General features: G+C 39.1%; 5 protein-coding genes across 8 annotated transcripts in view; 3 read left to right on the plus strand and 2 right to left on the minus strand.

Annotated features, from left to right (window-relative positions):
- syt19 (synaptotagmin XIX) overlaps window positions 1-2,087 on the plus strand; it is a 10,435-nt gene extending 8,348 nt beyond the window's left edge. The window contains exon 8 of the mRNA XM_066701154.1: window positions 441-2,087. Coding sequence (XP_066557251.1) covers window positions 441-748 — 308 coding nt within the window. The 3' untranslated portion in view covers window positions 749-2,087. The remainder of the gene's footprint in view (window positions 1-440) is intronic.
- A 14,364-nt stretch (window positions 2,088-16,451) lies between these two features.
- On the minus strand, window positions 16,452-37,977 carry chka (choline kinase alpha). 2 transcript variants are annotated; one of them, XM_066701155.1, is made up of 12 exons: window positions 37,538-37,977; window positions 36,497-36,605; window positions 31,778-31,831; window positions 26,546-26,659; window positions 24,874-25,007; window positions 24,322-24,426; window positions 23,553-23,611; window positions 22,551-22,638; window positions 20,900-21,008; window positions 20,435-20,541; window positions 19,479-19,560; window positions 16,452-18,846 (listed from the first exon to the last, which is right to left on the minus strand). In XM_066701155.1, the coding sequence occupies exons 1-12, from the start codon at window positions 37,771-37,773 to the stop codon at window positions 18,787-18,789; spliced, it is 1,257 nt and encodes a 418-aa protein (XP_066557252.1). In that variant the 5' UTR covers window positions 37,774-37,977; the 3' UTR covers window positions 16,452-18,786. The 2 variants fall into 2 exon arrangements, with proteins under 2 accessions (XP_066557252.1, XP_066557253.1); XM_066701156.1 differs by lacking the exon at window positions 37,538-37,977 and adding an exon at window positions 37,207-37,482.
- A 4,180-nt stretch (window positions 37,978-42,157) lies between these two features.
- On the minus strand, window positions 42,158-60,387 carry kmt5b (lysine methyltransferase 5B). Of its 2 annotated transcripts, XM_066701157.1 has the most exons (10): window positions 60,031-60,387; window positions 54,397-54,646; window positions 50,466-50,613; window positions 49,389-49,554; window positions 48,858-48,967; window positions 48,428-48,594; window positions 47,953-47,972; window positions 47,707-47,843; window positions 45,520-45,722; window positions 42,158-45,037 (listed from the first exon to the last, which is right to left on the minus strand). In XM_066701157.1, the coding sequence occupies exons 2-10, from the start codon at window positions 54,557-54,559 to the stop codon at window positions 43,542-43,544; spliced, it is 2,610 nt and encodes an 869-aa protein (XP_066557254.1). In that variant the 5' UTR covers window positions 54,560-54,646; window positions 60,031-60,387; the 3' UTR covers window positions 42,158-43,541. The 2 variants fall into 2 exon arrangements, with proteins under 2 accessions (XP_066557254.1, XP_066557255.1); XM_066701158.1 differs by lacking the exon at window positions 54,397-54,646 and having other exon boundaries at window positions 60,031-60,386.
- A 15,315-nt stretch (window positions 60,388-75,702) lies between these two features.
- Window positions 75,703-95,550, plus strand: c4h11orf24 (chromosome 4 C11orf24 homolog). Of its 2 annotated transcripts, XM_066701160.1 has the most exons (5): window positions 75,703-75,893; window positions 83,970-84,056; window positions 86,538-86,762; window positions 92,433-92,519; window positions 93,765-95,550. In XM_066701160.1, the coding sequence occupies exons 3-5, from the start codon at window positions 86,624-86,626 to the stop codon at window positions 94,628-94,630; spliced, it is 1,092 nt and encodes a 363-aa protein (XP_066557257.1). In that variant the 5' UTR covers window positions 75,703-75,893; window positions 83,970-84,056; window positions 86,538-86,623; the 3' UTR covers window positions 94,631-95,550. The 2 variants fall into 2 exon arrangements, with proteins under 2 accessions (XP_066557257.1, XP_066557256.1); XM_066701159.1 differs by lacking the exon at window positions 83,970-84,056 and having other exon boundaries at window positions 75,704-75,893.
- A 5,510-nt stretch (window positions 95,551-101,060) lies between these two features.
- lrp5 (low density lipoprotein receptor-related protein 5) overlaps window positions 101,061-144,179 on the plus strand; it is a 65,157-nt gene continuing 22,038 nt past the window's right edge. Inside the window, exons 1-7 of the mRNA XM_066701161.1 lie at window positions 101,061-101,233; window positions 112,778-113,171; window positions 119,166-119,363; window positions 122,088-122,284; window positions 126,520-126,651; window positions 130,353-130,749; window positions 131,461-131,632. Of these exons, the coding sequence (XP_066557258.1) occupies window positions 101,158-101,233; window positions 112,778-113,171; window positions 119,166-119,363; window positions 122,088-122,284; window positions 126,520-126,651; window positions 130,353-130,749; window positions 131,461-131,632 (1,566 nt within the window). The 5' untranslated portion in view covers window positions 101,061-101,157. The remainder of the gene's footprint in view (window positions 101,234-112,777; window positions 113,172-119,165; window positions 119,364-122,087; window positions 122,285-126,519; window positions 126,652-130,352; window positions 130,750-131,460; window positions 131,633-144,179) is intronic.

Genomic DNA, 144,179 nt, shown 5'->3' on the forward strand with positions numbered 1-144,179 from the left:
CTGCGCAGCAGACAGTTGACAATTGAAGCTGTCATTAGGACTTTCAACCTACTAAATTGTCTTTTTAAAAGCCTTAAATGTCATAAGAAGTAATTTTAAAAGTCATGCATGAAATTGGTAGCTTGCCTGATGTATTTTAGGTTACATTTTGTAATTCCAATTTAAGGAAACTTTCTTGATTTCTTTCTTGATTGATCTCACAGTCCCTATACAATATTAGCCAATGATAAGTCAGCTATGGGGATATAGTCAAGCTGTATCAGTTTTGAAATACAGTTAAAGAAACAAACTGGCTCAAACTTGTGTAATAATTGTGTAATAAGATACCTGATTTACTGCACACAGTTTAAAAGGGAGGGATCAGACAAGGGCCTTCTCAAGGGCTGAAACTGTTTGACCTAGTTAATTATAGTCGTGCTCTTTGTGCCCTTGTGTTCCAGTGCTTTATGCCAGAACCAGCCTCTCATGCAACCAGTGCAAGCTGAAGCAGCAGAAGACCCCTCTGAAGCCCAAATTAGATGTGACTGTCTTCAATGAGATCCTGACCTTCTCGCTGCCCGACCCACAGATCAGGGAGTGCATCATTACAGTGCATGTGTACGAGGTGCACACCGAGAGAAAGAAGTCTAAGCACCTGATTGGACGGCTCGTCCTCAGGAAACGAAAGACTAGCGAGGACGAGCACTGGAGTCGGATGATGCAGTGTGTGCGGCAGCCAGTCGCAAAGTGGCACCCCCTCTATATCTGAGGGTCACACCGTGGCTGGTGAGGATAAGTAGCAAAGTCACCGAATGATGAGTCCCCTGTGTCCCCTGTGACTACCAGAACATTTGAAGTACAATGACAAGTCACCGAGCATAATCCAATCCACCTTCCAGTTTCTACTAAAATCCCTTCAGGTTCCATCTGACCTGTTTGTTACATCCAGTCTTTATGTAATTTTCCACAAAATAGACATCATTTGTGTATGCTGTATTTTTATATAAGATTTCGGCAGCATCTGGAGGTCTGAAAGAGGCTGTTTTGCAGATATATATTTATACAGCTGAGTTTCAGATTGTTTTTGTGGTCCCATAATTGTGACCCCCCTGGATCAAAGTAATCGCTCACGCTTTCCACTGGAATTGCAGGGGTCTAGTACGTGTCGTCTCTTGTCTTTGGAACATCAAAGGACACAACTATGAAGTTCACTACAGCACCGTTTGCTCTGTACAACCCCCGGGGGAAAGAGTTTGGCAATGTGACAACACTAATTTTGCATAAAAACGTACACCTGAATGCTGGGAATCATATAAAGGATTCCAAAGCACAGAGTTCCTGATCGAGTCAAGATGATCACGAGGGAAAACATGGGCCCATGAGAATTACAAAAAAATGTCTATATGTCAAGCTGCTTTATAGTGATATCCCATGTCCTCATTACTAGCCTCCCTCCTAAACTACCATATAATTACAGGCTTCTAAAACTAAAGTTTACAGTATCTCTAGAGACAACCCTGTCAACACACCACTGACTGCAGGGCATATCACACAGTGGAAAAGTGGCACAATGTAGATAACAAAACACACTGCTGTTTGTCTGTCACCTAGCAGGGAAGAAAGCTGTTACAATTTAAAACAATGTAGGTCAATCCATTGTGTGGACAGGGGAAAATGTAAATTAAGTTTAATCTAAATTTGATATATATAAAAGATTTGGAACATTTGCATTGCAGGAAATAACTCGAGGGAGAATACAAAACTAATAAACAAACCAGCTGTAAAAACATTAAAGTGTTACCATGACTTAATTGTTCATGACGCATTACAATTATATGTATATTAAAACCAAATAAATCAACATGGGCACACGAAAAAAAATACTCTTTTAATCTATTGGATTACTGTTGGTATTTTGTTGGTATCATTACCCATATGGAAAACATATAGTGTATTCTAAACATATTTCAAAAATATTTGACATTTCAATGAAATTCACAGATTAAAAAATACAACAATAATTTTTAAAAAGCCAGATATAAAGTAGTGAAGTGAATCATTGCAGCAAGATTAATAGTCAAAACCGCTCGAATAACAGCTTCCCATAGTGGAACTACACCCCCCCCCCCCATCCCCCCCCCCCCCCCCCCCCAAGTACACTGTGTTATTGTCAGAAAGGGCAGCATGGGTAAATGAGGTCACCATATTCCTCCAACAAATAACACTCAAGTGAAAGACAAACAAGGCCTGCTGTGCTGATCTGCAGGTTGATCTGAGTCACACCTACAGTCTGCTTCTGAGTGAACAAAGTTAAATATTACAATCACCTTATGTACCACTGCACCTGCAAGCCAAACTGAGGGACAAATCCAATCGCTGCAAGAAATCCTACTCTATTGCTCTTGTAAATGAAACCTGAAGGCAGGCTGACAAATGTACCTTTTGTTTTGGTACTGGAATGAAAACACCCTTTGTTGCTGAGTCAGTTATTACATTGCCAGGCACACTTAATATGATATTAATATAAAGATACTTGGTGACCAAGCTAATTAAACCAATTAATGGGATTAAATCAATACTTGGACCCACCCACTAATAGAAAACTACAAAACTATAATCGGTTGTGATTTAATTTTCAGTCGGATGCTACTTTCTTCTAATCATAAATGTAACCACACTGTAGTTTGCTATTAGTGGTTTGCTATAGAGTGCTGATTGAATCCATCTTGAAGTGTGTCTTGATTGCAAAGTTAAGTTATTGCACAGCAGCTATGAGTTAAGACTTCCAGATCTTGCAGATTCAAAGACCAGCAAGACAGCTGCTCTAGAGACATCCCCACATTTAATGCAGTGTTGCAGTCATCAATTACACAGACAGATTCCGACCAGGATAAAGGTTCTGTTTTTTGCCACTGTTTGGAGACGGGAGGGTAACGGGCCTGCCAGGTTCTCACAATGTTTTTATCTTCCACTTATACATTTTGTGGTGAAGGGGTGTTGATTTAAATTGCACAGCTGGAGTGCAGCAATAGAAAGGTAGTGTATAACCCAGCTCTGGTGTGGAAGCATAATAACAAAGCAACTGTTTTTACAGCCGTGCATTCACCTGTTCCAGGAAGATAAACTGAGACTTGTTTAATGCTCTTATTGTTTGTATAAAGAATAATGTTGAAATATTAACGGAAACTAGTCCAAATCATTTGTTCAAATCGTTAGTTTCCAATAAAAATGAAGTAGTTCTTTATTACTGCGTATACTCACAAAGACATTATTAGATACAGTACAAGTTTAGTTTGGTCGTTTTTATGTTTTTTGTTTGTTTAATGGGTTTCTTGTTGGTTTGTTTTTAGGGTGCAGAATAGAAAACTACGGATAACAAATATATATATAAAAAAAAACATGAAATATGGTGGGGGAGTTTTTAAAACATCCACTAGAGGGCGACACAAAACAACCTGCTCGATAACAAGAACACAGATGTTGAACCAAGACAGATTTTCTTTGTACCAAATGTTAAACTGTAGGTATTTGTTATGTTGACAAGCACACATTGTTATTCCATTATAGTGGCACAACTGCACTCCCTTTCCAGGCAATCTAACAGGATATATCAGTGAGGGGGACAAATAGTTCATAAGCAGGTCCATTACAATTTTGATAAATTCAAAATTATGATCATGATTGTTGTTGCTGTTGTTATTGTGTGATAAAGGGTTATGTCTGGTGATCATTCACTGGTTTAAGGGAGACTGAGGTTAAATTGTGAATTGTGTAGCTTTCCCCATTCTAATTCATTTCTCTGTGGGTCCATTTTAAAAGCACCAGTGAAAGAAGCAACAAATACACTGAAAGCATAGAAGCACGAGATAAGAATGGTGTTGTGTCATAGAAGATCTACCCACTGAAGAAAAAATCCTCCCACCTCCTCATATATAATGATCAAATGCAGACACATCCTTGGACACACAAGGAAGCAAAAGATCCAGTTTGAATCAGTGTGTTATATAATCTGTGACTCAAATCCCTGCTCTTGTGATTAAACATTTGCCTCAGCGGCTCATGGCAAAATGGGCGTTCCAATTTAAATGTAATGATTTTGTTTCATAATTATTATGATCAGAATGCTTGTATAGACCAGACAGTCAGGATATGTTTTGTTTGTAAAAGCACAATTAAATAGTGATGACTAAACTAAAACTAATGTAATTATCAATTAAAAACTTACAGTATGTGTGGGGGCCCATTATTAAAATCATACACCTTTTACCCATGGGACAGTATGTGGCAGTTTTGGTAATTCAGGTGCATTCCCAATGCTTATTCTTTTTAATTGCTTGTATGTTTTAGTCAGATATACTGTCAGCAAGATTAAGCAATTGTTTTAGCGATTGTGCCTATGAAGCTATTTCAGAACAGCTATTTCCAGGTGCTTGGCAGTATGTTTTTTTCGTAATACATTCAAACTGCAAAAAGATCAGTTGCTCTCTGCTCAGCCTTTTCCAGTTTCTCCTTGCAGTCTAAATGGAGCAAGTATCACTAAGACCCACAATGCAAGAGAGAGAAAACATTAACCTTTTCTACTCTAGTTATGTCACCATTAGTGGCACCCTTAAATATGTCACTTTTGGAAAGACAGTTCCCCCGAGTGTCTATTTTCTCCGTGTTGTATGAAGCTGTCATATAAGCTTCTATTTTTATGCACTCTGATAATCTTCCACTGTGTGACACGTAAGTTACCATTTTCATTGTCTGATGACACAAATCAAGCTCTGATTACCACAGTGTGGTGGCACCCAGCCCTGCCTGTTGCCCATGAACAAATATCAGGACACTGTGGGAACAGAACACCTGACAAAAGCAATATAAACAAACCGTCTGATACTTCAGATCATTTTATCCTATAATGAGGTAGTAGAGATGCTGATTAATACAGATATCCTGAGAAACCGAGATCCTAAAATATTTTTCTTTGTTCACTGCAGCTCAAACGCATCTCTGCAATACCAGTGAATCACACATGTTTATTCTCCAAATACATGTGTGTCAGCAAGTGCTATCCATTGCTTACTAAAATAGAGCATCCTTTATAGGTGACTTTAACACATTTTGGTCTTCAGGGCTTACTTCAGCTTATTCCCTTATTCTCAGGTCAGTTAGGTCTAATGATGTATTGCTGACCCACGTATTTCTCACATGCAAAACATCCAATACTTCATCTACAGCCCTATACAGCACTGTCCCTGCCAAGCGTTTTTCTATGCAACATTAATATAATCAAGGTCAGTGGAGACTAGGCTGTGAGGAAATATCATCCCACACAGCAAAAATACAAATAATTTGAGGAGACATTACGTATTTTAGACACTTTCTACAGAATAATGGAATATGGAAACAGGTGCAAACTAACAGCCACATTCTCGTTTATATTGCGTGTCAAAATAACATTCTAAGAGGCGAGCAAAATTAACATGTATTGCTTAAATCTCATTCATTTAGCCATAGAGGGGTCTGTATTTCCAATTTAAAAGATAACACTGCTGTAATAACACTGGGATGATTGGTGGTTACTCTCTGTCCAGTCTCACTAAAAGCTTTTTGCAGGCTGAAAAGGTGAGAAGACAGGTCACAATGAAACTTGAACTAACACTTTTAAACCTGATCTACATCAACTGACTAGAGGTATTAAATTACAGGAGGAAACCACTTAAATATTTTTACTTATTCAAAGCACAAACAGTGGCCGTGAAAAACAATCTAGTAACACAGTACAATGCCTGCCTTTGTTACCATGTTACCAGCTGGATTTATTTAAATTTTCCACAAATTGTGTGACTGAGTGTCCAAAGACACACATTGTACATGAAATTAATCCATATGGTGTTTTGTATTAAACATGTATATTCTGGCTAGGTCTTATTCCAGTTCAACACATGCTTCTCATTTCTAGACTGTCAGAGTCAGTTATATAGGTGAAATTGCTTGGCAACTGTAGTTTTTTATTTTCCAGGGATTTAAGACATGTTTCCTTCTTCCCTCTGCTCTGTTATGTAACCAAAGCGTTATCTTGAACCAATGAATAGAAATCACACCTAACATGACATGGTCCAAGGTCTGGTGTGAAGAAAAGCGTGAGAACATTCTAATGAAGACCTTGAAAGTGTTATTTCTTCTTATGTTTAATTGGGAGAGAATTGCCAGCAAACAAACTCCCCAATTTTGACATTGTTACAGCTGCATTTCTGAGGAAACCAGACTGCAAAGAACACTTTGCCATGAAGACAATGCCCCCTGTCCCCCTGTCCCTCTGTATCTCTTATTCTTAATTATTTTAATCTACCTCTTCATGTTTAATACCATTTTCTAATGTTCCATGTATTGTGTCTACTGAACCCCAAATGAAGCTGCCTGCCGTAATTCTATTTATTTTTTATTCTATGTTTTTTGGGAGGTCTGCACTCTATCCTGCACCTGTGTCCTTGTTTCTCCAATCTGCTTTCCTGTTATGGGTTTCCAAACCCACATGTTTAATTCCCCATGCCAAGTTGCCAAGGTCATTCAATGCCCCAGAAAAAAAAACAAGGAAAAAAACGGATGAACAGGAAAAAAGTAAATTGTAAATGCAAATTTTAACATCAGCCTCAATTAGGTCTTTCACATTCCAATCCTTCGGTGACATGATATACTAGGCACGCACAGAAGAAACTAAGGAGTAACCAAGAATCTGTCAAAGGAAAATGTGAACCATTTGAATGCTCTGTCTATGAGGTGATCAGTGGACGAGTGGAAATAATGATTGGATTACACAACAATCTTAAGAAGTACTGCAATGTAGGGATAGGCTTTAGTGACTGTACTTCACAGCCATTCATCTCAGGCAGCAGAAATAGATTTCATAATTCGCTAATTGAAATGTTTTAAGATTAAACAAAAAAAAGTATTGATCACTTGATATGGATGAGAGGGAAGAGAAGAAGCTGCTTTGGAAATAAGACAGGAATCTGAATGAGAAATATGCCAGGCAAAGCTAATACAAGAATGACCTTATGACAAGACTCTGGGACTCTAGATCTCCTGCTTTGTTCTCCATAGTTCAGCTCAAAATTACTAAATGGTACAAGCTGGAGCTTAAGAGGTGAGAGTTTCCAGGCATCCACCTATTGTTTAAAACCGCTTATAAGACCTGCATTGCGTGGTCTTAAGTAGGAACCTTAAGTGAACACACAGAATGAAATGTGCCTCAGACATCAGAGTTGTTTTTTCTCCTAATTGAACAATGGATGTCAGTTTCAAAGCACAGCATGTCATACTATAATTACTGTAATATAAAAGCGAGTACAAACAAATCAATAAATACAAGCATTCGTGTAGATGATATGCTTGCTTTTGCATAGCTGGTTCTGAAACATTTTAAAACGGGATGTCCCACCCTTCTGAGGTAGATGTTGGAAGTGTACAAAGTGTTTTAGCTATCCCCACACAGAACAAACCAAAAAAGACTCTCCTATTACCCTTAACTGCAAATATAATGTGTTTAACCTATGAAATAGATGCTGTGTTCAGATTATTTATTTGATCTCAGCTGAAAAGTTCAGAAAAGTTTTAGTTAAGAGAGTAAGCTCCAACTTCTGTAGGACCGTCCAGGAAAGATAGTCCAGTGGGCGAAGAAACGAAATGCCTTACTTAATTACTTAGTCATTTATAGGCTTTACTATAAGCACAGTGTTTTTCCCAAAGAGGCTAAAGATAATCCTATGGGAGAATTATCAAGTGTTTAGCAAGAGGGATGAGAATTGGTTAACTGATATTAATGTGATTCTGAAGTCAGTGTGGGCCGCTTCCTGAGACCCGTGACACTAACCAGGCGAAGAGACCTGTCTTGTGCTGCCGAGGCACTCAAGAGTGCTCATAGTGCAGGATGTCCTGAGAAAATACTACTGGATTTAATTCTTTGAAATACATGAAATATTTTCTATAGATTTGTGGCACTTTGTTGGCACTTGGTAGTTGTTTCTAATCTCTGTGCAAAAAAGGGGGAGTTTCACGTAGGAGTGTGAGCAGCTGTATGGAAATCAATGTGATACAGCAGGTACATCTGAAGCGGTCTTGCGTTTCAGTGTGTGAAGCAGATGTCAATTTTCATTCCCTGATTTTTGTTTTTCAATGGTTGCCAAATATTACTAAGGTTTGGTAAGTTCCAGTTGGAGCCCAAGGCATCACCCCGACCCCCTCCTTTAAGAAAAGTGAAGGATAACTCTGACATCAGACATCACATGTTTTTTGATTAATTCCCCATGTGACCGGCACACCTGCAAACTGAACTCATACTCACATTCCGATGCTCAGCTTGATATGGTTTAGTTCTTGCCTTGGTAGTTTTTGCTGCACACCAGTGACATTAAACCATGTGAAATGGAGGCCCTACAGACCAGCGGCCTGCTTCTGAAACAAGCACTAAGTTCTAGGTTTGGGAAAGTAAAACTTGGAAGTCAAGTATCAGATTGTTTTGCTTTTGCTCATCTTTTGCTTTTGCTTTTGCTCATCTTGCTCATCTGCATTTAGGCCAGAGAAATATATTTATTATGGTCTGAAAAAATCTAAATAAATAAATAAATAAATAAATAAATAAAAACACTATCAGGCATTAGTCTCCAAGTGTTAATTGGGGAAATTGTGCCTGGGGCAGGACAATAGTTAAAGGGACAGAGGAGCTGTATGCTAGGGCAACAAGACACATCTTCAATCACCTGAGGGGATGCCTCCAGCTTTCCTACATTCTGGTCATTCTAGTTTGGAGTTTGGGAAAGACTTGCTGAAATTAAGTAATCATGGAAGTCCAAAAAGACTAACCTGAATATTATACAGAACTGGTGGTTATTAGACACAGTGGTTGAGTTTTGGTTTCATTTCCTGTCAGGTGACTCTGAGACGTGGACAGGTCCGACACTGTGTCAGAATGCCCTTTAGTTTTGTGTTGGAGCCATAACCACCCAGGCCTGTACCAGTCCCATATGAAACAGTGTACCTGTGGGCTGTTTTTGAGAAGCTGCAGTTGAACTGACCTGAAATAGCAGACACATCAGTACCCTCTTATCATATCACCTAGATTTCAACTTCATTGGGTCAAGGCAATAAAAGACTAAACAAACAAAAACAAATCGCTGAGGATATTTTCCAAAAGTTACAACACTCAAGTTTACAGCAAGGCAAGGGCAATTAAAGTGCTAATAAACAACCAGCAACAGAAGCAGTGTGGGGGAAGGTTCCCCATCCATGTGATAAGGGCACTGTGCTCGAAGGGGACAGGCAGTGCTGACGAGAGAGACTTCACAAGAATATTGGGAAAAGTACGATCAACGGTCATACTTTTCTAATTAAACAACATCAGCACCACGTGGCCCATCTAATCTGTTAGGATTGCCACAGAGCTTTGGTGTACAACTAGTGTCCGATGCCAGCTCTGAATGAAACATTACAGCATGACCGTGGAGTCATTACCCGCAATAGATATATAAACAAGGCAGAGGGAGATCATTTATTGAAAACTTACATCTAATGTCATGCCATGAAGTGGTTTCACAGAGAGTTACACAGAGTAAGCAGTTTGAATTCACATTGGAATGATAACTGCACTTATCAGCACATTGTAATATTTGCTGAGGCAACAATGAGACTTTCATGTGTCATCATAACTACAGCTAAAGTTTTGCTTATCCCTTTTTTCCCCACAAAATTGTTACTTGTTTTGTTTAAAGAAAAATAAAAGATCCAGCCCTTGCTAAACAACCCTGTCCATGCCTTCCTGCCTGGTACGGGCAGACCGTATTCAAGTGCTTTGTAATCAGTTCTCCAGTAAACCATTCTCTCCATTCATACATTTGTTTGAGATAAGGTGTCACATACATTCTTCATCGTTTTCAACACACAAAATACTATGACTCATTCAGGTGCTGCCACACCCCTCTCTATATACAAAAAACATGGATAAGAGTTCACAAGATTCAAATCTTGGCTAATCCAGTATATATCAGCTTAGACAGCAGCAACTGGGAGATATAGTTTAAGTATCCCATGACATAACTAATTCATAACAAAATACTTAACATGCTGTTCATACTGGATTCAGAAAACCCTTATCAGTGTTCAGCTGTTCAGTACAAGGACAAGTGAGATAAAGAGACTCCACTCCTCGCTCCACGCTCCTCTCTTCTCAATGAGACTTACTGGCTTTGCTTGGATTATATGAGCCCATTTACTCACATTTCCCATAACATCTCTCTCTCTCTGCAGCATTTTTGCCTCAAAAGATGAAGTTCGAGTCACCAAGATCAGTTGGAGCTTTTTTTTTTAATCCTTCAACACGCTGTTTCAGTTACACTCAACTATAGAGTAGCATGCCATAGCTTATCAAGTCAAAAGTTCATCAGGCAATTGGCAGCTTGAATGTGTCCAATTAATAAGAAAGGTCAAATTGATTTCTGAGCCACTGCATACTCACTAGAAATCACTAATATATAACTCATCAATGAAGATACCAAAAATAGCTCTAATAATGAAGCAAGCACATTAAGTTTAAACCTTTGAACTACACTTTGGAAAAGACTTTGATTTCCAAAGCATTGAAATGAGAAAACAAAGGCCATGGTATAACACAGGGGTGGGGAGGGTGTCTTTTTCAGTGGGCTCTAGATTAAAAACCTAATAGATGTATTTCTACTAAAGACAATTATGTCACACACAGTACGGTGCAAAAGTTTTAGGCAGGTGTGAAATGCAAGTAAAGTACGAATGCTTTCAAAAATAGACATGTTAATAGATTATATTTATCAATGGAACTCGGCAGGTAGGTCGGCCCAAACATCTTGGAGAACTCACCACAGATCTTCTGTGGATTTAGGCAGCCTCAGTTGCTTCTCTCTCTTCATGTAATCCCAGACAGACTCGATGATGTTGAGATCAGGGCTCTGTGGGGGCCATACCATCACTTCCAGGACTCCTTGTTCTTCTTTACGCTGAAGATAGTTCTTAATTACTTTTGCTGTATGTTTGGGGTCGTTGTCATGCTGCAGAATAAATTTGGGGCCAATCAGATGCCTCCCTGATGGTATTGCATGATGGATAAGTATCTGCCTGTATCTCCTCAGCATTGAGGAGACCATTCATTCTGACCAAATCCCCAACTCCATTTGCAGAAATGCAGCCCCAAACTTGCAAGGAACCTCCACCATGGTTCACTGTTGCCTGCAGGCACTCATTCGTGTACCACTCTCCAGCCCTTCGGCAAACAAACTGCCTTCTGCTACAGCCAAATATTTCAAATTTTGACTCATCAGTCCAGAGCACCAGCTGCCATATTTCTGCACCCCAGTTCCTGTGAATTGATGCTCATTAGCACCTGTTTGGTATAATTGTTTATTCATACACCTGACTATATGCCTACAAAATCCCTGACTTTGTGCAAGTGTACCTAGAAGACCTGATGCTGTTTTCAAGGCAAAGGGTGGTCACACCAAATATAGATTTGATGTTGATTTTTCTTCTGTTCACTCACTTTGCATTTAGTTAATTGATAAATATAATCTATTAACATGTCTATTTTTGTAAGCATTCTTACTTTATAGCATTTTTTCACACCTGCCTAAAACTTTTGCACAGTACTGTATATTGGCCCGGACACCCGGACACTCTTTATTTAAGATCTAGAAAAATTAGTCAATCAGCCCATGAGAGAGATGGTGTGCACGCCAAAACCTAGGAGAGCTGAGACCTTTGAGCAGGACAACATAGAGAACTGCTGGGTTACAGTAGGTTGAAAACCACAGAAAAGGACACGCACAACCCCTAGAGACATCCCAAGAGCTAGAAATGCCTAATAAGTTCCAACTGCTGGACAATGAATTGGACAATGACAGCTCAGAGGGTGATGGGAGGGCAGTTGAGCACCAGAGCACCATGGTGCCCACTCCCCACCAGAACAGGGAGGTAGTTATAGTAGGGGATTCAATCCTTAGAGGTGTAGATCAGGTGTTCTAGTGATAAGGAGACCCACATGGTATCTTGCCTGCCTGGTGCTCAGGTTGCAGATCTCCCTAAACTAGTAGACGGGCTACTGGCTAAAGCCAGGGGGAATCCACTGCTCAGGGTCTACATTGGAACCAATGACATAGGAAAAGGCAGGGCAGAGGTTCTGCAAGACAAATTTAAAGAGTTAGGAACAAAACTAAAGAGCAGAACCTCCACAGTAGTTTTCTCTGAAATACACACCTAAATTCAAGTTTAATCCAGAACAGGCTTCACACAAAGCACACTTCTACAGACTTATGGATACACTCCAGGATCAAGAAATTATTGCTAAAGAGATAATGTTTGAGATTGCCACGCAGTAATACAATCGTATTGAAACAGCCATGGTTCAGCATATTATTATACAGCCAACAAAGTTAATATTTAAATTATAGTATGATGCCAATTGTTGTTATGACCAGTAATTGGGCTGCACATCAGAAGAAAAGGCATACAAAATATAATGTATTGATTTTGGTTTAATACACTACATATAATTTGTAACTGCTTTTAGATATTTTATTTAAGTTTCTAGTAACAGAAGTCTGTCTGATACCAACCATTTTTTGTTTGCTTTCTTGTTTAATGACATATCACTAATTATGGTGATATGTCAAATACTTCTGAAACAGAAGTATTTACAAGTTGCCACAGACAGGCACAGGAGAGTACAGGTGAGAGGCAGCCATCTTGTTGTTTGACTAGTTTCAGACCAGTCTTAGCATTGTTCATTTTGTTTTAAGTTTGCCTTAATTGAAGTTAGCATTGTCTGTAGTTTGCCTAAATTGAAGTCAAATCAGTTCAGCTGCTGAGTTGGTGAAAGTAAATAGGCTGTAGAAAGGAGATTTAGTCAAGGACTAGCAGGAATTCTGTTCCAGGTGGAGGCAGGTGGAGCCAGTTAGGTGTGAATTGGTGGCAGGTAGACAAAAGCTACTTAAAGCAGCTGTTGAGCTGTGCTATTTCTTGGTCACAAAAAATGAAGCAGTTGACTAGGGAATCTAGGGACTAGGGAGAGACTTAAAATAACATTTTGAAGCATGTGGCCACTACAGTGTCAGGTTTGCAGAATGATTGCCTTCCTGGATGAACTCATTTAAGAAGATTTCATTTGTGAACGTTGTTGACATGTTGAAATCCTAGAGAACAAGGTCCGTGATCTTTAGGCTCAGCTTGTTGATCTGCGCTGTATTAGTGATCTAGAAGAATTAGTCAATCGACCAATGAGAGCGATGGTGTGCACGCCAAAACCTAGGAGAGTTGAGACCTTCGAGCAGGACAACATAGAGAACTGGGTTACAGTAGGTTGAAAACCACAGAGACATCCCAAGAGCTAGAAATGCCTAACAGGTTCCAACTGCTGGACACCGAATTGGACAGTGACAGCTCAGAGGGTGATGGGAGGGCAGTTGAGCACCAGAGCACCACGGTGCCCACTCCCCACCAGAACAGGGAGGTAGTTATAGTAGGGGATTCAATCCTTAGAGGTGTAGATCAGGTGTTCTAGTGATAAGGAGACCCACATGGTATCTTGCCTGCCTGGTGCTCAGGTTGCAGATCTCCCTAAACTAGTAGATGGGCTACTGGTCAAGGGGGAATCCACTGCTCAGGGTCTACATTGGAACCAATGACATAGGAAAAGGCAGGGCAGAAGAGCAGAGTAGAGCAGAACCTCCACAGTAGTTTTCTTTGAAATACTTCTGGTACCACGTGCATGGCCAGGGAGACAGGCTGAGATTAGAAAGTTGAACATGTGGTTGAGGGAAGAGGGTTTAGGTTTATGGAGCATTGGTCTTTCTTCTGGGATAGATGGGACCTGTACAAACCGGACGGTCTACATCTAAACAGAAGGGGGGCTAATGCATTGGGAGAGTGTATGTGCAGAATAATTGAGAATCTTTTAAACTAGGGACCAGGGGGGCAGGGAGCTCTGACAATGGGAGTTGGTCCACTAAGGAAAGAAAACAAAGGGAAACTGCCAGTAGGAAAGTCCTGAAATGTTTGTACCTCAATGCCAGGAGTATAAGGAACAAGATTTTAGACCTAGAAGCCACAGTGCTGGCATGTGACTATGATGTTGTAGGAGTGACGGAAACATGGGGATTACAGAAAATGATGGGGATGAAAACAAGTTGAAAGGATACACACAGTTTAGGGGGGACAGGTAAAATTGTAGAGGGGGTGAGGTAGCATTATATGTGAAAAATGACATTGAGGCAGAATAACTCAAATTAGATCCCAGTAACAGAACAGTATCTTTGTGGGTCAAACTTTTGAACAAGAGACCCAGAGGATTAGTGGTAGGAGTGTGTTACCACCAAACTCAGATATTCAGCAAGATGTTGCATTGTACAGTGTAATCAGGACTGCATGTAGCAAGGATGTGGCTGTTATAATGGGGGATTTCAATTTCCCAAACATAGACTGGGAAAGCCCAGTTGGGACTACAGAAGCAGAAATAGAAATGGTTGAGAAGGTAAATTACTTCTTTCTAACTCAATATGTCAGGGAACCAACCAGAGAGAGCGCATGCATTGACTTGATATTTTCAAATGACCAAGATAGAGTCAGAGGGACACTAGTTAGAGAACCAATGGCAAACTGTGATCACAATATGGTTAGCTTTGAGGCATTCTTTCAAAAAACAAGGACCAAGTCTAAAACAATTATCTACAATTTTAGAAAAGCAAACCTTGAAGGTATGAGGCGGCACTTGGAGGTAGAGCTAGACTGGAGCACACTGGATACAGATTCAGTTGAAAATGGATGGTTATATTTTAAGAATATACTACTTTGTACCAAAACTTAGCAAATTGAGGACCAAAAAACATTGGCCAAAATGGTTTAATAGAAGTATGCAAAAAAATTAAGATATGTTGTAAAAATGTTGTATAGTGCATAAAAAAGGGATGGAGATTAAACAAAATACAAAGAATATGTTGAGCTGGAAAGAGATCTTAAGAAAGGGATCAGGAAAGCAAAGAGGGAAATGGAAAGAAACAGCTCTTGGAGCTAAAACTAATGCTAAGAGTTTTTTTCAATACTACAACAGCAAGAGGTCAATAAAGGAGGAAGAGAAACAGCTAAAAGGCAAAAATGGAAGTATCTTGGAAAACGAACCAGATGTGGCAAATATTCTAAATGAGTATTTCAGAGGTTTTTACAAAAGAAAAACGGATAACATGACACAGGTTAACAATTAGTCCAGTCAGACCCTAAGAGAGATCAGGATAAATGAGGTGGAGGTACTAAAGGGACTAGCAGAATAAAAAAAAAATCACCTGGGCCAGATGGTATATTTCCAACAGTACTTCAAGAAATTAGGAAAGTTATCTATAGGCCGCTAACTAAAATATTTCAAAAGATACTTAGAACAGGGGATGTGCCAACTGACTGGAAGACCAATCCACAAGAAAGGGGACAAAACTGATCCAGGAAATTACAGACCAATCAGTCTCACCTGCATTACTTGTAAAATGTTGACGAAAATTATTAGACAGAAAATAGAGGAGCATCTTAATGAAAACTATTTTCTTGGAGATAGTCAACATGGGTTTAGATGAGGCAGATCATGTCTTACTAATTTATTGGACTTTTTCAAAGATGCAACTGCAGCTGTAGATCACGTGAAAGCATATGATATGATATACTTAGATTTTCAGAAAGCTTTTGATAAGGTTCCACACCAAAGACTGATCCTCAAATTGGAAGCTGTAGACATTCAGGGTAATGTAAGTAGATGGATTATGAACTGGTTGATGTATAGGAAACAGAGGGTGTCGATTAGAGGAGTCACTTCTAACTGGACTGAGGTTGTTAGTGGAGTTCCACAGGGATCAGTACTAGGGCCTTTGCTTTTTCTAATCTATATTAATGATCTGGACTCTGGGATAGTTAGCAAACTTGTCAAATTTGCAGATGATACTAAAATAGGTGGCTCAGCAGATACAAACTTGGCAGCACAGGCTATTCAAAGGGACTTGTATAATATTCAGATGAAATTCAATGTGGACAAGTGCAAGGTATTACATGCAGGTAACAAAAATATCCACTATAATTACACTATGGGAGGAATAGAACTAGATAATGTGTTACTTCGAGAAAGACCTAGGAGTCTATGTGGACGCCTCACTTTCTCCATCCAAACAGTGTGGGGAAGCAATAAAAAAGGCAAACAGGATGTTAGGGTATATTGTCAAAAGTGTAGAATTGAGAACAAGGGCAGTGATGTTCAGACTGTACAATGCACTAGTTAGAGCTCATCTGGATACTGTGGACAGTTCTGGGCTCCACACTTCAACCCACTGATGAATCAAATGTTTGTTTAAAGTGTGGGTGATGCATCTAACAATATGGTCCTGGTACAATGAAGTCCAAAAGTTCAGAAAATATAAAGTCAAAGACGGAACACAACACTGTTTTAAAATAGCTTTAATTGCAGAAATTACACATATAAAGCATTGAGAGTACAGTCCATAAACTGCATACGATACAATGTGGTACATTAGCTAATCCATACACTCCAGCCAGTCATGACCACTTACTTGCACTCTTATTTTGGGGGTTATTTGCGATGTTCACATTTTAAAACTACAAGAACATAAATGAAGAATTTAAGATCATGTAAGGGTGCACTGTTTCAATCAGTTGGCCTCTACTTTAGGTATATGCAGGTAACAGATTGGTTCGTGTGTGTGCGTGTGCGTGCATTTTCAAATGGTGTTCAGGACGTTCTGGAGCGCATTGGCAAGGGAATATACCACATACAAAAAACATTTCTTATTAAGAAATATTTTTCCACTGCAGGAACATTAAACCATTTAATTAACCAAATACAATAACCCCCTGGAAATATATTGCATTAGTGACTGGAAAGTGCTATTAACGTCACTAGCAACAGTGACATGAAATGAAAAGGTTTGGTTGCACATTACTATGTTAATCTGATTAAATACATTATACAGTGTATTATAGACTAATAAAAAAAAAAAAAAAAATAGCATTTTTTCCAGTTAAAGGTCCTATTCTTTTTTTCTGGTCGATGAAATGGAAAACAATCTGTACTTTCAACAAAATTAAAATAAACCACCTACATGTAAAAAAAATATACATATACTGAAAAGCAGCAGTTTACTTTTTACTTTTTTGTTGTTGATTTTGTAAAACAACTCAAGTCATTAATTCTCTTAACACACCTCACCTTGTGAACAGGCAAGCAGAATATGTTCCGACTCCAAATCTTCCCATTGCCATGTCAACATACAGTTAAGCATGTGTGTTAATTCTTTAGATGTCCCGAGTTGTAGTCCAACAAGAGTAGGTAAGTTTCCAAATACCTCTAACTGTAACAGACAACTTAAGTCTTAAAATCATTGGTAGCTTTCATGCAAGCAGTACTTGAGCAATAAGTGCTATGGAAACTGATCATGAGCTGCTTTATGGTCCTTTGAGTTTTTTAAATCACTGCCTATTAATTTCAACATTTATTTATTCATTATTTTCAACATGAATATATTAATTTCCCATTTGCTTATTTGCGATTTACATTTCTCAGTGTCCTTTTAAATTTCATAGTATCTCTTGTATTTACTTTTATTTTTCAATGTGAGAAAACCCCCCTCTGTCAATCAGAGTTAGTGGGTGGTAGCCAGTGCACTTATTGCCTAATCCAATGCATATAATCTCAATCATGTTCATGTTTATAATCCTCATCTTCATCTTTATGTTCATAATCACATTCATCTTAATTTTGGCACTGATCACCCTCCATAGAGTTGTCTATAGGTAATTTTCTCAAAGCTGCATCCAAAAGAGCACTTGCACACGCCACCAATCGCAAACAGCAAAAGGATCTGAAGATCTGCCAGGCTTGCCTCCATTGAATCAGCAGCTATAGAAGGTTAAATGACTTGTAACATTTGGTCACCTCAGAATCTCACCAGGATTCTACAAAGCGTGAACTTAAAAGTGACTATACTACACGACAGGAAATGCAACATGCCACGCAGATGGCCTAAAAATTAAACCAAATCGATGCATTTATTTCATGAAACATTCCAAGTCGCCTAGAAGCAGATATCTTCCAGGCATGCAAGTTTCAGCAGGGTCCCAGGGCCAATAACGCGTCTAGTAAACTGTTCCATTACTATAGTTGGTATTTGGCAACAGAGACTTGCTTAAAGCCTAAACTTTAGACTTTTTTTTTTTTTCTCCTCCATGATATTCCAGTTGATGATACAGTAAATCATACACACAGATGTACTGGTGTTTACATATTACTATCTATATACAGTAGTGAAGAAGCATTACTTTCTGCCATGGAAGGCAGTGACCTTGTGGAAGGTCATTCCCAGTAATTGCTATAGTATTTATGCTAAACAGTTGCTTACTACATAAAATAAAATGAAAGTGTTTCTTCCTTTGTTCCCACCCACCACCAATGTCTTCTCATTTTTCTTTTGAGCATTTATCAAAAAAAAAAAAATCTACATGATGATCACTTGTCACAATGTTGAGATTGCATTATACATTTGGTTGGTGCTGAAGGCTTCACTTTGTAAACACTGAGCAGTACTCCTCAGGTAAACACTCTGGGACATTCGCAGTTGCACTTTGGTCCCGATACCTTCTTCCTGAAAGCAGGGCTGCCACCATTGTAAAATCCTTGCATTCCCGACCCTAGTGCCCACCCACCCAACAAAGAAAGCACCTTCGACTACCCAGATGCTTCTCTCCTCACTCTAGACTCTTTCACACCTCCAGCAGCTTCTTCTGTTCGAAGTAGGCATCAAATCTCGCCAGCGCATAATCCTGTGAACATACACACAATGGTATCAGGAACCGTCCGATACTAAAGACACCAAACGTGATGACTGTGTTAAGCCACATTAAGCACTGTGTCCATAACTACTGGGCCAAATATCTCAAATAGTTTGGGGATCAGCCAAGTACCTCCACTGAGGGATCCATCCAGAACCTGTTTAGCATTAAACAAATGTAATGTTGGGGAGATGCCATGTTAACAGCTATCAAAGCTCTTAGCATAATGGTGTTTCTAAGCAATGCTTTGAGATAAGAGACATTAAAATACTTTGCAAATATTGGGTGTATTGTGCAGACTGGTAGGCATCATAAACTTTACCCAATGTATGACACTGGCACATTAGTGTACCAGCCAATGCAATCACGCCCTGGTACAATAGACTTTGTTAACTCAATGGATGCAACTGCTTTGTTGTTTTTTGCATTGCACAAGAATTGTTGATCGAGAATTACTGCCTTGTGCTGGGAAACTATGTAATTTAAGCACTAACACTATTATTTTTAATTTAAACTGACATAGTTGATAAGTCTGCAAATAAATATATACTACTACTAATTATAATTATTAATAAAATCAGAAACACTGTGGAAATTAGGTAATAATGGACAGCTGCACTCACCATGTAGCCAAACTCAATGGAGGAGATTCTGGCCTGGACTATTGACCACAGACCCCAGAAGAAGTGAGAAGCCAGTGCGAACCTAGAATTTAAAATGTCTGAAGTTAAAATAAAATCCATAATCTCTTTGATTTAAGAAAGCAGAGGAAGACTGAATATGTTCTCTCCATAAGACCCAACAAAAAAGGAAAATCAGTTGAACTTCAGAAGCCTCTTGGATAGTCGCAGTTTTCTGTTGCACAATCACCCCTTGGAGTGCGTCTCACAGAAATGGGGCCCTTCACACTGTACGACACAGGAAAACTTCAGTCAATTGCTCACAGTGACGGATTGGTTTAATTTCTCACAACGTGGTGCAGCCCAAGCCCCAGTCAGAAAGGAATGCACTGGAACGATCATAGAGAAACGCACTGCAGTGCTAACAGAGATCAGCAGGATTATTGTTATTAATTTCTTGGCAGACACCTTTGTCCAGGGTGATTTACAGGATACAAGAATAGGCCTGGATTGAGGCCTGTAAAACGACAGACTAATTTAGGAGCACAATGCCGCTGAATGCGGATGTGTGAGCAGTAATGTAAGGCACAGATGGATACAGCTGGTCTGATGCAGAAGGTAATCGCATTACCATGCTGATCAGGTATCAACAGTTGGGGACAAGAAACCAAACACCATGACTAGCCTGAGGGCTTTGAGTGCAGTTACACTTCTACAGCAGCACACTGCAAACCAAAAGTGATGTGTGGATGATACGCTTCACTCGCGAATACCCTTTTCCTGCACAGTGCAAAGTGTGATCATATTCCATGGCAAGCAATTCAAAAGCATGAACATTATTGTACTCCCCCTATTGTGAGCTATTCAGTATAACTTTATAAACAGTTTCACAGTGTATCACAGGTAGCCACACACACATTACTGAAATAACAGGCACTGAGTGATAGCTTAATCCTCACCGGTTGACTTCCAGCAGCATTTCTTCTTTGAGTTTGGTCTGGTCTGCATTGCTTAAATTCTCAACTCCACTATCAGACTCTGCCAGGTAGCTACTGATGAAATGCAGCTATAAAATATATTAAAAAACAAGAACAATTAGAACAATTTAAAAAGCAGTAGAAGGATAGTCTGTACATCTATACTATCTATGATATATAATGCTATAATACTGCATGATGAGCTTTAAGAAAACAAGTGTGTAATCACAAATTAAATTCCAAAGGAATATTCAGCTATGCTTAATTTGTTACACATTAAATTAATCCATAATTGTATTTGTTAACCTTGCATCACTCATTTGAATACCTTCACCGTTCCAGTGTTTTAGGTCAATAGATCATCAATAAATAATGTATTGAAGCCAGACACCATCAATTTATGTCTTTTTTCCTACATTCCCCACTGACGAAGAATGACAAACAAACCTGCTGGATTTTGGTTGGGTAATTCTTGAAGCTGGCCTTGAAGAACGGAAACTTGTCATAGGTGTAGTCGTACATCCATTCACAGAAGTGGTTTGCAATGTCAAAATCCCTAAAATAGAAAACACAGTGATAAGAAATACAAAATAAAGTGCAAAAACAGAGTTGCTAATAACGTGAATGTAAATCTGTTCTTAGTTTCCTAAAGAAGAATTCTCCTTTAATAACAAACTGGCAAGCAGTGAGCTGAGCTGACAAGCTGAGCAGTTTCTCAGGGGGAACACAGCTGCTGTGGTAACCAGACAAAGGAAAAGCCACATAGTCGTGGAGTGTGGGCTTCATTCCTCTCAGTTTCCCCTGGGATCATGCCTGCATGCTTTAGCTGAGAACTGTGGCTGTTTTAACACCCTGAATAACACTGGAAAATCAAACCCACTTAAACCTGGTAAAGATAGTGTTGGCAGGGAAAAATTTGCACACTGAGCAGGTCTCCATTTTGGACAAAAGAAAGCCTCTGTGTTCTCATGGTCTCACACAGGGCCAGTGTGCCAGCACATTACCACAGCCAAGTCCTCCCAGAATGCCCTGTGTTCCACTTAAACCAAAGCAGAGCAGATTAGAGGCTTTCAGCACGTGCTTAGAAACGATGAGCTGCAATGGCTCTTGAAAAGCAATCTGTTTTGTGGAGGCCTTGGTGTGATTAACAAGGGAAAACAGGGAACAGGGAATAGAATCTGATTTCTTGGCTAAGTGCCCAGTTCTTTAAGAATTGAAGAGTTAAGGCATGGGTACCCACCATTATTTATGTCTATTATTGTATTACAAAAGGAAAGCTGGATAATAGTCTTTGAAATTGGCAGAAATTTGAAGAGCAGCCTACAAAATCCTTATGTATTTTGCACATATAGTGGCAATCACCACGTAACATTACCCGCTCAAATGTGTTGCCTCCATCTTAACTTCTATCAATTTGCATTCCACACAACAGAGCAAAACTGGATTTCTTTAGATAAAATAAGATTGAGTTTCAAATGGTACAATTCTTCTGAGGGCAATATTTTGTCCCAGGGTCTTTTTGTATGGAAAATGTTTTAATATATTTAAAAGAAAAGGAAATGCATATCCCATAACAATTCAGACATATGAGGTGAAGATACACATTGTTGGTACAATTATAAGAAACTGTTTACAGAGACACTACAAGTTAATCCTCAGGCCTCAGATCCAATTTAAGTTTAAATTTAGTGCAGGTATTAATAAGACTGATGATAAATTAAATCACTTTAAAATGCCAAATGTCATCTATAATTCCAACATGGTGCTAGTGATTACAGAGAACACTTTTTTCCAGCAAAATACATGTCGAGGCCTTGCCTTTTGCTGAAATGAGTTTGAATAATTATTGTCAGTAATGAAATATCACAACCCAGCGGGAATCTCAAGTACACTTGAAGCTTTTCTTGTTACCAGAAAGCTGAACTTTTTATTGAAAAACATTTCTTACACAGACATTTCTATAATGTATTGAGACCTACTGCACACAAAATCACTAGTGGAAAATACGACATCTCAATTATTTTTGATATAAATGTATTGATTTAAAAAGCCCGATACTGAAAAGTGTTACTTTTCACATGCACAGCTAGGTGCTCACCTGTAGTTATAACTGCTGTATTCAAAATCGATCAGCATGAGCCTCTGCCGGTCAGAGTTCTCCCTGCCTTTCAGGAGCAGGATGTTGCCTGATTAGGAAGAAAAACTATTTAATCAGACATCGTGAAAATATATAGTTAGGTCCATAAATATTTGGACAGTGACACAATTGTCATCATTTTGGCTCTGTACACCACCACAATGGATTTGAAAGGAAACAATTAAGGTGTGCTATGAAGTCTACACTTAAACTTTAATTTGAGGTTAGATACATCCAAATTGGGTGAACGGTGTAGGAATTACTCCCATTTTTATATGTGCTCCCCCCAATTTTAGGGGCTGAAATGTATTTGGACAAACTAACAATCATGAATTAAATTGTGAGTTTCAATACTTGGTTGCAAATCCTTTGAAGTCAATGACTGCCTGAAGTCTGGAACCCATAGACATCACCAGATGCTGGGTTTCTTCCCTGGTGATGCTCTGCCAGGCCTGTACAGCAGCTGTCTTTAGTTCCTTGTTCTTGGGGTGTTTTGCCTTCAGCAAGTGAAATGCATGCTCAATTGGAATCAGGTCAGGTGATTGACTAGACATTGGGGAACATTCCACTCCTTCACCTTAAAAAAGTCGTCATATTTATGGACCTAACTGTACATATGGTTGGTTTGTGGCATTAAGCGAACGGGAACAAAATACATATCCCAAGGGAAGTATGTGACAAATTATTAGTTTTTTCATACCTAAGGACACCACTAGAGCTGAAGGATGCTGGCACAAAATGGCTGCCGACAATGTCTAGCTCATGAGAAAAGCTTTTGTGTAATTTCCCCATCTCTTGTCAAGACTAAGGACAAAACCAGCAGAACTGCAGAAAAGCGAGAAACATCTTCCTGGTGGCACTAACCTCACTGTTTACCATTTTAGCCAAATCAAATACTGGAGAGCATTTGAAACTGTCACAAGAGATTAATTATATGGCAGTATACAGCTGGGAACATCTTACCTTCTTGGCAGTCATTGTGGCAGAAAACCACAGGAGAGGGAGTAGATTCCAGCAAAGCCCTGCAATTAAATTAAAAAGGAGGGGGTTAATGTGTAACATTTCACTTTAAGGTAATACAGGCATTGAAACCTTTTCTAAAATCCAGTTTATATTCTAGCAAAACCAAGAGAAGTGATCTTGCCATATGCGTCTTTCCCACACAGTTATCACAATACGCTCTTTATCTAGGTTTAAGAAAAGACACCCAACATTGTCTACCATTACCTTCCTAAAATAGTATGAGTATAAACTGCATTTAAATCACTTATATTATTACCTAGGATAGAAGAGTCCAGAAATTATGCTTTTTGAAGCCAAAACAACACAAATGATTAACAGATGTATTTCCATGGCACATAGCGGCTATACATTAACAGAGATATTCTGCAATGCACAAGAGGGATGTAATATGTAGGGTAAAATAAAAAATGAGTCTAAAAAAGTCTTTGGCCAGCAGTATTTAATGATTTAATGCTAGCTGGGCAAAAGTGTGTATAAAATCTATTCACAATTTTCATATTAGCAGTGAAGAGTACATACAACAAAACAAGTTACCATTAATGCAAAATCAAGACCCATTACAAAAGAGCCGATCACATTACTTTCCCCTTTACGACATCAGATTAAACAAGCAAAAAAACGAAAAGTCTGACATGGTGTAATTAAAGGACAAGAGACTAAGTAGTAACCTGTTGTTGTATGAAACTAGGAGTTAGACCAATTGGCTTACTTAATGTTCTCCATTTCTTGAGGCAAGTTGTAGCTCATCAGCTTGGCAAACTTCCTTATATGAGACTCTCTTGTGAAGGTTATCCTCAGCACCTGCTTTAGGTACCTGTTGAAGGGAAGAGGCATGCGTTGATTAAAGAATGGATTGAAAACTAAGCAGGTGAAAATCATTCAAAGGAACAGAGATTTATCAGCTTCTCCCATTCACAGAAGGGTCTTGCAAATTAGAAATTGCTCTTCCCCGGACCTCACAGAAGTATTTATTAGGACATAGTGTAGGAGATGTCAAAGGGCAAGGAATACAAGCAAATTCACCCTGAAAACCCGATTTATATTATAGATGTAAAGTATTACCATCTCTGGAAGCAAAGAAAAAATCATGTCAATCATATAAAAAAAAACTGTGGTAGAGCAACCACAGGTCTTCAATATAAAACCAAATCAATTTGATTGAAAAAACTCTGACGTGGGGGCCAGTTAGCCTCAATTAGATCTGGAGGCTTGGACTCACTTCTCAGCAGTGGCCAAAACACAAACCACCAAAATAACTCACTTGTCCATTGTCCCAAACAGCCATTTTGGTTCTTTGTTAAAAGGCATTCTCATTCCATGGAACGTGGCCATCTTCTCTGCTATCTCAGCAGATATGCTCGGCAAGGCCAATTCCTCAGTGTCCAATTTCCTGCTCTGTAATTGAAATTTGGACAACATTAGTGTATAAGCTTAAATTGCATTGCTGTTAAGGTTCAAATGGGGGATAATTCTTTCAAATAGACAGAATGGTATAGATAGAAAAGTAAATAAAAAATAATTGCTGTCAGCTGGTTATAAAATAGTATCCAAACATGTACAAACAAGGAGCGTCCTGGAAACATTCATGTTTTGTGTCAGTCATATTCACTCATGATTACCTTGCCACAGGTGAAGAAATATATTCAATTAGAAGATGTTTTGTTGGGATTTGTGCCAGTTTGAATTTCAACCTATTCTCTGAACGATTTATCTCAGAAAATGAAACCAATGGTTGTTTTTCTCTATGTGCCTGAAGCTAAACAATCTCTTCAGATAAACTATATCACCCTGGAGGATCTTTTGACTTTTAATAATGTATATGATAATGTATATATTGATACAGATGAATAGAGAGAAAAAAATAAAACCGGTGTGTTTAGACTAATAGAGCCACTTTGTGAAAGACTCAATTTCGCCAATTGTTTTTTAATATTTTGTAATAGCAATTATAATCTTTGTAATCTTGAATAAGTGTGAATTGTGTTTTTACAATGTGTTCCGAAATGCACATTGCCACAGGCACCTTGATCTCTTGGCATATAAGGAGGAGGCGTAGCAATATAAATAAATCAAAGGGTTCACATCAGCCTTACACAGACATGCATTCTTTACTGCTGCTGCTATTTCACTCATTTGAGAAGTCCTAGATTTTAACTATACATGTCCTAACTATCCAGGATGAATAAACTGATGTTGCTTTTTCATTACACAGTGTATCAAGACAAGAAATTATCAAACTTAAAGAAAAACAGAAAAGAAACAAACCTACAGATATATGGGTTATGACTTCAGATGGGAGGTCATGGAAAATCTTGATATTAAAACTGGTCCGAGAGCTTAAAATCCTGTGTGAATACTTCTAATAGTTTATTTTTTTCTCTCCATTTTTGGACCAACTCTGGTTGTACCCAGTGTTGAAAAACAAAGGTGTTTAGTGCCAAGATATCACTTGATGTGCCCAGACAGCAAGTGCCCTTTCCCCTGAACTATTTCTGTAGCTCTGGAGGAACATTCCATGAATTACAGATACACACTGGTCTGTTAATTAAAAAAAAAAAAAAGTCAATTACTAAAGGCAATTTAAATCGCATTACAGCAGCTTAAACTGCAAGTCTTCTGTGATCACACCGCACAGCAGGATTTAACTCAGCGCTGGATGTTTTGAACCCATTTTAACGGTCAGGCTTCGTATAAAAAGAACACACATTAATTACGACTCAAACATATCGTGGTACAATCAGTGAATTATGCAACGGTCACCACTTTCCTATTAATAGAAATGTTAAAACACTGACAAAAGCTGCTGGATGGAGATCCCACAATACCCTACTGTACGCACACATGCGAGCACAAAGACAGTGTACAGACGTTCGCAAACAAGACAGTACAGCGGAGCATGCTGGCAGCCTCGCAGGTCCCACACAGTAACTCACAGGGATGAACTGCTCCAAGCGACCCTGTGGAAAGATGCCATATAATTTTGGGCCCAGCTCCCGCTCTGCCAGGATTGCAAACATAACACTCTCCAGCACCATGGCCTCAGCTCCCTGCAAAACAAAATACAACAGAAAAGAAGATCAATGCCAAAAAAGATTTCCAGCCAAAGGACAAATACTTTGTCATACTGGTTTCACTATCCCGAGATTTCAGATCATTCAACTGAAGGTCAGTGCATACAAATATACAAATCTATAACAAAGTTTCACCAAGTCAGTTAGTTTTGTGAAAGATGGAGACCCTACAAAAAGAGTCTTCAAACTCTCAGACAGAGATGGAAGCAGTGAGTAAGCTGCTAAAGGTCCAAATAAGTTGATTTAGAAAACAGGGATTGTGAGCCAAAAAGTTAAACCTATCAGGCACCATTATTACTATTTGAAATGGCAAATCCTGTACAAAATGGGTGGAGGGTGAGATTTAATAAGCAGTCTATGGAACCTACAGTCAACATCAAACAAGGCAACCAGATAATCAGACTTCTCAGCGTTACTGGTTAGATCAGAAGTATTGTGAACATTTTGAGAAAGAAAAACGAAACAAAAAACACCTGTGTTGCATTTGGACATTACAGTTCCTGCCAAAATGTACTGAATAGTAGACTACTTCAAACTTCACAGATTGTAGATTGTATTTGCTTTTTTGGAAACTTTGAATGTTTAATGATGCTTTCACCAAGGCAGATGCACAATGAAATGACCTGGAAGCAGAAGACTGCAGATAACAAGCCTTTCCGTATAGTACTTACTAGTTTAACAGAGGGGCAAGTTCTGGGCAGGAAACATGGGGCAACATTTTGTCCTTTGTAACTGGTGCTTAGAATTACACTATGTACAAGGTTTTAACAAAGATTAACCATTTTATGTACTGTGGTGAGCCACATTCAAAACTTATGCCAACTGGAAAGTCCTACATTACTGCTTGTAAAGGCATGTGAACCTATCCCTTAAACAATTTACCTCCTATTGGTGTGATAGGGAGTGTCCAAAAAAAAAAAAAAAACATCACTAACTGATACTCAGTAGATTAGATGCTCAGTAGATCTTACACATGCCTTTTTAAATCAGTGTCAATATATTGGTCTTAGGTGCTGGTAAACATTATCTATGTAGTCATAATCCACCTACCATACATTATGATCTTCTAACACACAAGCACATAAATATATATGATTCACAGGGTTGGTGTCAAACTATCCAATTTATGATATTTTTTTATAATTATACAATCACCTATACATATTAAAAACATGTATTTATTGTAGTGATTTAGGCTTTTGCTACAGGATGTGCAAGCAACAGATTTCACATGCACAACACTGAGCTTGACCTCACTCTATACTTCTGTCTACATAGGCACCCCTATCTCCTTGCCCCAGTTATTTCCTCTCCCCCCTTTCCCGTATGAGGCCAGCCTTTGACCGCAGAAGCCATCATAATTCCCCAACTTAATAAATCATATCCTCAATCTACCCTGCTCTGTACACACAGAACCAACATACATACACAAATGAACACTGGTACTCAGCTATTAAGATGATTGCTTTGAAAGATGGTTTTCCACATTTTTTTTTAATTACCTGGAACTTACAATTTTGATCATTAAATATGGGCTCCCTGGATCTCTATAAAATATGTACTTGCTAGTTTGCAAAATGGAAAAAAAAAATCTCATTGAGGTACAGAAAATGAAAGCTACATCATACCGACTACCAATAACAGCTGTACATAGTTTATTATTGATACCAGTACATCAGTTATAAAGCTTCCATCGCTGACAGTTAAAGTATCCAATATCAGGCACAATCCTCAGTTCTACTGTTGTGATACCCTGCGTAATTGGTTGACCTAAGATAAACTGCTCAAAACAGACATCTCTTTTGCACAACATTGAAGGTACAATGACCGAGAATTTAGTTAATGTCCAAAGGTCACTTCCTATGGGACGATGTACCACAATGCAACTTGTTCACTGGTAAACACTACTACTTAAAGTGAAGACAGGAAAAGGGGCTTCCTGAAAACAGAAACCTTCTCCAAATGTACTCCAGAACACTGCCAGCTAGTATGAAGTTACTACATTCAGGATGCTGGCTATTAGTGCTTACGCTATAATAGAAAGAAATGTTAGTGGGCTTTCTTAATGGAATCTGATTCTCCCACAATGCACACACATCTGCTAGTCTTAAGTCAGCCCTTCTGTGTTGTCAAAATTCATCTAGTGTATCTTTACCAATCAAATACAGGTATAATGTCTCTATTGAATTGGAATTTTAATTTGATAAAAAAAAAAAAGTTTTTCATTTCATTTATTAGATGTTCAAAGACTGAATTGTGACATGCACCATTTGGCAATAATGAGTCTTCAGTCATTTTTATACCAAGTCGGACTCTTTCGACGGACACTTGTTCCTAGTCTAACTGTGCCAAACCAATCTCATGATTTCTCTGCCACAGAGTTTTTCCCATGACTGAATGTTATACGTCACTGAAATATTCTGCTTTCATGTCGGTCTCCCTGGTTGCAAAAGCTAATATTATAATTTTGCTATGAACACGATCAATATTTTGAGACTAGTCTCTCGCTATGTTTGCATGTAGTTTAAACTGACAGAACAATGCAAACTATAATATAGAGTTGTACAGTTTAACAGCCACGATCGCCATTATGAAGAGGTGCCACAAAGATAAGTTTCAAAAGATGAAATAATGCTCCATCATTCAAAATGTGCATCCTTTTCTTTTTATATATAAATCCAATCTGGGCCTGAAGGTGAGGATGAAATCTAACCCTTACAATACAGGTAGGTTGGTAAAAGGGTGACCTGTAATAAACTAAAGGTAAAGAAAGGATTACCCACTAATAGGATGGCTGTCAGCACTGACAGGTGTTTATAAGAACTGTTCTAATTACCTGCAGGCAACGGATAAGCCCGAGGTTAGCAGTTCCAGTACAATGCAGGAATACTGTACATGAAGCCTACCCGTGAACATTTCAATGATCAGATGCTGTTGGATTTGTTCTGAACATGTTGGGCAAGGCCTGTACAGTAAATCCTAACAGAATATAAAGGAAAAGGCCACTTTAAAATATCTGCTGTACTAAAATATTTTTGTTAATACCAAACTACTGTGCAGCATCCATATTTTACCCCATTAAAAGGGTGTAATATAGAAGGGAGAAAACCTTTGAGAAGCAACGAGTACATGGCACAAATGTGAAGCCAAACTGGATGTTAAAATTTCAAGTTAACAAGTTAACCCAGTCCTTCAAGCTAGCCAGTCTTCGAGGTTTTGCTCCATGCCAGCTAATTGTTTTGGTTAATATTATTGATGTAGAAAAAGTTAACTTAAAGGCTTGTACTAAAAGCCCAAAACAAGTTAAAATTTAATTAAGTAATTGAGAACTGAAACCAACGGCAGGCGAGAATTACCAAGCCACAAAAAAGCAGAAACATCAGCTGGGACAGTTGCTGGAAGAATGCTAGCCTTTGATCTACAACTTTGTGATCCATCTCCAGGAGTGGTCATGAGATTGGATAGATGGGTGTAAGTGAAGTTGCAAACAAAACAACAAAACTTGGACAGGAAACCCTGCACGAGAAGTGAAATTGGAACAGAACCAAGAACAATCCCTGTAGAAAAACAAGCTTGCATAAAGCCCTCAACATGTCTCCTTCAAAAATCCCCTACTCTATTGAATGGCCATTTGTTTGTTTATATTTTAACAATTCTCTATTTAAATGACATGCACTTCAGAGTAGAGCTAAGTTAGACAGCATTACAAATTCCAGAAGATAGCATTCAATGGCAAAAAGGGGTAAAAATACATTTATGGATAATATACACCTCAACTATGACGCATGAAAAGCAACTGAAATTACTTGTGCATTGGCTGAAAAGAAACCCCTCCAAAATGTAAATTTCAGGAAAAAATGTACAGCAAAGAATAATGCAACTGGCATGACATTCAAGTAAAAGGTAAATGCATATTTTCATACAGAAACATAACCATTGTGTTCATAAGTGCAGTCTGTGGAGCTTGGTTTCTAAATAAAATTGTTAGAATTTTCAGGTTGCATAACACGTGTACAACTGGTACAACCAGACCATTATGTATCACCAGTAAAACAAGTCAACATGAAAAGCCTTTAGCCTGCTTAGGCTGGGATGAACATCACAAACAAGGAAGGCCTATATAAACTGAGAATAACGCATAACAGGACAGCATGACTCTGAACCCTTGACGTAACTTAGGTTTTTTTTTTTTTTTTTTTTTTAACATCTGCAGAAACCTAGATTTTACAGTAATTCTAGAGACTTTTATAGGTTTTACCCAAATCCTGACATTACAGGGAAGCATGAATAATAAAGAGCAGCCAAGACAGTGGAAAACGGCACCCTAGAGTTGGGGAACATTGATGCGTTGCGCTACGATCCGAGATCCTGTGGAATTTGCATTATTAGTTCTGCTGCTCTTCCTGATATTCTTGGTGCTCTGGGAAATGTGTGGAAGGCCACACAGGGGTCAACTATCCCTTCTGCACTTTTAAGGAAGCACACCAGTTATTCAAAGGGGGTAAATGAATAGGCCACATAAGAAGATTAGCACCAGTTCAACAACAAATAAATCAAACCACAACACTGATGATTCCCAAACCTCACAAGCAAAGTTTATTTAATTTTTGAATGTAAAACTCTTTATATCTGTGTGGTGTGAGAAATATTTCACTTTTATCAGAACGCAGTAGTTGGCCGAAGCCGGAGACAGTCCCAAGTGGTTCCAGCCTTCCAGCAGATAAGACATCAGAGAGTGGGGGAAAAAAAGTGCATTCTAAACTTGAGGGGAAAATATTTGCAAGAGAAACCCACTGGGTACCCTCTGGTTATAGCTAGATTGACACTAGATTTGTGGTGCTTAAATGGTAACATTAAACAAATCAGCACAAACACAAAACAGGGACAAATATACACCTGAAAGTTTGTTGGTATCGCTGTGCTTTATTACACCATATACCAATGGACTTATCTTTAGTTCACCAATACATGTTTACAGTTACAAAGTGTGTAAAGCACCAAAACAATACAGACCACTGAACCTTGGTAACAGTGTGGAGGAGAGGGGAGGGGGGAAGAAAAAGAAAAACAAACACTGCCCAGTACGTTACTTACTTGAAAGTGATTCTCTTTGTTTGCCTGTCTGGGTTCCCCTTTATTACAGGACATCTATCAATAAAAGAAAAAGCAAAAGACTAGCCGTGAGTACATTATGTTGCTCTGAGATCATGCACGTACACACAAATACAAAATCACAAGCCCGAAAAACAAACAAAAAAGCTTCCTTTAAAGGACGCAATGTAAAAAGTGATGTTTGATGGGTCTCTTTATTTTGCAGCAGGACTGTATATTAATATTTTTCAAATAAATACAATAAATATCCTGATGAACACATTCCCCTCATAATGAAGTTAGGAGATATTAATGGCTGAGGCTCAAAAGGAGTTTTAAAGGTTGAATTACACACTAACTAGAACCTGAATTCAAATAAACAGAACTGTGGCTGTACAAACCATCTGTTATCTTCTCTCCTAACACTAAGGCTAGAGAAGTACAGCATTCAAATGATACAGTGGTAAATAAATGTGAAAAATCACATTGAGCGCGTTACATTTTTTTTTTGTATTATTATTATTATTATTATAAGAAGCCTCTGGTAATTCTTATGTAGACAAGATCAATAAATGTATGGTAATATGTACTATGAATATATTGTTAGGTAATTATGAAAAGCATGGTGCAGTTAGTTGCTTTGTATAATAAATGAACCCTGCAGTAATAAGGCACACAAACCCATTACAGTTGTGACAAATAAAAGGTGTTCAGTTGGATGACAAAGCCATGGTGACCTAAGTGCAGAATAGCATGTATGCGTTCAAATAGAAGCTCTTAATTACATATGGGAGTCTGGGAAAACATTATGAACTAAGATTTTAAATTATGAATGAATTTAATTCGAAAAGCAATTCAGTTTCATGTTGTATACTAATATTATAGAGGATGTATTATAGCTTATAAATAAATGCATTGGGCAATTACAGCCAGATCCCCAGGAAAAACAGAAAAGTGTGAAATGTGCTTAGAGGAAATAATCTATATGGACTATGCAAGAAGCTAATAACTGAAAAATTCTTCAGTACTCTGTGTGCACTGATTTGGCTGTATAAATAACTAAAGTATGAGACACTAAAGTGACTCTGACTGAGAGGACATTATATGAAATATTTTATTTTTGTATTTTGTGTTAGAACTTCACAATTAAACACTTTAAAATCAGACTGTTGCTGCTCACATAGCTTAACTTCAACTTTAACCAGGAATGCAGAAGTCAAGAGGGAGGTACCATCACATGACTTTTGTTACTAATACAACAGAGCTCTGAACGTGTGTGCGCATCAAGAGGTCTTGTGACTGCTGTGATGTCACCAAAGATGATATCAGAATGTTTTTTTCTCTCCTCCTCCTCACTCTAATCAGTCCAGAATGAAAAACAAAATGGTTTTGAATAAATTCTATTCTTCTGCACATATTGTTAGAGGGGTGAGGCCAATTACTTTGTGAGGTTCTTTCAACCAACTGCAATATGCTTTTCTATACAAACTATACAAATATCCACCTACTGTTTGACTTCTACAGTCAACTTCCCCGGTTTCCAGAAATTATAGGACAAGATTTCACCCAGTTTATTATACCATCTTGCCACAATTGCTTACATTGCGTTAAAAATATACACCCAACTTTAACACTACTGTACCCATTATAATCTTCCAGTTTGCGTTTCCTTTTTATTCTCTCAGTGTTATAATGAACTATCTATACATGTATTGAATTTAAAAAATGCTGATTATGTGTGATCACAATTTAAAAACAAGAAAGGCCAAAAAACATGAATACACAGCAAAGATAAGTGTTTTCTTTTGTTTAGACAGGAAAGTTACCTATCTAGGTTTGTTTTAAAAAGGGAGTTTAAAGAATGCTGCAACTTCAGAGATCGCATACTGTACCGTGTGTGGTATCGTGTCTGTCACCTGGAAACAAGAGTGCTCAAGGCACCATCCTTTCGGAAAGCCTACGGCAAAGAACACACGCATGTACAGCCATGGTGGTACATCACCCCCACAACAAACTCAGCCCCACATTCAACAACAGTCAAGCAGCCAGCAGTCAGTCACTGCCCTGACACACAGGGATATTCTCCACTACAGTACCGAGTGACAGTAATGGTCAACCAAAAAGACCCTGAGATTTTGAAGGGTTAAAAAAAAAACATTACTACAGATCCCACCCCTCCCTTCAACTCCCCTAGCCAGTAGCTCACTTTCAGTGAAACACTTTAGCACCTCCATGTATAGAAAGCATCAAGTAGAAAAAAGATGCACATCAAACTTAACATAAGGATAAGTATATAAATATTGCAGTTAGTTGGAAAGTACAAATCCACCAAATATAATGCAAAGCAGCTTATTAATGGCTTGTATCAAGGCACAATAAATGCTGATATGATCATGTATGCCCAACCATCCACCTATCAAATAAAGTGTTTTTTTTTTTTTATGCAAGAAATGAATAAACAATGTATCTAACTGGTTGTGTGGATTAGCTTTTATTCTGATTTCAAATAGAAGGATTTGAATTACACAAGTGTTTGTTTTTCTATGTGAGGTTACAAATACTAATTAACTTAATGTAGCTTTAAAAGGACTGAGTAGTAAAAATATCAGGCCTGTCATATTAAGCAATGTAAACAAGACAGTAAGCAATGAGATTTATGTGCTACTCATGGCAAGGTGATGTAAAGGTGCTTGAGGTATATGGATTTTGTAAACATTCAGTATGACTGTAGGACATTAATGTTTCAGAAAACTAAGTGTGGGTTTTTGGTCAAGGAGACTTTCACCTGTTTACAAGACACACCAACTAAAAAATCTGAACCTGTTGCATAAGCTTAAAAGCACTTGCACAGATGCAGCAGAAGGCAAAGCAGAAAGTAGTGTAAGTTTACACATCAGAACATGTTTGTATTGCGAGTTTTCAGAATATAATCATTTCTGAATATAATATTCATGTGCACTGGGGGGGAGGGGGATTACAGCCTTAATCCCTGGCTGTAGATTAGAGGATCTCAAGGTGTAATTTTGTCTTTCATTAGGTGTGACACCCTTTATACTTTTTCAATGCTTAAGCCTCTGAGTTTGATCCATTTGTCATCAATATGATCACTAGCATTCACATCAACTAAATGTTTAAAACAGCTGAAAATGGGCCTGATTAAATAAAACCTCTGACCCAACCAGCAAGGCCAAATTGAAATCCCAGTATGATGGAGGCTTTTCTTGTTTGCCTGGGGCTATTTGCTTCTGCCCAGTGAACATCCCGTCACCAGCCATGTAATTTGCAGATGAATGGTGGATCGAAGATTTTATTTAAACATGGAGAACCCTGCCATTAGTACCATGGCGGGGTCTAAAAAATAATCTGTATTTTAAATCATGCTAAATCTACACAGTTATTCCTAATAATAAAAATAACTTTAATGGACTGCAGTTTCTGAATGAAACATCTTGGTTTTCTCTTTTACAAACCTTTGTGGTGTAACAGGGACAGAAATCTTAACTGTCCTAGACCGATGAGATTGCGGTCACTCTATAAATGATTAACAACCCCAAGCTCTCCATCGTAGGGTATTGGATACTGGAATTTGAACTGGAAGGAGAGGGAAAAGTCAACACTCTTATACAATCATGCCAAGTGCTCAGCAGATTAAAAGCAACCTGGGGAACGTTTTAAGACATGGTCAGCCCTCACCCAATCCAGTACTCACGGAGATCAGAAAAGTGTAACAATGTGTAACACAATGTCCTTATTGCATCCCAATCCCATCTCAGTGCTGTGCTTTTGGGTCATGCAAATAACACTTATCAGGCTTTTACTCAAACAGAAAAGGCTAAACTACCCATGACCTTGCCTGAAAAGTTGACATTATCATCTTTTGACAAATATGTTCCCAAATTATTTCTGTCTGCAGGTTTTGTTGAATAAAAGGCTTGGAACGTCACAAAAGGTCACTCCAAAGTCATCCTTATCTACTTTTGTGCACAGATCAGCAACATCTGGCAGATGGAGGCTTAATTATACGCCAGCAGCATGACTTGCAGGGTGAAACGGACGACACTGTACACAAGTGACCCCCATAGAGCTACAGCCACTCACATAATACCATACTGAGTTCTTAACATTGTGATAAACAATAAAACTGTGCATCATCCATCCATGTGAAAAATAAAAATAAAAAAAATTGTTTAGACATGAATTATGATAAGAAAATTACATTCTACATACAAGTCCAAGAGACTATACAATGAGGTTCCAGTTGAAGTTGCTAATATACTTTCTGGAACAGGCAAAGCATTGTTGTACATAAGATAATTACACTGTATTTGCTTGCCTTGTTTATGTTTATATATATATATATATATATACACACACACATAATATACATATACAGACATTTCATTTTACAGATTATTTTGCTGAAGGACATAAAACAAGTTCGATATTTTAAAGAAGGAAATTAGTCATTTCCTACAGTAACTCATTGTAGCCAGTCATATTTATACCCCTAACTACTATTTATTAAAAACTAAAAGGTAGAAAGGCTAATAAAGATGTCACTTTTACACCACTTTATCGTCATACAATCTTTTAATATAATCACAGGGACTATGAAGTCATTAAAAAGAAACTGCCATCTGGACTGAATTTGCACAGTTAAGTAGAGAGTAATGCATCCTAGTGGTCGCTTTGTTCACTTAGACTGAACCAGTTTAAACTCACCTGCAGAATCGCTCCATACAAACGCAGGAGGACATTCCGGGGTTCATCGGCTACAGTTTTTTGAGTTTCTGGCAACGAGCAAAGAAATAGCTTGTTGCTGAGGCCCCCCCTGTTAAAACAGAATATAGAATTAAATATTGGCCACTACAAGAACAAGTGTAAACTGGTCCCCATAGTACAGTACATCTTTTCAATTCGGACCACCTCAAACCAGAGCAGGGGTAGAGGAAACGCGGCTGCACAATGAAAATACCCGTCAAATCGACCGATGTATGCATATGTAGTAAGGAAAAGGCAGTATCGAGGAATATTGCGGTAAAACCACTGCACCACTTTTGGGATACCCTTGGCATTGTTGCTATGGTAGGCTGATTGAAGTGGGAGTCGAAATTACAGCTTTAGTTTTTATTTGTGCCTGCACCCAATCCCTGTAACTGGCTGAGACTACGGCCACCCCCTTTTAAAAAAGAAATCAAATAAAAACTCGCAGATATTAGGGCAATCACAAACTGATATATATACATACACACACATACACACACACAGAGTGCGTGTAGATTAATAAACTGTATATTAATTTTGAATTACAAGAAAATATAGGCTACATTAGATGCTAAATAAAATCGCAACTATTGAATAAAACCCTTTACAAACTGAGACTCCTTGTGAAAAGAACAACATTGTAGGTTCGTATGGACAATCTGACGCACGGTTTCCTTTTCAATGGTGGCTCCGCGGATCTGGAGGCAAGAATGCAAATGAGGCTCGAAAGTAGGAGTTGCCCGTTCATTCCCAGCGCATAAAACCCAAATCCGTACACCATCAGATTCTGTAGTAATGTAGCTAAATATGCAAACACGACTGTTTAAAACAGCACTATCAAAACATGCGTTTTTGCACGCTATTCCTGCCATTCGCTCCAATAAAACTGAGTGTATGCGTATGTGGAAGGAGCTGCGCCACAGATGTCTGTACAGTAGACTAGCGGTCCTGCTGTGCGGGCTGTGCGGGCTGTGCGGGGGCGGCCCCGCCGCGCTGTACCTGATCACGCCGATGCGGAACTCCTCTTCGCGGAGGCTCTTCCACGCGCCGTGCAGGAACGCCCCGCACCACAGGAACGCCGCGCGCCGGGTGTGCGGGTCGGGCTCCTCGGGGCGCCCCGGCTCCCCGCACTCGGGCTCGGCCTCCGTCTGGGCGCGGATCTCGCTGGCGCTCACCAGCAGACCCAGAGACATGGACGGGGAGGAAGAGACCCCATTGATGAACTTGGTTTTCATTTTTAGAGGAGTGGAATTCGAGGATATGGCAATAGAAACTCCTCTCTACTGAACAGGATCAGTTGGAAAACAATAAAATAATTTACTGGAAATGTGTATAAATATTGCCTTTATAATACGCTCAGTAATGAAATAAAACAGTTCGGGTCAAAGTAAGCGGGGAAGCTGCGGTAATAACTGTCTGCTCCGCCGTTCGGCTCCGGTTTGACTGGCGGAGCGCAGCGGCTGCGGGGTATTTAAGACACGGGCTTTCCCATTGGACCAGCAGCCTGCGATCCGGCGCGCCACGGCTGCTGTGATTGGCTCTTCAGCTCTACGTCACGGCGCCACGCCTCTGCTCTTACTCGATTGGTTAGAATGAGATCTTGGGGGTAAGGAAGCAGCGACCTATGAAATCAATGAAGATCAAGTCTAAACAAATAAGCACGACGCGGCGGTAAAGCCAGCATTTCTGAGCGATGTGTCAAAATGCGTTTCCGCAAGACCAGTGGTTTTGTGTAGTTCTTGCCTTCATTTTGCGGAAGGAAAGTGCCGTCGCTGTCTGTACGGCAGCGGAGATGAGCGGACGCTGTGTACGTGTTGCGAAATGTACAACCCGTGTTGAGACACGTGTGCGCCGAGTCTGAGGAAGAGAAACGGAATGTACTTTTTTAAGGACAGATGATGGCTCCCCACAATCCTTTAAGTTAGCCATCGCCCTGTACAATTTAAGCAGGTTACCCATGTTAAACCAGTTATGTTGATAAGGCTACAAAAAATCTAATATATAACAAAACACGCAACGATGTAAACAGTGAAGCGGATACTGAAACTAATACAGTGCGTGAATAATTACAGTACAATACAGTGAGAGGAATAACAACAAAGATAGTAAAACTAAGGTAGAGCTATGTGATCTGAACTGAAAAGTAATGCCTCTGTATTAATATCTCTAATTATTTTGCAGATATGTATGCAGAAGGTTCTTTGTGCATGTATCTAAATTACAAAACGGGGAAAAAGGTTTTCATTGAGATTGAAATCTTAATTAAAAGAACATATTTACTAGTGTATAATAAATATAGAACTACTGTGCCTGTAAACCTCTCTCTCTCTCTGACAAACACACACATATTGTTGATGGTCATTGTTAGCCATTGACTGCTCTCCACTATTTTTTCTTGGCTCAGTGGAGTCCAAATAGTGTTCACCTCCATAAAGTGCATTGGAGATTGTTTGAACCTGAACGTCCCCCTCCCTGGAATTACTTTCTACCTCTTTTTTGGTGATCTAGATACCCCGCCTGGAACTTTGCAGTATTACCCAAACATCTTGTGCCACAGCTTCCTGTCACAATTCAATTCCTCCCCCATTTTAGATCAGTCCACATTTGTAGGTAGATATTTAGACAATTCTAGTATGTTTTTAAACTGCAACATAAGAGCAGTTCAGATACTGTGGCATATATTATACATTGCGTTTTCTTGTTACTGTTTATTATATTCATTAGTAGTAGTACCATTACCATCAGTTTGACTCTTTTAAGTATGTTTTACTACACTTGATGATCGGCAATCATTCATATTTTCCCCTCACAGAATATTAAAACCATATTCCCAATCCAGAAATTTCTTAACACATGGGTTGAGAGTCATAAATACTTTTTTATTGATAAGTACACTTTATGCTATTGGCTACAAGGTGATTCATGTGCTGTGCTGGCAGGCCAGTTTCACAGCAAATTGTGCCAAACAATACGTGGATTTAGGTTCACAAGTCTAATACAGCCTATTAGTCTTCAGAAGTGACCGTTAAATCCCTGACAAAGTGCAATGACTTCAACAGCAAGGCATCGGCCAGACTCTATACATATTCTAGTTTTATGACTGTTTCCTAACTTTGCTTGCACAAATTAACCCCCAATATGTAATGGTAAACTAATCTGTTAACTGAAGAAACCTGAAAACAATGACGTCAGTGCTTTATTGAATGAAAACAGTTCAGGTGTATGAAGCAATTTGCCATTTCTCTATTTTTGTTTACTCTAAATGGCCTGGCTGTGTGTCTGTGAACTCTATGCCCACTGTGGATATAGCCTACAGGGAGATGCCCTGGTATTTGAGAACTACTGCAACACACGGAGAATGGTTTGCAGGTAAGCCTGGACCTTGCAGTGTAGCATTCATAAGCCTTGGCTCAGTTTAAAAACATCCCTGAAGACTGGATAATATAAACACATTTTTTTCCCTCCAGTTCAAAATAGTAATTCGAACTTTCACTGCCATTGACCATTTCAGTCACAAGTGATAAATCACTGTCCCTCGCCATCATCGAGCCAGATCTTTTTCAGTCTTGGTTGACCAAACCCGTCTTTGAAAATGTGTAGACTGATTCCTGAAAGCAAATAAACTGCACTTATACAAATTGGTTTACCATTCATTTAAGGCCTGTCTCCTCTGTAGAAAAGAAAGTGGAATTTGTGGTTAAGAAATGTAAGCAGTCCATCTGTAATAGACACTTTATTTTATAGTCAGCAAGTGACTCATAGTCAGCCTCTTTGTTCCCCAAATGAATACTTAATTGATTGCTCACGTGTACTCTAATAAACTAAATACATCCATTCTTGTTTTTTGCATTACGTCACACAATGGGTTACATTAATACAGGGCTTTCCACCGGAGTATACTTTTATTTGTTTCCCACAATTACAGACATAATATATCATAGTGTCTATGTCACTTCCTTTGCAATCCTGATTAAGCGATACATGGATTTTAGGTAGTTTTGAACATCGTTTTTGATATTCCCCTTGATGAAAGCTGCACTTGTCAATGGAAAGTCCTTGATTAATCTGGGTCAGTGTCTTTTCTCTTAGGTCCTGCCCTGTAGCACTACAATAACTCCACTTTTCCACACAAAGGAATGTTTATGGTGGCGGTTAGCCTCAGCTACAGCCATCCTTTCACCCACTGCACCGCCTGAATGTTTAGGATTATTTCAGCTGTCTGTTTCATGGGACACAATTCAATAAATCCCTTCACTGAAAGCATATGACATCAATCTTGCCTTTGTCCTTTAAATGTGTCTTTATGAAGGCATACGTTTTGAAAAGGCAAATTAAAATCACAATGTTTCTCTGGAGTGTTTAATATTTGGGTAAAAACTTGTAATATTTTTTTTCATAAATCCCTACAAACTAGAAAGGAGATCTGTTTGTTTCAATAGCAATTCATTTTTAAATTAAATCAGATTTTTTTTAGGGGTTTTAATCACAGTAAACACAAGATCCCCCTTTTAGATATTTACTTTGCTGTCATCAAAGTTTCAATTACATTTAGTTGTTGTGGAGACGTGTTTTTGGAAGGTAGTGGAATCCTGAAGGCTACTATTACAGCTTATGGACAGAAAACTCACAATTCAAAAGTAGGAGGCAGGTTTGATGGATATTATGAACAAGCATAAATCTGCTGACAAGTTATTAAATATAAACTCAACCAGTTTTAATACTAAAAAATAAAACTCACTCCATCCATCCATCTGTGATCTTTGGTACCCACCTAAGTCCTCTTATGTCAGTGCGTGAGACTTTCAAATATTTGTGACTTCTAACCTTTCTTGTGGGGCAGGAGATGAAAGCAAACAAGAAAAAAGGACAATGATAGATGAAATGCCCCAAGCATTTCAAGACTGAACTAGAAGAGCAATGTTGAAAAGCAAATCAAATATTAGGAATACAACTTTCACAATGTCTGGGTAAATCCAGCATTTTCCATACATCACAACCTTATTCATTTGTTGCTTTTTCAGATGCATACAATAACTGTTTTGTAAAACCTACCCATAGTGGAAGTCAACACAAAATGTGTCTCACACAAAAATGACACTAAGCCACTCTAATCAAGTACTTTGATTTAATTCATATATGCATTGTCTGAATTAGTACTTAACGGACTTCAGGAAACTATTGAAATCAAATTCATGCGTTAGCCCTGTGTTAAGTGGTCTGTGTATGTAGTGTTAATGCTCAGAGTACGATGAGAATCTTTGTTTACAAGACTGATACGCTTTGATGAAATGCACTAATGGCTTCAGTAAACGGGTTTATACATTTGTGAGTCTTTTAGTTGCCACTGTACTGTGGTATGTACTAGAAGAGATTATAGCTCACCCATGATGTCACCTCAGACTACTAGAACAGATTACACTGCTTCCTTTTCCCATTCTGAGTGTCTCCCATAATGGACAGCTAAATAAATTAAATAAAACTTGAATGAACCTTTTCAAGAATATACTTAAGAGCTCACTTAAAATGTGCCCCCCCTGTGTTTAATTAAATGGTATCAAATGTTATGAGAGAACCATCTTTCCACCCCTCCACGCCCCCAACAAAATACAAGAGAGCTGATTCTTGCAAAGAAAATTTATCTTTTTTTTTTTTCAAGTATTCAAAACTGTTAAATAAGTACAAGGTGTTCACATGATTTACATGGTGGACAATATCAGCACTGCCCTTTTCTGTATACTGTATACTGCTACCCTTGTACACATAATGCTCTAAAATGTCAGCAAACTATTCACAAGTATTTTTTTTTCCTTTTAATAAATCAATTGGAATTCCAACCAACAGCTGGCTACTAACAAAGACCACAAACAGTACACTTGGGACAGCATACAGTGTAAAATGGACAAGTCCAAGGAGGGGAGAAACATTTAGCAAAGTTCAAAGCTGCAACGGTCTGCTGGTGATATGAACGGGACATAAAAAAATGAAGGGATTATAAATCCAACTATAATCCCTTCATTTCTTTTGCAGCATATATGTAAAAAATACTGCTTAAAATGATATACAGAAAGTCTAAGGGTGGGTAACTGCATTCAGATCAGTTTTCATTGGCTGCAGAATAGCTGCACAGAAATGTTCTGCCAATTATTCTGATGCAGGATCTGCCACAGTCACCAGCTTTACACAAGGGCTTTGAACCATGTTTTCCAGAAATATTTTTGGGAAGGACAAGGATGTGGAACAATATCAATGAATCAAGTGTTATTTTACTACGCCACTGGGAACTACTAAACAGGATTTATTTTTTAGGGATACCACAATTTTACTGAACAAATACAGCTATTCCAAGCACCAAACACCCCAAATTCTCTTGAACTGCTTTCCCAGAAACAGAGAAAACACCGGGATGAATCTTAGCTGTGAGATGTTTAACATGTTTAATAAGGTGGTTCTGAGAGATAAGTGATCAGGCAATGTAAGGATCTGTTCAACAGTAAAACCTGCAGCCAGAGGCATTCAGTACATCATCTGTTGCCAAATATGTCTGGCGATGCAGTGTAAGTAAATATACATATAAATGCTGCCATTATGAAAACTAAGATAAACTGTTCGGAGTTTGTAAAATCTAGGTTAGCTTCCTCATGTTTCCAAATGATTTCATTGATAAGTTTATAGCTGGATAGATCTGTTTTAGCCTTTATTCCACAACCAAGCCTGGCTCTGAACAGACTTTGAGAATTGCACATTATAAGGCTAAAAAAAGTACAATAAAAATCTGCACATATCACTTAGGAAGAGTTAATATACTGTACACTTTCTACAATATTTATGTTGATAATGAATAAACAATAGAGAAGTGCCATCACTAAAATTTACAGAAAGTTCTTGAGTTGATTTTTTTTATTTTTCATTTGTTTCTTTTTTTTCTCATGTTTTTTTTTTTTTTTTTTATCAACACACAGTTGATTGGAAAAGTGTATGTACATTAAGGTCCAAGACCCACAGCTTATGCATTAAGCCTCAATGACTGATCCTCTCTTCTCCTTGAGGAGATGTCAATGTCAATGGAGTCCTTCCCAACAATGAGCCGGAGCCTCTTCGCCGGAGGAAGTGGAATGAAATCATCCTCAAACTCCTCGTCGTAGTAATCGTCCTCGTCCTCGTCATCGTCATCCTCGTCGTCCTCGTCGTCCGATGAAGATTCCTCCTCTGCGTTCCTGGCCCCGTTTCCCCTGTGATCATAAACCTCTCCTTCTTCACTTACAGGGAGGCCGTTTCCGGTCACCTCCTCCGAATGCATCTGAGTCACACCCCTGCATTCGTCTTCCCGCTTGAGTTGGATTTTAAGCTTTGTTGGGTTGCTGTTGGCTCCTGAGCTGAAGCCATTGTTCAGCTTTGCTACATACGAGCTGCTTTTGTCCTTGTCGTGGTCTTTGCTAAACTTGATGCTGATCTTTGAAGAGTTCATGACGTCGGCCTCCTGTTCGTTCTTTTTGCTGCTACTGCTGTCACGGCGCCGGCGCAGAGTGAGTTTAGGAATCCCAGAGCTATTCTCTAGGATAAGCTGTGCATCGTAGCGCGTGATCCTTCGCTTTTTTTTACCTTTGCCTACAGCTCGGCAGCTGGTTTTGCCCTTATCTACTGCCATCAGTTTTCCCCCATTGGCCGCCCCATTGTAATCCTGTCGCCTATCAGGTAAGCCTAACAGCATCTTCCCACAATCCCCTATGTCACTGGCACACGATGGGCTCATTAAGTCAGGGACGCTATCCTGAATGTACGCCTCACTGTAGGAGCCCCTCTCCTCTAACTTAATCGCTCTGTCTGTCTTGACCTGTGACAGTCGCCTCCTGCGCAAGCACGCCCCGTTCCGCTGGCAGCTGTCCTCCAGCTGGGGCAAAGACTCGCTCAGCTGCAGCTCCCGCGTCATGCACATGTGCTCCTCGAAGTCCATCGGCTCAGTTTTAATCACGACCCCGCCGTGCGCGTGCCCATCCATCGTATTTGGTTCAAGCTTTATATCAGAGGTCTCTTTCACACTCAGCCTAGTTCTTGTCGACCTCCGAGTTCTGTAAGTGCAAGATAAACTCCCGTCATATACAGTAGCACCTTTTAAAGGATTGTGTTTGTTTTCTTTTGCAGCATGGCGGGTCAAGCACCCACTGGACCCTTCCACACCGACTGGTCCCCTAGTTTCTCTCTCTTTTTTTACTGGTAGGTTTTTGTAAAGAACAACTTTAGGTTCCTTAAGAACCAAACTTCCCATGTCAAGTTTGCTTGAAGAAGTCTTTTGCTCCGGCCTCCGACACTGACTCCTCAACCTTACTTTTGAGAGCAAAGGCTTCGAAGGCTTTGATTTTAGTCTCTTTGGTACCCTGGAATTATTCATATGACTTTGTTTAGAAGATGAGGTAGAAGTAGAAGTTCTTGATAAAGACTGTCTGGTCAGAGTCCTGTTTTTGTTGAACTTTTTCATGCTGGATGATGATCTTTTCCTTGCAGCTACAAGAAAAAAGAAGAAGGAAAAAAAATTATAATGGTTTCCTGGGGAAAACACAGTAGCACAAAATCTATAAAACTACAGTTTTCCCGTTTCTTTTCACAACAAATGCATGGCTTTAATCCCTGGCATCTGGAATTAAATGCATGGTCAATATAGCTCAGAAATGGACAAAGCTCAGATGACCAGAGAATGAGAATCCCTTTTTTAAATTCCTATGATGGAAGAGTAATCATTCAGTGACCCCAAATCATATACTTATTAGATTAAGGTTTAATTATTCACCAATTATTTTATTTAGTTACAAAAAAATAAACCTCACACTAAATACACTTTAGATTTTCATATTCTCACTTAAGGATTCAAACACCCACTATGTTACAGAATGCAACAGCGCAATATATTGAGAAGTTGGGTCGCGTCAGACTTAAAGTGGAGGTCACAGGATTGAAATACCAAAACCAGCTTGGCTCAGCATACATACATGCATGTGCATTAGGCATTCCCTGAGTATTGTCTGCATCCGTGTGCGAGCCGACAGAATGGTTGTCCGAGTTCTTGCTGCCCTCGCCCAGTTTCTTGAGCCGGTTCAGCCGCTTGTCTGTTTCTCTTAGTCCGTACTTGCTATTGATTACAGGAGCGGGTACAGGCAGCCCTGCTTTTGATTTAAAAGCCCCAGTGCCCCGTCTGTGAAAAATAAAAAACACAATGCATCAAATTAGTCTGTTAACCATGACCCCGTTCACACTTATTAGGCTGGCCCTGGGCTGCCTCATATTTAATCCAGCTTTTTTTTTCACATTTGCGGTTATAGGAGGCCTAAGTGCGTTCACATCAGTTAGCCTTGGCTGCCCATGACCCTGTCGCCGGTTCACCGCTTTTCCTTCCTTGGACCACTTTTGATAGGTACTGACCACTGCAGACCGGGAACACCCCACAAGAGCTGCAGTTTTGGAGATGCTCTGACCCAGTTGTCTAGCCATCACAATGTGGCCCTTGTCAAAGTCGCTCAGATCCTTACGCTTGCCCATTTTTCCTGCTTCTAACACATCAAATTTGATTAAAAAATGTTCACTTGCTGCATAATATATCCCACCCACTGACAGGTGCCATGATAACGAGATTATCAGTGTTATTCACTTCACCTGTCAGTGGTCATAATGTTATGGCTGATCGGTATAACCGCAGCCGAAGCTTTCTAATATAATTTACAAATGTGCTAGGTCAATGGGGAAGCACATTTAGTAGGACATCTGCATTAAATCACAGTAAATCATATGCATTAGTTAGCAATAGAATATTGAGATTTATAACCTGAAAATGTGTATTACATATACACACACTGCGTTTGTTGTCATTTTTAAAGTCTGAACTTTGCATTTTTATTTTCCCTTTAACTTGGTCGGGCGAGTGATTGATACCCATCGAAAGAAGTCTTCTGTGATCACTTCTATAGTTATATCCTCTTAGACAGCAGCGCTCGTACACTTCCTTCGGTTTCTTTCCATCCACATTGTAAACAGTGCTTTAATTTCTGCATCGTCCCAATGCCAGCATTTGCAATTGTACTGCTCAGCTCAATAAAATTGCATTTTGGATTGGATAGTAAACAGCTGGTCTTGTTTTAAAATGCACTGATTTGAATGGAAACCTGCTTCGGTTAAATTTATATAGTTTTAATGCAAAATTCAGATAATTAATAAAGTTACCTGGTCCTGTTCACAATTTCACAATGCAATTTTCACATGTAAAATGCATACTGTTTCATTTCAGACTTCAATCATACAATACAAACAATAGCAAGTTTACCAGCTACACACATTTTTAATTGACCGAGTAGTTTGAACTGTTTACATCATTGTAACTCATTACTTAGCCTAGACTTTTTGAATTTATATAAAGATGTGAGCTAGCGGAATGTATCTGTACATTTAAGGCTATAGATCGATATGACATTCAAACAATAGAGACAATACTATTTGTCTTGTGCAGTGGTGTAAGCTGTTTTGGTGCCTGTGTTTATTGTGAATTGGCGTTTCTGACTCAAGACACGCAGTCTCTGGGGGCGGGGCTTGCGTTGTGTCACACACACACTGACACTTTTTGACACTTTCCACCCGGCCCAGGGCCCGGCGCGTCACATTCACATTTAGGTTGCCTTTAGGCCGCCTCAAAAGATTTAGGCCCAGGGCTGCCTTAAATCTATGACCCCATTCACATTTGAGTTAAGGCGGCCCTGGGCTGGCCTAAATCTCAAATGTGAACGGGGTCATCTGCAAACTGCACTTAAAATAAGAGCCAGGGAGAACACGGAGGTAATAGGGTTTCAGATTCAATCAGTATTCAAATCATATTTCCACTGTGGGCTGTACTGAATATATATAAAACAGACATGTTAACCCAGCACACACTTACCTGGCATTCACAGGATCTTTGCACACCAAGACATGTTTAATTAAGAATTGTTTGCTGAATCTTTGCAGTTAGATTTTAAGCAAACAAAATGGTCTCTCTTCCATTCTTCTCCAGTTATAGAAAATTCTGACTGTACATCTAATGTCTGCTATACGAGGGACAACACGTCACAACTCTACAACCTGCCTTCTGGATTCGATGGTATACTGTGTTAATTCAAACACATGTGGGAAAAATAATAACAGGCAATAAATACCTCTCACAAGTGTAGCATTCACAATATTCGTTGTTTTCACCGAAGAAGCCATCACCATAGTAACAGGAAATTTCTTCCCCAGGTTCAATGTCCCTTAGGACCTTGACGCACGCGGTGTCTCGGCCGGTCGAGACAAACTGGAATGCAGTAATGAACAAGGATGCGTCAGGGCCTTGCTTCTATGAGGAAATTTAATTTCATACACGCACTTTTTTACTTCAAAACACAACAAAGTAATGCACTCACCTTGCAATTTGGTCGACAATCTGAAAAGCAAAAACAGACATTACTTAAAGTAAAAACCATTTAATTCACTAACATTTACTAAACACATTTTCAGTTTTCACAAAGTTTTATACCATGGCTTTATACCCCAAATGGACAATGCAAATCAGATTGCTTTGAATTCTTAGGGTCACTTATTTTTTTCGCTTTAGAGAAGGAAACATTAAGTCACTTTGGGGGCCATGGCAATATCTAACACTGATAATAGATTTGTGGCATGGATTTCCAGTATTAGTAATTAACATGAAATTCTCATAATATACACCTGGAATGTACCCAGCTCAACCCAGTGTTATTGATCACACTAAACCTACCCTGTGCTTTCTGTACATTTATGTTGAATGTATTGTTCATACGAAACTTCCCAGACCACTTCAAAGGATTACTGTATGGCTATAATAAATTGCGCCGGTCTGATCCCCAACGTATCTCCTACCGTGGTTGATGAAGGCGGCTGGTCCGAGCCACAGCTGTGCGCAGTTTTTTCGGGTGGAGTACATGACGCTGAAGTCATTCTCCCCGTGCCGAAGGAGCATGTTCTCCTCACTCTCCGACAGCTCCGCGATGCAGCCAACCAGATACTCGATTTTGTCATTCCTTTTCCTGGAGGGACAATTCAAACCCATCATCTTTAAGGCAATAAAGTTGATACTGCTGAGCAAGAAAGCTACACCAGCGATCAGACAAGATTTATTTGCTTGCAGATAACATGTAAAATAACAGATCCTATTAACCAAGCATTGGGGGTGTAAGAGTTTTCTAAACATATGATATGTAGCACACTACTCACACTCATATATAATATTAATTCTATTAAATCACTACATACTTAGAGGCGATGAAAAGCATGATTTTTATATTCTTACCACTCTTTTGTTGCAACAATTTTGGCTCCATTTTGCTCTGAAGAATAACGATTACAAGGAAGAATTTCAAAACCACTATCGGTGGCAAACATTCGTAAATAAATGAATACCTGAGGAAGATCAAATAAAATAAAGTTAAGTTCATCATTTCAGGAGTTAAACAAATATCAGTAATACTGAAAAATAAAATATAAAAATGTTAACAGATTATGTAACAAAACACTGAATATGGTAAACAACTATAATAAAAGTCCATGCAAAGGAAATATTTAAATAAACTAGGCTGTGTTTTCCAAGAAAACATTCTAAATCATTCTCAGGAAAGATGTATCCAGGCCTAAATCCCTCTGAATTGCACCATATTATAATGGTCACTGAACAGAATTTGTGAAAGAGCAGTGTCTGGAATCTCAACAATAATATGGCTTCAGTTTCTCCATAAAATGAAATTAAAAGTTACACATAATAAAGTTAGATGCAAATCTTAAATAATGGGTAACTGTGAGGGGCTGTAAACGGATGAATTCTTACATGCTCTTTGAAGAGTTTTTCTTGGGCTTTAGTCTTGTGAAGAAAGTAGTGTCTGGCCCAATCTCCTGCAGTCAAAGCGTGGAATGCTTTCTCCAAACTGTCGTGTTTTTTAAAGTACTCTATCACTTCCTTCAGCTCTTCTTGTCTTCCTTTAATAGGGCGAAACCTAGGAACACATAATTTCTGCTTTATTTAAATACTACCTAAAGACAAAATCTTTCTACATACCTAGTAGATCTTACAAGTGAATGTATGAGAGGATGAACTGTCACTATTACATTGGCAAGTAAATCAAGAGAACTTTGATCTATGGTTCTTAAAAACGTTTAAAAAAATGTTTCCTAGTCTTTAAAACTATTTCCCTTGGAGATTAATAGATTACAAATGAAAGATTAATTATTTGGTTACAAATACAACCGGAAAGTGGGATATTTAAGCATGAAGTCTTCACAAAGCTTCATTACAAATGTCTATGTGATTTGTATTTTTACTTTGGTTTCATATTTGAAAAACTGCATGATGAGAAATTAAACTATTATAGATCTATTATTAATATCATACGAATACTTTTAATCGTAATGCTTTAAATGGAACATGAGTCACTATTGAGTGAAAATCTCTGTACTGCAAAATTGGAAGTAGTTGCCTACATTAAATGCATAGTAATAGCTGAAATCTTTAAATAAGAAAATAAGAATTCAGAGCATATTAACCATTTAATATACAGGATAAATAGTTCTTAACCCTTAAAAGTATTTAATGGACACTTAAGTACATTATAACTTCTTTCATTATAATATTTGTAAATCATGGAATATCAACATGACTTATCTTTTTTGATAAATTCATGTTTGAATTGAGAGTTTAAAGGGTTAAGAAACAAATGTTTTTGCGTTCGTATTTTTTCACAATTAAAACAGGAATTGAGGAATGCATAGGTAAGAAAATATGCCAATTAAATTGAGATAATCTAAAATACCTAATTTATGTAAAGATGCAACTAACTGCAGTAGACACATTAATTACTTGATTTTAAATGCCTTCAAAACAATGGGCACGTAAGCAACCAATACAAACCTGGTGTTCATTTTATGTGTTTGAAAACCTAAGTAGGGATCAAGGATCAAACTGGTTGCCAGATCATCATTTTCACATAGCTCTTTGGCCGTCATTCCCGAGGAGGGGACGTAGCGTCTCTCTGCCTCTAGGGGAGCACCACTGAAACCTGGGGGAACAAAAAAAATTGAATAACGGGTGGGTAACTGTAGTATGACATGGCTGGCCTGTTGACTGCTTTTAATACTTACTTACAGGCCCGTTTTTCTTAGATTATTTGACTGTTTGAAGTGTAACATAATATTTAGCGACTAAATGAGGAAAACAAGCTGCGAGGGATTTGACAGGGGAATCAAATTAGCACTGCTTAAGGAATTTTATCCCCCCACTGGTTCACCACTTCCCTTGCCACATTATCTTGCTCAGCTGTTTGATGTACAGAGGTAACTTCATGTGACAGTCCTCACATGTACCAGACCCTGGCTTCTTCACAATCCAGCTGCCAGATTACAGATAAAAGCACATCTGGCTACCCCAAAGCTCAGGTCCCTGATGACTGTATTATCATTATGATGAATGTTATTCCTGTGGGTTTCAGACATATGAATGCCTCATGCACTTCCACCCAGTTCTGATGATCACATCCATCAGCCCGGATCCCAAACTGAGTCCATACCCCTGACCTTCTTAAACATGCGATTAACAGCAGAATGTGGATGAAGTCCATAAGGAATTCATGTTTTATTCCTGTGGTATTCATACATCAATTCATTAACAATCAGTGGCCATGACTGTAAAGTATTATTGGAAGCTGTACTATTTTACGGTGACTTCTCCTGTGCCCCCCCTCCCTTTGGCACATATCTAGGACTTCACTGTACATGTCTGCATCTGCTAATAAATCAATGATGATACTTTTAATATAGATAGCACATCATGGATTTGGCCCTTCCTCCTTCTTTCAACATCTTACTTTCCAATTGAAATAAGATTTCTAGAATAAACATTGCTTTAATTGAAGTGCTGTTGAGTAGCTGAGTTGTAATAATAATAATAATAATAATAATAATAATAATAATAATAATAATAATAATAATAATCTAAGTTGTACCCTGCTCGTGGGCTTTTTGTCCCATTTTAACAATAGAACTCTAGGAAAATGCTAAGAAATAATAGGAAAACATTTTGAATGATATAGATGCTTCAAAAACGATTAGGCATTAAGTATCCCAATAAAACAAAGAGGAGCCAATATCGAGGAAATGTAATAAGACAAATTATGGGAAAATGCAGATGGCATTCACTTTAATACTTCCTATCAGGGACTGGGTTCTCAGGAGAGATTAGTGCAGTACATAATGAAAGCCACCCAGGCTTCAGAACAGAGCGGGAATTTCACAGTGGAAGAAGCCTGCCCTCACTCATATTACTTGCACATGTAATTAATGGCTTACAGGCATCTCATAGCACAATTATTACATTTTTCAACAACAGTTTCAACAACAGTTGAACAATAAGGTTGAAAAAGGTTACATGGTTCTTGAGGACAAATTTGCAGAGACACACTTCAAATAAGACTAGCGAGGCTACTTCTGGGCAGACCAAGTACATGTTAATTTACTGTGGCTTCTTCAATGTTAGTAGGTATTTACTAGGAAATGAAGATCAAGACTAAGATAGGACACTAGGTGATCACTTCAGAAGCAATTTTCTAAGGAATAGAAACATTTATCAAACTTGTCAGGGCTTTTCCTGCATTGAGCTCCAGGAGCTCAATCTCAATGACATGAAACACTGATGGAATTATAAACACAGCATTACATTGGGACTTCATCTCTTGTGTAAAGAGGAGATTTCCAGTTGCACAAGTGAAGCACTAGCAGATAAACCAGGTATGTAGTCAAATATTACTTGGTTTCCAGCCTTCTCCAACTAAAACATGCAAATCTAAAATATTTATTTTCCTGCATACATTTCAAGACAAGGGACATTAGACAATTTGCAACAGAAGGCAGAGATGGGACATCAGAAAAAGTCACAGGAAGTAAAAAAAAAAAAAAAAAATCAAAAAGGAGAGCACATCTTATCAGAAAGATTGCAGTGGATAAACAATACACAACTTGCCACGTCTTGGGAAAATTGCAGATTTTTTTTTTTTCCCCTTCATTATAAAAATACAAAAACAGTTTAAAGACCACACCCCCTAATCAATTTAACCCTTTAACATACTCATTCTTTAAAATTTACTAAAAGAAAAATGTCCCTTCCACTGCAAAGACTATTCAAATTTTGAATAACTATAGGTTATACAGTATTCTCAGCCAAACAAGAAGCACTTTCTCATGGAGAAACAACTTATTAGAGTTGCATAAATTCAGTTTTCTTCAATCTCTGCATTCCAATAATGGTGTATTTATCAACTATAAAGTAGAGGGCACTGCATTCATGTCATTATGTATTTATTAATGTTGGGGCATACGATTAATTATATAGTTGTATTTATATACACCAATCAGCCATAACATTATGACCACCTGCCTAATATTGTGTATGTCCCCCTTTTGCCGCCAAAACAGCCCTGACCCGTCAAGACATGGACTCCACTAGACCTCTGAAGGTGTGCTGTGATATCTGGCACCAAGACATTAGCAGCAGATCCTTTAAGTCCTGTAAGTTGCGAGGTGGGGCCTCCATGGATCGGACTTGTTTGGCCAGCACATCCCACAGATGCTCGATTGGATCGAGATCTGGGGAATTTGGAGGCCAAGTCAACACCCTGAACTCGTGATTCATCAGACCAGACCACCTTCCTCCATTGCTCCGTGGTCCAGTTCTGATGCTCACGTGCCCATTGTAGGTGCTTTCGGCAGTGGAGAGGGGTCAGCATCTGACCCAATCGTCTAGCCATCACAATTTGGCCCTTGTCAAAGTCGCTCAGATCCTTGCGCTTGCCCATTTTTCCTGCTTCTAACACATCAACTTTGAGGGCAAAATGTTCACTTGCTGCCTAATATATCCCACTCACTGACAGGTGCCATGATCACGAGATTATCAGTGTTATTCACTTCACCTGTTAGTGGTCATAATGTTATGGCTGATCGGTGTATAACCATGTCATTATAGGAGATGAAAATGCTACCAGTGTTATTGAAACCTTAATGTAGCTATAAAAGACAAAAAACAAGGACAATTGTAGGTGAAAACAGGCTCTCCATAAATTGCCAAATTATATGGCTTTCATAGTAGCTGTGGTAGCAAAGCATTTCAAGTTGAAAAGCCTACACATTTCATCATAATCCCAAACCAACTGTGTTCCAAGCAGAGCACAGATCCCATGCACCCTAAAGGGGTTTAGACCAGAGATGAGAAAATAGCCCAAATTTAAAAGAAAGCATTGTTAAAGAAAAAGTAGAAACCTTCAATGTTTGTTATTTCATTTCTTAGCCATTACACTTCCAGTTAGGAATGCTCTCTGTTAATAGTAAACCACGTACAGAGTGTTCTTCACCTAAATCATCATAGAAGGCGGCTATGCATAAGTAAATGCAATGAATTGTACCTGAGAAACCAAAAACTTAACACAAGCTCAAAGATGCAACATCAGGACACATGCTCCCCAGTTCTGTGACATAAATACACTTTGAATTCTCACCTCCATTTGCTTAAATAACTGGCTTCACGCTCCATTTCTTGCCAATGTAGTTGGTTTGCATAGCAAATAACAGTATAACCTAAATCCATCCATCGTGTTAAAGAAAAATCCATATAATAGAACATGCAACAAGGTAAACATTGCAAACATTGTGAGCAGAATTTTTTTTACGGGAAGTGTTGACTTTATGCACGACACAGAATCCCCAGACTGACTGAAGGAGAGGCAGGAGAAAGCCACCGGTTTCGAATTTGTGCGCGTTTCGGGAAGGAGGGGACGGAATTCAGTAACGCCACTTACGTCGACTACATCGTCTGCTACTTGGAGAGCTTTTGCTGTGCCTCAGGTGTGCTCTCTGAGAGTGCTGCAGCCTGGACTGATTCGGAGTCTGTTCATTGGAGAACCTGCTTCCATGTCTCCTGCCATTTAATACCATGTTCTTGGATTCTCCCAACCACTTCATACCAACAAACAGCCTGATCTAGTTGCATTTAGTCTCCGTTTTTGAAGATGCCCTGTAGAGTGGGAGAGGTAAGCCCAGGTCCTTCCCCTGTGGAAAGGAACAAAAACATAAAATATATATTGATATATAGGAGACAGCTTAAGGTCCTATTGACCATTATGGTGCTCAGACTTTCCCTTTCCTGGTACACCAATACGCTTGGAACATTTCTGCTGTATTAGGAACACCAGAACAGTTAAAGTTACTATTTAAGGTAGGTAGGTAGGTATATACTACCGGGAAACATTCAAGTTTTAGGGACATAACCAACCCTCTAAAGAGTGATGATATCTAATACTTGAACTATAATAGGGTTTACAGGTTCTATTAAAATCTACATCACATGCCGTGCATTATGCAAGACTGCAGCACAAGGAAACGTTACCAAAGCACACATGCACATGGACATGCAAGCAGCTTAGGTATTCATAATTGCTAGGTTTCTTCCCTGGGTTAATGCATGTCTTCACATCCAGACAGATACAATAATGGCAGTGATAAATTAATTGATGAAGTACACAGGTCAGTTTCCCCAAATCACGAGAGCTGCCACACAATGGGTTTCTAAAATACATGGCGATGCAAGTTTTAACCTTATTCTTTCCAGGATGACATAAATCGAAAGATCAGACATTTTGAGGATCATTACTGCTGGTTAACTTACACTGTAACCTAGCCAATGACGTCAAGACTCAAATCAATACTTCTCACTGTTTTTATAAGGACTACCGTGCCTTGTGAAAGTATTCACCCCCCTTGGTATTGTTCCTAATTTGTAGCCTTACAACCTGGAATTACAATGGATTTTATGGGGGTTTGTATCATTTGATTTACACAACATGCCTACCACTTTGAAGATGCAAAATATTTTTTATTGTGAAACAAACAAGAAATAAGACCTAAAAACTGAAAACTTGAGCATGCATAACTATTCACCCTCCCCAAAAGTCAATACTTTGTAGAGTCACCTTTTGCAGCAATTACAAATGCAAGTCTCTTGGGGTACAGGGGTAGCTTGGCACATCTAGCCACTGTTATTTTTGATCATTCTTCAAGGCAAAACTGCTCCAGCTCCTTCAAGTTGGATGGGTTCCGCTGGTGTACAGCAATCTTCAATTGGATTGAGGTCTGGGCTTTCACTAGGCCATTCCAAGACATTTAAATGTTTCCCCTTAAACCACTGGAGTGTTGCTTTAGCAGTATGCTTAGGGTCATTGTCCTGCTGGAAGGTGAACCTCCTCAAATCTCTGGAAGACTGGGACAGGTTCCCCCTCAAGAATTTCCCTGTATTTAGCACCATCCATCCCTGCCAATGAAAAACATCCCTACACCACCATGCTGCCACCACCATGCTTCACTGTGGGGATGGTGTTCTCCGGGTGATGAAAGGTGTTGGGTTTGCGTCAGACACAGGATTTTCCTTTATGGCCAAAAAGCTCAAATTTAGTCTCATCTGACCAGAGTACCTTCTTCCATATGTTTGGGGAGTCTCCCACATGCCTTTTGGCGAACAGCAAATGTAGAGTGTACGGCTTAAAGTGGTCCTATGGGCAGATTCTCCAATGTCCACTGTGGAGCTTCAGTCACTTTGTTGCCTGTCTGATTAATGCCCTCCTTGCCTGGTCCGTGAGTTTTGGTGGGCTGCCCTCTCTTGGCAGGTTTGTTGTGGTGCCATATTGTTTCCATTTTTCAATAATGGTGCTCCGTGGGATGTTCAAAGTTTTGGATTTTTTTTTTTTTAATAACCCAACCCCAATCTGTACTTCTCTACAACTTTGTCCCTGACCTGTTTGGAGAGCTCCTTGGTCTTCATGGTGCCCATTGCTCAGTGGTGTTGCAGTGGTAATTGGTTCCACCAGATCTTATTTAGGGGCTTCATAGCAAAGGGGGTGAATACATATGCATACACCACTTTTCCATTTTTTATTTTTTAGAATTTTTAAAAACAAGTAATTTTTTTTATTCCACTTCACCAATTTGGACTATTTTGTGTATGTCCATTACATGAAATCCAAAAAAACCTTGATTTAAATCACAGGTTGTAATGCAAAACGCCAAGGGGGGTGAATACTTTCACAAGGCACTGTATCTGATGCTCACAGCTATAATAAAATAACTGTTCTCTGCACAAAGATAACCAATAACCAACACTTAAGGTACAAATAGTTCTGGAATGGCATGAATGTAGTGCACTTCTAGCACCTCCAACAACTGATTTAATGCGAGGCAGATGTGAGAGGAGAGTTTAATTCAATCAATAGCTTTCCATCAAGATATACCCAGCAAAAACAGATACTTAACAAAACTATAAATCCAACATCTTAAGTGTTGATCCTATGTTGAGTTGAAATTAAAGATCACAAATTTTCCACACAAACAAAAAGCAATTTTTGTTGACAAATGTACATGCCTGTTAGTGAGCATTTGTCCTTTGCCAAGATAATCCATCCACATGACAGGTGTGGCATATCAAGAAGCTGATTAAACAGCCCAATCATTACACAGAAGCACCTAGTGCTGGGGACAATTAAAGGCCACAGGGAGCGTGTAATTAGCATGCTAACTGTAGGATTTTCCAACATAGCCGTTTAATTAAATTTTAATTTCTCTATCATAAGTCACCTCCAACACCGTTTTAGAGAATTTGGCAGTATGTCCAACCCGGCCGCAGACCATGTGTAACCACACCAGCACAGGACCTCCTCATCTGGCTACTGCACCTGCAGGATCGTCTGAGATTAGCAACCTGATGAAACTGTGGGTTCACACAACCAATTTCTGCACAAACTGTCAGAAACCACGTCTTGACCTGATTGCAGCTCTGCTGGACATTCCTGCAGTCAGCATGGCAATTGCACTCTCCCTCCAAACTTGGGCCTAATGAATTGATTTCAATTGACTAATGTCCTTACATGAAATGTAACTCAGTAAAATCTTTGAAATTGTTGCATGTTGTATTTATTTTATTTATTTTTTAAATGCAGCTTGGGCTCTCTGTACAAGTCTTAAATGAAGACTACAAACATGCAACAAAGTTTATGAGAACAAACAAATCAACTGTAGATGAATGACGAACCTTTGACCTGAGCAGAGAAGGTTCCCAAAGCAGAGGTTCCCTGAGCAGTGGCTTTCAAGTAGTTGTGCCACCATGCAGACATTTCAGCTTACTTAAACCAACTTAAGTCCACAGTCTTAAACCAACTCTTAAGTATATGTAAAACATCACTTATAAACTGTAATGTGGGATTTAGTTATAATAACTTTTTAAGATGCACTTGTCCGGGGCGACTTACAATTGTTACAATCACATAATTTTTACATACAATTACAGATTTATACAAACTCGGTAAAGTACCTTATGCAAGGGTACAAGTGAAGTCTCACCAGGACAGACCCAATGACAATCTGCTCAGAGCTCTAACTGCTATTCCAAACTGCTGCAGTTAGCGGTTAATAAGCTCATGATGCCACATTGCAAGAATCTAACCATAGCCAAGCCTGTAGCTCCCCTTAGTGGCAAGTACAAATAAACTACTACTGCAGCTAACTTTCACACAGTAGTGCCAGCTGACCATGTGCAAAGAGTCTGACTAGGAAGCTGCAATCTCCAGTCTAGGCTTTTCAACTGGTAACTTCATTGAAAGAATGTCCATAGATTGAAGAGAACCAGGAATGTTCTGACTCTCTGTACTGAGATACAGTATGCCAGTCCCTGGCCCCCTTAGCAAACTAGGCACTGTATTTAACCAAAAGGTCCACCACTTTTGTAAAACAAATAGCTGGCTAAAACAGATCAGCAGGTATATTACCAAAGACAGCAGTTTAAGATTATGACTAACATATTTAATGGCGTTTTAATGAAAATCATTGTAGAATTTATGGAAAAATACACACCTCTGACAAAAGCATGAAGTGCATGTAGCTACCATGACTTGGGTCTGAGAAACACTGGCTTAAATTTGAGGTTTTGTCAGAATTCAATTCAACATGAATGTAATGAAGACCTGCTACTGGCAGCAATGGGCGAATGAACAATAAACCACAAAGACACACCTGTTCACAATAAACAAGCTCAATGGAGCAGCAACACACTTCACAGAAAGGCGATATGCAGGTAAAAATAAAAACGAAAGTTCTAATTGCTCTTACGACGTTTCAGTGAAAGCAAAATTGGACACCTGTAGCATTACAGTTCCCGTAAAATACTGTCCCCTCCTCATTGGTGTGGAGGCTGAAGAACGCATTACATGAACTCGTGTGTGCAGTGTACACGGCTGCAGGAGGAACAGATGTAATGAATGACTGAAAAGGCAACGGGATGTGATGGACATGCGCGCAATGCACAAGGCATAAGCAAAACGGCAATGGCAAACCGCATGGCACTGGAGATGCAACAAATGCAAGATTCAAATAAAAAACGGTCTGTTTAGACCAGGTTTCATGCAGACATGCAGACAATCAACGACAGCAGATTGACAACAAAAGCCCTTGAGTAACTTGCAACAAAATGCAAGAAGTGAACCCGGGCGGGAGGGGGTCATACCTAATCTTAAGATTTAAAATACGACATAGTTGGTCATAGAACAACTAAATAAATACAAATGATTGATTTGCATAATCTGGACTACTGATACGCCCAACATTAAAAATCTTTAATTTCGGTAACTACAAACCCAACACACACACCCCAGCCCCTTGCCAATAAATAACCTATTGTTATGGAGGGGGCTGATCCCACTGCACGCTGTGCGTCCAATGCAGCGGGGGCCCGTCCTGCCTGCCGGGGTGTCGAGTGCTCTGCCAGGGAGGCGCCGGAGCTCCCCGACCCCTGCCGGCCGCTCCCGACACTGCAGCTCAGCGCTGTTGTTTTTATTTATCAAATGCTGCCACCTCCTGGCTGCTGCAGCCCCCGCCCGCGTCCTGGAGACCAGGTTATTACACAATAAACTATAACCAATATTAAAAGTGCACTAAACATCTGGAGCAGGCATGAATCAATAATGTCGGACCCCCAGCAGCCGGCGACAGGGCGGGGGGACATGCAGCACACTGACTGGAACCCGCATTATGGGGTCCCGCTGGCGGGGGGGACTTAAACGCCTTGTCTCTTTAAATCTCTAAAATGTGTTATTTATTTACACCTGTCGATAACGTTAAAAAACATACATTTCAAATAAATCTCGTTGACGCGTCTTACCCTGCTCAATGAACCGGCGAAGGCATTCGTCGTATGTATGTAACAAAATATTTTTAAAACTTAAGGTGTGTTTTTAAATAAGTATCAGGCCTTTTAATGCACACTAACTCATCTCCATGACCCTCTCGGCTCCATCCACCACTACCACCACCCTGCCGACAAATCTTCACCCGGACAAAAGTAGCAAATACGCCCAGGAGCTGACCGGCCAGACACACGCCGTAAAAATACTCACTTTATCCTTTCTCCTGGGGGGTGTATGCTCCGTCCTACGGGTCCAGAATGGCCATGAAATCCCTTCGGAAAAAAATCGGAGGAAACAAAAATTTCCAGAAAATTAACATTAAAATTCAAGATGGCGGCCGGCACGGGAGAGGAGAGAAGGCCGCAGCACGGCTGCTGTAGACAAGAAATAGACCCCGGCGATTAGGCGTATCATTAGCCTCCACCAAAATCCACGCCGGGTCTTAAAAATACTGAAATCGGTGCATATTTCTACAAAAGTGCCGTCTGCGGTTCCGCCGCCTTGAGACGACAAGCAGGAGACTGCAATGGTTTGAAATCTTACTCGGAGGCGGACAGAAAGTAGTGCTGCAAAAACAAACCCCGTTCCCTTTAAACCTCTTCCCCCAGAACTAAGGCATCGAGAGCATCCGCAGCTGCTGTGCAAGACAACTTTGTGGCTAGAATAAGATTAATACAGCGTCCCTGTTTATCAGTGGCACATTTTTACCTTTATTTTATTATTTATATGTCGCACCTCTTTAACTAAAACCAATCTGCTGGATTTAATAGCTCTATTATACTCAAGACTCATATGATGCGAATCTCCCGGCACAATGTTTTCTAAATAGTAAAACCTATACACCATTTTAAGTTTTCTTCTTTGTACTATATGCAATATGTTGCATTTCCCTTCGTGTAAAACTAAAACTATCAATGTTTGAAATAAACATATATGAACATAAATGAGAGTAATGATGATTATTAGTATTATCACAATAATCTTACAATACCCCCACGTTTCATGGCTTTGTTTTCGCTTATCTGTGTACTGAAAAGTACCTAAAGTTAATAGAAAATAGATTATCGTAAAGCCTACAGAGGCTTGCAAATATAGTCTAGATTCAAGTCGTGACTTCAGGTCCATGTAAAAATGTAAAATTACTTGCTATAAACATAATAGGCTAAAAAGTATACATAGAATATGAATGATATTATTATTATTATTATTATTATTATTATTATTATTATTATTATTATTATTAATGTAGCTGGTCAGCATACACTGGACATTTAGTTTTTTGCGAATTGTTTGGTCTAGTAGATGTTTTCGTTTATATAACTTTCCCGATGGCTTTCATTTTGTAAAACTAGCATTAGGTAATGTTAAAACAAAGCAAAGGTTTATGCTTTTAGTATTTCCCTAGTAGCGTTCTTTGTAATCATGTATGATTACATATGTTGCTTTATTGAAATAAAACCTTTATATATATATATATATATATATATATAAGAGCACGACAGTGCTAATAAGAGATTAATATATTTCGACTGCATATTTTTGGTTTGTTGTTGTTGTTTGGGGTTGGGGTGGAGTTGTAAAATTTAGATTCATTTTTCAACTATTTTGTTTTCCCTTTTCAAGATCTAATAAAAATCCTATTATAATAAATATAATTAAAACGATGTTTTAGGGGGCTAAATTACGCAATTACATCACTCAGGAATATAAAATGAAACTAATTAAACGCTCCTCATGTCTCTGTTCTTTAATGGGTAGCAATTAAAGCATTATTGGTTAATATATGAATGTCTGAATTTGTGTGTAGCCTACTTGTTTTTTCGTGTGTCTCCCTCTCCTCTAGTTTCTCTTTATGTATTATGTATTTTCTTTATACTAAATCAAGTCATGAACTTAATTGTGGCCTTTCTATCAACACAAAGTGAATACTTTTTTCTTTGTTTAGTTCATGTAGACTATGTATGCCATGCATATTTTTAGAAAACGTGTCTGTATTGTGTATTTGTTCCTGCCAGAAATGTACTGATGAAAAGCAACCCACTGGCTAAATAGTATGGTTCAAAGCTTCCAGGGGCACGAATTAGCCTACATCCTTGCCCTCTGTAACCTTTTCGCTGCCTGTGCCTGTATGCATGCACATCTGTGTATCTGTTATCATAACTGTACACACATATACACATATAATTGTCTATGCTGTGTCCTGGAGTCTGCAGACTTCACCAAAAGCAAGAAAACAAAATCAAGTTCAACCTGCAGAAAACCTTGCTTCATTGAAACCAAGGATGCATATGTTTTTTAAAAGCCCATGTAGTAGATAATGCAATAGTGATTTTATGTTTATACAAGTTCCTTGGTCAAACATTATGAATTAATTATCTCCAAGGTTTTGCACTGGAATTTTCAGGGCAGAATTCCAGCTGTTTCCTTTTAAAGACACAAAAGTGATAATTTGGTGCACCAGTTCCAACTGTTAAGAAAAAATGCAACAAAACACCAAAAATAAGGTGGCATAGATTATCTAGCAAGGTATAATTAGCCTAAAAGCTTACCCCTTTTATGATTCTGTTATGCATTGCAGCTGCATTGAAACAGTACTTCACTAATTTCTCCTCATCCACTTCCCCTTTAGTTTAAATGAGTCTGTATCGCTCTCAAAAACACAAGGGCTGATGTTGTAGACCCAACTCATTATTTCTCACAGAGCTTCTGAGGAAATGAGGGAAATTAATCATAACTTCTTCAGATGACTGAAAACGTGGCAACAGAACCAGTATACAAAAGATTGAGACTGATCAGAGACAGCTATAGAACCAGAAAACATAAATCCTTTTGCCTGCCTACCAGTTTTGGCTAATGTTAAACATGACCTATTTCAATAGTGCAATAACATAAAATCACATTAAATGATTCTCCCAATCTGTAATGTATTTAAACTCTCCCTGTATCTCACCTGCAGTTAATCTTCATAGAAGAGGTGTTCTAGCCTAGCTGTGCAAATACATGTGAAAATACGTGATGTGAAAATACACATTATTTTGTTTTCCTAAAACCCTCACTTACACCATCAAGTCAACTCACTACCATTTCTGTAGCCCCCATATCTGCAACTAAATGTTAATAACCAAGGGAATTGCAGACTTCTTGGCTCAAAAATAATGCATAAACATGAAGTGTTTATGAGGCAGTGGTATTTGGTATAAATATTCAGCAAGAATTTCAAAAGAGAGATATTTGACTTCTGACGGTATTTGATAGTCATACTTTTTTGAGATTAGTTCTTAAACATAAATCAGTAGAAATAAGTAGTGCTCTTTGTAGATGGATACAGTGAAAACAGTCCAGCAGGGTTATGGGATATACCCTTTGCACTTCTTACTCCTGGATCAGAAGTACATTTACTGATAATATGAAAACACTGAGAGAAGTCCATACACTGCTGTGAAGACACAAACAGATCTAGATAATAACCAGACCTACACAGAAACATGGCATATTCAGTGTGTAATTGGTAAATGCAATGTATTTCTGGTTAGCAATAAAAAATGGCAGAAATATATAGGTGTGTGGTACAGTCACCCGGAGAAGCTGTTATGTTTGATTCTTTCACTACACAGTTCTTTAGTACAATGCACCCCTATATAGGTATCTGTGATGAGAGGAGCCAGGCAAAAATATACCATCTCTTTTAACCTGTGTGAAAACAAAAAGCCACAAGTCTGAAAGGAAGTATTATTATAGCTCCTCTTCAGAACTAACAGAATTTTGATGGAATCCCCCTGGAACCAGTACATTCACTCAATATTTGTGTTATTGTTATCGTGCAAAACACTACATGGATAGATGTGAGGTTGTATTTTTTTAAAATAATAATCATACAGGGCACCTTTATATATATATTGTTAAACCTGATGAGATTGTTTTGTCTTTATTTACTTGAATTAGAAATTCTCCAGTACTGCAAGGACACGTGTCTTGCCTAAAAAAACACACACATCAGAAAAAATGCAGACGGGGTGGAAAATTGCAGATGGTAGATAGCACTTACAACATGAAAGTGCCTCTTAGTTCTCATACAGTGGTGAAGCTGAGGGTTGTTCCATGAGTAGCTGTGTGTTAGTGAAGGAGAAAAAAATAAAACATAATAAATAAGAAAAGATTGAAATAAAAAGCTTGAGAACAGCAAAAACTAGGAACTAAAACCTGAAATATACAGATGGGACTCTAGATAATATTTAGTGTTTTTGGAGTTTCAATACATCCCTATTCCATTTAGTTAACTATCACAAAAACTGCCAAGCTCAAACTGTCACATTTCATCTCTTCTTGGAATGATTGATGACTAAAACCTATAGTGATTATTTGATTATTTGTAAGGCAAGATGTTAACAACAGATTGAACACAAAGACACACATTTACAAGTTTACCTGCACTGCCTTGGGTTCAACATGCCTTCATGATTCATGTTTCCAAGCCATATTTACTATAGTACTTAATGCTCTTTATGCAGTACAGGTACAGATGGAAATTGAACAAGCAGTGATTATCATGTATGAGATAATGTTGCATTCTTTGTTGTGTTTGCTCCATGATTCCCTGTTGCTTCCTCTTAGTTGATAACTGGATAACTAATAAAACTGATTTTGAAAAGCAGGTCACAGATCTGTTTGCAAGGAGATGTACATTGCAAGTACTTTTGCATTGCCAAATACGATTCTCAAATCATAGAGTGGGAAAGAAAAGTGGTATATTACACATAAAAGTCTCAGCTTTGTGTGACAATAATTTGCTTTTCTTGTACAGTTAGGTCCATAAATATTTGGACAGTGACACAATTGACTTCATTTGGCTATGTACACCACCACAATGGATTTGAAAGGAAACAATCAAGATTTTCTTTAAGTGTAGACTTTCATCTTTAATGTGAGGGTAGTTACATCCAAATTGGGTGAACGGTGTAGGGATTACACCCATTTTTATATGTGGTCCCAACCAATGTAAGGGCTCAAAAGTATTTGGACAGACTAACATAATCATGAATTAAATTGTGAGTTTCAATACTTGGTGGCAAATCCTTTGCAGTCAATGACTGCCTGAAGTCTGGAACCCATAGACATCACCAGATGCTGGGTTTCTTCCCTGGTGATGCTCTGCCAGTTCTTGGGGCATTGTGCCTTCAGTTTTGCCTTAGAAATCAAAACCAATCAGAGAGTTAGCAAAAACATTAGATGTGGCCAAATCAACTATTTGGTACATTCTTAAAAAGAAAAAATGCACTGGTGAGCTCAGGAACATCAAAAGGCCCAGAAGACAACTGTGGTGGATGACAGAAGATTTTTTTCCTAGGTGAAGAAAAACCCCTTCGCAACAGTTGGCCAGATCAAGAACACCCTCCAGGAGGTAGGTGTATCTGCGTCAAAGTCAACAATCAAGAGAAGACTTCACTAGAGTAAATACAGAGGGTTTACCACAAGATGCCAACAGGAAACAGGAAGACCAGATTTCCAAAAAACATCTAAAGAACCGTGTACAGTTCTGAAACGGCATCCTATGGACAGATGAGACAAAGATCAACTTGTACCAGAATGATGGTAAGAGAAGAGTATGGAGAAGGGAAGGAACTGTTAATGATCCAAAGCATACCACCTCATCTGTGAAGCGTGTTATGGCATGGGCATGTATGGCTGCCAGGGGAACTGGTTCCCTTGTATTTATTGATGCTGTGACTTCAAAGCAGCAGGATGAATTCTGAAGTGTTCAGGGCTATATTATCTGATTCACAGTGCACTTAAAGCACATCTTGATTGTTTCCTTTCAAAACAATTTGTGGTGGCGTACAACGCCAAAATGGTGACAGTTGTGTCACTGTCCAAATATGTAGGGACCTACCTGTATACTGCCCAACTCTCAGAGCTCTGTTCAGAGGCATTTTTTTATTGTTTTACTGGGCTTGTATATGAGCATCTTCTAAACTGAAACAGAGAGTCAAGTAGAATGTCAGATATTGTTCGGATGCATTTCAGGCCAAGGAAGATGTTGCTCCGACTTCATCAGGTGAACTGTTCAACCCCCTACTCCAGACGTCCACAAGACACAAAAACATAGTGGGACAATGTCCTAATGAGGGTGTTTATAATGCCTCCATTATAGTAGTCACTGCTTGAAAAAAGACATATAGGTTATAACACTTCCTGCATGCCAACTCTTGTTTGCATATGATCTGTTGTAACCTAGCACTTAATTTCTTCTGTTTCATCTACATTGTCATCTGCATTCTGTAAATTCCGGTAAATTCCGGTGCTCTTCCAGGGAAAAGTCCAGATAAAAAGCGGTTGGGCTAATTAGCTGCTGGTAACCAGATAAGGCAGACATTGCCATTAATGTGTTTGTTTTCTTCTGCTTGCATGTCCTTTCACCACTAAACCAAATCAATTTTCTCATCTGTCTCTGAGGTGCAACTCTGTATAGTATTACTTGCTGATGCCCTCATTTATAACCTGTATCGATTCAATTCGGTGTCTTCAGGCTGAGAACATAATCTTGGAGAGGGACTGGATCTTGGTGCCCAAAACTGAAACCCATGAAACATATTTTCTGTGCTAGATAACTAATATAAAAATCACTCTAATGTGCACTGTGTCGATTCATATTCATACAAAACACCAGAATGTACAGCTTTTAATAAGACTAACAAGAACAAATTATTTAGTTTTTACACCACAACCCAAATTCTCAAGAGCAGCATTAGCTCCTGTTTTTCGTTCACTCTGTTCTCTCAATGTTATAATTGAACTAAATATTTGCTTAAGTGTGCCAATTTAACCTTATTTACAGGATTTATGCTGCTGATGGTTAAAAGATTAAGTAAACCTAGGGGACTATTGCCATCCAGGAGCAGAGCTGTGTAGTAGAAGCTTTTATCACATACAGTAACCAAGCAACATGTGTTATTCTATTCTCCACTGTCAGTGAAAACGGTACCATTTCCTTTCAGGGTGCTAGTTCTTATTAGATGTTTTACGGAAGTCTGTGGGCCAAGAATCATTTATACCACCCCAGTTTTTATTGACATTTAAGAAGTCCAGTGAATAACCTGAAATGGTACAACAGTAAGCGGTAAACTGCCAGAGGTAAAAAAAAGTTTAGGTTACCAAAAACTGAGTTATAAAAAAAGACCTTTTTAAGGGAACAAGTAATGGGTTATCAACTTACAGCTGTTCTGCAGCAATGGAAGTAAATTAAGCCTTGATGCTAACAATTCCTACAGGTGTCCCAACTTTTGTTGATTACTTACAAACCCTCCGTCTGAATAAAAGCAGTGTTGAACAGACTGTGTTATTACACCCTCTTAAGCATTATTTGGACAGTATTCTACTGCAGGAAGTATTATATTGCTATTATAACAGCGAGAAAAAGGCAATTAACAAAGGAAGACAGACCATTATAACCCTTAAAGTGTAGGTCTTTCCTTTAGAGAAATTGTAAAGAAAGCCAATGTGTCAGTGAGTACAGTTTCCTACACTATCAAAAGGCACTTGGAAACTGGAGGAAACTCTGACAGGAAGAGGTCTGGCAGGCCCAAAGCCACAACAGAACCAGAAGACAATTTTCTGAGAATTCTCAGCTTGCGTGATAGGTGGCTCACAGGACAACTGTGAAGGGAAGACTTCAAGCTGCAGGTTTGACAGGTCAGGTGGCAGTAAGAAAGCCATTGCTGAGATGGCAAAATAAGAAAAGAGGCTTGCCTGGGCCATGAAGCACCGCCAGTGGACTACTGAAGACTGGAAGAAAGTCTTATGGACCGATTAATCAAAATTTCACTTTTTTGTATGCCGTCAAGTAGGCGAAAGGATGGTTCCTCAGTGTGTCAAACTGTCAACTGTCAAACATGGAGGGGGAAGCGTGATGGTCTGGATCCAGAGTCGGCGACTTGCACAGTGAGTGGCGCACTGATCCAAAACGGCTACCACAGCATTTTGCAGCGCCATGCAATACCCTGTGGTATACACCTAGTTGGTCAGGGGTTCATGCTACAGCAAGATAATGACCCAAAACATACCTCCAGGCTATGTAGAACTACTTTAGAAAAAAAGAACGACACAGTAGGCTTCAAACCATGTAATGGCCAGCACAGTCTCCAGACTTAAACCCTATTGAGCTGGATGGCTAAACACTTGTGTGAACTTCTGCAACAGTGTTGGGAAGAACTTTCTGAACAATATTTTATTTCCATTGTAGAAAGAATGCCATGAGTGTATTCAGCTGTTATATCTGCAAAAAGTGGCTACTTTGATGAGTCAAAAACTAAAACTAAAATCTAACGTTGTTGCGTCAGGGCCTCAGTTTCACGCATGCAAAATTACCCTCCCCCCCACACACTTATCTGGGAGCATGTCAATTCATCCCTGACAACTATATATATATATATATACAGTGAGGGAAAAAAGTATTTGATCCCCTGCTGATTTTGTATGTTTGCCCACTGACAAAGAAATGATCAGTCTATAATTTTAATGGTAGGTGTATTTTAATAGTGAGAGACAGAATAACAACAAAAAAATCCAGAAAAACGCATTTCAAAAAAGTTATAAATTGATTTGCATGTTAATGAGTGAAATAAGTATTTGACCCCTTCGACTTAGTACTTGGTGGCAAAAACCCTTGTTGGCAATCACAGATGTCAGACGTTTCTTGTAGTTGGCCACCAGGTTTGCACACATCTCAGGAGGAATTTTGTCCCACTCCTCTTTGCAGATCCTCTCCAAGTCATTAAGGTTTCGAGGCTGACGTTTGGCAACTTGAACCTTCAGCTCCCTCCACAGATTTTCTATGGGATTAAGGTCTGGAGACTGGCTAGGTCACTCCAGGACCTTAATGTGCTTCTTCTTGAGCCACTCCTTTGTTGCCTTGCTGTGTGTTTTGGGTCATTGTCATGCTGGAATACCCATCCACGACCCATTTTCAATGGCCTGGCTGAGGGAAGGAGATTCTCACCCAAGATTTGACAGTACATGGCCCCGTCCATCGTCCCTTTGATGCGGTGAAGTTGTCCTGTCCCCTTAGCAGAAAAACACCCACAAAGCATAATGTTTCCATGTGGGGATGGTGTTCTTGGGGTCATAGGCAGCATTCCTTCTCCTCCAAACACGGCGAGTTGAGTTGATTCCAAAGAGCTCGATTTTGGTCTCATCTGACCACAACACTTTCACCCAGTTCTCCTCTGAATCATTCAGATGTTCATTGGCAAACTTCATACGGGCCTGTACATGTGCTTTCTTGAGCAGGGGGACCTTGCGGGCGCTGCAGGATTTCAGTCCTTCACGGCGTAGTGTGTTACCAATTGTTTTCTTGGTGACTATGGTCCCAGCTGCCTTGAGATCATTAACAAGATCCTCCCATGTAGTACAGGGCTGATTCCTCACCGTTCTCATGATCATTGAAACTCCACGAGGTGAGATCTTGCATGGAGCCCCAGACCGAGGGAGACTGACAGTTATTTTGTGTTTCTTCCATTCTTCCATTCTTCCATTCCAGCTCTTTGGTCTTGGCCATGGTGGAGAGTTTGGAATCTGATTGATTGATTGCTTCTGTGGACAGGTGTCTTTTATACAGGTAACGAGCTGAGATTAGGAGCACTCCCTTTAAGAGAGCGCTCCTAATCTCAGCTCGTTACCTGTATAAAAGACACCTGGGAGTCAGAAATCTTGCTGATTGATACTTATTTCACTCATTAACATGCAAATCAATTTATAATGCGTTTTTCTGGATTTTTTTGTTGTTATTCTGTCTCTCACTGTTAAAATACACCTACCATTAAAATTATAGACTGATCATTTCTTTGTCAGTGGGCAAACATACAAAATCAGCAGGGGATCAAATACTTTTTTCCCTAACTGTATATATATATATATATATATATATATATATATATATATATATATATATATAAATACACACATAACTATTTTGTATTATTTAATATAATGTATGTTTTTAATTGATACAGTAATTTGAGACCATAATAATTAAGTTTTATACAATTAGTAATGACAGCAGGCAGTGACTGCTGCAGGCTACTTAAAATAGGTTTCATGTTAAAGTTGTATATCAGTGCTGTGAACCTGGTGATCCAGGTTTGATTCCTGATCAGTATTAGTCATTTTCTTATGTGTATATTATTTTTCTATTTTTTAAATATATAATTTCCTGGAGTTTAATGGTATCAGAGTAGAAATAACAATTAGAAGGCTTAGGTTTAGGTTACTCAAATTAATTTATCAATTAAAAACATACATTATAATAAATAAAACAAAATAGTTGTGTGTGTGTATTTATATATGCAGGTATGTATCCTCCTAATTAGCTACAGGTGGAGTATTTAATAGCCCCCTGGACCTCTGCACCAGCAGCCTTCACTGCCCCCTTCCGAAGGACCCCATCTCCAAAGGGCAGGGACTCTAGCTGTGGGACTCCAGCGAGGAGACACTGCACAGCAACACCGGGCAGCCATGACAATCTCTCCGATTCCAGTCCTGCCCTTCTCCTTCCTCTCGTCATGCACCTGCATGACATTGCCTCCCTAATCCCTCTAACCTCATTTCCCTGCCTCTCCCCTCCTCCTCCCTCCCCTCTATTCCCCTCTTTGGAGGCCTGTGGAACTGCCACTCAGCTTCCAACAAAGATGACTTCATCTCCGCCTTCGCCTCCCACCATTTCTCCCTTGAGAACTCAACCACCCCTCCTGCCCTATCCTCTCTGTTTGTCCTGTCCCACTCCCCCCTTCTTACCGGGCGGGGTGGAGGAACAGGGCTCCTGCTCTCCCTTTCTCTGTCCCCCCCTTTCTGTCCTCTATCATGAATAACAGCTTTGAATTCCACGCAGTAGAACTCGCCTCTCCCTCTCACCTCTTCCTTCTAGTTCTCTACTGTCCTCCCGGTCCACTTGCATCCTTCCTGGATGAACTTGACTTCCTTCTCTCCTTCCTCCCCTCACTGTCCTCACCTACCATCCTCCTGGGAGACTTCAACATCCACCTCTCCAACCCCTCCCACTCTGCCGGATTTCTTCCCCTCCCCCAATCTTTTAACTTCTCTCTCTCCCCATCTCCCCCGACTCACAGGGCAGGCCGACAGCTAGATCTCATCTTCGCTGCTCCCCTTTGATGCTCTCCGTGACACCCCTGGACATCTCAGACCACAACTTAATCTCCTTCTCCCTTTCTCTCCCCTCCCTCCCCACCCCACCCACTCCCTCTGTCACCTTCCACTGTAATCTCCACTCCATCTCCCTCTCCACCATTGCCTCCACTGCTCTCACTCTCTTAACTTCCATTGATTGTTTTTCCCATCTGTCTGTTAACTGTTCCTCCTCCTCTTTGTTCTCCTCCCTCACCTCCTCCTTTGACTCTCTCTGTCCTCTCACGTCTCGTCCTGTCCGTCCCTCCCCTCTTCAGCCTTGGATCTCTTCCTTTCTCCACTCAACCCGATCCAGTCTGCGTGCCGCTGAACAGAAGTGGAAGAGGTCCAAACTCCCAGCTGCCCTCAAACTCTACCGCTCTCTACTGTCCACATTCTCCTCCTCACTCACCTCAGCCAAGAAGTTTTACTTCCAATCACTCTTTGAATCCTCTGTCAACAACCCCCGCAAACTCTACTCCACCTTCTCCTCATTCGTCACCCTCGATCCTGTGATCTCCTTCACTTGGTACATCACCATGCTGACACGCACCTGCAGATTCTTCCCGAGCAACATACGCCAAATCCGTCCCTTCCTCACCAACTACTCGACTCAGCTGCTCATCCAATCCCTGGTCCTCTCCCGCCTGGACTACTGCAACTACTACCCGCCGCTCCAGCTCATCCAGAATTCTGTGGCTCGTCTGGTATTTTCTCTGCCCCGATTCACACACGCTACTCCACTGCTCCGCTCCCTCCACTGGCTCCCGATAGCGGCACAAATTCAGTTCAAGACACTGTCCCTCACCTCGAACAGACTGCACTGAGTTACCTGCAGACCCTCGTCTCTCCATACATCCCCTCTAGACCATTGTGGTCTTCTGGTGCCAAAAGGCTAACTCTGCCTCCTCTGCACTCTCCTTTCTCCAGAGCCCTCTCCTTCTCATCCCTGGCCCCTAAGTGGTGGAACGACCTTCACTTTGAAGTCAAAACAGCAGAGTCCTTGACCTCCTTCCGGCGATTACTGAAGACGCATCTTTTCAGACAGTACTTGTAATTTAGTCATTTACTCTCCTGTACCATAGCACTTATATAATGTTTTGTCATACTACTTGCCTTGCTTTACTAGTACTTGTATTGTTTATTTTGATTTCCCCTATCTCCCTTTCCCTCAGCCCTTGACTGTGACCTAACATCTTGTCTGCACTGATCAGCTTTTACAATCTAGGATGTAAGACCTTATATATTGTTTACTGTATATCTCATATACACTTGGAATTTGTAAAATGTATTATGCCTAGAATTGCACTGTATTATTGCACTTTGTATTGCTCTTATATTTTGTAAGTCACCCTGGACAAGGGCATCTGCTAATAAATAAATAAATAAATAAATAAATAAATAAATAAATAATAATAATAATAATAATAATAGTAATAATAATAATAATAATAATAATAAATATATATATATATATATATATATATATATATATATATATATATATATATATATACACTCACCTAAAGGATTATTAGGAACACCTGTTCAATTTCTCATTAATGCAATTATCTAACCAACCAATCACATGGCAGTTGCTTCAATGCATTTAGGGGTGTGGTCCTGGTCAAGACAATCTCCTGAACTCCAAACTGAATGTCTGAATGGGAAAAAAAGGTGATTTAAGCAATTTTGAGCGTGGCATGGTTGTTGGTGCCAGACGGGCCGGTCTGAGTATTTCACAATCTGCTCAGTTACTGGGATTTTCACGCACAACCATTTCTAGGGTTTACAAAGAATGGTGTGAAAAGGGAAAAACATCCAGTATGCGGCAGTCCTGTGGGCAAAAATGCCTTGTTGATGCTAGAGGTCAGAGGAGAATGGGCCGACTGATTCAAGCTGATAGAAGAGCAACTTTGACTGAAATAACCACTCGTTACAACCGAGGTATGCAGCAAAGCATTTGTGAAGCCACAACACGTACAACCTTGAGGTGGATGGGCTACAACAGCAGAAGACCCCACCGGGTACCACTCATCTCCACTACAAATAGGAAAAAGAGGCTACAATTTGCACAAGCTCACCAAAATTGGACAGTTGAAGACTGGAAAAATGTTGCCTGGTCTGATGAGTCTCTATTTCTGTTGAGACATTCAGATGGTAGAGTCAGAATTTGGCGTAAACAGAATGAGAACATGGATCCATCATGCCTTGTTACCACTGTGCAGGCTGGTGGTGGTGGTGTAATGGTGTGGGGGATGTTTTCTTGGCACACTTTAGGCCCCTTAGTGCCAATTGGGCATCGTTTAAATGCCACGGCCTACCTGAGCATTGTTTCTGACCATGTCCATCCCTTTATGACCACCATGTACCCATCCTCTGATGGCTACTTCCAGCAGGATAATGCACCATGTCACAAAGGTGGAATCATTTCAAATTGGTTTCTTGAACATGACAATGAGTTCACTGTACTAAACTGGCCCCCACAGTCACCAGATCTCAACCCAATAGAGCATCTTTGGGATGTGGTGGAACGGGAGCTTCGTGCCCTGGATGTGCATCCCACAAATCTCCATCAACTGCAAGATGCTATCCTATCAATATGGGCCAACATTTCTAAAGAATGCTTTCAGCACCTTGTTGAATCAATGCCACGTAGAATTAAGGCAGTTCTGAAGGCGAAAGGGGGTCAAACACAGTATTAGTATGGTGTTCCTAATAATCCTTTAGGTGAGTGTATATAGCCTGCCTACTATATATACACATATGTGTGTTCTATGGCTCTACAATAAGTGAATCCACCCATGGTTACAATGCTCAAGTGGAGAACGTATAATGATGGAGGCGAATTGATGCAGGGATGAACTGTCGCGGGGACGAATTGGAACTGTGCGAATTGTCACTGTGCGAATTGTCGGGGGCGAATTGTCATGGACCCCACTTTTCTACATACCACACTGTTTAGGGGAAAAATGTTTATTGTAAAAATATATATTTATATATATTAAAAATACAAAATGGAATTATAATTGGATAATTCTCCACCTCTCTTAGTTAATACTTGGTAGAAGCACACTTTGAATTACAGCTGTGAGTTTGTTGGAAGAGGTCTCTACCAACTTTGCACACCTAGATTTGGCAATATTTGAACATTCTTCTTTACAAAACTGTTCAAGTTCCCTGGGGTGGACTGATGGACAGCAGTCATGCCCCAAGATTTCAATTTTATTTAAGTCAGGGCTCTGACTGGGCCATTCAAGGACATTTATCTTTTGTATGGAAAATGTACCTTAGGTGTGGCTGTGTACTTCAGGTCATTGTTATGCTGATAAGGTGAACTTCGTTCAGGATGGAGGCTAGCCTAATCTTGGCAGGGTCTTGGTGGTGCCATACACCTTCAAATTGACTATGCTCCAAGGGATATTCAAAGCCTTTGATATTTATTTTATACCCACCCACTGCTCTATGCCTTTCAACAACTTTGTCCCAGAGTTATTTTGAAAACTCCTTAGTGGTCATGGTTAAGTCTTTATTTTGAAATGCACTACCCAGCAAAGGAAAACTGCTGAATGTATCCTGAACTCCCTACAATTTAACACACTTGGTGTGTGATTTTGAAGGTGATTGCTTAAACATGAGCTAATTTAGGATTGCTGTTACAGGGGGGTGGACACTTATCCAACCAAGCTATTTCAGTTTTTTTATTTGAATACATTTTCTACAAGTTACTAAAACATTGTTTTCACTTAGAATTTGAGGGGTAGCATGTGTATATATAAATATATTAATGCATTTTTATTCCAGGGTATTTCCAATTGAACAGATTACATCAACAAGGGATCATAGCTTTCACCTGGATTCACCTTGTCTGTTTCATGGAAAAAGCAGGTGTTCCTATTGTTTTTAACACTCAGTGTGTGTGTGTGTGTGTGTGTGTGTGTGTGTATTATATATATATATATATATATATATATATATATATAAAACAATTTAACAGCTTATTCTCCTGTTTCATTCTATTGCTTACTAATACATTGCTGTTGTTTATTTGTGATTTCCCCTATGGCCCCTTCCTTTAGCTCTTACCTATGATGTCAGTGCATCTTCTTTGCATTTGTTGCTTATTAGAACTGGAGGTATAACTGGTATTTTATATGAACTTTATATTTTACCCATGCACCTCTCGAATTTTGAAACTGTAAGTGTTGTATGCTTGGTTTGTAATTTTGTACTGTATTATTGCACTTTTGTTTTGCTCTTGTACCCTGGATAATTGGGTTTCGACCAATAAATAATAATTATCTATATAAAGATCTATGGAGGTGAAACGACTTCCTATACACTCACTGTGCAATAATCGGTCAAAACATCTTTTAATTTAAACCTAATGCGGCAGCCTATGGGTTTGAATTTTAAGACATAGTAGCGTGTATTTCATCTCTCTCTCTCTTTATACACACACACACACACACACACACATATATTATAATATAAATATAATAGTTGATAGTGGGAACATTTGTGACATTCCGTTATTGATAAAATGATGGTAATAATAATAAAAACGACGGCTGTATCCTTCGATCAGTGTCGTCGCTGATGCTGATCGCAGGCGGGTGTTTCAGTGTTTCTTGCATCAGTTCCGCTCTGTGTAAACTGCGCCCTTTGGTTCCTGTTCAAAAATGACAAGCCCAGCGTGGAGGCATGGCGTGACGTCACGGGATCCGACTCATTCCCACACGGCAGCCGGGCAGGGGAATAAACCTCCCCCGGGCCGGAGCGCAGGGACTGGGCACAGCAGCACTGTCCGGAGCGCCCAGCTTTAGTGTTCATGAAACCAGCCGGCTGGCAATAGACAGCAGGACGCAAAACCAGACCCCGGTGCTGATTGGGTAACGATGGTAAGTATACTAGCAGTTTTCACTGATCACAAAGTTTCTTGTGTCTGCATTATTTTTTCAAAGGCCGACATGAAACTAATAGTAAAAAAGCACGTTACAGTATACAACACAGGACGCAGTCCAAAGGGTGAAATGCTTGCTGATTTATTTCGACTGCATTGGTACTTTATTAAACGTCCTCCTTTTAAATGGAGGTGTACGTGGCTTTGATTAATATCCAGAACACGGATATAACGGTATGAAGAGGGCGATACGATACCAGCAGAGGTTTTGTTTGTCTGTTTTTATTTTCTTGTGCAAAATATCTTCCGCTTTACGGGCTACGTTTGGTTCTGTGACTCGTATGTTTAATCCTTTTTTCGGGACTTCTTGATTTCACAACGTGCTTTCCCCTTTCCAAACACGTGAATGCGGCTCTACATTATCCTGGTCATTTCGCCCATGTGTATCTTTGCAAACATACTTCCATGCATCGATACATTAGCATCGGTTAGAGCGATGGATTACAACATCCTTTTATTGAGCAACAAAGTTTTCTTTGTAGCAGTAGTGTTTGTAACCATTTTCTGCATTATGTGTCATACAAAGGACTATTGAAACATGTTTATGTTTGTTTAATTTCTCAAATATTTGCATTCGGGGCACACTTAAAAAATGAAAGGCAGCTATAGTGGTGTATCACCATAGATAGTGAGGGACTGCCGTATTTTAAATTGTCTGAAGCCGGACGGAAGATTGCTCTCCTCACATTTGGGCCTTGGGCAAGAAAGACTTTACTGTGGAGCTGGTTTGGCTGTTGTGCTCCAGGGAATAACATAAGAAGATCAAAATTCATCTTCACATCACCCTATGTGAGGTGACAGAACTGAGTTTGCCATTCAGGTAACACCAATGCTCTGCAGAGCTGCACTGAGCCAACAGTGTTTGATTCAGTGTATAATTGTACTTCCCCTCTCGTCTCTTCTAGAGGTTACACAGGGCTTTCCCAAAGCTATCGCTCTGATGCACTGATCCTGGTTTCTTTAAAACTTCCATATAAAGTAAAAAGTGTGTGGGGGCATCTAGATATAATGTTATCAAAATTAAATCAAAACATTTGCAAAATAATTTAATCTGTGTATTTGGATATTAAGCTTTACAGATCAAATAAAGGAATGGACTTGAGTTTGCAAGAGATTTCTAAAGCACATCTAAACTTGCCATTCAAGAGTGTGCATGTTTTTTTTAAAGGGGGTGCCTGAGGGGAAGTATATGGGTGTGTAAGTGTTTTGTAGGAAAACCTGTTTAATAAAGAGGGGGATGGGGGGGTGCTAGTGTCTGTGGCAGACCTTATCTGTAAATATGCATTGTGCACTAAGCAAACTGAGTTAAACTGTAAGACTAACTAGGCAAGGGATGGTGAACAGGTAGCTGAAGTATGAAATAACTGGCGAAACGATCCTGAAACACAAGTACGATGGGCTCCGCATGCGTGGGACCATAGTTTTTAATTACCTGAAATTGTATTTGTGAAAAGGAGGCCTTGTCACTCAATCCATGGTACCTATGTAGTGTCTGATTAATATTATATAGGATTTAAGGCTGTTACTATTATCCAGTATTAATTGTGTTTAAAAAGTTGGATATTGTACTGAGGTTGCAACCCCCCGCACCCTAACTTGAAAGAGCTACAGCAACAGATCAGCTGGGAAAGGCTGTTTCGTGTTGTTCCATCGCTGTTTTGAGGTATACTCTCTTCAGCTTCTCTTCCACAATAAGAGTACACCCAATATAGTTCTGTGGCAAGCTGTGTACAGATTTTATGTTGTATTCGTGATGACCCAAGCCGACCTTTTAACATTGGGATAAGACGGAAGCTTGTAGAGAAAGTGGAGGATTGCCATTTTGAAATTTGTGCAGGGGGCAGGGAATTAAAGCACTGTAAAGGCAAGAGGGAATAACTTGGGAAGATTCTAATCTCAGTACAGAGTGATGCTATTGAAGATACTGTAGATATAATTAGTACCAGAACCATTTGTTCCACTATAAAGGATAGCTTACATTGTACAGTTGTAGGTAAAATGACCACATTTCTCATAAGTCATGGCTTTTGTTCAGTCTAGTGCTGTGGGCTGTTGAAAGATCTTGCAATTCTCTTGACAAAATAATAAGTCTGATAATTGCTCTTGTATTTTCACAATAGGTGTGCTGTTTAAGTCTGATATTAAGACAGCCAAAACAAAGGACTAGGTGTTGACTTAGGAAACGAAGAAGTAAGAAAGTAACCGGTCACATTACTGCCACGTTTCAAATTCAACAATGGAATCGAGCTGTCTTCCACTGCTGTTTATCTTCTGGGCAGTGGCCATAGTTGGCCGTGCTTAATGTTGAATGTATTTATTTTTTGGCAGTTGCTTGATCTAGTCATAAAGGATTCCCAATCTTTTAATGTAAAAACAAATAAATACAGACCTCTGGGGACCTCGCTATCATTACAATTAAAGTATTGTGGGAACATTTTGAGATATGCAAGTTAATGAGAAGAAACAAACCGCAATAAATCTATCATTTGTACTTGCATAGTGATTAAGTTGATCACACTGTCAGAGAATGTAGTATCTGGTGCCTTTCTCAAAACCAACATTTATATTCTGTAAGTGTTTATGACCTATATTTACTTGCTGCCACATTCAATTGCTTGCAAAGTAACCTGTTCTGAACTTGCATTTTATAGTAAAAACAATAACTGCACAAGAAAGGTGTCACATCATAACAATAGAATATTGTAGGTGGCTGTAGAAAGCTAATTATTTTGGCATTGACAGTTGATCATTCCATCTACTTTCTGGTAATGCACACAAAATGTAAAATATTGCAAAAAGCTGTGAAGCACTAGCTAGGCAGAAACAGAGCTGGGGCTCAGAGCTGCAGAATCTATCTTGTTATATAAATGGATTGCGAATATGGTGTTGATGGTATAAAATGATGTTTATATCGGGAACAAATACTTTTTCCATTGAATACAATCGGATTTGCACACATTTGTCAAAATCACAGAAAATGAAGCTTGTACTATTCAGCATTCTAATTTCATTTGCACTTGGGATAAAAATCCTGAGAACCTTTGCAGGCTGTATTAGGATTCATTAATCAGCCACTCTTGGACAATGTAGCTCCTGCAGTGCGTGGTGTCGGATATGAATGTTTAAAATTCTCTTACTGCTCTAAACAGGATGAAAAGGCTCCCAAAAAACTGTTAATTCTCTCTCCTAAGAGCAATTACGGGGAAATTGTTATCATTAAAACACTTTGCAGTTCTTCTCTGAGATTTTTAATTTCCAATTTGTTATTAAATATCAACTGGCTTCCTCAGTGTTTTATGAGGGAAGTTGAAGGCAACCAAAGACAGTCATGTGAGGATGAGGGGATGATGGAGGGCAGATGGAGTGATAATCTGGGCACTGTGGGGCAGCGGAGGAGGTGCGCAGCAGTGAAAGCGAATTATCATGGTGCCATGGGGGAACGTGGAGGAAGCCCGAGTGACAGCCATGCACCTTGAACACCCCGGCAAGGACCAAGGGGCAGAGAGGGACCAAGGGTCCCCCTCCGTTGTCTTACCTTGTATGACCTTCCAGAAGCTTTAGGGGCCGGTTCCATCATTCTGATGCTGCAGGCGGCCGAGGTGTTGCTGCATTCTCCCCCTCTGAGCTGGTCAGGACCCTCTCCCCCTCTGGGCATGCAGGTAGCACAATTGCCTATGCTGCATATACAGCAGTGAAGGCAGTTCCTCTCTGGCTGTGGCATCGGCAGGGTCCTCTCTGGTATGGCAGCAATGCTTCACCCTCTGGACGCAACATCGGTAGTGCCTTCTCTGGCACTTCTTCATCTGGCCCTGGCAGTGCCCTGCCTGGCTCCGGTGGTTCCGGCCATGGCAGCACCTCTTCCGGATGAGTTGGGTGAAATGTAGTTATTTTGTGAATCTTTCAAAATTAGAAAAGAAAAGCAGAATATCTCTGCTTTTCTCACTTCAGTGTTTATATCTAAAATACTCTTAATGTATTCAAATTTTGAGTAGCCTGTAGAATTATAAGGGAGGAGAGCAATTATTTCAGATATTTTACTTTTATATTGTATATAGTGATACTTTCCCTGATGTAGACTCTACCTACTTGGATTGTGGTCTTGTGGTTTGTACTTTCCACTGTCAAGTTATCAGGAGTTATATTGTATATATATTATAAGTTATATTGGCCAGATAAAGGCATTATTGCTCTATTAGTATGAAAACGTTTATAGTTGATATGCTTGAAATTCAAAAGTAGAGCAAAGCAAGGTAGTCAAAGACTAGATAGACTTTGAATGCAAATGCAGTAAGTAGTTTAAGTGGATGGTGAAATTAAATTCAGAATTGCTGTTCAAAGCAATTTAAATGTAGTGGTGTTCAGCTGTGTTGAAAATAAACGAAATGTGTAACCTGTAAAAATGTAGTGTTAATTTGACACTTGGCTTTTTCTTGTATTGCTTTCACTGCAATTTCTTCAATAAAATGCACTTTAAATGAATATGGCTTGATTTCTTAACCTGCTCTCCCTATCTTTCAAAGCTCAAATTTACAAACCAATTGGAAAGGCGTCTGAGGCACTTAATGGGATGAGTATTTGCCATGTAAACCATAACTTGGCTACTTTTCGAGGTGAAACTGACCATGGTGGAGTCTGGCAGGATACTCCATCACTATGCAATGTGCTGTACATAGTGGGCTACAAGGTGACGTGCTGGGATGAATACAAATCTATGATGCCTAGCAAGAAGTCTGACTGTACACTGATTGAAGCCTCTATGCACAGAATGCGATGCAGTCACTGTGAAGCCGTGCTTGTTCATTACTCAGTGTTTCATAGTGTTGGAATATCCACTGATATGATGGCCTACTTCAGGATGACGTTCCTGAGACTTTCACAATTGAAGGCTCTGTACTATTGGTAGTCACTGCAGGGGCCCCCAAATCTGGTCCTGGATACAGTCTTTTTCTTTCCAACTAAATTTAACTAAACTGTTACTGGTTTAAACAATTAAAGCTATAGAACTTGAATAACACTGATGTAGAAAACAGATTGTTTGTGGAAACTTTAATTCCGATCAAGGAGTAAGAATATGCAGTAGTAAGAAACCCTTAACTCTCGGTTGATTTGATGATAATGACTTGAGTTGACTTATTAAAACTTAAATTGCTGTGAATGAATTACAGCATTAACTCTTGGTGTTCTTGTTTTGTATTTAATTGAAGTAACTCGTCTATATTCTATTCATGTGAAATTCATTTATTAATTGTATGTTTTCAAATACTGTGCCCAGTCTTTTCAGACTAAACCCATGCTGAAAATAGTTTGTGTAGTTCAGTTGGCTATTCTTCTCATATTTATTATGATCTTACTGTAAGATTTTATCCTGCTGTTCCAGCAAACTTCAAAATGACAACCAAATCGATTGGATGGCAATATCAAATTGGTTTCACTTCGACTCAATATTTGTTTTATAAATTAAACAAAACAAAGCTCTTCCTGTTTTCACAGCTCAGCAGAGTGTTTGGTGCAAAGCGAGCTGTGGACAGTGTTTGGCTGGCGTTATGCCTTAATTGCCAGGCCATCCATCTGATCAGAAATATGGCAAATGAGGCTTTGCTTATTGATTTTATTTATTTAAAATGTAAAGTTTGGGGGCTGAAAATAAGTTCTAATGAGCCATTGTGGAGGCATTGAAGCTATTGATTTTTGTCATTTAATTTATTTGTAATGCAACGTCAGATTTAAAGGGCAAAACACATTTATTTAACAGAGGGAAAACTCACTGCTGCAAATAAGAAAGTTTACAAACGAGAGGAGGCCAATCGACACATCGTGCTCATTTGGTGTCCATTGATAACTTGGTGATCCAAGGATCCTTTCCAGTCTATTTTTAAATGTTCCCAAATTTTCAGCTTCAACCACATCACTGGGGAGTTTGTTCCAGATTGTGACGACTCTCTGTGTGAAGAAGTGTCTCCCGTTTTCCATCTTGAATGCCTTGAAGCCCAATTTTCACTTGTGTCCCCGGGTGTGTGTGTCCCTGCTGATCTGGAAAAGCTCCTCTGGTTTGATGTGGTCGATGCCCTTCATGATTTTGAAGACTTGGATCAAGTCCCCACGTAGTCTCCTCTGTTCCAGGGTGAAAAGGTTCAGTTCCTCAGTCTCTCAGTAGGACATTCCCTTCAGACCTGGAATAAGTCTGGTTGCTCTCCTCTGAACTGCCTCTAGAGCAGCGATATCTTTCTTGAAGTGTGGAGCCCAGAACTGTCCACAGTATCCAGATGAGCTCTAACTAGTGCATTGTACAGTCTGAACATTACTGCCCTTGTTATTGAGTTTTGATCTCAGTCAAGAAAACGACATGAAACACTTAAGATGGATTCCTCCTCTTCAGGAACAAGAATTGTCAAACATTGCAGAAAAAAGGCAGATCTAAAGGGTCAAGAAGGGTTGAAAGCACAATACACACTCGATTACTACAGATTACATTTTTTGTTGTAATTTAACAACCATTGTTACTACATTGGTGCTCATGTCTTAAGATATGTCTCGCACCTTTTATCAAAGGTAACTTGTATTCCTAGCCACATTTAGGCAACATTAAAAGTTTAGAAGTAACGTCCAAACTGCATGAGATTGATGTAACCAATAATGCAGCATATTACCAAATTAGATTAAATGAAACCCATCCATCAAATTAAGTAAATTATGAATTATTTTGAAGCAATGCAACTGTAATGCTTAAATATCAAGCATGGAGTGAATTTAACTTGTAATCTAAAATATTTTTCTATGGTGGTGATTATTGGTTGAATAGAAGAGAGGTGGATGGTAGGATCTACACACAAAGGTAACTGCATGGGTCAGGTTTGAGAATGTTCCAGGACATGGGCAGAGATCTTATTCTTCAGATGTTCCTAGTTAGCTGGTACTACTAGGGGGTGGGGTGGGAGTTGACAGATTGGATATGGAGAGAAATGGGGAAATTAAGTTTTAAATGGCAGAATTGAAGCCTACAGAATATTAGATGATTAGTAAAGTCTTATACAATTTAGAGAGACCAGCCAGGAAATAGTCTGATCAACAGAACTGGACTAAAGGCTCCACAGAGATAACCGATGGAAAAAGGAGTGCAGCAAGAACGTGGTATGCTCAGTGTAGGAGAAGGAGCAAAGTGGGTGATGCACACCTTCTAGGTACTTTTATGTGAATCTCTAAATTGATGAGACTGAATGCCATTGTGTGCACGTCTATGCATTTTAAATTTGTTTTCCTGTCTGGTAAACCAAATTAATACAAAGGGACAGCATTTTAAGACTTCAATATTCAGCTTAGAGATTTGTTTCCTTCATATGTATTCATTAAAGTATAATTGGGTCAGTTGAAATAACTCTGATAATCTTCAAGACTGTGGAGGAAATGGGCAGAATCTAACTGGATATTCTCAGGAGGGTACAGAATGAAATCTACCTTTTTGTTAGTGGGAGATTGCAACCAGTTGTAAATTAGGCATATATTAACCATTTTAGGCTTCTTCTGAACTTTAATTCAGTTTGTTAAGTTGGAGCAATGGACACTGTGTGACTGAGGTCTAACTAAATGAAACCGGTAACGTGCTCCAGGTTCAAGATGCATTGTTGAAGGATCCCTTCCCTAATGTCCTTTTACTGAGTAAATGTGCCCTTTCTGCATTATCCTACTTCTCAAAGATTTTTTCACCTCATCCACATTAACTATTCTTACAGCTTCTAATGTGCAACCAAACCTGCTTAGGGCATTGAGACCCTGATTGGTAGTTCGGTAATTTAGAGATGCAAATGATGCCAATTAACCTTCAACCCTAAATGGCACTTCCCTGTTTTGACACTTCCTTATATAGCGAGTTCAGAGACAGCGCTTGATGTACGTGTATGAACAGGAAGCAACCACTTACTGCTTCAGGGCTGACCTTGATCTCTTGTCATTCATTCATGCACCAAGTCTGTGATAAAAGGCCCTCTACCCCCCCCCCCCCTTTATACTCTGTTTTTAGAAACTGGGATCCACACCTCATAGTCCTGGCTTCTCTATGAACTGACCGTAAGATTTGAACTTGCTCTGGCACAGCATGTATTGAGTTGTAAGTACTTGATCCAAGTGAGTGTATCCTTGATTTTGAGAAATAATATATGTTGAGGGTGGGGGGGAGGGAGACTAATTAGGTGTCATATAATATTTGGAGCTATCAAGCTCTCTTGTGCACCCCAGGACTCTCTCTCTCTCATGTTCTTCTGAGCTGCACCTCAATCCTTTCTTCTGTAAATGCTTTCACACTAGCATATCAACCGGGGTAATGGCCCACTTTTTAAGGATGTTAAATCTATAAATAAAATGAAAGGTATGCTGTGCAAACATGCTGCCAGGTATAATGCATTATTTCTTACAACCAGATAAACAAAGGCATTATTTACGAGATTTGAAATTCCCCCTTTAAAGGGAACTGTTCTTATTACATTTAAATGGAATTAAGTTTTCTCCGTGCTAATAATAGGCAGCTGTTTTCAGAAATTTACTGTTTTGCTTTCAACAATTTGGGGAAACCACTACGGGTAAATGGATACACTGAGTCTTTTGGATGCCTTGAGTCCAGATGAATCTCCCCAAACAGCGCGTCACATTATTGCAACCACACTGCTGTACACACACACCACAGTTTTTGCTTTGAAGGCACGTGGCTCTGATTTTATTTTTATTTTTTTTTTAACTGTGGCAACCTCTCTGCCTCTTGCCTCTTTAATTGGATGCAGCTTTCATTGCGATTGCAGTGAAAAACCAACACTGTTTTAGTACTGAGGTCACTTCTGTCAGATTATAGAGAAGGCCTTACTTTGTTCCTTAAATAGGCTTTGAGGAGGGAGTTTCCTATTGGGAGAAATGGGGTGAAGGAGGAAAGCTTTGCGTCTTATCGCTGGGTGTCACTGGAACTGTGGTGCAATTGACCTGGAGATTGTTTATTACAGTACTGTTCAAAGCTCAGTCATGGCAGGCCACAGTTCTCTTGATTTACATTGGTGCATTTTTATAAAGCACTAGTGTTAAGAAGGTGGTGGAGGGGTGTTGATTTTAGCAAATGCTGTGAGTGTAGTGGGGGTGGCTTAGGGCTACAGCAGTTTAAAACCCCTGAATATTTTAATAAATGCAGCATATGGACTTGGGTGTGTTGAGGAAATGGGGGGGACCTAGTGTATATTTTCTGTGACTGGACACAGAGCTGCCCACCATGGGCCAAGGGTCTCAATCCAAGGCCCAGATGTGCATCCTGGTACTGAGGGATGGCTCGTGCTTCAGCTGTCTGTCACAGCAGGGCTTTTTAGCAGCTACAAACCAGAGGATGTGGAAGGGGCTGCAGTGAAAAAATCAAACCAAGCATTAATGTAAGCCTTTATTATCCAGTGCCAAGTCTAGTGAAAATGCAGCTTCACTGATGATACTTTAGAAGAGTTTGGGCTCATCCTTCACTTTAGCAATCTAATTATATTGCTACTGAAATAAGGACCCAAGTGGGTCAACTTTATTCTGTACACAAAGCAAGCTATGCATGACAATATGCACAAATATGTTTTAATTTACTACTAAATAGTTATCCTGACTTACTATGTAACAGTAAGTCAGGATAACATTACTAGTTTTATTTGTTGATAATATATTTAAGGCTGTATTGTAAGCTTCCCCACAGGCTTATCTTGCATTTATTTTAAATCGCAGGAGGAAATGTCATCTAAATGTATGTATTGTAATGATTTCTCAGTTTTGAAGTGAAGTGCACCTGTGGAAGGTGAGACCTATTATAATTTGATTGTATGCTACCTGCAGATTATACACTTTACTTTTAACAGAATTAAAAGACAGTCTGAACATGTGTTGTGTGGAGTTGTCTTTTAAAAACTAAACTTTTACCAGTGCAGTTTGGATACATTTTACTAGATGGCGCACTTGAGTTATTCTTTAATATGAAGCTTGAATTAGTTGAGATGGTGCCCACTCATAGACTTCACAGATCTGTGAGGAATTATATGTATATATTTATACAGTGCTGACTGGGGGGATAATTGCATATAATGTCTCTGTAAGTACCACTGTTAAACTGGTTTATAATTTCCCTATCAGTCCACATAATTTAGGGACCTATGTTTCTGCTTTAAATTCTATTTAAAAAGGTTTCCATGTGTCTGTTCAGTTATAGCTGACTGTTCACACTCTTCATTGTAAACCAGTGTAAATCATTACTTCAGAGTTTGCTGATCACCGATTCAACAGAGTGAAAGTGACTGATTCCACGTGATTGAACTGTATTTGGCGAACGCAATGGAGTGGCAGTCATTAGCTGACACACTTCCATCTTCACTGTATTCAAATTTAACCATTTTGGTTATAATATATACATTTTATATATTAATTTAAATCTTTTTGAGTGTTGCGTATAGTTTAAAGAACAATATTTATTAAACTGAATCTGTGTGAATACAGAAGCACTTGCAGAATCACTAGCAATGAACCAGAAAGACATGGAAATATAGTGAACAAAGCTAAAATGACAGTTTCTCTCTCTGTTGTCTTCCAGGTGCTGTAATGTTGGTGCCACAGGTGTCGTCGCTGTGACAAATCTGAGTCACCCAGTCCACAGCATCATAAAGATACCAGCTCAGAATGACTTTCAGGACACTTGCCCTCTCTGTTATCTTTGCACTTTTGGTAGCAGGCTGCGTTTCCAATCATGAGGCTGGAGACACAGGGAACGGTGTGGAAATCCCAGCTGCAATAAATGAGACGCAGTGTGCTTTGGCATGTAAGTATGTACTGAAGGGAAAAGCACCAGTGATTTTGGTTTATTATTGTTATAAGAATTTGAGGTGAACAGTGTTTTGTTTACGTATGAGTTCGGTAGTTGTTTCAGTCATCCCAGACAGCAATGGAGATGTCATTTGTGGCGCATTTGGCAGTGATGAAATGCACAACCCTCTGCAATGGCATCCAGATTTCCAGAGCTATGAGGCTAATGGGAACCAAATCGCAGACTTTCAACAAGCAGAAGATCAAGTTCAAGACAAGTCGTGAAACAGACGACCTCATGAGGGTCGTAAAACGCAAACACAAAGTCTCTAAATTGACGTCTCATTGGCAGATTCACATTTTCACATTCAAATGTCACATAACCTAAAAGCCTTCATGAAGACCTGCGTAATGCAGATTTGTAACTCATATAATACAAGATTTGTACTTGATGGGGAAAATTCCACAGTTCCCATTTAAGTTTACCTGCAGGACAACTATACAAGTTTACAATCACCAATCAAATCTATGTCTGAAGGTGTGTGTGTGTGTGTGTGTGTGTGTGTGTGTGTGTGTGTGTGTAAAAGTATATGTATGTGTGTGTATGTATATATATATATATATATATATATATATATATATATATATATATATATATATATATATACACTCACCTAAAGGATTATTAGGAACACCTGTTCAATTTCTCATTAATGAAATTATCTAAACAACCAATCACATGGCAGTTGCTTCAATGCATTTAGGGGTGTGGTCCTGGTCAAGACAATCTCCTGAACTCCAAACTGAATGTCTGAATGGGAAAGAAAGGTGATTTAAGCAATTTTGAGCGTGGCATGGTTGTTGGTGCCAGACGGGCCGGTCTGAGTATTTCACAATCTGCTCAGTTACTGGGATTTTCACGCACAACCATTTCTAGGGTTTACAGAGAATGGTGTGAAAAGGGAAAAACATCCAGTATGCGGCAGTCCTGTGGGCCAAAATGCCTTGTTGATGCTAGAGGTCAGAGGAGAATGGGCCGACTGATTCAAGCTGATAGAAGAGCAACTTTGACTGAAATAACCACTCGTTACAACCGAGGTATGCAGCAAAGCATTTGTGAAGCCACAACACGTACAACCTTGAGGCGGATGGGCTACAACAGCAGAAGACCCCACCGGGTACCACTCATCTCCACTACAAATAGGAAAAAGAGGCTACAATTTGCACAAGCTCACCAAAATTGGACAGTTGAAGACTGGAAAAATGTTGCCTGGTCTGATGAGTCAGACATTCAGATGGTAGAGTCAGAATTTGGCGTAAACAGAATGAGAACATGGATCCATCATGCCTTGTTACCACTGTGCAGGCTGGTGGTGGTGGTGTAATGGTGTGGGGGATGTTTTCTTGGCACACTTTAGGCCCCTTAGTGCCAATTGGGCATCGTTTAAATGCCACGGGCTACCTGAGCATTGTTTCTGACCATGTCCATCCCTTTATGACCACCATGTACCCATCCTCTGATGGCTACTTCCAGCAGGATAATGCACCATGTCACAAAGGTGGAATCATTTCAAATTGGTTTCTTGAACATGACAATGAGTTCACTGTACTAAACTGGCCCCCACAGTCACCAGATCTCAACCCAATAGAGCATCTTTGGGATGTGGTGGAACGGGAGCTTCGTGCCCTGGATGTGCATCCCACAAATCTCCATCAACTGCAAGATGCTATCCTATCAATATGGGCCAACATTTCTAAAGAATGCTTTCAGCACCTTGTTGAATCAATGCCACGTAGAATTAAGGCAGTTCTGAAGGCGAAAGGGGGTCAAACACAGTATTAGTATGGTGTTCCTAATAATCCTTTAGGTGAGTGTATATATATGTGTGTGTGTGTGTGTGTGTGTGTATATATATATATTATATATACACACACACACACACATTTGAAGGATGTGTAATTTCAGAGGCACCATGTGTTTCAAATTTAACATTAAAGGGATGCTTGGATCTAACGGTGTTGTTTATGAGCTTGGTGCTGCACTGAAAAGCCACAATCCTCAAGTATTTGTCATAACATGCTCTTTCTAATTTAAATAAATAGTGCAAGGCCAAGCACCACACACACTGCTTCAACACAAGAGCACACAACCTGACAACTACTAAGAAACCCAGTGGAGCCAGGAGCATGGAGGAACTTCAGTGTGAGGGAAGAACATGGGAGCATCTTGCTGTATATAGAAAGGAAGAGATTTCACAGACCCCCTCCTGCTCCTAAACAAGTTATAGGATTTCCAAAAGGCTTATGTTGATATGTGGGTTATGTGAAGGGCATAAAAACAAAGTCGGCAGTACCATCTGGAAACATGCAACGTGGTATGAAGGCGTGCTATATATAATCATTCAGCACGCCTTTTCCAGAAGGCCTTGCAGCACATGGGACACATACAGAAGCTGGAGTTGAGATTGTCGTCTGTGAAGACTTGAGACAGTTACTGGAGGGGGGGGGAGACACGCATTTAGTTTCTGAAAAAGTAAATCATGTTGCGTGAGGGGGAGACCTGGGAGGGGGAGAGATGTAGACTGATCCAAGGCACTCCAGACATGAAGGAATAAACAGCTGGCTTTTAAAAGGACCAGACTCAGCTGATGCACAAAAAATATAATCAAATCAGTCCAATTTTTTAGTAGAAAACCTCTTATGAATCCTACCAGAGCTTGATTTATAATCTCATCTGTCAGTGTCCTATAAATTGATCATTAACAGAACAGGCTGAACCTGCACAAAGGAACGACTATCCAACATCTAAGATAGTAACGAAGGTCCACCTTTTACACCTACAAGTGATTTGCACTGTAGGGCAAATCCATCAACGCCAAGCTCCCCACAGTACCAAAGTATTTATAGTCAGTTAGGAGATACCCAAAATTGATTCCGTAAAATAACAAAAAATAATTCTGCTTTGAACAGGATTAGTCATTCACAACCCTTAATGTTTGAAGGTGAATTTGTACGGGGGAAGGGAATCTACTGGACAGATGTGCAGTTTCCCAGGTTCTGTTAAGACCAGAAACCCTCTGAAGTCTCCCGAGTGTTCTTTTGACTTTAATTCATATAGGGGGTTACAGATAAACAAGTTTCTACCCCAGACGGTTGTTCTACGCAATGTGTCGAATTGTGATCCTGAGAAAAGACAACTTAGTTGCATTTCTGGATTTAGAAATGTGGATATTTGATTAATTCATAGTTTTTTATTGTGTAGAGTGCTTCAGTGCCTTGGTGTAACCTTATGTCAAAGTGCAGAGGTCTGCATGGTGTCCATTTTAAAAAACCTGAACATTCTTTGGTTGTTTTGAAATGACTCGGCGTGGAGTCCAGCACTGACCGCACCATTATGTGTGCCTTTCCCCAGCCCCCCAGACTTGAACCTCCATGCCATCTGGTGATATCTTCCTAAAAGATCTTCTGAAAATCCCAAACGCATGTTTTTTTTTTTTAATCTATTTTATTAAATCTGAGGCGTGATGCATCCTGGTGTATGAACGTATTAAGCTAATAAAATATTCCTGTTCTGCCCGGTCTGCTGCGTAACTTCTTAGTCTGCTTTCTGTGTAGCCGTCCTCATGAGGGGTATGCTTTGGAGGATCAAAGGACACTGAGGGTCTATTACAGCCTAAGTGATTACAGATCCAGAACTCTTGGACCTGTAGACCTAATTTCTCTTTAAAGGGGCTGTTATTACAGTATTTTAATTAACCAGGTCTGTCTCTTGTCTTTTGTTAGTGTCAGGATAAACTAGAAGCATAAGGGGTCGTGTAACAGTGGTGTGTATATTTTCTCCTTTCTTGGGAGCAGTTTTGATTAATCCTTAATGGCTGGGATATTGGCCATATAAGGACATTTTATAAATGCGATGACGCGAGCTTTTGAAATCGATGTGTTGCATGTGTGAGCCCAGCCTAACCGAACCCTCTCATTCCCTGCTAAAACTACACTTGGGTTTCGTGTTCTGTGATTTAAGCTCACCATTGTGGTAGGTTTGTAACAGGCTCTTTGTAAAACATGATCTCAAATTTTGAATACCTTTACAGCCTCAACATTTTATTTTCCCTTAATTAAAGCTTAGTTTTAATTCAGTCTCTTTCAAAGCATCTATGCAGGCACTGTGTCTTCAAGGCTGCTGTATGTCTGATGTTGTTCATTGACGTTGGAGAACCGCCACCAAGGGTAGCTTCCAATGTATCAGGGCTGGAGAATAGACATTCCTCCAGGAGTTACGTTAAAGGGATCGCACTGGGCTTCTAGTTTAGAGGATTGTAAAACTTGTTAGGATGTGAAGAATGAAATCAAAAGTGAAAGGGGAATTCCTTAAATGGCTGGGAGATGTGTTCCTGTTTGTTTAAGATCTGCTATTTGCTCTTCAATTTTTCATGATCAGATAATGGATTCTCTCTCTTAGGGGTCTCATTTATGTATGTATGTATTTATTTTTTTATTCTCTGGTATTGAAAAAAGGCAGTCTTCCCAGGATTTTTGGAGTTCACAAAAAGAAACTGTATTCTGTTGTTATAGGATGTTTTTTTGTTATCTATGTGGATAAACCTCATTAATGGGAATAGTGTATGGACTTTCATTCAGAGAACTGGATGCATATTCTAGTTAATGTGTTGTTGTGATTGACTGTTTTTTCTGCTTGGAGCTTGGTAAAGTATTCTACTGAACAATACCTAATGGGCTACCCAAGCAAAATTGCTACAAACAAGAGGAATGCATTTGGCTACTATGGGTTATGCAGTTGCTTGTAGATCCTAGTGTCTCATCTTAAACTATCTTGAATGATCTTATTGCCGATTTCAACAATACAGTACAACCACCAGTCTCCAGAGCAGAGCAACTCGCACCCCTGCTCCACAACTCGGCAGCACAGCGAAATGGTAGGGGAAGTGGGATTACTGTGGATCACTACAGGGGTTGCGGACATTCAAAATGGTCAATTGATAGTAGTGCTGTTCTGAAAAGTACTTCTCATGGTAGGTATGACTGCATGCAGCCCTAGCAAGAGAGAGTTCTGTGGTTGCCAGTTCTTAAAGGTCTTTTTAACAACCTGGTGATATTTTTCACATTATATTTTCCTATTATTATCTAGATTATTTATTTATTTTTATGTTTTTGGGCATGTTTTGCTCTTTGGCAAAAGGTTTTCAAAAAGACCAGGTACTATCTGTCCTAGGCTTCAGACCTTTCCTCAATAAGGCTTCCTTCAGTGAGCAGATTTCTGTCATTTAAGAAACTAAAATCTAACATGGTTTATTATAAGAGACTTAAGAAGTGTTTTTACAATTCTTGTTCTGCACAAATCTTGTTGGTAACATATTAACAGTTATTTAGATAAGGAAGTAAACGTGCACTGATATTCACACACAGTTGATCTGGACTGTGTCTCTGGGTGAACTGAGATTGTTTTGCTCCTCAGAGAGCAGTATCTGGACGCAGATAAATGGAGACCTTCTGCCCCCCCTGCCAGTGTGCACCACATTTTATCAGCGCCATTTTGAAATGTGGAAAATTTGAAGAATTTTGAAAGTCGGCACAAGCCTGTAATTTTTTCTAGGAAATATACAAGTGTATTTATGCATGTAATGTGTATCACTAACTGCTTGTGTGTTTGTGTCTGTTTGTGTTGCAGGTAGTAATCTCACAACTTGCTATATGTGCAGTTTAAAATGCCCTAATCGCTCAATCTGCCAAAATTTCACTGAAGGACTGAATACAGGTATGCAAGAGCCTTTCCCAATATAATTGACATTAAGTACTTTTTATCCTAATATTGTTTGCCTGGAGTGTTAGAAGACCTCTGCTTGTTGTTGGTCTCTCCCACAATGGTAACGTTTTCACTCAGCACACTCCTAGCCCAATGGGCTTGAAGTCTTTTAATTTTACACTTCTATTTAGAAGAGCACATGCGAACTCCTTTTTATTATCATACAACAGCTTCTCATGGTCAGATCCTCCATTCTATTACACGTGGAAGAACTGGATCCTTTTTTCCTGTTGTGTTGAAATCCTGTTTTGTGATGGGAGAACAGTATGAAGTCTGTTGAGGATGCAAAAGGCCAATAATATCTTGTTCAAATAAATCTTCTCTGTTGAGATTTCTAGTCATGGAAGGAACTGCAAGGAGCAAACTGCTTTGCATAGACCATATCATTGATCATATCATTTGTATAGTTTGCAGAACTTGGCAAAAGTGCTGGACAATGGAGGAGTAATATGCAATTTGTAGGTTATTAATCTTGCTTCCAGTATTGCTAAGCAGTAAAGGGCATTGTTACCATTTTGAAAAATAACATTGAAAATGTTCAGCTTCTGCTCTAGCTGTTGTCCCCACAAGATGTTAAAAACTGAAACATTGTCAGATCTGGGTTAATTGTAATTTAGTCTTGTGTAACAGTTACTTTTGTAAGTAAAAACTAGCACTGTATCCACAAAATTAACTTGTGTTCATGTTAAGTTGCACACTAATGATTATTATAGGATATAACAATCATTAAAAACTAATCTTAAAGTTAGCAAAAACCAACAGCCAAGTAAGACCACAACTAGAATATTATATGGAGTTCTGGGAAGGTTTTTATTAGGCGAGAGATGCCTCTGAGAAGGTCAAGAGGAGCTCCGCTGGACTTATTCCTAGGCAGAGATATGAGTTATGATGAGTTGGTTCTGGCTTTCCAAAATCTTGAAATGGGAAAATGTGGTTGATTCCAACAGTTCTTTCAGATTTTACTCATCCATGTAATACAGGAACCTAAATTGAAAAGTTTGTACTGAATCTAGAGCACTGGGAGCCATTACCAATTCAAATCAGAATCGCATGGACTATGGGTAAAACGCATGAGCTGAAATTGTGTTCTATGATGATAGGTGTTATTTAACCCAAATATCCTTATTTGAGCAGGCTTGGAACTCTGTTGGAAGGTCAGATTTTGAATCCATATCCCTATCTTGTTTTGTCTTCCAGAAACCCTAGCACTACATAGTACCACTACGGTAGCTGTTGCACAAGTTCCACAAAACTTTTCAACCACTTCATCTAAAGCAGCTGTAACTGAAGCAACGACCACAGTAGCCAAGATAGTACTAACCACCACCATAACCAGCAGTACCAGTACCATGTCTCAAGCAACAACATCCTTGTCACCTTCAAAAACTACAAACCTCACATTGACTCAAGTCACCATTTCCTCTGGTTCTACTGCAAATGGAGAAACCGAGTTGTCCAGCTCTGTCAGTATGGGAACAAATGATACTTCATCACCAGCAAACTCCTCCAATATCTCCACTGTAGCTGCAGTGTTGGATACTGGAGCACCTACAACCCCACATCAAAGTGTCGCAGCCGCCACTATTTCACCTACTGTACATAATGCAATACACACCACCCCTGTCCCTCCCAGTACATCAACCAGCACTACTGCCACCACCTCTACAATCCTAGGGAAAAACCAAAGCTCTTCCACAACAACAACCACCACAACAACAACTGTAAAGAACTACACCACCCTGGCTCCCACTAAGAATAAAGTGACCACCTCTCAGCCCCAACACATACTGAATAGCACGGTGGGGAAAACAGCCACCTCGCCTCAGACCACAATGGGCAATTTGGAAATCGATAATAAAGACATTTTAAACGTTGTTGCTGGGGAGATTACCAATCCATTGGTGGACACCAGCTCACTGCTCGCTGTGTTTTTGTTTGGTTTGCTGTTTTTCCTCGTCACAGTTGTCTTGTTCCTCATGCAGGCCTACGAAAGCTACAAGAAGAAAGACTACACCCAAGTCGACTACTTAATTAATGGAATGTACGCCGATTCTGGAGTTTGATGGTACGGGGAGTCTTCAGTCAAACTTTTTTTTTTTTTTGTCTAGAACTACAAGAAACCTAAGGTATGATTTGCAAAGCGCGTGCCTACTTAAGTTTATGGAAGTGTTACTTCCATGTTTCTAAGCCTGACCATAAGGTGTGCACAGAGCTGTCAGGCCAAACGTCCATCAGAACTTGGGTAACCCTTGAGAAGGATCTTGTAAATCCTGAAGTGTTATTGGCAGGTTCTCATACATGTCACATAGCCAGGCCGATTTTGGTAACCTTTTGGCTGGTGATAAAGTTCGGATACCACTGCAAGATCTCCGCTTGACCAAAATATTTTGGCTTTCGTCTATGCAGATGGTTTTCCCTTTCTGAACCATATTGTGAATCAAACCAGGGTGTTAAAATGTAAGCTTGAGTATTTGCTGAACCTTCCTGTTTGTCCTATCAAGGAATAGTGGAAAAACTATTTTTCTATAAAATATGATGGAAGGTTCTTTTGGCAACCTGATGTTTTTTTTCTCTCTCAGAAGTGCTTCCAACAATTTTTCTTGGTATATAAATCATGGATACTAAATGCCTTTTTGAATTATCATGTGCTTTGTCCACATAGTCAAGCTAAGAACGTTTACCATTTATTTAATACATTTTTTTTTTTCCTTTGACATTCCGCTTCACCACTTAAAATGGGCACTGAATGCTAACCTGAAGCACATCAACTAAAAGCCAATGGAATTGCTAAGCCATTTTAAAAATGTGCAACAACCGCTTAACTTGGAACGATAACACTTTGAAATGCATATACACCTCCGAATATGGAATAACACCTCTGATTGTCTCTAATGTGCCAACTTGCGTCTGTATCATTTTTACTAACGCACTGTTTAAAAATTAAACGGGTTTTGCAATAATAAAAAATTAAATAAACCAATAACTGGGTATGCCTTTTATTCAATTTACTATTGGTTTTTTTTCATACCCCCTCTGCCTTTATTTGAACCCTTTTCAATCCTGAACTTAAAGGCATGGAGCTAACCAAGGCAGACCTTTGATGGAGTTGGTAAGATCCTGCTGTTGTGAAGTGTTTCATATCATATCCAAAGCTAATGTTGGAGGGTAAGTGTTTTTTTTTTTTTTTTTTTTTTTGTTTTTTTTTTATTAAGGGAGCCCATTTTTGTTGGCACCTTGTATAAAAGCTTTTCACTGTGATCTTAAGAAACATTTTTATACAACAAAGGTTATTTTATATGAAGTTTTAACTTCCTAAACGCCTAAACCACCTACTTTGTTTTCTTTCCAAACTTTTTTTTAAGGCACATACAGTCTCTTGTAATAGTCTTGTCCTCAATTCAATAATTGGAAGGCAGTAGTAGTCTCCTTGTGACCTTTGCTCAGGTATGCAGAGAATACGGCCAGTTTGTCATCATTAAGGACACTTTAGAGATTGTTGTGGAGAAGCAAAAGAGAGGGACTTTTCAGAGAGTCCAAGATGATGAGTCTTCTTGAGACATTGTGAAGATAATGCAATTATTCCCTCTCATAAACATGATCTGGACATTTTGTGCAGATTGTGTTGCATAACTGTACCTGTGGACTATAGAGTCAATTATAATGTTCCCACTGTGAGCTTTGTGCACAAAATTGCTTAAAAGCTGGACTGCAGTACAAACGCATCAAAGGATCTTGCATGCATTATTTAATTTTTTTACTGAAGTGTGAGTGTATTGGCCTTGAGTGTTTTCTAAGTTTATATAACATCTATATACCTATCCTGGTTAAAGAACTAGGGAATGCAGAGCAAAAAGTGGGATCTGGTGCATTCAACATGGATACTGAAGACTTCCCGGTCTACTTTCTGTGTAATAGAATGAACTCTAATTTATTGCCACAGTCTATAGTTTTAAAAAAGGAAATATAGTGTACTGCAAATTGTTTTTCCATAAAGGCGGGTGGAGTTCTATTAAATGTTTCCACCTTGGTATTAAAAGTATGTAGGTTAAATCTATGACGCACATAAGAATTTATAATAGATTGAAGGAGAACTATTCTAGAACTTTCTTTTAAGGCGAGATATCGTGCATTTTGAAATTTTCTAAGAACACGCATCTGTGCTGCAATAATTAAAACCTGGGAACATGGCAACTGCTTTAAAATGGTAAGGAATGAATTACAGATGATGTCTGTTTTCAAGGAAAGTTAGGGGTCTGGAAATGTAATTGGCAGAGAAGCAAATAATGAGTCGTTAAATACATTGAGGGATTTTAGACACCTTTGCAAGGGGCACAAGTAAGGGTGTTTTTTTTTTTTTTTAAGGGAAAATGCAAGTGAGTTGGAAAAACGTGGCTCAGATTAAAAGGAACTTACTATGAAAAGCTGCCATTATATTGCCAGATCAACACGCCAACCTGTACTTGAATTAACTAGCAATACTTTAGATCTCTTAATGCTACAGAGTGTGTAGAAGGAAGCTTAAAAAAAAAAGGTTTTCTATGAAACAGAATAGTGAATAACCGAATAATATAATTTCGCTTATTGTAGTACACCATGACTAAACCCACAATTGAATGCAGGAAAGTCAGAAAGTGAACAGTAAATGAAAATACACACATAGGAAAATCAAGTGACAAATTGCAGTGCAAAATGACGATGTAAACATTGTAATAGAATGTTTGTTTTGCTGAAAAAAACTGAACGGCTGCTCCAGTTTGAAAGTTGTTTTCATCAAGTGTAGGAATGGAAGTTGCTCCTTTTGTGCTGTCAGAAACTGAGTTCTCCAGTAGATCTTGGAGGGAACTCCAAGAAATATTGTCATACTCAATTTCACAGCTCAGGCCTTGATTTGCTACTCTCCTGCCAGATCGGCATTTTTGTCTTCAGCATATTTCATCTTGTTGTTTCCCCAGCAAATTATGCGACAAACCGCTCTTGCAAAACATGCCCATTAGCAGTAGAGGAGGGGGGAGGGAGGTGTAGCTGCCTGGGAGAAGCTGTAGAGCAAACGGGTGGCTCTCCAGAGAAAAAGGAAATCCGAGCCTTCAGGGATTTGCGACTGTAATATCTGGCCTTATGAGTTTGCAGGGATAAATGTGGAGTTTTTTCTTTTTCCGCGGCATGCTGTTGTACTCCACGAATGGGCAGGGCCTTTGTTGGGAGTGCGTCCGTCCCAGATGTTCTTCGTTACAGAGTGAGGAGTATTGATTACAATGGGACCAGTGTGTATTACTGTAAACCCAATATTTATAAGCAACAGAAAGCCACAGGAAGGCAGATCTTTGAGAAGATAAAGTGTGCCAGATCAAAGAAAGGGCTGGAGGGCTGCTTCATGCAGGTGACCATCAAGGCAGGTTTCATTACACTGTTTGTTTTTCCTCTTCAGTATGCTGTGGAACTCGGGCCCATTTACTTGACACCTTCTGATCAAGACATGTACTATTAGTGAGCTAGTGGCAGCAATGGGCTCGCTCAACCAGACAAACATTTTCCACCAACACAAGCTCTATTTTGGTCAAGCCCCAAAGTTGACCAATGCCTATGCACATTTTAGTTTTGCGAGTGAGTCTGTTGTTGCTTGAGTTGAAAGCCAATGCTTCTTTTCAGCACCAGCCAAGAGAGCATTACATGTCTTGCTCTCACTTAAAGAATGTCCATTTCAGAAAACAACTTGAATACATGTGGTTTAGAAGAAGGAGAGTGAGAAGATTGAACTTCTGGAGGCATTGTGAATGATGATCCCTTAGCACTTTCTGCCAGAGCAGGTTTGTTAGCCTCAAGTGGCACAACCCATTCATCTGACAGGTTATAAAATCTGGTCTTCCTGCAAGTTATCAGAGTTGATCAGTAAATAAACAGGCTTTGGATAAACTGAGTCACCTACACTTTTAAATAAAGATGTCAGATCACTCTTTTACACCTTTCCCCCAAAAAAGAGGTCCATATTTGGGTACATAGAATAGAATTGGGAATCACGGCAACATTGTGGAATAACCGAGACCGAGACCGAGACTTTATGTCTTCAATTACTTCTTGATTTATGAAATCCTGGAGGCTCACATTCGGCAGGGTTTATTTGCATATTTAATTAGAGAAATTAAAAACATTACAAAGTTTACAAACGAGAGGAGGCCTCCGACCCATCGTGCTTGTTTGGTGTCCATTAATAATTATGATCACCACCAGCTAGGGACCCAAGAAATAGACTGACTGTCTGTTCTATACTCCAGTACCCAGTCACTTTAAATTCCAGGTTTGTATTTAAACCAGATAGTTATTCTGTTTGTTTGTTTGTAAATATATGCAGTAGCTGTCTGTGTTTGTTAAGTAAAGATAAGTAACGCAAACAGAAGTACAAACAGGCTATGATGACAAATAAGGTTACATGTCCCAAAAGAAAGCTCACATTTACAATGGAAATAAAACCTTCAACAACACTGTGTTATACTGCCCACAAGACATGTACTTCAAGAAACAAACACCTAATAAATACAATACAGACCTACCCCAGTGCCCAGCTATCTGTGTAGAAGCATTAGTCTAACACTGTCTGATAGGTATTGCTCTCTGTGTACAGTAATATAAGCTTCAATGCCAAAGCACCTATTTATGTTAATAAGAAGAAAGAGTTAGTAATCATTGGACTGAAAAGATTGTATGACTAATCCAAACACAGGATATAAAATAACAAGGAGAAATGGTGTAATAGCCCAAATGTGAGCTAAAGCTGTGCTTTCCGCTGGCCACTGATTCATATGGAAATTAAAATAAATTCTATAGACTGACATAAGACTTCATTGACAGTATACTTCACACTAATGGATTGTGAATACAGATTATGGCTTTTCATTTCTTGAAAAATATTTCTTGAAATATAATTAAAGTCTTTCAGGACATAGAGCATCTAATTTCATTCTGAGTGGCTTGGAAATAACTGTACTCCATTTTTTTCCCTTTTGAAATTCATCAGACAGTGCTGTTAGTTCCACTTATTTGAATAATATATCATATCACTAAATCAAACCTGAGTTTTCTGGTGGAACATTCACTGAAGAACTTCAAATGTAATGAAAAGATGGAATGTTTGAAAACAAACGCACTTTTATGCTTCTTTGAAGGTTTCAGTTGCTTAAATGTTATTTTAGACAATACATATACATACACCAAAATAAAGTATCCAATGAAAGGGATTAGGATCATATTCCTTTTTGATACCAAGATATTGTCAGATGGTAATTGATGGGAAATTCAAACATAAAACATATACATATACACACTTTAACATTTAAGATGATATTTAGTAGTTTCACTCACCCAGCCTTATACTGTATTCTTAGCATGTTCAGTAGCTTACCTTGGTCGTTACAAGGTATCAATCATGATCTTTTTTAAACTATACTTTTCCTCATTTATTGTTTATGAGGGTACCATGCCATGTAATATAATCACATTAACTAGGAGTAAATACAAGTACAGTACCCGGGGGTTATAGGTGGGTGGCTATACAATGCCTTTCTGCACGAACAAAAGATTTAAAGCAACAAAGAACTGGAGGCTGTTTAATCCAGGAAACTCAACAAAGAGACATGCATATAAGGGTTCAGCTACCTGCATGTATTCTTAGCATTTAATAAAAGACTGAAGAGAAGAATGTACTAAAGGTCATCTAGTGTGTGTCTCTCTCTCTCTCTCTCTCTCTCTCTCTCTCTCTCTCTCTCTATATATATATATATATATATATGTGTGTGTGTTTATTTATTATTATTAACTTCATGTGACTCCAGAGACTTCCAAAGCATGCTATTTACATAACTATGTTCCAAAAATATATAATTCTATTTTTACAACTACATTGTATTTAAGATAAAAAGGGTCACTATCACAACGCAATTTATTTTAAACGTATAATTGAACTGCAAATTAAACCCAGGAATAACACGTAGGATCCTTCCATTAATATCCTGCGTAATACTAATATTCACAAACACTGGAGGTCCAATAAAATGTCTGATCTTAATGTGTCCATGCACATGTTTCCTTGTCAGTTATTACTACTATACGGCTTACAGTTTCATTCAATTAATAAATAAATGGATATTTGTCCTTAAAAAAAATAATAACGCGAGATGATATTACGTATGGTATTTTTAGGTGCATTTGCGACATTAAACATAACTGTTTTAATCAATGTATTTAGTTACAGCTTCGGGAGAATAACTTTTTCACGGAGCAGGACGGGAAATGAAAATGACTACAGCTACGCACAACGAAGAACAAAAGGCTACTTGCGGTTAAAACGTATAATGTGTTTAGGCTGCCGCGAATATGAACAGACTGGGGAAAGTGGTCCCCAGCAGCGCTTCTGCCCGTGACGTCACTCGGGTTCTGCGCTCGGAGGCAGCCGAGTGAGCCCGTGACGTCACTCGGTTTCCGCTGTCAGTCCCTGTGCTGTGAGCGGCGCTGGAAACAAAGTAACAGCCGAGCCACTGTTTCGGGTACAAAGTTTCTCTCGGCGCAAGTTGGCTGAAGTATGGAGCCGGAGTAAGCACGGATGGCGCTGCGAGCACTTGCAATGGAGGCTATACTTGTCGAAATCCTGCTTTACAGCCTGGTCCTGGTAGTTCATGGTAAGTTGAATACTTTTTTTTGTTACGCTCCCGAAGCTGGTCAAGTGAGAACATTGTTGCTGGGAGTGTAAGAGACCAGTATGGCCCCCGGATTCACACAGATCGGGGTGTATCTTCATAAGAGGCAGTGTGTGAGATCTTTGCAATGGAAAGGTGTTGGTTATATGGATGCGCTCCCGGTGCGGGACATTTGCGAGCGCCGATGCCTGGCGAGCCGCAACTACAGGGAAAGTGGTGAAGGAGTCTACAGTCTCTGAGCAGGACGGCTTGCGTTGATCGCATTGCTAGAGGATCGGTGTTTCTGTTCTCTCGACGTGGAAGGCTAATCGGTTTTGAAAAGCTGTATGAAGTCACAGCCGTGATTTCCACGATGCACTGCACACCGGCGGACCCTAGGCTGCTGCTCCCCCCGTCCTTCTGCGAGGCCTGGGCGCAGCGCTGCTGACCGCTCGGTGTCGGGTGTCCCGGGAAGATTAGGACCTTGACTGACTGAGAAACATCTGCTGCGGAAAAAAAACACCCGCGATCTCCCCTCTTCGTGTTTCTGGGCGCCTTTGTCCATGGAAATATACAATTATTAAGTGTATTATTATCTTAGCAGCAGCAGCAGTAGTAGAAATAGGAATAGCATTAAATAAACCCAATGTTTCAATCATTTCTTAGATTTAAGCATGCCAAAACATCTGCCCGAAAACTGCTCGAAAAAAAGTCAAAAACCCCAAACGAAAGAGTCCGAAGTGCTTTCGGTTTTAAAACTTGTCTATGTTGATTTGGCAAATGGCAAATAATTGAGAAGTGTCGTGCAGACGTTGATAGCGTGTCTCCCCTTTAAGAAAATGTCCTTAATCGTTATTAAAAAAATAAAATAAACACTTTTGAATCGACCTGTACGTGTATTGATATTTAATTGAAAACTTAATCAAATAATTACAACACAATGCCCAAGGCTATACGTGTTATATGAACAACAGCAAATAGATTGATTTAACACGATTTAATTTAACACTTAAGATGCAAACCATTCAGCAAAACGGGCGAATAAATAAACTATTGTATCCCTGTCTTTTCCTTTCCATTAATCATGAACTTAATCATGACATGAACAGATATTCCACATGGTTACTAATGAATAAGATGTGTGAATAAATAAACGCCAAACAAACAAACAAACAAACCTGACTTTGTAAGTCTTAACTCCTCTTGGGCAGAAAACCACATACCTTTACTTCAACATACTTGCGTACAGCAGAAACATTTATTTGTTGTTGCTATGATTATTATTATGATTATTATTACTAATAATATCACCTACAGATTATTGTAATAAGGAAACTGGTGAATGATGTCTGCAGTGCTGCTTATGTATATTGACATTAAGATAAGATACTCTGTTGTTAAGTCAGCGCCATTCAAGTGCATTTATTTATTTCCACATGAAAATAAAGACAGAGTTGTGTGACAATAGGGGGTTTCAGTTGGTTTAAGCTTTACAAAGGGACATAACAAGACGTGTTCATGCTGCTGTAAGATGACACCTGGAGTATTATGAAATAGGGATTTGAAATGAGGGTTTGGACTGAAAAAAAACTAAAAGATCTACTGATTTGTGGTGGGGGATAAAAACCTTTAAGTAAATTATGGTTTCATGTTCGAGAACACATTTGTGTACCATAATTATATATATATATATATATATATATATATATACAAAATGAATGGTTCTTGCCAGGTGTACAGTATCTTTTTAACCATATTTCTTCTAGTTTTCCTTGTTTTGAAAATGAGTTTCTCTCTCACTATCAGGATGACTTTAGGAAGATGACATAGAAACTTGAGCACTGTTTTTTAATACCAAAATAATAGATTTAGATCAATGTTTCCATGCATGTATCCTCTAGATTTATACATCAAAACATTTACTAATTATTTTAGAAAATGGGGATTTGTTTTGCTCTCTGTCAAGAAAAGGTTTCATTTTCAGTAAAAACAAGTCAATTGTGTTTCATAAGATTTCTCAATAATGATGAACTCTACCCTCAAAAACCTCTACATTCAACAGCTACAGTTTTTGCTAGATTATCAGTGTCAGCACAATGTCACTGTGGGCTATTGACTGTTTCAATTACATTCCTTTAACATTTTTTAATGCTTTGTCAATTATGTTCACTGCACTAGCATTGGGTTATTTTCTTGTTTGTCTTGAACTAGGCTTTCAAAACAAATTCCTGGCACACTGCAAAAGATTGCTGCTGATAACCGTTTGCTAAACTCAATGCTAAAGTTCACTTTTGCTCATGGAATGCTGATGTATGACATTAAGAGCAAAGTGCGTGTTTAAATTACTACAAGTTTTTAAACTTTTAAACTTTTTTTTTCATGTAGAACATACATTTCAAATTACAACAATACAACCAAATTATGTTGATTTAACTCATTTATTAGAGAATTGTGGAACTTGCATAAATTGGTTGCAGTTCATGAATACATCTCTGTATAAATCTCTAATGTTAGTTGTGCAAAATATGTAAAATCAGTCTACCAATTACTCTAGACAAACAATTATCTTCCACTATAGATGCTTATTTTAGATGTTATTCTCCTACAGTAGCTATGTGTTAAAAATTAAAGTTTGTTTCTTGTTAAAATGTTTGTTACGTGCATTGTATATTGTAACTCACAAATCTTTAATATATATTTTATCACTTCTCTTCCATGATTTTTATTAATGGGGCAGTATATAGGAAGCAAATTCAAATCAGCTTTTACTTAGTTACATGTTGGAAATATAATCTATAAATTCAAGCTTAAAAAAGTCACCTGAATGTGTACCACACCTTATAAAGGCAGCACAATTAGTTACATTACAGTCATTTAACCACAGAGTTATCTGTAAAGGCATCAGCACTTTTTTACAAAATTACTACAATGAAACAACATGAATTATGATTTATGTACGTTACTTTTCTCCCATGTAAATTATTTAGAGGGTTTGCTTTTTGATGAATATAAAGGGTTATATTGACTGATTAGCTTCTCAAGTCTAGTTTTCTTTCTGAACTATTACGTTAAAATAAAAAAAAGTTACTGCATATACCTCAAGCTGCGGTTTAATATCCTTTGGGAAACAACTGAAGTGAGTTTTAATTTTCAAAATGTAGTTCATACTGTTATAGATTGTATGTATTTCATTGCATAATAAACAAAAAATATTGTCTCTATAGCCTTTAAATATTTTTCTACTGAAATATTTCCCCCTTAAGTGAAATATTTATCAAATCAAAGATTTCTTTCTTCACAATTTGGAGCATGTCTTTTCCGTAAAAAAACAAAAGTGTGATTATTATTTTCACCACATAATTACTTGGAGGCTTTTGTCCCCATGTGCCCTGCTAATTTGTTCGGTTATCTGGTTTACATGTAGGAATTTGCACTCTGTTAATTGCAGGTGTGTAAGAAATTACAAATTAAATTCTTAGATTTAAAGAAAAAACAAAACAAACACATACGCCCGGAGCAGTGGAGTGGTGTAGTAAATGCTCCATAATTTGTATCATTGGGCAACAGTACAGGAGCAGTGCTACAAATCAGAAAATGAGCCTCAATCCATTAGTAGATTACAGCAGTGCTTTGCCCATTGTTTCCCCAAAAAGCAACATAGATCACCAAGGCTTTTGTGTAAATCTCTGCTAAGTGCTCTTAATTAACAGTCAGGTTTGGGCATGTCACAGACGCACACACGCACAGGCACAGTGCTTTATCATAGCACCACATCAGTCGTGTGGCTTGCCTACTATAACATCCTGGGGCCATGAAACAGCCCTGTCGATATTTAAAGGCAGGCGCTCTGCAATGTCTTGATGCCTTCATCTGAAGTATGTGATGGAAGGGAAGAGGGCTGATGTGATGCTTCTCATTGTACGAATGGTAACATATTAACTAAGAGGCAATAATAATGGAGAATACATCTGATATTTGTTTTACTGGGTTTTACACAAGTTGCATAACAGAACTAAACACAGGACAGGATGTTACCAGTGTACTAAAGATGAGTCTTGCCCCCTGCACCTTGTCTAAGTAATTCAAAGGCAAATAAAAAGTCAGGGGGTATATCTTTGAGCCGTTGGTCAATGTTCAGTGCATTTCACATCGGACTACTTTGGCATTTATTAAATGTGATCTGTAATTGACAAAAAGCAGTCAAAGACAGAAATGAAATTAAATGAAATGGAGGCAGAGGGAGGGAGAAACCTATGACATCTCGGAGTGCTGCCCTGTGCCTTCTCCCCAATACTGCAAAACTCAGCGGAAGCTCACCGAAGCATTTGTGAGCAGTCAGTCCAGTTCCCATTATGTAAATGTGGGCATTGAACTGCTTGATTATCTGTGGGTATTGACATTTGAATGGCCGAGTTGCAAAAGGCTTTAGTTTGGATACACAAAGCTCGTCACTGCATTGTTGGAGGCTTTTCAGTGACTGTTTTTGGTCCTGAATTTCATCAGGCAGCACTTATTTTGATCATTTATTTATTTATTTATTTATTTATTTATTGTTCATCACTGACTTTAATTTGTATTTATTTTATTTATCATTACATTTTTTGTTAGGATTCCACTAAAGTGTGCTCTCCTGTCATTCTATAATAGTTTTATCTGGTTATTAGCAGTTATACGCGCAGAACATTTTCAATAATAATAATACAAAAAAATGTTCTGCAATAATGCAACATCTAAATAATTTTTTTTGAAATTTGCTTCAGCGTTGCTTTTTTGTCCTTGTTGTAAAAAATGCTTGAGCTTTGAAATGCCGATTGCAGATGTTATGCTAGGAACTTTTACTTCATAATAGGCAGAAATTCTAATAAGGTATACAGACTTACTGAATCCATTGCAAACCCACTGAAGCATGTAGGAATGCTCATCAAGTAGTGCAGCACAGTTATGTAGATGTATTTCACATAAACCACTCTGTAAAGGTTACATAGTGCATTGTTTATATAACACTTGTGGTGCTGCAGTGTGATTCATTTTCCTTGCTCTTGTAATTTTACAAAGCTCTCTAATAATTCAAGATGGTTGTAGTTTTAGTTCGGAGCTGCAACTTGGCACATTACGAGGCACTCTGAGCTTTTTCAATAATGGCTAATGGTGTTCTTGTAAACTCACGATCAGGAATGGGAATTAGAATGCAGTCTTTAGAAGGTAGTGTGTTAACTGTGTTGTACCAGCTATTGCTGTTTGACGTCTTTCTTCAATATTTGTATATTTGATAACTCATATAAACAGCCTGAGGGCTATGAAACTCGCATTTCCTGTGTTGTTTGCAGTCAGTGGACACACGGTTTTGCTGGATCAGCTGTGGTGTGTGTCATGCAGTGGGTGGGAGAGCTCCAGTGGTTTTATGTATAGAATTTAAGGGAAAAAATGCACCTGGACCAGATAGATAGATGTAGCTTTCTTAAAATTCAAAAACAAATCTTGGATCTTTTTTCTCTCCAGACTTCTCCAATCTGGCAGAGTTACAAGCTGTCGCATACAACAAATGAGAAAGTTAACACACAGTTGTCTAGTGGGATTTTGTAATCGAGTTGGTGTTTTTATTGAGTACTAAATTACTATGAAAGTAAATCACAAATGATACTTTAAAAGTATTAGCCCATCTTTTAAAATAATTTTGAACCAAGTTGTACAATTCAGTTTACATTGATGCACCACTGTAATGCACAGCTGGCTCATCAGCAGATCATTACATTTTGTCTGTTTGTGTTGATAAACCCAGTAGGATCTACCCTTTAAACTATTTTTTTTTTAAACCCAGTGTTCTGAAGTCCGTGAACACTGCTCACTTACAGCAACAAGTCTCGGCCCCAAAGTTACAGTATGTGGTGGCAAAGTTAAAACTATAGCTTAAATTAACTGTTTGTGTGAAAAACAAATATCCAAAAGCTATGTATTTTTTGTTTAATTCAGTTAACTGAAAACTTGAAAGGCAGAAAGTCTTGGGTCAACTTGCATCCTGTGGTTCTTGGTGTGATTATATCTATTATCCATTGGGTAATTCTGAGTCCTTTGGTCTTCAGTCATGGTCATGTTTATCTTGTCCTCTAACAAATAATTATAAACCAGATAAGATTTGTACAGATGAAGGGTTGTTAGGTTGGTTTATTTCACGCAGGGTCGAGCAACACATTAAACATAAATGCTGATTGAATCATTGAATTCTGTTACATTTTCCTGCACATATAAATTCCACGAGCAAAGTTTAGGATTGTGTATGGCTTGTTAAACCTCAGTGTGAGGCTTAAAAAAAAATTACTCATGCATTTATTAGAAATGACTAGAACAGACTCTATATAATGTGCTTTTTAATGAAGTAATGTAGATCAAATCACTGGAGTGGTGGATAAAATCTGAAATTCTACATAAGTTACAGAACATTCAGACCTTATTATTATTAATTTATTGACTTCAGTTTTGTGGAGAATGTTCGCTTTCCTTTTTTTTTTTTTCTTTAAATAGCGTTGGAGCCGGAGTGGGTGAGCCCTGGTTAAATGAAGTGTGACACTGCACTAAGAAAATAAATAAATGCTACATTTGAAAAACATGTTTTTCTTTTTCTTTCACATGCATAGAAAAAGCTCCAAACCTTCAGATCACTTACCTGCCCTGTATACTGACAGGAAAGTTATCACCTGCCCTTTATTGCAGCTCGAACTTGAGCTGCTTTATTAAGAAAACAAATGCTGGTATAGGGATTTTGTTTTACAAAGTACCAAACACTTTCAAAGCTCTTCTTCTCGGGGGGTGCTGTGTGGAAAACAGGATTTTATTTCTCAAGGCTGAGGAAGGAAGTAAGGTAAATGTGATGGAGGTGTTCTAAGGAAGGTTTCCCTGCACACCTTTCTTTCTAAATATACCCAGACACCACGCACTACAAAAGAAGAAAGGATAAGGCTTAGGGGGAGAAAATAGAAAAAATGTGAGGGGGGGGTTGTAGATTAAAAAACAAACCCAAACAATCATACCTACTCAAACTGCATGAAGATAACCTTATTTGCAAAGGCTGCCTTTCCAGTCATCTAGTCACTTCCTGTGCCCCCAGCCTACCCCACCCCCGCCCCTCCCTGCCGTGTGCCGATTGTTGATCCCGGTGACATGCACAGACTCATCAGCTGTTTCTTTGTGCTCCCTGCACACAATGGCAGAGTACAGCGGATCCAGGTGCTCTGGTGTGTTGGGGAATCCTGGAAAAGCTAGCATAGGCCAGCAGTTCAAAAGGTCATCTGAGCTCACCCTACTGGGCAGCAAGAGGGGTCATCGGACAGATATGAGCTAGCACTGCGGGACTTAAACAGCACCAGAGCTTTTAATAGTCAAGTATTTAATAATATCAATAACAGTAACCATAATCTGGGTTTATAGAATTGTGCAGCTTCAGAAATCATTTATTTTCCCTTCTTTCTTCTCCCCCCCACCCAACAAAACATCATTCCTAAAACAAAAGTCTTGCATACAGTTTGACTTTTTTCATTTATTTTGAATGTTTCATTTATATATTTTATTCATCTATCAATATGTATTTTCTTGATGTTTTTTAATGTATTGTCTGTATCTTACATGCTTTGACAATACCAAAGAAAGAGGTCATGCCAATAAAGCTCAATTAGAATTTGAGAGAGAGCGAGTGAGAGAGAGACATGTTAAGGCAAAAGTATCATTCCTCTTTCAAGAGATCAACTGAAGCATGCAAGGAAAAAAGAACAAAGGAATAATATGGCTGGAAAACCTCAGGTTTCTTTACCTTGTGTCCTTTCTGAGGAAACGAGGGGATTTTGCCGTGTCCCAGATAGCACGCTGCAGCCAGGGCATCTGGTATCTGTACTGAATAGCCCACAGGTGGGGGCCATATGTATCTTCCCTCAAAATAAGAGCTCAATTCCTTTATGGGATGCTCTCACCACTCTGGTATGTACTGCTGTTTTAGGCCCTTTTTTTCAGCCATTGCTTTCAAATCGTTTAGGACTCAAGTGTCTTTATTCGCCCTGAATTGCACCCTCCCGCAAAGAATAATGAAGAAAGGACGGGGGAGAAATAAGAAACTTTAATTGATCATTGAGAGGGCTAGGGAAGTGGGGGAAGATGATTTAAAAACCTTTCTTTTCTGGCTGGTCCCTCTGGTTTAGCGCCTCATCCTGAGCTACTGTTCTGAGGTAGTACTTGGTGGCAAGACCCAATCTTACATGTCGTAGAAGGTACCAAATATATAATGGGAGGTAGTGCCGACATAAGCAGCTCTATTAAAATAAGAATTTGACTCTGTATAACAGGCACATTTTTCTTTCCAGTTATAGATTATGACCTGAAGACAGATTTGTAAAATGAATTAAATTTAATTATATATATTTTTTTATTTGAGTCCATGTAAACCTTTAACATATACAACAAATGCAGTGCCACTTCAATGCTGAAATAAAAGCCTTGAGTTTTAGCTTATATTTTACAGAAAGAACAAGAAGTTCCAGACAAGAAGGTCTGGAGCGTAATTCCCGCTGTTGCCGAGAAGTTCTGCATTGGTACAATTCAATGTTCTCATAAAATCCCAGCTGTTGAGGAGCAGACTTTTACTTTGTGTTCCCCCGCACCCTGTTGTATTAACCCCGCTGATTGCCCTGACGCTGTAAATGAGAACTTCAGAAATGGCATTTGGCTGGCTATGAGCAACACCTTCCTGCAGTCCGCATGGGTGTTACCTTCTTTAGCCAACTGCTAAACAACATTTGTCGAGGTGTCTGGCAGCTTTCATAATAAACCTTAAACTGTACTTCGTAATTTATTCCATGCACCTCCATTGAATTTTCCGATGGTGTAAACCGATATCCTAATCAAATCATTACTGTTTCTGAGGTAAGCAAGGTCTTTGTTTAAAAGACAAACCTAAATGTTCCCTTGTCCTTTGAAAACAAAAAGGAAAATCTTAAAGAAGTTAATGATGAATCGATGATATGTATGAAATGACTGTGTAAAAAAATCTACCACTTTTATTTTTCTACTGGCTTAAGAAAAGGAGAGCTAGATGTTTTAATCTGCCTCAAAGTATTGTTAGATTTCAATTTAGGCAACATTGTTTTAAAATGGAAGAAGTCTCTTAGAAGGACTAAACCTCACTGCAGCTTGCCCTGAGCTCTGTTCCTCTAAGCCCCTGTGTATGAAGAACACCCGCTGGTCTTACTTTTGTCTGACTTTCAAGTTGCTCTCCCCCTGTGAAGTTCATCCAAAGACTAACACAGGTATTTGGGTGTGTGTTTATAAAGCACTTACTTCATTCAACCTGAACGCTAAATCTGTGTTTACACATCATTTGAAATAAAGTTCTTGCATTGCTATTTGTTTAGTTTCCCCCCCTATTTGCTAGCATTGAGTGTTTAATATGTTAACAGATTTGCAGAGAAAATAATCCAGAGCTGTATCTTCAGATTTAAACTGCTGTTTCTCTCTCAGACCGAGATGATGTGATTTTCAATTCCTGATTTCGGACATCCTTTCTAAATATTTCCTTGATATGATGTTCTAGATATGAGAAGAACCCATTGTGTTACATGTAAAACACAGCTGTCATAATTACTTGGGTTTGGGTTAAGTATTAAAGGAGCTGTCTGCAGTAATCTTAAATACAGAAAATAGAGAGAGGCTGCAGATTAGCACAGCGCAGCCCATACTAAACACTCCCAATACTTCTGTGTCATTGTCGGCTTGCTGACGTTTGAAATCTGGAGGCCGCCAGTAAAGTGCACCTCCATGCCCTGCCGTCTGATTCCCTGTGGCGTTTTGTTGTTCGGCTGTCTATTCAGAGCGCTCTTTCCTCATTCTCACAAAGAAGGGTGTGTAGGAACACTGCTACAGACACTTCTGTTTGCGTAGGTGGGATAGTTGTGGTTGTGAACACGCTGAGCCTCCATCACTTTTAGAATAAACCTTTTAACATGTACTTGTAGATGTATTGAAGTAGAGAGCCCTTTTCTGTATATATCCTCCAAAAGCAGATAGAGGGGGGGGCAGGGGCTGGGGGAGAGGGTGTTTGATGTTTGGAATCTATTTGTTACTCTCGGCTCTCCCACCCCGGGCTCTTTCATAGTAAGCTCGAGTGACTACCGGCCGTCTTTCTGTGGGGTGAAGAAAAGCTGTAAATTGTGGTTTATTTGGATTCAGCTTTCTAAAGATAGGAAATGCTCTGCGTAAGTATTGTCGGGTGTGCACAGAAATGTGCTCAGGGCTTCAAGTTGTACATAACTTTGAGCTGATAGCAGGAAGTACTGATATAATGTTCAGACACCCCAAGAAAACAATCAAATGCTTTGAGGAATGCAGGGAAGTTGCTGTTGCTTTCTTCATAGTCTGATGTATCCATTTTGTTGTTTTGTTGAATATCAGTGTCACATAATGTGCAGATGTGTTCCTGGTTTGTGTGGGTGATGCAAAAAAAAAAAAGCATACGGATTATTTTATTTTTTTAAGGCTTTGTCTGTTTTTTGTAACTTTCTGGGGGAGAAAGTTGACCAATTTTAAAAGCAACCAATAGCAATGGCACTGTGGAAATGCCTGCCTATACAGAACTCCTTTATTTCTCCTTACCTCGAATAAGAAATGGGAAGTGAATCACAGCAGATGGAAAGAGAACTCCTTGCAGAGAATGTCATGGTCCATAGTTAACTGGTATGCTGGTACACCACTGTATAGCACCCAAGCAGTACGGAAACCACAGCTTCCTCACCGCAGTCATGGTCACAGCTTTGTGCCTGAAGTAGCTTCTCTACATTGCATCAGCCCAGCAAGAAGTCCCCACTCGCCTGAACACAATGTCACTGATCTGAGAAACGTAACATTTGCGGTATTTCAGCAACTGCAGATTTACTTTTGCCATCATGATGAACTAGAGCAAATGATTATATAAATATATATATACAAAAAATGTATTCCTTCAGTCTTTTGCTTGCAAAACGAGAAAAGCAGCAACAAAGAATGGTGTTTAAGTAACTATGGCTTCCATATTTATTTATTTATTTATTTGTTTGTTTGTTTACTTTTGCCGATTGAAAAAAAAAAAAACTGTGTACATTGTGGTTTGAAATCTGTAGAATCGGAACAAAATGTCTCTCTCCAAGCTTGACCATGACTCTTTGCTTTCCTAATCTGTGCTGTGGTTTACCATGGTAAACTTATAAAAGGGGAGCAGCAGGTACTGTATGTCTACACTGAGTTTAATAATTATGGAGAAACATTCTGGGGTTGTGAGGAGCAACATCTATTCATTGACAGTAAAGTCTATCATGGAAATGAATGTCCTGAAGGCGCGTAGGGGCCCTAAAAACAAAATCAGTCTGGCAGGACTGATGAAAAGACAACCATTTCCAAGGCAATGGAATGTCTGGCTTGTTTTCAGCAAGGTGACTCACCATGTGGACAAGGTTAGAAAAATACATAGATTGAAAATTAGTTTTCTTCCCTGACCTTCTATATCCCCCCCCCCCCCACCTTCCCTCTTTTCCTCAGGGTCACCTCTGCTGCTGTTTGCGAACAGACGGGATGTGAGGCTTGTGGATGCAGGGGTGGGCAAGCCCGAGTCCGCTGTGGTGGTGAGCGGCCTAGAGGACGCAGCTGCGGTGGACTTCCTGTTCTCCGAGGGCCTGATCTTCTGGACGGACGTCAGCGAGGAGGCCATCAAGCAGACTGTCTACAACCAGTCGGGCAATGTGCAGAATGTGATCGTCTCCGGGTTGGACTCACCGGACGGCCTGGCCTGCGACTGGCTGGGGAAAAAACTGTACTGGACTGACTCGGAGACCAACCGCATTGAGGTGGCTAACCTCAACGGCACTTCGCGGAAAGTCCTTTTCTGGCAGGATCTGGACCAGCCCAGGGCCATTGCTTTGGATCCAGCTCACGGGTAACCTGCCCTTTCCTCTTAGGTTATAGTCCTAAAGTTGTCCATCCTAACACCCTTTATAATATCACCCTCACTTATCACCAGGTTTTCCAAAAGCAGATTTGTACAGCTGTATTTCTCTCTAGATCACCCCTTTTATAATGCCAACCCCACTTCCTGCCAATATAATTGACTTTCCCAGACCTGGTGGTATAACGATGGAAGACTCTGGTACGAAATTAAAGACTGCCTCTTGCAAGATGAGTCAGAGGTTCATAACTTGGAACGTGTGGTTTCCTCTAGGGATGCTGGCTGTGTGTTGGCCACTGTTGCTGGTACTTTTAAGAATTTTATTCCAATCCATTTCAGGAGACATTTGCATTTTCAAGGAAACATTTACAATAAAAACAAAATGCCAGCCCTTTAATAGGTATACAGCTACCTTAATGCTCCATGAAACCTCTGCTTTCCTTGTTTCACTGTTCTCCTGCCATTCCCTGAAAGTGAGACCATAATAGTTGCATCAATAGGTTTGAAACTGCATGTGAATAATGCTTGTCAAACTTTGAATGATGAGTCACACTTTCATGATTTGGTCACCTGTTTCTACAAGAAAGCTGAACTTTGTGTTTTATGGACATTTTTTTTTTCTTTTTTAGTTTCATCCCAAACCCCCTCGTCACACAATTTCCTGATGAAGTATCAGAGTTGTCAATAGTTATAAGTAGTTGTGAAATCCTAATTACATGATTTTTAAAGCAGTAAAATAGGGAGCAGCATTTTTTTTTTTACCTTTTTTTGTTCAGTGGATAATTTACCTGCTTCTTGGCCCCCAGTATAATAACAGTTATGTTTTGGGGGTATAAATACTTTAATATCTGCTCTCGGGTGATGCATTTGTTCCCCAAAGGTATTTGTTGTCTCAGAGCTTGTGTTCAAATTTAAGACCTGTCCTGTGGCATGCAAGAGTGAGCTGTAGGACAGTAGATTTGAAAACATACTTTCTATGTTTCTATGCCAAGCAAAATAACAGGACCTCTTACTTTTACATTTTCACTCATCTCTTGCAGACATCAGGGTTTGATTGTATGAAATGAGTTTGAATAATGCTAAGTTGCGAACTGCTTTAAAAAAGGGATGTGCTGGATGACTTTACAATACTTGATTCAAATAAATTAGATCAATTAATGGATTTTTTTTTTGTCATTTAATAATCTTACCCTTAAAAGTTGCTTTTCTGTCATATTCAAATAATCGATTACATTATTTATCCCACCTATAGTTGAAAGATTGACATACTTGCAGGGAAAAGGAATGATCTGTTTCCCTTAACAAATCATTGTGAAGAAACATTAGATTGTGTAGGTGATGGTGTGGTCCTTCCAGTTCAAATAATTAAATTTTAATAGTCACTTAGTGCTCATCATTGCATGGCTATATTCCAGTGATGAAAGCCTTTTTCACTGTGTGGGAGTTTCTAAGATAAATAGGATCTCACACCTAATGACCAAAAGGTGTGCCTTCAAGGCTATATTGGGCCTTTACAGATATTTGACACTGAGGGTTTCCTTTGTAGACCACAAAGGCTGATGGACCTTATGCTGGGGTCAAAGCTGGAGCCTGTATTCCTGTTTTGCTTCACTACATGTGTCAGAGAACAGGGCAACTGTGGTCTTATGTATTCCTGCATATTCGCTCAACTGCATTTTGAAGGACAAGAGCTCGATGAGAAGTTAGGGTTCATACAATTTGGAGCAGCTGTTGAAATGAGATAACATGTTGATGTATGCCTTGTAGACAAACCTGTTTATTATGTAAGGAATAGACTGAGCCTTTTGTAAAACTCATTTTCCCTCTTCTTTTAAATCACCTTCCAAAAGATAGTGCCAGGTTGAAGGATCTGAGAAGCCATAAATCTGACGATGAATCAGTCTTGCTGCTTTCCATTGTCCTCCTTTGTCTTTTTGCCTTGATCGATCCTTGGCAGCATGCAATACAGCTTGGACGAGCAACATTCCCAGACTACAGCTTGCAGTTGTTTAATCGTGCTTTGGCAGTATAGTTTTAGACTGGATCCTGAAGATGAATGTGTATTGCTCATGTATTATGTCTTTTAAAACTGGATACTGATACAATTCCTCAGAACCCTGTCCTGTATTCCAGGCCTTCATGTTCCAAATTCTCTTTCAAGAGTCCACTGGAAGGCATACATTATTTAGTTTGAATTTTGCTTTGAATGACTCTTCAATCATCTTTCCAACGCTATTATGCCCATAAGCAGTCGGAATTCCTAGTCTTTTTTTGTAGTATGTAGACTAGTATGTTTCTAATGAGTTTTTTGTGTTCATCCTCTAAGGATGCTCCTACACTTAATGATTAAGTATGTCCAAATAAGGGAGAAAAGACACAAAGTTAAGCCATGAACACAGAGCAGAGGCACTAAGGAAGTGGCAGGGCTGTATAGGGAGCATAGTTCTGTCGGAAGTGTACATTAAACTTGTGCTGTTGTGCAGAAACTAGATCTTGACTCCATAGACTTGTTGTCTGTGCTGTGTGTCCTTTGGGTAATAGACTGTTCCCACACTCTGCTATTAGTGGCATAGTTTTGAATGAACCTGAATACATTGCACTTTTCAGAGCCTTTCCCCGAACTTTTGTTATATGAGAGACATGTAACTTTTAAAGGCAGTTTTCTAGTTTTAATGGGGATTTGTGGTCAGTTTCAGATTAAAGATCCTTTAAAGCTGTCTATATTACTAGTTTTACAGTAATTACAGTGCTTTTTCCTGAAGTGTTCTTGTTTTTTTTGGTATATAAACATTTATTTTATTTATATATTTATGAGGTTACTTTTGATGTTGCAGGAGTGTGTGTGTAAATGTTAAATAGACCCTAACATACTTTGTCCATGACCTAAGATGTGTGATTCATTTGGCAGAGTGGGTGTTACTGTTTAACAATTTTTCACAGGAATCCAGCGAACAAGAAAAAACTTCATTAACAGTGTTTGTATAAGATGCTTAAAAAAGTGCATAGCACCACACTGGTTCAGTCTAATTTGTTTTTATATGCGTTCCTCTGACGCAAATGAAATGAAAGACCCATATGGCCTTCTAAGTAACTCGCCACCTGAAATCCCATGACATTGCAGACCTCCCGAGCTCCGTTTACATTTATAGATGATTATTGCTATATCAAACCCTGAGTGCTTGCAATCACTTAGGTGTGGTGTTCGCAAATGCAGTTAGATCGAACAACATAAAAGAAAATATTCACATTTGTTCTTTTTTTCATCAAATTTACTTTCTCCCTGCTTTCTCCTGTGGTACAGTGCCCCATTCACATTTATCTTCCTCCCTATGTATTCTGGGGGCTAGAATAGGTGGTAGGAGGCTGCAGCACTTCTGTTCCCACCCCCTGCCATTGCAGCTCGTGCATAACAAATCATCCTTAATAACTGAAGTGATCCCCAGCAGCAAGGTCAAGCAAAGATTCAGAGTCAACAAAGTCCATAAATTGAGAAGCTATAATGAAATGGAAGTCCAAAGTTTGTCTACCCTGGGCAACATCGTTGCATATAGTTTTCTTGGGTGTTGTCTTTTTCTTCCACCCTGAGTAGTTAACTACTAATACTTAATAACCAACCTTCCCAGAAATATAGCTTATGACTAATGCATGATTTGTCCCTAAAGGACTAGATTTTAGATTTTGAGAACTCCTTCTCTGTATTTGGGACATTTGGACTCGGAGGGTAATAGATTTTAGGGCAGATGCCCATTTAGTGCTCCCTCATTAAATTACCAATCCAGACCAAAAGTGGATATGCATTTTTTCTCTGTAAAAATGAATAAATAAATATCAATACTCTTTGACAGAGTTCAAAGTAGGTTTTCAGAAGGCCATTAATGAAGATGAATGTGTTGTGAAATTGGGTACTGCGGTTAAACTATTAAGACTCGTTTGAGAACAGGCTTCACTGTTCACGCCCCAGCTCCTTGGTGGCATTAAGACCTCTGGCAGGCTTGCTAAGTGTATCTGTAAATAACAGATTGAGTTGGGCCTTCGTACTTTGATGAGCCATTAGGTTCCTCCCACTTCGTTGCTTCCTTCACTCTTAATGGCATTTGTGTTTGTTTTCTGCCCCGCTGGACAAAGAAACATAAACTGCCCCACAGGTCAAGATTTCCTTCTCTTGGGTCCATCTTGCATGCTAATGAAGCCACCGACCTGTGTATGTACTTGACATCTGCCAAGGGAGCACTTTTCTCGCACAAGAAATGTCTCTACTTTTCTGGGATTTGCATACAGCAGCTGAAAACAGTGTGCAGGTGATCATTTATAGCAGCCCCAGGAGAGCCGTGTCTTTCCACTGTGAAGGAATTCTGTTCGACTCTTTAGCGGAGAGCCAAATGAATAAACGGGCATCCTCAGACAAAGTTAATTGAGGACATCAAATGAGTGGCAGCACAGTCCAATCCAAATCTAAATGTAGCTGCTGTCAGTTTTGTTAATTAAGATGAAAGATTTAACCCCCAGTATTTGTTTAAATGTTTTTGTTTTTTAATGGTTATTGGTTCCTTGGTCCACCCCTACCGCTCCTCAGCCCCGTAAGAGCTTAACCAATGTGTTAATGAATCAATCTAGATTAAGAAATGCATTTGTATAACGCATGCACAGTCACACACGCATGCTTTGTACTTTTTGCAGTTAACTCCTTCAAGTAAAGTAATTGAAAAGACTTCTTTGCTGGCCATGTGTTCTCTGCACTGCATTTAGAGACCTTGAAAGCAAGTGTTTTGTGTACTGGTGTTTACATCAGTTCATAGACGGCACGGGTATACTGAAACCCATAATTGTGCTTGGAAACACTCTTTGCCTTTCTGTTGTCTAAATATTATCCCACATCTTCATAGCAAGAGAAAAAAAAAATCCTCTACTGTAGTATTCCCCACCCCCCACCCAGCATGTTTATCAACGAATAATGAAAATGCCATGGCTAATTTAATTTCTATTCACATCTCCGTACAGTAAAACCCATGCTGGTATTCTTGACATAAAAGAACTAGCTGGTAATCAGCCAAGTTTGTAGATTCCTATCGAAGTTGATCGTGGGTATTTATCTTTACAGTTTATTTTGGGGAGTGTGGAAGGGAGGAATATGGTGCAAATGAGTGTTTGAAGTTAGACCAGCCTTCAGAAACGTGTGTCTCATAAAGCATTCTTTGAAACCATACTGCTTTTGATATAGCGGCACATGTTTAGTCTAGTTGACAAGGTGGGCTTTTCTTTATGAGATGCGCCCTGTTTTCCCCAAGTGGCTTCCGTTTCACAGTTGAGGATTAGTGCAGAAGGTCTCTGATTAAAAGACTTGATTAGGAGGAGGGAAGTGTGAACATCACTTTTGTTTCTAAACAGGGGGTTGGAGACTAAAAACCTCTGATGTTTAAATTTTTTTTTTTTTTTGCAGGTAGTATTTTTTAGTTTTTTCCTGCAGACAATGAAGGAAAAATTGTGCTTTACTCTGTGTATTTACATATGATTGAAATGTTGGGCTTCTCATCAATCTTTTTGCTCTGCTACAATGTTAAGGAATTACCTGTGTATTAACAAGACAGTTTTAGATTACTGATTGTGTCAAGCCCCTTCCTGTGTAATGTTTTTTGAAAGACTTAAGAAAATGAAAATCCTTTAGTTGGAGTTTAAGTATATTAATGTACCTTTTTTCCCAGTTCCCTAAGAATTTAAAAATAAAAATGGAAAACCTTAATTTTGCTTTAACATGGTGTTGACCAACAGAAAACATGATGGTATGTGTCCTCTAGGCTTGCAGATGAAGTGTTTGAGACAAAAGTGATAATCTGGGGTAGAACTCTTCCAACACATTGTTTGAGCCTCATGGGGAAACAAAACAGTCTTCAATCCACCAAGTATTCTGTAGCATCTGCCAAGCATATAGAGATGAGAAGATGTTGTTGACATGAGAGTTACAGTGCAGTGTCTTCTCTCCTCCACCAGGTACATGTACTGGACTGACTGGGGAGAGGAGCCCCGTATTGAGAGGGCCGGGATGGATGGCAGCACCAGGAAAATCATTGTGGACTCCATGATCTACTGGCCTAATGGACTGACCATTGACCTGGATGAGCAGAAACTCTACTGGGCTGACGCTAAACTGAGCTTCATCCACAGAGCCAACCTGGATGGCTCCAGTCGGTGAGTCTCTCCTATGTGGCTTTCTGCTTGAGGTCTATTTCACATGGTCTAATAGGTTTGATCTCCAGGTTTTAAGCAAATAGAAGTGGTACAGAGACAGAGAGTGTAAGTGGCACTTTTATACAACTTTTTAAATTTGATGCCTTTTACTCTACTTTTTCTAACTCTGAATATAAACCTAAATGTGTTTTTTTCTTCTTCTGGTAACTAGTTCTCGTCTTGGGTTTGCCCCAGGGGCGTCACAAGCGGGTAGGCATCCTAGGCAATTGCCTGGGACACCGGGCTGAGGGGGGGCCCCCAAATGCACCGCACCCCACCCCGACATCACCGTCAAGAATTATTTTGCCTGGGGCCCCACATACCCTAGAATCACCTCTGGTTTGCCCATGTAAACATCCTCTTCGTTTAGAAAATGGCAGTATGATTGTGTTTGGAGTCGATTCACTATTCATGACTGTTTGACCAAACTCCCCAATATTAACCTATCCCCATCACAAAGTTACTTCTGTTTGCATTGCTTCTGTTATTAACACACATCCTGGTGCTCAGGGCAGCATAATGCCAACAAGCACTCAAAGACAAGCTTGGAACACTTCAGCTACACCAGCCTTAGAAGTCCATGTCAGTAGCAAGCTGTAGGTGCCCCCCTCTCTTCCCCCCCCAATACAGTCGTTCACACCAGGTCAATCTTGCACGTTTGTCTTTTTTTTTTCCTGCAAAAAACAAGAAGAGCTGATTGAGTGGTTTGCAGTGCTCATAGGTCAAGGAGAGGATTTAGAAAAACAAACTGAGCCCCTGATGGCATCCGTCTTCTGGTGCCGTGCGAGGAATGCTAAATTACGCAGGGTAGTTAACAGGGCAGATGCACTGGAGGAACATGCAGCGCACTTCAGTGAAGAGAAAACCTTTTTCTTACCCACACTGGAGGTTTACAGTCTTTAAGCCTTCTTTTTTCATTCAAACAATGAACTAAAGACGAATAAGCAAACTGCTCCATTTCCATGTCACATCAGTACTTGATCATTCTCACATTTTGGCACTTAGTATCCTATTTTACAATAACGATTTGCAGAGTTGTAAGTAAGCTTCTGCCGAGCCCTGAATGATGAAATTGCCTCTCGGAGCTGTGGCCTTGGAAGTAAAGAAGGAAAATGTGCAACATCTTTCTAAAACCTCCCCATTGCTTCTGGTGTCCATTTGCAAGGCAGGCTGTCCCGCATCTAGTTGATCAGCTCCAAAATATGGTAATTGAGAAAGCGTGACGTCTCAATGAGAATGATGATAGAAACTAATTGTTGCCAGAGACAATAGCCTCGTTGTTGGCGTTGTGAATTGCCATTAGAACTTGTATAGTCGACTGTTTTAAAGAAACAAGTTCAACAACCGAGAAGGAAAGACCACAAATGGCTGTGAAATCTGAATATAATTCATTTTTTTCGGCCTTCTATACTTTGTCAAACACACAAAGTTAATATCGGGGGAGACATGCTGGAACAGTTGTTGCCCAGACTAGTGCTGGCTGGCATCGTGGTATTGCATTAAATCCCCCGGCACTGGCCTCTGCCTTGTCCGTCTTTCATTTCCTCTTGTTCTGGTTGTTTCCTTGGAAGGGGATCCATAAGAAAAATAAAATGTTTGTTTGTGGTGTATTTGTTTTCTGTCCATTACATTCAGAACATGTTTTTTCTTCCTATTTTTCAGGAGGATGATTTTCCTTAAAAATAAATAGAAGTTATTCGGCAACTAAGTGTCGGCAACACGTTTTGTAGTTTTGTGGCTCTGAATTGATCAACTTCACTCTGTCAGTTACTTTCCTGGTTAATAACCTATGCTGTATTGTCAGCAGTTGGTAACTCTTCTCTGCTAATGACTTAAACAGACGATGACCTAAAGGTCGCTGACAGCCTGATTTTGTTTAATTTCCTTCTGGAAAGAAACTGTAAATGCTTGTGAATCTGGATAGTTTTTGTATGTGACATGGATTGTTATAATGATCTAAACAGCACTTTTTCTCATTGTCCGCGTATTTGTAACTCCTAGAAAACTTATATACATTTGTTGGGTGGTGGGGGAGCTCATTCTGGGCTTTATTTCAGCAACTAAATGATCTATTCACTAATGCCAGTTTGTGAATAGATCATGTTTCTCTCCCTAGAGTGGCAACATTTTCTAAGAAATAAAGCACATGGTGGGGAAACTGATTACTTTATAATTAAGTCGGCTATGGGTTTAATTTTGGAATTAAAAGTTGATGTTGGCCTGCCTCTTTTGAACCAAGACATTTCTGGCTTTGGTTTCCTGGTCAAAAGTTGGGAGAGGCCTTTTGAAAAATGTCATTTCAACCTCAAATAATAAAGAAAAACTAGAAACTGTACCAAGGAAACACTGCTTTATTCTAAAACTGGAACAGCCCAAAAATATAGAAAGGATTAAATAACAATAATGAAAATATTTATCTTTTTTTCATTTTTTTTTTTTCATTCAAATATTTGAATATGCTTAACTGTGAAGTAAATGGTTTAATACATTACAGATATTGAGCCTTTACTGATCAACCTTCAGACGAAGTGCAAACATTTTTACTTGGCTCTTCCAACTAAATCCTGATTTTAGATATTTCTTGTACATGCCTTACTATTGCATAGCAAGAGAGGTTTTTTTTTTTTTTTTTTTTTTTTTTTTTTTTTTACTGTTTCCTAATCTCTCGATTCTGTTTGGTAACAGGCAAACAGTAGTTGAAGGAACATTGACTCACCCATTCGCCCTCACTCTATCGGGTGAAACGCTGTACTGGACAGACTGGCAGACACGCTCCATCCATGCTTGTAACAAGAAGACGGGAGAGAAGAGGAGGGAAATACTGAACGGAATATACTCACCCATGGATATCCAAGTTCTGGGCCAAGAGAGACAGCCAGACAGTAAGTTTACCCTTTTCTTTATCAAGTATCTAACAACGTGTCTCCATTCTGTGTGATAGCATTTGAGGTCAGAGCCCCCCCACTTGGATTTGAATGGCCAACTCGGGCACATTGCCCTGATACCATACAGCCCCACCTAGCATCCAAGATGCTCTACATATGGGTATCATTACCATTTGCGAATGTAGAGAAGTGATGTCAGTCATAAAAGGTTCACATAGCACAAAGAGTCCTGTTCCAAACATTTTTGGGGCACACATTTCAGAAATAAATGCCTTTATTTATTAGGAGGGGTTTTGCTTTTGGAGGAGAAAATGACAATATATGCTTCTACATACTTAAACCCAGAACTTCATGAATGTAGTTGGGTGGTGGAGCATGGAGCATTTTTTTTTTTCCCCACACTGCTTCGTGATTAATCCTGCTGCAGAAAGTCTGTCCAGGACAGTAGTTAGTTAGGACTTTGGTGAAAATTGTCAGTAATGAAGATGTAGAAAATGCATCAAAGCTTTGAGGTAGCAGTTGCATTTTGGGGACTTCGAGGTTCATGTTCTCACAGGCATAATAAACAAAGAATATCGAATAAAATCCAGGGAGCATTGAACCAAGGTGAAGGCATCCCCAGTGCATGTTATTAAATGGAAAATGGTTTAAGCCTTTTTCCGTTCGAGCCCTGAGCTAAGTGTGATGATTATGTGGTCTGTCATTGCCAGTGACTGATGTATTCCTGTTCTGCTCCGTTTTGCTTGTTTTCTCATTAAGTTTATCTGGGGCTCAAATGCTATTAATCCTGCACAGACTGGAAGCTTTCAGCAGCTTGGATGAATTGTTTGTTTGTGGGAATGGTCTTTTGAGGAAGTTTCTTTTCTTAAGAACAGTTATACTGAAATGCCTTGTGATGACTTATACATCAAATCTGATTTATTTACTTTCAAAATGCCTGTACTGTTTTTAAACTTTCAACAATGCATCTTCTCATTTTGTCCAGCCTTCACTCGTTAAAGCATAATAATGTAATACTAATTTCTGGGAAAAAATACATGGATTTCTCCAAAGCATAACAAGGAATTGCAAAAACATATTATATATATATATATATACACTCACCTAAAGGATTATTAGGAACACCATACTAATACTGTGTTTGACCTCCTTTCGCCTTCAGAACTGCCTTAATTCTACGTGGCATTGATTCAACAAGGTGCTGAAAGCATTCTTTAGAAATGTTGGCCCATATTGATAGGATAGCATCTTGCAGTTGATGGAGATTTGTGGGATGCACATCCAGGGCACGAAGCTCCCGTTCCACCACATCCCAAAGATGCTCTATTGGGTTGAGATCTGGTGACTGTGGGGGCCAGTTTAGTACAGTGAACTCATTGTCATGTTCAAGAAACCAATTTGAAATGATTCGACCTTTGTGACATGGTGCATTATCCTGCTGGAAGTAGCCATCAGAGGATGGGTACATGGTGGTCATAAAGGGATGGACATGGTCAGAAACAATGCTCAGGTAGGCCGTGGCATTTAAACGATGCCCAATTGGCACTAAGGGGCCTAAAGTGTGCCAAGAAAACATCCCCCACACCATTACACCACCACCACCAGCCTGCACAGTGGTAACAAGGCATGATGGATCCATGTTCTCATTCTGTTTACGCCAAATTCTGACTCTACCATCTGAATGTCTCAACAGAAATCGAGACTCATCAGACCAGGCAACATTTTTCCAGTCTTCAACTGTCCAATTTTGGTGAGCTTGTGCAAATTGTAGCCTCTTTTTCCTATTTGTAGTGGAGATGAGTGGTACCCGGTGGGGTCTTCTGCTGTTGTAGCCCATCCGCCTCAAGGTTGTACGTGTTGTGGCTTCACAAATGCTTTGCTGCATACCTCGGTTGTAACGAGTGGTTATTTCAGTCAAAGTTGCTCTTCTATCAGCTTGAATCAGTCGGCCCATTCTCCTCTGACCTCTAGCATCAACAAGGCATTTTCGCCCACAGGACTGCCGCATACTGGATGTTTTTCCCTTTTCACACCATTCTTTGTAAACCCTAGAAATGGTTGTGCGTGAAAATCCCAGTAACTGAGCAGATTGTGAAATACTCAGACCGGCCCGTCTGGCACCAACAACCATGCCACGCTCAAAATTGCTTAAATCACCTTTCTTTCCCATTCAAACATTCAGTTTGGAGTTCAGGAGATTGTCTTGACCAGGACCACACCCCTAAATGCATTGAAGCAACTGCCATGTGATTGGTTGGTTAGATAATTGCATTAATGAGAAATTGAACAGGTGTTCCTAATAATCCTTTAGGTGAGTGTATATATATATATATATATATATATAATATAATATATATATTCTTTTTTGCATTCGAGGAGAAAGACTGAAAGCCGCAATGTGTTTTTAATGAAAACTAAAGTGTAAATAAGTGTGGAAAGCAGGGATCTTTAATTGTTGTATCATAATTGTTTATGAATGGGCAGAGACACCTGATTAGATGTATAGGCTTGTAAAGTCTGCATGTTTTTCTTCTTGTATGGAAAAAGCGTACATCTTTTAAAGGCTGATATGACTACCAGGGAAGCTTCCTTTGCTGCTTTCTTTATGCAGCAAGCAAACCCCCCAAAAAAGCATATGGTCATCTGTCCTTGATAAAGGCAGCGCTCGCAAAATGAAGTGTTTTTTTTACATCTCCCCCACCCCCTAATTTCTTTGCAGAGGAGTCAAAGGCAATGACAAGCTGTCTGTTCTGGCAGGTTATAAATGTCAGTGTTGCCTGTGTGATTCTGTCACCATGGGAGAGTGGCACACTGTCTCTTCGCAGAAGGGTTGTAATTCCTGTCCACATGCTTGTTGATTTAGGAACATGGCTGTGACTATAAGCTCCTTCAAAGATCCCCAGCCTAACAATATAGGCCTCTGCTGAACACAAGCAGGGGTTTTGGGGTAGCAAAGTGCCATAAAATAAAACTGGTTTGAGAGACCTTTTGCTTCTAACATATCAACTGGTACAATTTTCAAATGCTTTTGCTGTACTGCAAATTAATTGCAGCTCATTGTGTAGAAAAATGTTGAAATGGCAGGTGTGTTCAATAAATTAGTCTATATGAAGATCACTTAGAAATGCCTGGTGATTCTTTAAGGGTTTGAGTAACATTTTTACTATTGGATGTCCTAAACAAACAAAAATTGAAAATCACTTCTCTGGTTTTGGGATGGAAATAAAAAGCACTCTTGCTTTCTGAATGACTTTATTGGGGCTTGACTAATTAATTGGCATTACAGAGATTTGCTGGAACAGACGAGCAATGATTAAATTGTTATTAATGAGTATTTATTTGGATGGGTTTTCTAATGAAGAGCAAATGTTACAAAGCGAACAACATTGGGGCGGTGGGGGGGAATTGTCACAAAATCTGTAAAAAGTAATGGTGGCACAGGCAGGAGAAATGAAAGGTACATTTTCATGATTAAAAGATTCCATTGCTTTCTACCACCATTGGCGACTGTTGTAAAATGCCCTACTTTGGTTGGCAATGTTTCTGAACAAGGGGAAATGAAAAATGTTGCACACAAGGAAATGATAATACCTATTGGCATTGCCTTAAATACCTTCCATACTCTTGGGCTGCTTTTCTTTTTGTGTGTGTGTTGTTTTTGCCGTAGCTAAGCTCTTTTTTCATGAATTCTCTTAAATCTGTCATGACTAAAGGTAGAAATAATACAATAAAAATCAAACTGTAAATGATCCAAGCTTCGGTGAAAAAATGAAATGGACAAGCTTCATTTTAAAGCGAGGATTGTCATAAATCAATTTCTGTAGTGCATTTTAAATATGATCCTTCCTGTCGACATCTTTAATGTGTGGAATCATTACCGAAGATTGTTGAGTGAGAAGTCGTTAAACGCCTGTTGCTTTCAGATTACGGTCAGTCTTCATTTGCAAGCACTGTTTAGTGTGTTCATCTGAAAATGAATTTGAAGTCCTGTTTGTGCCAGACAAGCCACTTATTCTCCATTTTCCATCTTGTGCACTTTCAGAACACAGTGCAGGATGGTGTCTTCCAGGTATAAGAAGGTTTAAAGTCCTATTTTACAGTTTCATGTCACTGATGTTTAATTGTATTTATGTTTCATAGACCGTGTGATTAAGTAATTTTTCTCCCTCCCTGTCTTTCAATCGGTTACAGAGAACATACTACTGTCTCAATGCCTGCTTTTGCTTCCACAGTTGAAACCCCCTGCAGTGACAACAATGGAGGCTGCAGCCACCTGTGCCTCCTCTCGCCCATGGAGCCGTTCTACAGCTGTGCCTGTCCAACTGGGGTCCAACTCCAGGAAGACGGCATCACCTGCAGACCTGGTAGCAATCTCTCATTTTTTTCTAAAATATGAATGAACTAATATTGTTCATTAACCTTTACAAACCACTTCTTCTGCTTTGGCAATTGAGATGTTCATGAACATCTTGGCATGCTGTTCCCCCACAAAACTTACATAGTCCACCAAAAGGCCATGAAAGAAACGTCTTAATCTTTGACAGATGGATGCCTCACACTTCTTTATGTTGGATGCATCATTTACTTTGGCTGAAGCAAATTGTAATCATAAAAAATAAGCGTTCCCCGCGTTTATATGTGGCAGATTAGAGCATTAGGAATATTAATCTTTAATAACAAAATATGCCGTCATGTTCCTCTTCTGCAGTTTGTGTGCTTTTGTGTATATTTACAAATAGACTTGTAAGGGAAAGTCAAGGGTTTGAATTGGTGATGTATTGGAGCAATGGTAATGCTGTTTTATCTGTTCCAACTGGTGCTCTCATTTACTTTATCTAGACAGCTCTACAAAAATGTAATGGTGTTCATGGCTGAAAACATTGTTTTTATTCAAGGTGCACAGTAGCTCTAGCTGTCACATCATTTACACCCTCTAGAACAGTATTGAATTAATCCAGCAAATCAAACCAATGAAGTTAATGGGAGCTTGGTTAGAATGAAAGCCAAAAGGTAATGCAGCCATAATCTGAGTCCCATGAGTTACAATATAAATAAAACACTGCTATATAATAGTTCTTGAACTATCCTAAAATTTATAAATAGTATGTCATGAGATTACATGAATGCTACTTTTTTAGGGTTTAGAAAAATAGATGTCATCTAGTGTTTTTGTGTTTTACAGGTGACTCTCTCTCTCTCTCTTAAAAGCAATCAAATTAGGTTTGAGAGTATCCTTGGCAGACTTTAGGTAAAGTGGTTATTACAGGATAGAGCAAAGGCAAGAATGCATCTTGGGGGAAGAGGGATTCTAGTGTCCAGGAAATCCTTTAAGGAAGACCATGAAAGTGTTAGCACATTTATATCTGAAACTAGAAAACCTCTGGTGGTTATAAAATAAATAACATCTAAATCAAGTGCTCCGGATAGATTTGAATACTCTAAAATAGTTAACTTTGGTATAACATTTTCATATAATACATACATAAAAACCTGTAACTTGACATGGAGCAAATTCCTATGCAAAAATACTTTTCTTTCTTTCTGTCTTATCCCAATTCTAGTGACACTAAGAAGCTTTACAGTTTTGATTTAGCAAATTGCTAAATTAATGCATTTCCTGCATAGTACACTGAGCGGGATAGAAGAGTGCTTTTCAGTTTGGAAAGTGCCCTGTAGCAAGCCTTCCTTTGAATGTGCTCTAATACAATGAGCTGGACACCAGGACTGGAGATGTGATAAACCTTTAATAAAGAATTCCTGTAAGAAACCAAAGATTTCACACTTGTGTGCTCTTAGGTCAGTACAGTACTTATAAAAATAATATGCCAGTTTTTCAAATGTACATTTAACCTAACTTTGGAAAGCCTCAGCAAGCATACAATTAGTCTATTGTCTCTCCGTTTGTGAATAGTTTGTTAGATCGTACATATCCCTCTTCTCTCTCGCTGCAAGTGTTGGCAAAACACATGCCTCAGTTTCTCTATGGGTCATTTAAGATTTGAATAAAAATAATACAACAGTGCTGTTTATTATAGAGCAAGGCCAAGCTTGGCACATGAGCAGGTATAAATCAGCTAGGTTCAAGCTCCAAGAAGAGCAGTCTCTCAAATTCTAAGTATTTATGGTGGATGGAGACTGTGTTCAGAGCCTGTGAGGCAATGGAACAGTATGCAGACTGCTGGTGAGTGCAGATTTTCCAGTATCCCAAGAGTGCATAAAACCAGTTGTGAAAACAATGGCACATTCAGTTGGATGTCTATTTTTTATTTTTTTTTAATCGTTATTTTTATTTTAATTTTTATAATGCACATGGCACTTTGGCAGGGAACTGTGTTTTGATAGGTGAAGGTCGGACCCTCCCCCAGGTCACTTAAGTGCTGTGGGGGCCCACCAATTACATAGGAAGTCAGAGCTAATCACGGCAGTCCACAGTTTGTGTGCTTTGTCAAATTGACTTAAACATGTCTTTCAGAGGGATGCAGACTTGTTTGACTTCTTCTGTGCCCCCTTTAGTGTGTTTTTCACTCAGGGTTTAGGAAAAGGTATTTTTCCTTTCAGGGCTGATTACAATCACATGATTTATGAGGTCAGAAACCTTGGTCACGATCGACATTTTTATAAATAAAATGTACTCTCAAAAAGTCCAGAACTAGGAAGTCTCAGTAGTGTCCTTTGTCAGTTGTCTAAACATGCTATGAACAGGCTGTTTGTATGTCTAGACTATAGACTGTCTTACATATTTTAAATTAAAAATACAAATAAGAAAAACCCAAATGGTAGCAGTCATTACAGTATTAGACAGTTTTCTAATCTTACATTAGTTTTGAAACAACTACAGGTCAGAATATTGGATTCTACAGCTAATTTTGTGGGGTAAAATCAGTAAAACAAAACTTTTATATATATATATATATATATATATATATAAAAATAAAAAAATCCTTGTAGTTCTCTACTACACCCCCCCGTGCAAGTCCAATTAAAAAGGCTATAGGCTATAAAAGTTGTACTGCCAGGTCTCTGAGGAAGGGTGAGGGACAGTGAATTGTAAACATTTGCAGCTTCTTCTGCATTTACAAGTTCAATATATTGACATTTATTTAATTACTGCAGCAGGGAATCTGTGCTGCTAGAAGATTGATATATTCAGGGTGACCATAGGATTAACCAGGCTCCCAATGGTGTTGACAGCTAAACTGAATTTAAAACAATGTCTTGTTGTATCAAACTGATTAGCAGGCTGGTGAATGGGAAACATATATACCAGTGACTGGGGCAAGGATTAGAAAGAGTACCGTCTGTACTCTTCATTTGTTTAGGTTGGATGGATAAATTGGGGCAATTGTTTGTCGTTTTGTAGACGTCTTGTCACTTGTCAAATGTGAAGTGGGCCAAGGGAAAGATGAGAAATACTAAATAAAGGCCTTGTCTGAGAGTCACTGTGCTGTCACTTCTGATTGGAGTTAATTTTGCTGAAAGATTGCAGCTGACACTTTCAGCACTGAAGCATGAATGGCCCAAATGAGGGTCTCTTGTATTTGTTTCTTAAAAGTCCTTCACTTAATTGCTTCTGCGGAGTATTGTTTAAGTCTGAAAATTAAGGCTTAAATTCTACTTGTAAATACTGTATTCTTTAGACGTTCCTTTGGAGGCACATTCTTTTTTCTATATTCAGACAGACACACAGCTATTGACTCAACTGAGACGCAAGGTAGAGATCTAAAATTTCAAACCCTGCTTTGCAAATCTAGATCAATAGGAAATCTCTCTTATTTGTAATCACCCTGCAGCATGATTTTCAAAAGGGGTAAAACAAAACATTGGTTGCAAAGTAATATCTATATCCTCATCTGGGTTACTTAAACTGCTTTCAAAGAGTTTATATGAAATGTCTGGTATATCCAGTTTCTGCACCTGTAGAAGGATTTGGTTCTGAAAATCAGGCTTCAGAATTCACTTAACCAGGATTATATATTGCCTGTTCTGTAAATCATATTGTATTTGTCTCTTTTTTTTTTTTTTTTGTCACTTCCCACAACATTGTTTTTAAATTTCTTCTGGTCAGGAGCTGAGGAGGTGCTGTTACTGGCTCGTAGGACGGATCTGCGTCGCATCTCCCTTGACTTGCCCGACTTCACTGACATCGTTCTACAGATCGACGACATCCGCCACGCCATCGCCATCGACTATGACCCCGTGGAGGGTTACGTGTACTGGACAGATGATGAGGTCAAAGCTATCCGCCGGTCGCAGATCGACGGCAGTGGAGCGGAAACGCTGGTGACCACAGAGGTCAACCACCCCGATGGCATTGCGGTAGACTGGGTGGCTCGCAACCTCTACTGGACGGACACCGGCACTGACCGCATCGAGGTGACGCGGCTCAATGGCACCTCCCGCAGAATCATCATCTCAGAAAACCTCGACGAACCCAGAGCCATCGTGCTAGATCCCATCGGAGGGTACGCTGCTGTAACCTAATGAATGAATTTCACTGGCTGAACCAAAAAGTGTTTTTTCTGTAATCGTTGTTGTTGCTGTTTACTGCACATGAAATATATAACTATTGGTCTCAGCTGCACAGAAAATTGGTAGTAAAACCATGTGTAGATTTAATGTACTGCTTTGACTGTGGATGTTACATTTTCGTGTGCTGTAACCTACATTATGAGGAAGTGCCCTGAACGGAAGTACATGACCTCTAGATGTATTATTAATCCTTGTGCTTTTAGACTAACATATTTCCTATGTTGCATTCTTACTGTGTTGCCTAATTATACTCCAAGCTGATAATTAACATGCAACTCCTTATTTGGTGTATATTAAGACTTTCCTATTTTTACCCCATCAAAAATGCTCTTCTTTTAGTAAGTTATAATATTGGATTAGATTTTGTCTAAATGGTAGTGGTGTTGGTCTAAGAAATGAATGTTCCATTTTTCCATGTTGTGCAGAAGCAAAATCTGAAAATGAAAGGTCATATGACTTGTTTTATGACATATTTTTGAATGCTCCTTTTGAGGCTTTTAATGCCTCACATTTTCATTTTGCACTAAACAAACTCTGCATTCTTTCTCTTCCAGGCATGCTGACTTGTATATTGTAAGAGTCAGAGAAGACATTAGGCCTAGTTCAATGGCTTGTTAATTTGTGCTGCATATTTTCTATTGCAGATACATGTACTGGACAGACTGGGGTGAAAAACCAAAGATCGAGCGTGCCAACTTGGACGGAAGCGACCGCATTGTGCTCCTGAATTCCTCGCTGGGTTGGCCCAACGGTTTAGCCGTTGACTATGAAGAAGGCAAACTATACTGGGGGGATGCCAAAACGGACAGAATCGAGGTATTTGCAGAGCGAAACCAGGAAGAGAAAAAAAAAAATGTTGCAGGAATTTACTATTGTTTCACAGGAACCGTGCTTTGGCTTGCAATTGTCATTCATGAATGATGGTATGCCAATTGTTTGGGAGTGACCTCACAGGGGATGTGAAAGTGTGTAATATTGTGTGAGTGTGAGTGTGAGTGTGAGTGTGAGTGTGTGTGTGTGTGTGTGTGAGAGAGATATCATTAATTTCAATTTTTAGCATGTAACACTGGGTTGGGGAGCACCAGTACTGTTGCACCACATAATTGAACGTTTCCTGCTCTCCAAGCTAGTGCTGTTGCCCCTGTGGGCTGAAATTGTTTTGAATGTTCTCTTGCCACCAGCCCGGCTTGGCTCCTACCTTAAGCATGCTTTCAGGTAATGTCATATGGGTTGCAATATGATGCAACATATTCCTTCCTGCAAATTGCATGTGCAAAAGGATCCCTTTTCTTCTTCCCCCTTCGGCCCCCTTTTTCTTTAACTCGTGGAGTGACGCATCAGTTTCGATATCAGACTTGTGGTATTGGATGGTGTGTGTTGGATCAAAAATAAATTTTTGTCCTCTAGAACCATAGTTAGATTTATGTTTTGGTTTGCACAAGTCTAACAGTCTGTGTGACTCTTTCAGGAGAAATGTCTAAAATTGTTTAATAATGCACGGCAGGTTTTTCCAGCTCCCCTCTCAATGACTTTGAGATCTGCAGTACTGCTCCTGAAGAGCAAGTGTCTTTAAAAGTTTTTGTTGCAGCAGAGTTTTGAGTGACTCAATTAGACCTAATTATTTGCTTAGTTAGTACAGGTTAAGATGTTTCCCATGTCTCTATGCAATGGCAGCTGCAAGTTTAAAGGCTTTCTAGTTCCCATTCAGTTGTGAGCTCTTAATTTCCAAATTGTTATAGTTAGTATGTAATTTGCCCATTTGAACCTTTCACCCTTAATTCTGTCCTATACATAGTGTAAAGAATACGCTATACAGTTTGGCAGACTGGACCACTTCTCAAATAGCTGAACAATTCTGACATTTAACAAAATGAAAAAGGGAAGTTCTTAAGATGATGGTATAGTCAAGTATAGAATATACTTGTGCACTTGGTGGTTTTAGATTTTTTTTTGTGATGGAGACAACTTGCAGAAACAGGTTTGCCGATTTTGGAATGCCTTGACAGCCATGCTTCACTCTGTCACATGCTCTGAGGGGCCTATTGTAGCAACAGAAGATAATGATGTTTGCCAGAAACCCATCTTAGTAATTTGTTTAACCCTTATTGAAGCCCACTCCCTGCCAGCACTTACAAGCTTTGTTGTGGGAGCTCTCCACTTGTCGAGCAAGACTGTCAGTCCCGTCAGCACGCTGTCCTTCCCCCGAAACAGTTTTCTGTCCTCCTCAGTTGCAGACCAAGTTCTGGCTTCATAATATGTTAGTTTCTGAAACCGTTGAAGATGGGGAATATTTTATCACCTTTCTTTTTCTCGCATATTTATTGCTTGCTTTTGTCCTGTAGGAAGTTTTTCATTCTGTGGCTTTAAAGTTGTGCTCCAAATATGTGGAATCATGTGATATTTATTTATCCACAGAAGGTGTCACAGAAGTGGTAACATAGGATTGATTTCAGTGTGTTCAAATAAAACCGCACAAGGTTATAGTTTTTAACATCTCCAGATCTGATAGTATATTTTGGGAGATTTTAAAATGTATATCCTCATTAATACATTCATTTTAATTCAATAAACAAATGAACAAGGGAGAAAAAAATAAAACGAAACGAAAATGAAAACGCCACACAGGACCTGAAGCCAATTGTAGCACAAGTTCCCAAATGCTCTTGGCATGGTTAATAAATATATTAGTGTGTCAGGGAAGGCGAGGCGGAGGTGGAGGCGTGGTGGAGGCCCACTACAGCCCAGTGTGTAATGGTATGCTGATTAGATGTGCGTTTTCAAAGGCTGTGTGAGGTTTCATGCCGAGAGAGCAGCAGTTATTCTTTCCTCACCGAGGCTGTCCCATCTGCGTGTTGAGCTGGAGCACAAAGGAGCCAGTCACTTCAGTAAGAGTTTACACACTGAAGGAGCCATTTGGCAGCGCCCGTCAAGAGTTGCGTGACAGCAGTCTGCAGGGCTTTCCCTGCGCTCCTGGCACCCCGCGGGAACATTGTTCCCAGCTTCTAAAAACATCGACTGCTGCGTCTGTAGAGGAGCAGGAGGGGGAGAGTGGGAAAGAGGGGAGGCAGAGCAGTGTGCGGCCTGTTGAAAACACACTCTCGCTGAAGTTTTATATACATATGTGCAATAAAATGTGTGTGTGAATACAGTTTTCAATTATAAATACATATGTGTGTGTGTGTGTATATATATATAAATGTATATGTATGCATGTGTATGTATATCTATACCTGCACAGGCACTACTGAAGTGAGAGCAGGGGACTGCAGTGGGGGAAGCAGAGGAAAGTGTTGATTTTCATTAATGGAAGCAGGCATACAGAGCCCCATGAATGAGATGAGAATGAAAGGGATTAGGGTGCTCCTGTGGAGACATTGAACTCAACAAGAGGCTAGTTGCTTCCACGTGCACTTTCTTATGCTGCTACTTTTTTTTTTATTCTCCCTTCTTTCTAGTATTCTGGTGGCATTCTTGGCTGATTCAATTATAGATGCAGGCAGCGAAAATATGTAGATACTTTTCTCTCTCTCTCCTCTCGGTCTGCAACAGTTAAATGCCTTTCAGAGAGCATTTCTGAAAGGTTGTCACTGCCCCACAGTGCTCAATGGTGAAGTATCTATCCTAAAGATTTTTGTTGTTGTGGTGGATGACTTATCAGAATTGAGATTTTTAAGAATGCTAAATGTTATTGATGAACTGCAGTTGTTTGGTTATTGCTATTGTTAAAAATACAAACAAAACAAATTATCTGGCTGGATTGTACCAAAGGAATATAACAATATTTTCACCTTATTCTTAAAATTCTTAATATTATTAAGATTGTTGTTTTGCTGGTTTGTATTGTTATCACTTTTACAAAATTATATTTATAATAATTTAATCATTATAAATATGGTTTAGATTTTTAAATCAAATGCACTTCTTTTTCTTTGTGGGTGAGAGGGAATTTATATGGTAGAAAGATGGTTTCTATGGGCCTTTTTGAAGGCTGGTGACACAGCTCCTCAGATGCAGGCAGCAGAAAGGGGGGGCCCTGTCTTTCACACTGTGATTGACCAATGGGGTCTGGTGGGAAAGGAAGGCTTCTTTCTCTTCACTGGAGGTGACCCTCAGCATTGTGCCACAATGAAGACATAATGCGGGCTGCTTGGTGCTCGCTGGAAGCGCACAGCCAGATGCACACTTTAGTGGCAGGAGTGGCCCCGGCCCCAGAAAACGGTTGACAAGCGTTTTCTGTTTGCTTCTTTTCACAAGGGTTCTTAAAAGTCACCTAATGGAACTCGCCCTTTCTTCTGGAAATCCACTTTAAACTGAATGAAGAAAAAAAAAACCTTGAAGTGCTAATAGGCAGCAATCCAGACATTTTAAAGCCATTAGTAATTTCTCATTAAAGTTTTTACATAATGAGGGTTTTCTTTTGCATTTTCCTCAAGCTTTTTTTTTTTTTCTTTTTTTTTCAATCTAATGAATCAAGACCAGTCCTTTCTCTAAGAAGGGGGTAAAAGAAGCACATTTACATGTTACTGTTTACCATTTCTTTTTCTTTTTTTGGTGCCAGACTTTTTAGAGATGAAACAAACATCAGGTCTTGAATGAAAGGTTTTGAAAGTGCCTTCTGGCATTTGGAATGTGCCTGTTCACTGCCTGAATGGATATAAATAGACGTCTGGAAGCTTTGTAGCCCTTCTCCCAGTCTTTCCTTTTCTTTTTTCCCTTTTTTTTTTGTAAGCGTTCTCTGTGCAAGTGACAGGAGATTTTCTGAAAAGAAGGTTTTTCCTTGTTGCAAACTGAATTACCTCAAGACAGCCTATGCTTACATACACACGTCACAGTCTGACATTTCTTCAGTCCCTTAAATGCAGTGCACCCTTACACAGTTGATCATTTGGATTTTATTTCGGTCTGTGCCAGTACCCCACTTTTGTGGTGAACTACCAAACTATATATATATTTAGTTATATATTATACATAAATACATACACATACAGAGGGAGAGAGAGGGAGTTTGAAATGCTGATTGTGAGGCTACAGCTTTCATTCCTTTACATTTGCTGCTCAAAGCTTGGTTTTGAATGGCTTCCAAGAATTCCCCTTTCATCTCTGGTTCCTGAACTTCTGAAAGAAGGCTAAATTATTGGCACTCAGGTTTTAAGGTTTTCTTAAACAGTACTGGAATTGTGAGTTTTTTCCCCTCCTTTTTTTCCTCCTTTTTCTTCTTCGAGGGATCAGATTCCCCTGCTTTTTGAAACCCTCTGATGTTTCCGAGAGACCCCCCTTACTTTAATGTTCGAGATGCTCAGGATAATTCGTTTGACTGATGTGCCGTTTGTAATGCGGAAAATCCTCTTTTGTTATACAATTATGTAGATCTGCGATTCTGGAGTGTTTTGTTTCCCTTGATTGCTAGCCATATGTGGACTGGAGATCTACATAATTGTATATATGTAAGCCTGCAAATGACAGAACACAAGACAAGATGTTCTTTTGAGAGTTTTGGAGAGAGGAAGACACACATATATATATATATATATATATATATATATGTCTATTTAATCCTATACATGTTGTTCCTTTTGATTCGAAAATGTATAAATAGACTGAAGTGATTTTATCATCGTTCTTAATTTCTTTCTGTCTTGATATTCAATGCCTGCTTTCCATGAGGAAAATATTTGAATGGAAAATTTTCTGAACTGTGTTGTGGTAGTTAACACTTATCACAATGTTTTTTTTTTAATGGTGTGAGTTTGAAGCAAGATTTACCATATGTGGGATTTTAAGTCTCTATCACAGTGACAGCAGGAGAATATGCAGCATACCGCTGAAGACGGGTTTAGCTGTGGCAACACAAATGAAGCTATTGGAATAAAAGTTCAGTGTAGTTCACAATAGCAAAGGTAGTGGAAAGGTTTAATTGCAAACAAGTTAACGGGTCTTAAGAAATTAACTATGCCTTTACAATGATGTCCTCAAATTGTAAAGTCACTAAAATTGACATAGAATGGTTTAATTTGGTGCTTTCAAACAAAAGCCTTTATATTTCTATAGTGATAAGGCCACAGATAGTAATTTATTACTTTCCCCCCCACTCATAAACCCTAAATGAGCTCAGTGGTAACCAGTTCCTTTGTATGGATGGGATTGTCAGTGTGTGGAGGGTGCTCGCTGTCTGAGACATCAGCAGTCAACACTCCGCTGATCGCAGCCGATCAGCGGCCATTGATAAAATCTTCCCAAACCACAAGTCTGCTATTCTTTATACATCCCCAGACATGGCAAAAAAAAATCTTCTGTTTAATGACCGAACTTCCTGTAAACAAATCCCAATGAAATCCTGTCAGAGTCCTGCCAGTGTGCCAGCTTTTCTGACATAGCCAGTGGTATTTCTCTTACTATTAAGGGATTAATAGTTACATGTTCAAAATAAATGAGATGTTTGGAGCCTGGAATGCACACCGGTAACATCATGTTCTCATCTAGCTACGGGCAATGAAAGTCCCTTTGTTTTTTTTAGAGAGGTGTGTTTTTCTGCACAAGTAATACACTCTCACCCAAAAATTTGACACAGAAAGCTGTGGGGGGCGGGGGGGTAAGCATTTATGTACAAATGGTAGAAAGCATAAAAAGTATGAACTATCTAGTTACATTTTTGGTTCCTTGTTTGTTAACTTCAAATGAGTGGTCTCTGATGCTGAAATGACAAGCACTGACTGAGCAATATTAGACTCCTTTTAAATTCTGATGATTATTCTGTTGTCTGTGTAACTTCTTGCATAGCAGAACAACGAAGATTTTCCATCCTCTTGGCCCAACATTTAAATAATTGCTAATGCATGTGATACAATGCAAAAAAATATAACTTAAAGCACACAAACTGTGATGGAAAAGCCTATGCTAATGTAATTAAGTAGAGGTAAGATTAATGAAAATTGAAGTTACTCATCTAACACTGGCTTCCATTTTGCTGCTGTCAAAACCTTGATGTAAGGCTCAGTTATGCTACAGCAGATTGATTTTCAAATGGGATAAAGCTAACTTTTGTGGCTTATGTGGTTTAAACTGCAATCTTGGGCACACTTCCCTGCATATCACACAAAAAGGCAAGTGCTCAAATATGGGGGATTTGTAAACCCTGGAGAGCTATGAAAGTGACATTACAATAGCAGGTTCACATACAAAATGATCCCTGTCCTTATGTTACTAAGTACAACATTCAATGCCTATTTCCCTCTAAATCGATCATATTTCTGCCATTTGATCTGTGAAGTCACTGGATTGTGGTGCATTTATCTTCAAGGTGTAGTTTGGGGCTGGGGCGTGGGGCTGGAGGCGTCTCTTTAATATTTTATTTCCTTTCTCTGTTTTTTTGTGCATTTCCCTGGACATAACTAGGAAACCTGGCTCAGACAAAAATGTTGGGGTTCTATAACAAACTGTGATGGGTAGGCTTGAATTTGTAGCCATTCAAAAATTGAGTAATAACATGAGAAGGACTCGGTTTGATGTTGAGATTATTCTGAACCACAGCAATAGTGCCCTCCTGATTGCAATTAGACTGTCAATTTTAAACTGGTTGTGCATTCAACACAGCATGCAGGTTTTGACTCTAATTTGCATTGGCCTTTCATTAAAAAACAAAACAAAAAAAACAAAAAACCCAGTGCTGTGTTTTTTTTTTTTTAATCAACACAAAGGCCTTCCACTGTTTTAGTTTAGGTCTGTTTTCAAAACCAATCCATCACTCTTCTATACAAGGTGAGTGGAGGGATGTATAATTTGTGCGAAAGTATGCACACGCTCATGTACATTCCCATGGTTTGGTGTCACACTGGCATCTACGTTCCAGTAATTCTCTACTTGATTGACTGGGATGTTTCAAGCAAAAGAAAACATTAAATGCTGTCCCTCTGTGTTTGTTGTTCTTTTAAATATATTATTATTCTACTAGATCTTGATGCAGAGGGAGATGAGGTTGACTAAATACGAATCATGTTGACTCGGATATGCAGTGGTCACCCGTCAGCATACTGAAAAACTTAATTTATGGAGTTGAAGAGGAGCATTACTTGGGTTTGCATAGCATTCTGTTTAATTTCCTGAGGGATGCATCCTTGCCTACAGCTGCTCAAGGACAGAGGCAGATCTACTTTCCAGCTTCTGTTCTGGCTATGTTGTGGCTTATTAACATGATTGTGCCGAAGTTTCTCCTTTTTTTTATAGCGATGTTGCGGTGAAGAGTCGCCGCCACAGCTGCTAAATTGTCTGTTCACAATGCATTCCATATGTGACTAAGACCACAGTGTGTAGGAATTTACAGGCTACATGATGCCGTCGAAATAATAGCCTTTGAAACCTTTTTCTCTTCATCGAATCCATTTATTACAGTCCCGACGGATCAGCGGGAGTAAGTTCTTGCGTGTGAACTCTGAATCAACATGCAAATGTAATTTAATGTTGGCAAAGCTTGCATAGGATTGGCAGGACATGTAATAAGAATACATAGGCGTTTATGGGTCGTGTATTAGATATTTTATTTGTGATGCACTCCATACTTCAGCTCCAGAGATTGCTAGCACATTGATTGTAGGGACTGGACAAAGAGACCTAGCTTTTAAAAATAAAATGCCCAGTCTATATATTGGGAGCAGGTTTTGTGATTTGACGTTTGCCACAGTTGGATAGACAGGGGTCTTATGATCCCCAATATAATGTATTTGTGATTACATTAAGGGCTAGAGCAAATTTTAAACTGACCTATCCATGAAACATACATTTCAAACTTGTACCCTATTGCATTTTCTACAAGTTTTAGAAAAATGTTTCTGACAATAAACTAAAATGCAATAGAATAGGTTTGTACTTTGCAGTGCAATGTCAAAGCTTCAATTTGGACTAGCCCTAAGTTTCTTTATACTCTCCTAAGCCTTTTTGTAGCTTACTTTCCCTACACTTTTCACTTTTCAGTATTTAGGGTGGTTTTTATGATTTGGGTACTTTTTTCTTCTTCCAAGTATAACATATTAAGAATCCTCTGAAAGAGCATTTTAAAAATCAAATGAAATAAAACCCTTAGTCAGTAAATGACTTTTTCCACAAACTTTTAGAGCTGTGATGTACAGTGTACTTTTGGAAGGCAACCAGTGATAGCAGACAGGCAGGGCCTATAGCAGTTGCAGAGTTTCTTGGAGAGAGAGCTCAGTGTTAATGACCACGTCCTGTCCATCCCCTGAAATATTTTGAATGCTGACCTGTCAGCTGTACTCACAGAAAACAGAAGTCAAAGTTTCAGCACTACGCAGTCCCATTTCTGATAGGACTCACTGTGTAACGCAGGGTAATGTTCTGTCCATTGAAGGTGTTAGAAGAAACGAAATGTGAAATGTATAATTGTCTGTGGTGATCATTCAAAGAGCAAGGATCTCCTGCTGAAAACCTTGTTCTGGATCATGGGTTCCTCACTAAAGGCTGAATTGGGATGGGTGCTGACTAAGCTTGTATCTCACACTTCTGCCCATTTCCTTTTTTCTTTATGGATGTTTTAAGTGGAGGAAAGACTAGGACACCTTTTTGTATTGTGGTTTACACTGTTTTGAGGTGTTTTTTTGCTTAATTAGTTTAAATTGCTTATACAGGCTATGCATTTCCCATGTACCATATACAACAACTGGGATATTTACTGCCTAATAAAATAATGGATAATTAATTCAAAATACTTGAGGGCTTATTCATTATTATGTTCAGTAATAGCTATTTTTCTTTCCTCCTTCAGTGTTTTGGTGTAGAAACAGATGGGGCAGTAGAACAATGTGCTGACTCGCTGTTCCAGACAAATGGAACCTATTTTTCTCACTCTACTTGGGACTTGTAAACCACAGCCATTTAAGGTGTGTTTTGTACAGTTGTGCAACAAAAACATTGGTGTAATGAGTGCCTTCTTTTGTGTTCGGAAGTTGGCAGCAAAAAAAAAAAAAAAAAAAAAAAACATTCCATACATTCATTAGGTGGAGGAGAGACGCACATTGGGAAGGAAGAAATAAAAGGCCAAAGAATATGTCTCTGTTAAGGAGGGAATGCACAGGAAAAGAAGAAAATTGAGATTATGGAGAAAAAAATAAAAAATACTTGGCCAACATTTTGCTTGAATTAAAGTAGCACAACACTAGGCCAAACTTTGAGAGCCTAGACAGAACGAAAATAAAAATTGTAGCTGATCCATGGTTTTTGATTTTAGATGGCTAGGCCAAAGCTTTATGCAAGGGCCCTATAATATTTCAAAGGAGCTGGTGGGTCTTTCCATGTTAAGCAGCCTAAGGGGCATAGAATCTGGATTGCAGATATTGATTAAAAATTTGGCAGGTTTGTAGCTCGTGTGAAGATCATTTGTGTTTGGTTACTCTGCTCCCCTGTTACTGGATCAGCAGTGGCATGGCTGTGAAAACAACTCGCAACGGCAGAGCTTTCCAGACATCCAGAATGTAAACACTGTGCAAAACGTCGCAATCCTTAACTACAAACAGACCCACCTTATCAGAGCTGTTTATTCTGTTGTTTATGTCGTGCTGCTGTTTCCTTCATATCCCCCCCTTCACTAAGATAACACAGATGGGACTAGCAATGGGTTATATTATTTTTGGCAGGATCTGTAGGCCTTATTCCTACTTGTATGGATACACCCCAAGCAATATAACGTGCTGTCAGGTTGTTTTGCATTTCTTTGTTTTTCTACATCCCCCCCAATGGTTAATATTAACCATAAGTAAAATAGATTTAAATTAGGATTAGTTATTTCTCTTTTTGGAGATGCTGCAAAGAAGAAAATGTAATTTAATGGTCTGGTTTTATAGACCCAAAATTGGAGTTAAATCAAAGTTTTTGTAGGGGGGGGCAACTTTTCATTTTGAATGACTGCATTCAGTGCCCTGTGAAGTAAAACCAGATTGGGCCTTCATTATTCTGAGATGTTTTCTTCTGTAGTGGGACAAATCCATCTTTTTTTTGTAACTTCAAGCATTCTATTTCAAAATTATTCAGGGTGTCAAATGCTGTAATTGAGATTTATATTTCCTGCAGATTTCATGTAAGTCTAAAATATGTGAGGAAATGTGAAACCCCAAAACGCATCCTGTCGACATAGTCTCCCACACAGGCTAATAATGTAAACCTTGAAAACAATTTACGGAGAGCTAGGCTGTCGACAATTTTGATTGCCCACGCGTCTCTTAAATATGCCAGATTCAATGGAAAAGGGAAATCTCCCTTGCAGCTCACTGCACTTTAGTCCCCTCAACACCATAGCGCTGGAATGTAAGTTTCTGTAAAGGTCACTTGTAAAAGCGGAGAATCCGAAAACTCTTTTGATTGATTGAAAACTTTTAATGTATTACCTCAGTTTAAAAAAAAAAACTAAAAAACGCAGTATAGTGACTTACCTTGTTCTTCCTGTAACTGTTATTTCCCGTGAGTTCTGGTATGTTTCAAATTATTTTACATTCCTTGCAGGAGCATGACTTGGCTTCCTTAGGGAAACAAGACCCATTCGGCTGCCTTCACTTTGCACGTTCAATTTGCATCGGATCTTAGTTATGTAAAGCCACAGATGCATGTGTTAGTGTTGCCTTTTATACAAACTTTCAAAGTCTGACTTTCTGTGAATTACTGATGAGAGCTGGGGGGGTTTTGTTTTTGATTTTAGTTTTCTTCATTCTGAGAGGTTTTCACAGCACTAAAATCTTAGCATTGACTTCTTTCAGAAAACAAAACAAAAAAAAGAGCCAAGAAGAAAAATGTTACCCCCATCTTTCAGTGGGTCTAGCCATGTCTAATTGTTCCTTTTTTAAATGAAAAGCATTTTGAAAAGGCGAGAGAACAGCTCCTGCTGATACAAAAGCCATCCAAGTACTTTTTTTTTTTGTAATCGGCACCAAATTCAATGGAAAGGATAAAATAATGGAAAATATTTGACTTCCAGTGTCTTTTTTTCATTTTCACAATCCATCTCTGTTGCCCAGCACATTTTAAATGCCAGTTGTTTGTCAGATGATTTTTACAGGAGGATAATCTGTTTTTAAATATGGTAATAATTACAGGCATAAGTAATTTGCTTTTGTTTTTTACTTTTATTAAAGCAAGGATTTCAACTTTGTATTGGGTGGCAGTTTAAATGGTGATTTAATTAGAATATTAATAGGAACTTGAGCTTTTTCTGAACCCATTTCCCAGATATAAGCCAATGGATATGCATGTTATTCCTGTTTTTACAGTAAAATAAAAAAGGTGAAACATTATTTTAATTGGGGATCATATATATATATTGCTTTCTGCTAGGAATTGCTGTGATAAGTTTTCAGAATGGTGAGCCATATTTTCCAAAGTGCTAATTGGCAAGGTCACCTAGCACTTTTTGAACCACGTTCTGGCTGGGTTCTGGGTTCTGGCAACTGTAAATCACTGTAGGTGTCACGGCTGCTGCTTTTTTTACACCATACTGGACTGGGGTGTCTTGTAATGGAACTGTCCTAATCCTAGACAGCTTACAGAGGGAGAAAGAGTTATAACGTGCAGCCTGATGGTAAAGTCCTGGCTCTGCAGGAAACTGGTGCGCCATTGAGCAGCTGTACATTTAATCCTTTGATGCGCTGTGTGGAGAAGTAAGTTCTGTAAATGTCAAAGCCTGAAGAACACGGCTTCACACGGAGAGCATTAGTAGTACCTGGATTAGAGAGAGAGAGGAAATGTCAATGCCACAGTGTCATTAGGGAAGGTCTTCGTCCTCAAACAAGCCCATCATGGTCCTACAGACAGTAGGAGCTGATAGGGACAGAAGTGCTTCCTCCATTTCCTTCCTTCAGAAATGTCTTAAGACCCCAAACCCCTCCAGAAAGAAAAAGAAAAGCAAGAAAAAAAAAGTCTGTTATTTCAGAAAAACTTGGTGTCTGACTGCTAGGCTAAAATTAAAAATAATGAATTTCCCCAGAGGATATAAATGTTACACAAACTAAAGGCAGTTAAAATCACTCACCAAGAGAGAACAATGCCACTGGTTCGAGGAAACAGATGCTGAAAGGTTTTAATTAAATAAAAATGCTGTTAGGAAATCTGCTTACAAGAACAGTCTCAACCACCCAGATGCCGTTATTTATCTATTTTTGTGGGAGGTTCTATCACTTACCTTTTAATTTCAAGAGTTCCTGATTATTTAAGGGGCAGAATTTGTAGTTTTTGAATTGTGGTTCAGCCATTGCATTGGATTTTCAAAGATAACATTTCTGAAATAGTCATAAAAGTATTTGTGTTTGTTTGTATCCAGAGGCAGAAATGTAGGAGTAATGCAGTTAAAAACATTACTTCCTTACATCCCTCTCTT

This window comes from Amia ocellicauda, chromosome 4 (genome assembly GCF_036373705.1).
Source record: "Amia ocellicauda isolate fAmiCal2 chromosome 4, fAmiCal2.hap1, whole genome shotgun sequence".
Lineage (NCBI taxonomy): Eukaryota > Metazoa > Chordata > Actinopteri > Amiiformes > Amiidae > Amia > Amia ocellicauda.

Excerpts from the sequence above, each read along its gene's own strand:
- kmt5b (XM_066701157.1), bottom strand. The coding sequence starts at position 54,559 with ATGAAGTGGTTGGGAGAATCCAAGAACATGGTATTAAATGGCAGGAGA. Across the intron at positions 48,595-48,857 it reads ATTGTTGCAACAAAAGAGTG|GAAAAGGAATGACAAAATCG; the intron begins GTAAGAATATAA and ends TTGTCCCTCCAG. Across the intron at positions 47,844-47,952 it reads ATTGTCGACCAAATTGCAAG|TTTGTCTCGACCGGCCGAGA; the intron begins GTGAGTGCATTA and ends ACTGCATTCCAG.
- chka (XM_066701155.1), bottom strand. The coding sequence starts at position 37,773 with ATGAAAACCAAGTTCATCAATGGGGTCTCTTCCTCCCCGTCCATGTCT. Across the intron at positions 26,660-31,777 it reads ACAAAGAGAATCACTTTCAA|GGAGCTGAGGCCATGGTGCT; the intron begins GTAAGTAACGTA and ends TTTGTTTTGCAG. Across the intron at positions 18,847-19,478 it reads CCATTGAGTTTGGCTACATG|GATTATGCGCTGGCGAGATT; the intron begins GTGAGTGCAGCT and ends GTATGTTCACAG.
- c4h11orf24 (XM_066701160.1), top strand. The coding sequence starts at position 86,624 with ATGACTTTCAGGACACTTGCCCTCTCTGTTATCTTTGCACTTTTGGTA. Across the intron at positions 86,763-92,432 it reads GACGCAGTGTGCTTTGGCAT|GTAGTAATCTCACAACTTGC; the intron begins GTAAGTATGTAC and ends TTTGTGTTGCAG. Across the intron at positions 92,520-93,764 it reads CACTGAAGGACTGAATACAG|AAACCCTAGCACTACATAGT; the intron begins GTATGCAAGAGC and ends TTTGTCTTCCAG.